Source organism: Peromyscus maniculatus, chromosome 11 (genome assembly GCF_049852395.1).
Source record: "Peromyscus maniculatus bairdii isolate BWxNUB_F1_BW_parent chromosome 11, HU_Pman_BW_mat_3.1, whole genome shotgun sequence".
NCBI lineage: Eukaryota > Metazoa > Chordata > Mammalia > Rodentia > Cricetidae > Peromyscus > Peromyscus maniculatus.
The window spans coordinates 100,129,327-100,272,725 of NC_134862.1; the positions used below are offsets into that span (position 1 = coordinate 100,129,327).

At 46.6% G+C, this 143,399-nt stretch overlaps 2 protein-coding genes and 1 long non-coding RNA gene across 5 annotated transcripts; 1 reads left to right on the forward strand and 2 right to left on the reverse strand.

Moving 5' to 3' along the window:
• Positions 1-4,580: 4,580 nt before the first annotated feature.
• Garin4 (golgi associated RAB2 interactor family member 4) lies at positions 4,581-7,457 on the reverse strand. The gene has a single exon (XM_006972096.3). The coding sequence runs from the start codon at positions 6,430-6,432 to the stop codon at positions 4,702-4,704; it is 1,731 nt and encodes a 576-aa protein (XP_006972158.1). The 5' UTR covers positions 6,433-7,457; the 3' UTR covers positions 4,581-4,701.
• Positions 7,458-8,154: 697 nt separating this feature from the next.
• Atf3 (activating transcription factor 3) lies at positions 8,155-58,679 on the reverse strand. Of its 3 annotated transcripts, none has more exons than XM_076548220.1 (4): positions 58,610-58,679; positions 13,968-14,215; positions 10,740-10,843; positions 8,155-9,560 (listed from the first exon to the last, which is right to left on the reverse strand). In XM_076548220.1, exons 2-4 carry the CDS (start codon positions 14,209-14,211, stop codon positions 9,363-9,365), a joined length of 546 nt encoding a protein of 181 aa, XP_076404335.1. In that variant the 5' UTR covers positions 14,212-14,215; positions 58,610-58,679; the 3' UTR covers positions 8,155-9,362. The 3 variants fall into 3 exon arrangements, with proteins under 3 accessions (XP_076404335.1, XP_006972159.1, XP_076404334.1); XM_006972097.4 differs by lacking the exon at positions 58,610-58,679 and adding an exon at positions 20,742-21,603 and having other exon boundaries at positions 10,740-10,847; positions 13,972-14,215; XM_076548219.1 differs by lacking the exon at positions 58,610-58,679 and adding an exon at positions 20,742-20,991.
• A 7,002-nt stretch (positions 58,680-65,681) lies between these two features.
• Positions 65,682-68,881, forward strand: LOC121821401 (uncharacterized). Its single transcript, XR_006062221.2, has 2 exons — positions 65,682-66,006; positions 66,626-68,881. It is a non-coding gene; the product is annotated as an uncharacterized LOC121821401 (long non-coding RNA).
• The last annotated feature ends 74,518 nt before the right edge of the window (positions 68,882-143,399 follow it).

Below are 143,399 nucleotides of genomic sequence, written 5' to 3' on the forward strand. Positions count from 1 at the left end.
CAGCCGTCACTGACAGACCTTGCCCTTTAGGTTCCCTCAAGATGAGGAGCACCATCACCTTGGTGTGCCTGTGGAGAAGCATGTGTGGGAGACATGTACCTCCACAGTACATAGCAAACGCTCTAAACTGGCAGAGGAAAGAGCCTGGGCTTCCTGTGCCCTTCTGATCCTGGAGAATCCAGCTGTGCACACCCCTCACTCCTGGGTCACAGCTCATATTTGTGGTCATGAAGATACCGGGGTTCCAGGTGTGTGTATTCTGGGCTCTCTCCTAGGGTGTAGCCTTACCTTGCTTCCAATGAATCTCATCTCCCTGCACGGCTCACACCGAGCACATTATACCCTGTGCCCTGACATGCAACCACAGCTGTCATCTACTGGAGTCTCTCAAGTCCTTCTGTTTGTCACACCACGGCCTCTGCAGAGAACGCTCCTCCTTCTCTCCTAGCCTTCCCCTTCACACCAAAGCTTCCGTCTAACCTGCACTGACAACAGCCGCCAACATGCTTTGGATGGCCTCGCACATGCCAGACAAGTGCTCTAATCAGTGAGCCACACCCTCATCCCACCTTGGTTTGTGCTGGTGTGTGTGTGTGTATTTGTGTGTCTGTGTGTGTATCTGTGTCTGTGCGTGTATCTGTGTCTGTGTGTGTATCTGTGTCTGTGTGTGTATCTGTGTCTGTGTGTGTATCTGTGTGTCTGTATGTGTATCTGTGTGTCTGTGTGTGTATCTGTGTGTATGTGTATCTATGTGTCTGAATCTGTGTCTGTGTGTGTATCTGCGTCTGTGTGTATATCTGTGTTGTGTATCTGTGTCTGTATGTATATCTGTGTGTCTATGTGTGTATCTGTGTGTCTGTGTGTGTATCTATGTGTCTGTGTGTGTATCTGTATATCTGTGTGTATCTGTGTGTCTGTGTGTATCTATATGTCTGTGTGTGTATCTGTATGTCTTTGTGTATTTGTATGTCTGTATGTATGTGTATTTGTGTGTCTGTGTATGTATCTGTATGTCTGTGTGTGTGCATGTGTGTGTATCTGTATGTCTTTGTGTATCTGTGTGTCTGTGTTTATCTGTATGTCTGTGTGTGTGTGTGTGTGTGTGTGTGTGTGTGTTTGGCCATCTTCATGGTTCCCATCTTGCTTATAACTGGTGTTCATTACCAGTTCTTGTGGGCAGAATTCCCACTGAGCTACACCTGCTTTGCTCCAGAGACTTAGCATCTAGCCTTAACCCACATTTGTTCCTCGGTTACTTTTTGTTTTTCCTGTTGCCCTCTATGTGAATCTTGCCTGAGAGTTTCCCAAGGGTACAAAGCCTATGCAAAACTTGGTTGGGAAAAATCCAGCACACTGTAATACTCCCTAATGGAGAATTTGCATTTGGCATTGCCTCTTTGGGGGTATGGAAATCAACTTGCTAAAAGTGTAAATTGGAGAACAATAAAATGGAAGGTGTCTCAGTCTGCCTGCAGCCGGAAAGGCTAAAATCCTCCGTGTGTCTTCTTCCCACGGACCCCGTGAACCCACACCCGTTCAACAACACCTTCTCAAATGACTTCCAGGCTGCAGAGGGAACATGACACTAACCCCACACCACCTATTCTCTGCCCATCTCTTCGGGGCAATGGCTGTGCTCCAGCTACTCCCATCACGGGGCAAGAGCCCTGCCGCTGCCTGGACAAGACACCCTCTTCCCAGCTTCCCTGCTGTCACTTCTGGGGCTCCCTGCTGCAGAGGGGGTGCCCCTGATGGACAGGCTGATCATCAGGGAATCAGCATTAGGCAATCTGTGGAGGGACAAAGGGAAAGGACTGAGACTAAGAAGCAACCACCCTAGCTCCCCGAGGTCAAATACCGAGGGGCAGTAACAGCATAAGGCCACAGGGGGCTCTAGTGAGCAGCTTCACACCCTTGGAGGCTGACGGAGCTTCTCACCGACTCCTGTTCCCTCCTCACTGGTCTCTCTGAGGAATGTAGATTCCAAAGCCCAGCCCCTCCCTCCACACTTCTCTTAACGTCTTGCATGGGTTTTTGTTTTTGACCTCTAAGCTGTTTTATACACTAACACTTCTTGCCTTCTTGCGGCCCTTTCCACAGACCAACAGGCCCCCAAGGGAGGGAACATACTCAGTTTTTCATTCCGCTGAAATGAAACTCTTAGGCAACTGGAGTGCAGTTCCAAACCATGCCCTCCTGACTGAGACAGGCAGACAGCTCTCCTTTTCCATCTCTTCTATGTCTCCCGACTCTGCCCCTCTCTTTCCATGGCTGCCTAGGTCGAGGGCTCTTCATCTCTAGCCAGACATCCTAAAGGATCCTGGGCCTCCAGAGAGTCCCCTGCTGCTCAACTCTCTACCCTGGAGCCACAGGGATCCTGCTTGGGTCAGGCACTTCCCTTCAGATGATTCCCAAAGGCCTGCACGTTCACACAGCTCCCCAGGTCACCGACGCCTAGCTCTCCCCTGGCCCTCCAACCTCAGCACCGTGAGGTTTCAGGCCTGCCTTACTTCACAGGCCTTCCTGCTTCCTCTCCTTCCCTGTGAGTCCCAGATCCACACCAGCTTCAGGAACCCTCCTACAAACGGATGCTTCCAGGGTCTGAAGGGCATCACTCTGCAATGCCCCTCGGCACCTAGAATGAGTCCTCTAAAATGATGTTCTCAACGCCGTTTGCTGAGCTGCCAGGTGGAGGACTGTGAGGATGGAAGAGAGGATGAACGCTAGGGAGCATTTCAGCTGGGTGCTATGTGAATGTTTGTAGTGAGGGTTTTATTTATTTATTTATTTATTTATCTGACAGACTCAAACTCACCTGGGTAGAAATCCTCAAATTAAAGAGATGTGGTATGATCTTTGTAAATTCCACACCCTTCTGTTGAAGGACAAGCTGGCTGGGAGTAAACCATTAATTTGGCTCCAGCAGGAGGGGGAAGCCCTCCTTGGAGCTCTGGGTTAATGATTCTGAGGTTGTTTTCCTCACAGCCATGGTCCTTTCTCATCTGCACGCCCCCTCCTTTCTTAAGAATAACTTGACTCACTCCAGTCGTCCCTCTCGCTGGGGACAAGAGCCTTGTTTGGCGGCAGGAAATGGTTGGTGTGGGCAGGTCTTAAGCCAGCTTCCTTTCTCAGCAGCAACCCCTCAGCCCCCTTGCCCGCCGCTCTTTCCACTCAAAGTCAGCTTTGAGGATTTGACCCTGGCGGCCCACAGCCTTCCCGACATGAGCTTTGAGAATTTGTTTCTTGGAGTTGTAGAAAGTTTAGAAGATTGGATATGGAGAAAATAATTCTGCTTAGCCTTTCAAGAGTTTAATTAGTGGCTGGGGAGATGGGGAGCAAGGTCTGGAATCCCAGGCGGGAGGTTTATAGCTACAGAGCGGGCAGGGGCAGCCTAAAGGGTGGTCTGGGCCCTTCTTAGATAAGGTCGGCTAGCAGCTAGGAGTCTACTGTAGTTCAAAACCCAGCTCACAGTTCCAGCTACACCTAGTCTTCCCGGATCCCACAATCCCCTTTTCCTCCTCTTAATCAACAAACAGTGCCCATCCCTCCAGGGCTTCCTGTCAGGGTCTGGTGGTCAGCCCAGTCTGAAGCTACTCTCTCTTGTTCCTCAAATAGGGCTCTGCATAAGGAAGTGGGCTGAGGTGACCCTGTCCTGCAAAGGTCCAGCTGGATGATGATGTAACCATCTCCCTCAGCCTTCTTTTTCTAATAACTAGTCATAGCTTCTTGAATCTTAAGATTGCTACATAAGGAAAAAGATTCAAGATACGTTTCAGGAAATATTATTACAATGCAGACATTTGAGACACTAAAATTGTACAATCTCCAACTTACTCCTTAAATACAGCCAGGAAAGATCCTCGCCACCAAGTTTGATGGCCTGGGTTTGATTCCCCAGGACCCACATGGTGGAAGGAGAAAAGCAATTGTGCTCTGACCACCACATGCTGACTATGGCATGTACACACACACACACACACACACACACACACACACACACACACACACACCACTCAACACCCCTGAAGGTCTTGAGTCCGTCTTGTTTACACGTCTGCTTTTCCTTCAGCTTCTCATCTTGTTTTTGAACTATCCTATAAATGCAATGATACCCTATTCTCTGATTTGCTTCTTTTCCACACTATGGGTAAAATTTACCTATGTTGTATTACTTGAATACCCCACCTAATACATCGTATAAATTCTCACTTTGTTATTTGGTCTGTTTCCAGTGTTTGGACATTAAATCATTTTGCTAGGAATATTCTCATAGCTATCTCTTGAAACACCTGACAGAAACACCTGAGCGTAGCCGGGCGTTACTCTCGGGTAGACAGATATGTGCAGAATTGCTGAGTCCAGACAGTCTTAATAACCAATGCTGATGCTCTCTCCCATCCCTGACTAGATCCGGGACTCTTATCATTAGACAAGGAGTACACAGCCTTAGCTGTGGGGCACCCACTTCAAGGAGAGGGAATCCTCCTCCAGGTGCAGCCAGGAGTCTATGATGACGTCACAGAACTCACTGTGACGTCACTCCTGAACTCCCGGTGTAGGTACGGAGATGCAGACAGCCCTTCTCAGGTAGGATGGTTCTTTATTTCAACTGCGGTGAGAACGCTGGCATGGACTCGAGGGACTCACCCTGGGCCCTGGGCCCTTTGCAGTTTGGGGCTTCTCAGTTGTACTTTAAGAAGCCTAGAAGGTCACTGTCTCCATGACCTCAGATGTCACAGAACCAATGATGTCCAGGCCCCGGCCACTCTCAGTCTCTATGACGGCCTCCACATTGGTTGTCTCCATCTTGGACACGATGTCCACGTCTTGGCCACGCTGTGATGCCAGGCCTTTGGCAGCCAGGTTGGCTTTGATGTTCCTCAGAAACAAGCCAATTCTGCCAGGCCTCTTACTTGTAGTGGCCGAGCTGGTGGAGGAGAGGGTCCTGCCTGATTTGTGGGAGCTCCGGGACTCCTTCATGATGGGGATATGGCTGACCCCCTTGTGTGACCTGTTACGCTTGCTTCCCCTGGGGTTGCCTTTTTCCTTCTTCTCGTCCAGAGTCGATCTGTGGCTGGATGATTTCCGGACCGCCTTGTCCCCAGCGGTCTTGTGGCGACCTTCCCCTGTCCTGGAGTGATGGGAACCCCGGCTGCCAGCTCTGTCCTTTGCTCTCCGCTCCCTCCTCTCACTCCTCTCCTTGCTGACTTCGGTGTTGGCCTCGGGGGCTTTCTGCTGTCTAGTCTGTCCAGTCGTGCGTCTTTCACTCGGCAACGTTATTGGATCCGTGGCTGTTTCTCCATCAGACTTGCTAGTAGGTTCTATTCTTGCAATTGCCATAGTCAAGCTTTCTTTTCGGGAGAGGCTGGGGGATGCACTGGAAATATACTCCAGGGACTTGCTGGTCGCCCCTGCCAAGGCAACCTTCATGCCTTTCGGTGACATCTTGCCAGCACTTGCAATGGACAAACGGCTTTTGCTTCCTCTTGAACCCATGGACCCGCCCCCTGCTATGGCTGCATTGATCTGTCCAGAGCCTACGGGCCTGGTTGCTACCAAGCTCAAAGCACCCGCTAGGTCACCCACCGCGACTGCTGTCACCCCTGTCGATGACTCTTTGGCAAGGTCTTTTGATTTTGTTTTGGATGTGGATACACCGGGCACGGCCGTGGGTTTTGGGGAGTCATGATGGGTTCCCTCACCACCGGCAAAAGCATCCGAGCTGATCCCAGTAATGTCTGTGACCATGGGGAGGCTTCTGATGCTGACCTGGTCTGGTTCTCCTTTTCCTTGGGGATCGGCCACTGTCGGATTCGACTTGTCTTCTTCATCCAGCAGAGGCATGCACACTATGTCCTCTGCCGGGATGGCGTAGGTGCTGCTGTTGCTGTCCACAGGTGGTCTCAGGAGGTAGATCAACTTTTCCCAGTAGGTGAAGAGGTCATCCCGGCCCTCGAGAGGAGGACACAGCTGCAGGTAGCAGGAACGGCCAGTAGCGAACTTGAGGCGCAGCTGTTGTTTCTCGTGGTTGTGAACAGAGATCCTTACGAACTTCAAAGGAAGGAGCCTGGTGAGCTCTAAGGTCTTTGCAGACTTGCGGTTTTTGCTCTTGGTGGTCTGGCCACGTCCAGGAAAGTCTTCATAGCCCGGGGCTGGTCGGGCCAGTAACATGACATCAGGGAGCGGGAGGATGGGGCTGGTGCACGCGATGCCTACGGTCACCATTCGGACACGGTTGTGCACGTCAATCACTTCTCCCCGTTTGGTGATCTGGATGAAGTCACTCTCGAATATTGGTGCGTACTTGAAAATATCATACTCTCCTTTGTACAGTTGCCGTTGCAGCTTCCCCATGGTGGTGTTGAACATGCCGACGCCGGAGCCACTCTGGGCTGTGTAATATGGTAACAGAGACTCAGTGTTCGAGGTCATGTTGTGTCAAGAAAGGTGCGCCGGCAAGGTGGGTTCCTGCGTCTTCCTTGGTCTCCGCAGACGAGGGAGCAGCAGAGGCCCTGGGTCACTGAGGTGGCACGTTCAGCAGGTCTCTCAACCCCACCCCACAGGCCCCCAGTTTGCCTCAGAGCCTCCCAGAGGCCTGGGCTGGGGGTGGGAGCACAGATGACTGACAAGGGGTGCTGTTGGGTGCCTGGACCCCAAGCCCAATCTCTCCAAAGGTGTAGAGATGCAGGGTAGACTCCAGGGAGGTTTTCTTCTGGGTCTAAAAACCCTCCAACCTCCAGTGGTGATTTTTTTTGAAAGCCCCCTGAATGTCTACAAACTGCAGCCCCAGTGGGAGAAGTGACCACTGGGCCCAAAGCCCTACACAGCCATATTTATCCCCTCTCCCTTTGTGACCTGTCACTGTCACATCCCCCTTTGTCCCATCCTCCGGCTGCCCTCAAGAGGACAGGCCTCCAAGTGGATGCCGAAATGAAAAGGTTTCACATGGAAAACTGTATATGGTACTTCTTTCTCCAGCCCACCCAAAAAGATTCAAAGTCTATGGGAATTCAAGGGACAGGTAGACTTGAAGTAGCTGAGCTACGGTGGCATTTTATTGGATAACCTGGATACTGGTCTTGATCCTTCTGTGATACCTCATTAAATGTGGGTGGTGGTAATCTTTCATGGCGGCTCTGGCCTTTACTAAGATAAAATTACTGCTTGCGCACACTGTGCTCTGTGTGATGTTACTGGATGACCCACCGACGTGCACCATTGTGGCAGAGGCAAGCTCATGAGCCTCAAGCTGAGCCAGAGAGACGGCTCGGCAAGTGAGCTCAGTTCCCAGGACCCACGGTGGGAGGAGAGATCGACTCCCCCGACTCCCCGACGCATGTGCCACCCGCTTTGAAACTACATGTAATCTGTAAAAGGCTCAAGCTGAAAACGTGTGTTTTAGGCATATTTATATGTTCAGAGAAACTGATGACTAAAATATTTAGCTATTTGAATTTTCCATAAAAAAAAAAAAATCTATCCTAAGCCAGGCATGATGGAGCAGGCCTTTAAACCCAGCATTCTGGAGGCAGAGGCAGCACTCTGGGAGTTCCAGGCCACCTAGGGGTACATAGGAAGGAGATTCTCTCCAAAACAAAGAAACTATCTGAGTGCCAAACAGTGGTGTGAAGGACACGTGTGGTGGCGTTTCAGGGTTTATTGACAGAAACTGAGCATCAAGGAGCAGACTGAGGCTCAGGGTTAGAAGCCATCAGCCTGGGCCAGGTGTCTATGGGCAACTGCACTCATAAACACACCCCTACACAAACATACATGCACACACACACTTAAAAGTAAGTTGAGCTGGAGAGATGGATCAGCAGTCAGCAGTAGTCAGTGCTCTCGGAAAGGATCTGGGTTCCATTCCCAGCACCCACAAGGTGGCTCAGGATCCTCTGCAACTCCAGTTCCAGGGGAATCCAACGCCTTCTTCCGGTCTCCTCAGGCACTGTATGCATGTGGTACACAGACACATGTGCAGGCAAACAACCATACATATTAAAAAACAAACAAACAAAACCCCACTGCCCTACCCAGTGTTCTCCCCATGAACAAAGGAAGCCATCCCCAAACACTCAGTGCTGATCACCCCATAACAGAGAGGCAGAGTCACTATTTTCAAAAGACTTAGTAGAAACCAGCACAACACTTAGGTTTACCATGTCTTATTCTGATATTTATTATGTTGACAGGCTAGGAATACTGGGATAAATAATACTTTCTCTCACAGAAAATTGTAATGATACAATTGAGTAAGATTAAATACTCTGAGGATTTCACAGAAACGTCAGAATTTTAACAGTAGCCAGAGTTCTGGTAGCCAGAGGGAGGGGCCTCCCAGCTGAAATGCTCTGGGCCGTATCTCAAAAACAAAAACAATGCCATTATCATCCTACAGTGCAGAAAGAAGCCTGGTCCTGCGCTTGGCTTCAAACACGCTTCTCCACGGGCTGTGGTTTCTGGCCATGAGGAAAGGAAATGGAGTATCTCTGCCTCGTCTAGTCTAGAACTCACTCCTGCTGTCACTGAGTGGGAAGGAAGAGTCCTACCCTTTGGAAGTTGGACTTTCTTTGTGCCTTCTTTCTATGACTGTAACAGTTTGCAGCCAAGGACCTGCTGTCGTGCCCAGGTTCTTCCTCAGCAGTGGGTACAGGGAAAGGAGGCGTCCTCTGTCAACACAAAGTGGCACAGCTGGCCATCAGGCCACTTTCACCCCTCTGGGCCAGGGAAGCTTACGTGGCCACCTGAATGCTTTTGAGGGATACTGTCCATGATGGCAGACTCCCAAAGTCTCAGAAATCAGTTCTGATGAAACTCCCGGGAAAGTCCTGACAGTGTTGTGCAAGACAAACATCCAACCAGCACAAAGCCTGGCTCTGAAGAGAGCGCAGTCATTCTGGGGCGTAGCAGCGTATTTTCTAGAAGCACACCCTGGCCATTGGACAACCTCGATAATGAGCATTCCCGCTCCATATTCCCTAGGAAAGATGGTGTCAGCTGCAGTGGGGGACGTGGTCCCACCCCACCTACTGAGGCAGACACTTCTGCATGAATCCCATTAGTGGGCATCCTGCTTTGCATGGGACCCCAGCCAGGGGCCAGCTAGATCATCTGAGAATGGCCAGGATGGTAAGGCCTAAATCCTGGAGTTAGTGAGACAAGGGATGCTCTTGCTCTGTGCCGCAGTTCACTCCGGGGCAGAATGGGACAAGGCAGTAGGCACCGCTGACCTTCCTGCCCCCACGGCTCTGGGCTGCTGAGGTTCTCAGAGTGCACAGGAAGCCAGCGTTCCAATGGCTTCAGGGTTTAGGGTGGAAAAGGAGGATTCAATAAGGACTCCCCAGTTGTCCCCCCGCCACCGCTTAGCTCTGCAATGTTCCTTCTTTGATCTGCTGGATAAAGAGGTTCCTCTCATCTTCCGGAGTCCGCCCATTCTGAGCCCGGACGATGCACGTGGGCCGGTGCAGGTTGAGCATGTATATCAAGTGCTGTTTCTCATTTTTCAGCTCCTCAATCTGGGCCTTCAGCTCGGCATTCACACTTTCCAGCTTCTCTGACTCCTGAGGGACAATGGACAGAGGCATTATGGAGGGGAGCTAAAGATCGGGGAGGTAGGAGGAACCACCTGGAAACCATGGATGGGGCTCATCAAGCTGGAGAGGCCTGCTGGGGGAACCATCCTACCCCAAAGATGGGAGGTCAGAACTAGGTGAGGGGTGGCACCAGCCCTGGAGAGGCCTCTGGAATTGGGGGTCATGTGGGCGGAGACTTGGAGATACCGCTGAGCCAGACTGCCATGCTTGCTGAAACTGCCTTAGTACTGAGGGCTGAGAGAGGGTGGCTCCAGTCGGTTCTCCAGGGCATCTGGGGAGCTGGGGAGAAATCCACACTGGTGGTGTAGTGTTTCCTCTGAATTTCTGATCCCACCAAGACTCTCATATCCACAGAGGTGTACTCAGAAACACAAAGCTTCCCAGGTTTTCACTGACCCTAAAGCAACAAGCAGAGATCCTAGGACCAGAGGCTAGCTCGAGTCTCTGCCAGAAGCTGGCCTGCACACACCCAGGGAGCAGAGATCCCGGAACCAGAGGCTAGCTCGAGTCTCTACCAGAAGCTGGCCTGCACACACCCCGGGGAGCAGACATGGGCCCTGTGGAGACGGGGGCCTGCCTTGCCTGTGAACCCATGCTGTGAACCCCTCATGTTCCTTGTGGGGTAACAGCCTGCCAGGGGACTCAAAGTGCTGGGTAAGCAGGGAGAAGGGAAACAAGATGGAGACCCAGGCAGGAACACAGTATAAGTACTGCTTCCAGGTTACCAGAGCAAGCTGGAGGGTAAGAAAAGCTTTGCTTGAGAGTCATGGCAGTCGCAGGGTTTGATTGCTTTGTTCTATTTGGTGAAACTGGTGAACAAAGCCTCGTGAACCTGAAAGTCTGGACACTGCTGGGGGTATGTGTGCCACAGCGTGCATGTGGAGGTCGTCAGTCTTCTCCTTCCACAGTGGCTTCTGGGTGTCGAACCCAGGTTGCTGGGCTTGCTAGCCCTGGATACTGAAGTTTTTCAACCCACAGATCTTCACTCTGTGTATCCAGAGTCCCCTGGATCATGCTCACAGCATTGCTCCTTCCTCTGCCCACAGCTGGCATTTCTGCACCACCCACAACCCCCTCCACCAACGGCACAAGGCTGATGAGGGCAGGTGTAGGCACCGTGCAAGGGGACGCTTGGCCAACACTCACTTTCTGCAGGCACTCGGTCTTCTCTTTCTTCTTGTTTCGACACTTGGCGGCTGCGATCTTGTTTCTTTCCCGCCGCCTCCTTTTCCTCTCATCTTCTTCAGGGGCTGCCTATAAAACCCCACAGGCACACAGTAAGCCACCAGGAACCCCAAATACCAAGGCTGAGGGTATTTTGGTTTGGGGATCTTGTTTGTTTTTAATCACATATGCGTATGTTTGTAAATCTATGTTTGTCTGTGTGTATATCTACCACATGCATTCATGGTGCCTTCAGAGGCCAGAAGAGAGCGTTGGATCCCCCGGAGCTGGAGTTACAGGCTCCTGTGAGCCACCCAATGTGGGTGCTAGGAATGGGGTGCTGGGAACTCCAGTCCTCTGGAAGAGCAGCAAGTGCTCTTAACCACTGACCCACTTCTCCAGCCTCATGGTCTAGATTTTTGTGTGAACTCCCTACATACACGTGCATGCACACACGTGAAAATAAATAACAAAATCTAAAATCAAAATTTTATTCATTAATAGAATTACATTTGAAATTAGTAAATTAAAGTATAATCTACTTTAAAAATGCATTTGGATTTTGAAAGAATTTCAATTTTAAATTGGTAACTATTGATACTAATTATAAGTGTGTCCTCTCCTCTGAGGCCAGGAATTACCTCCGATCACTCCCTGGCCACACTCTCCTGTTAGTAGTGCTGACTTGGGAAGTTATGAAACTTTTGGGGTGGGAGACATGGCCGGCGGAGGAGGGAGACATGGCCGGAGGAGGCGGGTCACATGACTGGCGGAGGTGGGAGACATGGCCGGCGGAGGCGGGTCATGGCACAAGGAGGGGAGGGTTGTAGTCTTAATCCACTTCTGAGCTTTGCTTTTTGAGCCACAAACATGTGCACAAGCTCCCACCACTGTGCACAAGCTCACCACTGTGCACAAGCTCCCACCACTGTACACAAGCTCTCACCACTGTGCACAAGCTCCCACCACCGTGCACAAGCTCTCACCACTGTACACAAGCTCTCACCACCGTGCACAAGCTCTCACCACTGTGCACAAGCTCTCACCACTGTGCACAAGCTCTCACCACTGTACACAAGCTCCCACCACTGTGCACAAGCTCTCACCACCGTTCACAAGCTCCCACCACCGTACACAAGCTCTCACCACCGTACACAAGCTCTCACCACCGTGCACAAGCTCTCACCACTGTGCACAAGCTCACCACTGTGTACAAGCTCTCTCCACTGTACACAAGCTCTCACCACCGTGCACAAGCTCCCACCACTGTGCACAAGCTCTCACCACCATGCACAAGCTCTCCACTGTGCCCAGAACTTCCCCAGCCACCATGTCTTCCCCGTGTGATGGACTGTATCTGTCCCCTGAACTGTGAGGGGACACTTCCCCAAATGTCACCATTCAGTCACAGTGACAGGAAGATAACTAACATCTGTCTTTACCCGGAGCACGAGGGCACGCCCTTCCCATGAAGTCTGTGAGCTCCTGGAGCAGAGGGACTCGAGACCATTAATGGCACTAAAACGGTATTAGCCCACAGCTGGATGCTGCTGGGGGTAGTGCACTGAACCACCTGTCGATTCAGCCAACAAATCACACTGATGTCCTGGGCCTCATTCTGGGTCAATACTGGGGCTTTCAGAGAACAGATCCCTGTCCAGCTTTGGGGAGTGCGGACCTCCGTGGATGTCCACCCAGACCCGACTCAGTCTACGGACTGATGAGCAATGGCCACATCTGGCCACTGAGCTCTGCTTAAGGCCAAAGTCCATGGTGGGCTGGCCGATGTCAGACCCTGTCAGCTTTAGGGGCCATGACTGACCCACTCTGACCTTTCCCTATCCTTTTGGACCAGAAGACACTGACCGTGGATCGAGATGGAGGTCTCGCAATCTAGAGAAGCAAAGCTCAAGAGAGAATAATGGAAGAGGAGTCTCTGTCTTTCATGTCTCAGGGCCACAGACCCAGTAAATACAACACACAGACACAGACACACAGACACACACAGAGATGTGCATGGTGGGTGCACAGAGAGATGGCTCAGTGGTTAAGAGCGCTTGCTGCTCTTGTGGGGATTTGGGTTTGGTTCCCAGCACCCACATGGTGGCTCACAACTGTTAACTCTGGTTCCAGGGGACCCAAAACCCTCTTCTGGCCTCTGTAGGTACCAAGCATGCACACAGTGCACATACATTCATTATTCTTCTCCAGAGACTCTCCAACTGTCCTGCCCTGTCCATCTACATGTCTATCTAGCCTCCCTACCCCCCCCCCTTTTCCTACTACTGTATCTTGTTATTTCAAACTATATCATTTGGGAAAAAAAAATCTCCCAGAATGTCCCAGACACTCTCCAGTACTGGACTTGATACCTGCAACTGTTTTGTGGTACCCTCTCTGACCTCCTCCGAGTTAGCTGGGAGCACAGCTAATACCCCCAACGGCATCCATGGCAACAGCATCATAAATAATGCCTGTTCCCATTCACTGGATGCTGTGAGCCAGGTTCCCCTCAGACCTTCCACAAATGTCAGTCCTCGGCTGGAGAAATCAAACAGTCATGATTTATCCTGGATGCTAGAGATCAAACCCCAAACCTTACATTCACCGCTGAGCTGTGACCCCAGTCCTCAGCCTCCTTTTAAAGGCACAGCTTTTGCACCAGCTTCACCCCGAGCCCCAGGGCTGCAGTCACACACATAAGTAAGCCTGAACTATTCCCAACCCAGAAAGGCTAACAGAGGTGCAAGAGTTCATCTCTGATGCTCTTGAAGCAGCAAAGTCACCAGCAACCACGGCTCAGTAACCAAGTCTGTTATTCCAGGTGTCTTATGGGAAGATTGCTCAACACAGAACAGTGCATGTGCATGAGTGGGTGTGAGCCCAGAGCAAACACATGATATCCCAAGTCTGTGGGCATTGTTGCCAGCGAGAGGAGGGCTAACCTCCTGGTCCTTGGTCCCGACGGTGATGAAAACACCATCAGACTCCACTTCTTGGAAAAGACTCCACACTAAACCCACATCTTCAAGCACCTGCTCATTCGTGTGTTCTAGGCTCTGTCCCACTATCCTTACACAACAGAATTGAACTCCCCAAGGGCAGTGCTTTTGTTGATTCTTTTCCCCGGCTCTAGCCTCCTGCATGCGCTGGCACATGGAGTGTGTGTGATAGACACGTATTTTGAGAATGGATGTGTGTTGGCGGGACCCACCTCCGATTTCGTGACTGACGTCTCCAGGGGTCTGTTGTTGACGGTAACTGACTCCAGCGCAGAGGACATCCGGTGGTACAGGTGCTTATTCTGGATGGCGAACCTCAGCTCTTCCTTGACAAAGGGTGTCAGGTTAGCAAAATCCTCAAATACCAGGGATCCAGGAGGTGAGAGGCAGGGGACGATGGCCGACGCACTGACTTCTGAGGCAGAGACCTGGCCTGGATGTTGAAGCATCATTTTGCTGAAAGAAAAAATTAAGCCCAAACTGCTTCAGGGGTCCTGGGGCGTGGGATGCAACCGGGCCAAAGTGCAGCCCACCCCAAAGTCCCATCAGCCCCTGGGCTTCTGGTTTGTTTCATTTCATGCCCGTCTCTTGTCCATGGCTGGAGAAATTATAGGGAATAAGGGAGAACATATTACTGTTGTTTGGCTAAGTGGACATGTTGTCAAACTGTCTCCTAAGTATTTATGTGCATCCCCTGACCAGTGCTGTCCTCAACCCTGGCCAGCTTCGTCCTGCGGCACTTAACGCTGGCTGGGCAAAGTACTGAGAAGAGGTGGTTGTCAAGTGGTCTGTTCTAAACAGGTGTGCTGTGGGATGTTAATGTATGTCCTGTGGGAGCCCTTCTTGGGTTCCTTGTGGCGTTACCCAGCAGGTTTGCATAGAGGATGATTAGGACCATGGGCCTGAGTGCAGGTGTCTGAGATGGTCTGCACTTGGCTGTATTGGGGGATGGTCTGTATGTCAAGTTGCTCTGATTGGTCAATAAATAAAACCTGATTGGTCGTGGCTAGGCAGGAAGTATAGGCGGGACTAACAGAGAGGAGAAATAAAAGAACAGGAAGGCAGAAGGAGACGCTGCCAGCCACTGCCAGGACAAGCTGCCAGCCACTGCCAGGACAAGCAGCATGTGAAGATGCTGGTAAGCCACGAGCCGCGTGGCAAGGTATAGATTTGTAGAAATGCGTTACTTTAAGATATAGGAACAGTTAACAGGAGGCCTGCCACGGCCATACAGTTTGTAAGCAATATAAGTCTCTGTGTTTGCTTGGTTGGGTCTGAGCGGCTGTGGGACTGGCGGGTGACAGAGATTTGTCTTGACTGTGGGCAAGGCAGGAAAACTGTAGCTACACAGGTGCCCCCCCCCCTCACACACACACACACACACACACACACAGGAAGAAGGGGAAAGCGTTGTGAACTGCTGCTTTCTGGACATGACATGGCTGTGGTTACCTGCAGAGGACCCTGTAAGATTGAGCCTATCAACATTCCAGCATGGATTAGGTCCCAGCTTGAGGTCCCAACCCTAACCTAGGAGCTGTTAGCAGTGAACCCCTGCTGGTGAAAGGGGTCACTTAAATGCAGTCCTGTAGTCACAGGTTAAGTTGCCCCTGCTCCAGTAACTAACCCCAGAGCCATGCTCACGAAAGCAATGCTAATTAACGTCAACAGACCACCAAAAATTTTTTTTCATGCTATCCTCATTGTGAATAAAACAAATTCTTAAAACACACCGCTCAAAGATGATTAAAAGTTTGAGAGGGCTGACTTTCCAAGGTCCTCTTCTATTTGTTTGCCTGGTATACAGAGTATACAAATGTGGCCTCAGTCCCCCAAGAGAGAAAAAAAAACAAAACAAACAAACAAAAACATTAAAAACCAAACACCAGCACCTTTTGGAATTCTGTTTTTAGTCTCTTTTTAAAAAAGAAACTGGAAAGACACCTGAAATCAAGACAAATCTGCCAGTGAGTGGAAGTAGAAGCAGGAAGTTGGGGCCTTGAATTCCACGACTCTGTGGCGGAAGTTTCTCCCGCAGGAAGCTGGGCCAGGGAGTGGGAACGAGGAAGCTGGGTGTGTTTCTTCAACCCAGTCCTTGGGCAGGGGGTGGGAATGGTGGGAACTCAGGTCCTTTGGGAACAAGGAGCCCCTTTTAATGAGAAGGTGCCAAAGCAAGGACTTCCGGGCAAGCCAAAGGGAAAGGGAGAAGATCTGGGTTTATGGGGTGTTGTTTCCTCTGAGGTACAAGGAGAGAGGCTTGGGACAGGGGGTCCTGGGATGGGCCTGGTCACAAAGCAGCAGGCCGTTCAGCTCTGTAGGACTCAGTCTTCATCTGGAAACTGGCTCAGAACAACCCAAGCCAGCAAACCACTGCGGAAACTCTGTCCCCGAGCCAGGCCCAGCACTGGCCCGCGATGCCTGCTGACCAGGTGGACAACTGAATAAACCAAGTGGGATGAAGTAGTCCTACCAAATGGCCCCCTCATTCTACAGGCCTGCAAAGCCACAGGGTCACCAAAGTCAAGGGCAGAAGCAGTCTGGAAAAACACCCTCACATCGTCTGCTTTCCCGGCGGGGACTCCCACCCTTCCCCCAGCAGGAGCAGTGAGTGAGCAGAAACAGAAGGACTGCATTTGCCTACAGTGGTCAGTCAAGTCCCAGAGGACAGGAAGTCTTTCAGCAAACCTCCCACGTTAAAGGAAAACCTATCTACCTGTCTCTTTGAGCCTTGTGAGAGCCCGATGCTGTTAAACCCAGTCCCATGTACATGAGTTAACTGAGGTTACGTTAACGCGGGACAGTACCGGGCACGGGGATTCGTTTTGCTTGGCTGCAGAACTCATGGCCTTAATTTATACGCTGCATACCCGAATATTTTACTTCACTCAACAACAAACAACAAACAAACAAACAAAACCCAGAGCAAAAGTTTGGAGGGTGAGTGGAAGCAGACAGGAAGTCCCGAAAGAAACCGTGGCGGGGGTACTAAGCAACAATTCCCAGGGAACCCCTGAACTCTGTTCAAAGAATCGCTAGTCTTTTTATATCGGGTACACACTCAGCTACTGCCTGCATCCAGGTGTAAGTTTAAATGGGCTGTTTTATCCATAAAATTCCCAAACCAGTACTAGAAGAAAAAAAAATATTTGGAGACCACTTAGTTATGTGTTGTGACTATCCCCCAGTGGCTTCTTCTTCCTCCCCAAAGGTAGGCTGTTAACAAGTACCCCATTTCCCCAAGAGTGGTGTGAGGGACTAAGAAAACCATGGGGCCCTGGAAAACATCCGTGCCACCAGGAGCGACACCAGTCCTCCGAGGATCTCCTGCAGAGGGCTGGCTGCTCTCCCGTGGAGACTCAGTGGGGTCTGTTGGGTCACCTTTTCTGATGTTAAATGCTCCTCCCAAGGGTCCCTGTCGGTGGAGATCTAAGGCCCACAGGTGGAGGCAGAAATTCCAGACCAGCAAAGGCTGCCCTCCACTAGCCAGAAGAACTCAAGAAATGCATACAATTCTCTCCCAAACAGCAGGCGCCGAGACTGAAGGTCCCTTCACTGACTCCTGTCAACTCTGTTCCTCTGGCTTCTGAAGCCAGAGGCTCAACATCCTCCCAATCACCCTCACTTCCCCCTGCTTTCCAGTTTTACTCAAAACAAAACAAAACATCCAGCTAAGGGATGGAATTCAGAGCTGCCACTGGCCTGGCCTTCGTTTGCAGGACTGGATGGCTCATCTGCACTTATAGTCTGAGCCACAGAAGTTGAGTTCGTCCCTTTAGACACCCAGCTAAGTTTCCTAGTGAGCGCCTGGGGCTTAGAGTCTGCTGTCTGGGACTTTCCCCCATCCTCCTTAGAGTAAAGACAGGAAGAAACCGAGGAATGTCAGTGGTATGGAATGCTTTTGTGAAAAGCTGGGGGTGGGGCTTACTTGGGGACACAGCGTATAGTAAAGTTGTCAAGAAAGCCTTTCTGATAATCAGGTGGCTCCATCTGTAAAGATTCCGGCTCCTGTTCTTTCTGGTTGTCTTGGATAGTCACCTCCAGAGAGTGAGCCTAGAGTCAGGCTGTGTCCTCCAGGGAAACAAAGTCTAAATCTTGGGCTTGTTTTCAGGGGCCCTCTACCACACCCAGCATAGCAAAGAGGGAGAGCTGAGTGAACTCTCTACACTGACCATAAAACTGTCTTCTGGATTTGCTTCAGGACTGGCGTTCTGTTTCTGCTTCATGACTTCCAATCAGAAACTCTGTCATATCGTTGGCCACATCATTTTCAAGAAAGTGAAACTTCACTCATTTATTTAACTAGAAATTCAGCTCCTCGATTTTTATTTCCGAGTAGTTACGATGGCTTTGAAATTTCACTTTTGATTTCCACTTCCTTCCATTGAGCCAGCTGCAAGCCAACCTGTTAGTAGTCTAGTCGGGAGTGGGTAGCCGCCTTTCCCTGGCTCTCCACAGCCTGTCTGTCTCCTGCTCGTGGGCCGGGGGTGCAAGGCTGAGCTTCAGGGTCAGTGACTTATCTCCAGGTCTCTGGCTGCCACCCACTAGCTGACCACCCACTCGGGAGCTGGAGGCTTTCTGACCTTCAGAACCTATCTGAAAACTGTGAGTGCGGTTGCCAATACCCTCCCCGGGCTGTGAAGAAAAACACATCACACACACACACACACACACACACACACACACACACACACACACACACACGCATACTTGAAAACATAAGAGATCGTCACCCACACACACATTCGGACTCCACCTTCCCCTACAGAGAAGCTGATTTGGTTGCCTATTCAGTGTAGTTCTATTCGTGGGGAACTGACTGGAACCCTGAGAATTTCAGGTCGATCTGTCACAACGGTATATGGTCCTGAGTTCCCGAGACACCAGGTAATTTCCACTCCACTATTGCTGACATCAGCACTTCTCCATTGCTGTTGTGTTCTTCAGAGATTTCGAGTTTTCACAAGAAATCATTTCTCTCTTGAAGTTTCTGTGGTGTCCTGGCCATGTCCCTCCTGTCCTGGCTGGATTACCCTGGAGCCAGTTCCTTAAGGAATCAATCACACAGGCTCTGGCTAAAGGTGCCTGTCAGAGGGACCCAGCCTTAGAATTGTCTAGATCAGATCCTCATTTTGTCCTCATTTAGTAAACTGAGGTCCAGGAAGGGAAGCGATTTGCCTAAACTCACAGAGCTGGAGGGTGGTCCAGTCCAGCCAAGTGGCTGAAACCACGTTCTGCCACCCATCAGTTCAAGACAGCAACCATAGGCAGAGCCGTCAGCCAGGTAGCAGCAGGTCAAGAGTCCCACACCTGGAACCTTCACAGAGGAGGCTTTGACAGACAGGAAGGGGTCACATAAGAAACGGGTGTGCAGAGAAGGGATTTAGATGGTCACAGACACTGGGTGCTCTTCTCCACCTGGTCAGCAACCTCTGAAACCTCAGATAGAAACAACCGCAACCTCCGCCCCCAGGCAAGAGCCTGTCTGTGGTAACATTATCCCACAACAAATGCTACATGCAAAACATGTGCTCCCTTGATGACACATGCCTGTAATCTCAGCACTTAGGAGCTGAGGCTGGAGGATTGCTATGAGTTTGAAGGGAGCCTGGGTTACATAGGGAGACCCTGTCTCAAAAAAGCCAAACAAGGAAGAGGGAGAATAAAAATTTTTAAATAATTGAGCTTGGCAATTCCTTTAATTTATGAGAACGCCTGCGATCTACATAATTAATTTAAGGAAAATAAAATGGCTAGGAGGAAAATTTAAAAATGGGATTTGAAAATGAGAGTGGGGTGGGAGCAGAGAACCGACCGAGGGAAGAAAGATAGGAGGCAGGGATGGCGAGGAAACCCCTTCCCTTCCTGCCTCAGAGAATGGTTAGTAACACCGGGTGGGAAGCCGTTCTCTCAAGATCCCTTCCTGGCTCCTTGTATTTCCGTTATTTCACTCTAAAAACTGAAAATCTTCAGTCAAAACCTGGCCAATGAACCACACAGCACACGGTTATCTCAGCACTTGGGAGGCTGAGGCAGGGGGATCACCAGGAGTTTAAGGGCAGTCTGGATTACAGAGTGAGACAACTCCCAACACAACACACATATACAACAAACAACCCCCAACACACACACACACACACACACACACACACACACACACACACACACGCTTGTGCAAGTGGTTCCACACCCTGGTCCCTCCACCCCTTCGATCCAGTCCCCGAGGTTCTCTTCGACTACACAAAGCAAAGAAATCCAAGGACCGGTTAAAAGAAAGCCAGAGCCACAGCAACGGCGAGAGAGGCTGGAGCTGACGTCCCAAGCCCAGCCGCTGGACTTCAGCGGGTGCCGAGACCTCTCCGCACTCCGCCCCGGGGCAGCGCGATACCAGCGCTCGCCGCCTCCAAACTAATCCCAACTCACTTTCGCTCGCAGCTCTCTACGCGGTCCCGCCGCCTAGAGCTCCGCTCTCGGGAGCGCAAGGCGACCTCCAGCGGCTGTGCCGGGACCTCGGACCGAGCGTTCCTTCCCCATTCATTTCGCTCGGTCCCGGGAGCAGCGCTTCCACCAGCCGCGGCCACCGCGCCTCTCTGCGGAGTCAGGAGGGACCGGCTCCGGCTCCGGCTCCGGCGTCCGGACAGCAAGTGAGGGACGAGTGGACCGCGATCCCGAGAGTGTGGGTCACCCCCGCGCACCAGCACCCACCACCCACCCAGACGACCTCTCCTAGCTACAGGCTGAGAGCGCGCGATCTCCTCCGTCCCTGGGCATCTTTCAAGCCTCAAAAGAGAAAGTTCGTTCTTTCACTTTACTAGAAACTTTATCTCAACTCGGAGCGGCAGCGCCAAGGAGCAGTTCAGCTGAGCGATTGTAGCGCGGGAGATTAGGGCTCCAGTCCCGGGTGGCTCAGGGGTCCCGGGACTGGTCACTAGAGGGGAGATGCGAAGGGAAGGGCGGCTCTCCACCGCGTAGCTCTAATGCTCACCTCCAGTCTCCGCTCGGGGCGGCCAGGGTCCAGAGAGCGGCCAGAGGCGGGCGGTGTGTCCCGCCGGCGGGCGAGCACCACGGACTCAGTGGGAGCGCGGACTGGCCGGGAGGCTCCGCCGGGGAAGCACCGTGCCCAGCGCGCCTCGCAGAGTGAGACTGTGGCTGAGAGCGCGTTGCATCACCCCTTTTATAGCCCTCGCGCTGGCAAGGCGCTCGCTTAACTCCAGGTTACCAATCCCAGGCTGACGTAATGCTATTAATAGCTTCCAGGGAAAACTGGCCAGAGGAGGGCCGAGGGCGGGGCTAAGGGTGGGTGGAGACCGCGGAGTTGGTGATGCAAGTGCGAGAAGGGGCGGTCACCGAGCGTCCTGCGCGCCTCGCACGCCCGGGACACACACACACACGCCCGCCCTCTTTCTCCATATCAGGCCCGGAGTCGCCCGGGCGCACCGCCAGTTGTGCGTATTCGCCGCTGCGTGTTCCAGGCATGAGCCAATGGTGCCCAAGCCAGCGGCATGACTCCACCGCCCTGGCATCTCTCCCTCTGCTAGGTTGGGGAAGGGGGAGGGGTGCTCGGGAGGCGGGTCCTGGCGGTGGCCCAGACTAGGTGAAGCTGGGAAGCGGGCACGACCTTTCTCAAAAATGCGTGGTCATTTTTCTAAAACTTCAGGAAAAAAGCGCCTTCTCTGGCCAGCGGCTTGGCTCAAGGAGGGGGCAAGGACGGGGGAGAGGTGACAATCTCCCGCGTGAAGTAGGTGCCCAAAGTTACCCTCCGGTGAATCCACACCGTTACCCGCCTGTGTGACCTCCGCCGCCGCGGGCCCCGCTAGCAGCCGTGGGTTAACGCAGACGTTGGGCGGGCCTCGTGCTCCCACGCCCGCGCCCCCTGCACACGCAGGAGCCTCCAGACTCGCTAGGAACCGGAGCTGCTCGTGATAGGACGCTGTCAGTTTGGTTTGGGGTTTTTAGTAACAACCACAAAACATTTTAAATGAACAGGGAATTCTCAGCGAAAGCAAGAGGAGGAAAGATCTGGGGCGATCAGAGGCCACCCAGCGCAGGGCTAAGGAGGGTTGGGGCAAGACGGCTGGGGAGCCTGGGCAAGAGGACGCTCTGATCTTCACGCGCCCGGCCTTGGCAGAGGTGGGGAACAGGGGGTCCTCCTGGATGTCAGGAAATGTTCAGAAAAAGACCACCTCCAGGTTTCTAGTTTCTGTCTGCAGGGACAGAGAGCTGTGCTGAGACCCTGCCACCCGGTTCAAGTCGGAACTTAGAGCCCTCTGTCCTCAAATCTGGTGGCGGGAAAAATGGGACGTAGGGCTTGAGTTTCAAGCGGAGACCTCGGCGGAACTGGGTCTGAACCTTGAAAACAGGTTCCTGGTTCTGAGCCAGTAATTCCGAAGGACTCGGCTGAGCGCAATACCCCGGGTGGGTCTCTCTAGCTCACCAAGGGCTAGAGGAGCGCACGAATGCGGCCCAGGACTCGCACACCTGCCCGGGAAGCCTGCGGGCACACACATGGGGCAGGACGCGGAGATGCAAAGACAGAGGCACCTGCTAACACCTGCCTTTGAAGGCGATCAGAAGGTCACAGAGTGGTTGTTAGGATAAGTAGCGGAATTGTCCGGGTGCCGCTGCCCCCATAGCACCTGCCACCTGGATTGTTACAGTCGTAAGGGCAAGTCTCAGTCTCTCTCTTACACACACACACACACACACACACACACACACACACACACACACACACACACACACACCGGCGTTACACCCTAAGGAACTGATGTCCCTTGAGACAGACACTTTGGACAGAATCAAGTTCTCTGCACCCGGGTTCCTCCAGTCCAAGCCAGAGCCTCGCCCTTCACAGGCCCCTGCCCTGCCCTCCAGCGAGGCCCCCCGAACTCTCTCCGCCCCCGCCAGCCGGGAAAGCCTGAGGTGGTTCCATCCCGGGGATCCTCGTAGATCCTGCCAGGATCTGACGCGATTGCAGTAGTGTGGCGCGGGAAGCGCCGGGCGGGTGTTTTGCTTTGGTTTTTGCCTTGGTAACGGCTCTCGGGGCCACACCCTCCGTCTCCCACGCCCACACCCTGCTCCACACCTCCACGGCCCGCCCTTCAGCCGACCTGCAGGCAGGTAAACCCCGGGCGTGTCGGCACAACCCCGAAGAATGCGAGGTGCCTAGAAATGAAAGTCACTTGGGATCTCCACTTATCCGTCCCAGCTCTGTACAGACTGCCCTCGAATAAACAGCACCACTGTACCGTGAGACAAGGAGATGGGGGGACACACGAAGCACCGCCCCCCCAGCTGATGTGAACCCCTACAGAAATCCTTAACTGTTCTACGGATTAAACTGCGGTTCCATTAATACCCGAGCCAGACTGTGGAGGTCGGTCCTGTCCTCAAGGGGAAGACCAGCGCCCTCGGAACAGTGGAAGGGTCTCGTGGACCGACAAAGTCCGCAGAACGCGGAGGACACCTTGTGGTGCTCCCACCCAGTCTTTCTGCTGTTCTAACCATTAGCTTTCAATCTCCAAGTCGCACCTGGATGGAAACGCTCTCAATTGTTTACAGAGCTCCGAGTCTGCCATCCTCCGCCTCCCTCTCCTACTGAAACCCTAAAAGCGATAAGACTCTCCAGGGAGTAGTCTGCCACCCCCACTTCCCCAACTTGAATGAAACTCCTATCCCAGGCAAACAAAAGCCACTTTCTGCCTGCCTGGGTCCCCTGGGCTCCCGGGAGACTCGTAAGCGGCTGAGAAAAACGGAAAGGAAGAGCCCCCCCCCCCCCAAGATTTGGGCCAAAGGAACTCGTCAACATCTGAGTCCTCTCGCTCCTCAGTTTACCCTGACTTGATGTCACTAGTGTCTAGCGCACGCACTCTCCCCACAAACACGGTAGCGCCACGCAGAGGGGCATGACAAGCTCCGGCACCCAAATCGCTTGCAGACACAATGGCAAAGGAATGCCTCTCCAGCCCTGTAAGAGCTGTAAGCCCTGGCTAGCGTGATTTCAGGGGTTAATCCTCAGTCAAAGAGGGTTATGCGGAAACTTGAATGTTGTGGAAGTTTTCGCCAGAGAACCGCCCGCCGGGGGAGCCCGTATGCAGATCCGCTCCGGTCTGTTTTGCTGAGTGAGATAAGAATTGGAGATTTCATGCTGGGGCATGTACCAAAGGAAGAGGGAAAATTAAAAGGGGAGGGGAAGGAGCCAGGCAGCTAAAAACAGTCCCCTCGTGGCAACCAAAACTAAACACAAAAACATTGCAAGGAGCCAAAAGCAAAAAAGGAAAAGTTCAGAGATATTTAAAGGTTTTTGCAGTTCAGTGGGCGATCCCTTTCCACATTCCTCTGCCTCCTTAACTATGTTCTTCAGACTCCGAGGCTGTATTTGCTCAGAGAACTCTAGAAACGAGTTACCATATCCAGGGCAGCTTGAGTTGACCGCCTGGCCTGTCTGTGCACGGATCTCGACCTCACTTCTTCACTTGGAAAGGGAGAGGGGAGGGTTTTTTCCCCAGCCCGTGCTCTTGGCCAAGTTGAATGTGGGAACTACTAATTTAAGTCTCTTAAAGTACATCCTCAGGAAAAGAGGCCGCACACAGTGGGAGCTGAAGTGTGGGAGGCCCTGACTGGAGTGTGGATGCTGCACTTAGCCGCCATGTCCCCTCGGTAGTCCCACTCATTTCATCTCCAGGTTTACGTCTCCCCCTCACTGAAGAAAAAAAAAAAAAAAGACCCACTGAGAATGAGGCACACAGTCAGAGTCTTTAATTGTGGATTTCTTTCTGGGGTACCCTCTGTCCCCTTCATTAGTGAGAAGCTGAGGATGGTATCTGATAACACCTCACGACAATCATGAGGGGGGCTAGGATGAGATCCCCTTCCCCCCAGAAGCAGCAGGAGTTGTAAGGAGTAGAAAGCCTTGTTCTCCATCCATCACAACTAGTCAGACACTGGTGCTGGAGGATGGTGGCAAAGCACCCTGGGCTGGGCTGGGCATTCCAATACCCTTCTAGTTCTGCCTTTTTTAACTTGAGAAAGGTAGGTCCTCTTTCAGGGCTTCCACTTGTTGTTATGGAGGCCCCTGGACTGGACTAGGAGGGTCCTGAATGGAGCCTCTCCTCCCCAAAGCCACCCAGCTGCCTTGCAGACCTGTGCCAGGCGAAGAGCTGGCTCTGGGGAAAGCTGTTGCACGGGACGCGACTGACCCACTTTGCAGTCTCATTTCTCTAGAAAGTACGGCTGAGAAGTGCTGTCAGATCTGGTCCTCAGACACAGCCTGTCCTCTCTCCCCCCAGTCACTGTCAATGTCTCTAAAATCTTAACCCATGTGGGTACCCAGCCAGAGGGGAGCTCACCATAGCGCCGAGGCAGGGACTGCATCTTTTGAGGACATCTTGCATATAGACATGAACTTTGGAGCAAATCTAGGTAGCAGCTATTCCCTCTTATGAGAGCAGATCCTGGGGCCCTAGAAACCTGAGATGAGGTTGTAGAAGCTCCAGTGTTAGCAGGACAGAGCAGGTCTGAGACGTCCACAGGTGGACCTCCAGCAACTGGGTAAGTTTGCAAGTCATAAACATACTATCTCAGCTTGCCAATCCACAGACGGTTATTCAACATTAATGCCCCTTAAAGCATTGGTATAAAAATCAGATGACATAATAATAGATGTGAAAGTGAGTTGAAAACAGTTTTAAAAGCTATACTGACAGGCTCATAGCTGGACATGGCAGTACATGCTTGTCATCGGAACACATGTGGGACTGAGAGAGAAAAGGCAGAAAGTTTGAGGCCACCTTGTGATGTACAGCCCTTGGACATCAGCCTGGGCTCCACAGCAAGATTCTGTCCCTAAAAACAAAAGCAAGCTTCTCTTACAATAATATTTTTGCCATTATGAGAATTAGGGGGAAAGACAAGAGAAAAAAAACATACCTATAATCTCAGACTATCAGTATTGTGACGTATCTTTCTGGCTTTCCCCCTCATACATATGGTTTTAAAACATACTCATGGTTTTATATTTGCAACTTCAGACCTGTTCTTTTGCTTATCACTGGAGAGTGCATGGTGTTTATTGCCATCATTTTTTTTTCTGCTTAAAAACATGTTCATTTTATTGTAAGACAGAGCACACATACTGATGTTTCATAGAACAAATATATGTAGATTTAAATAATAAAATATACTGAAGATTGCCATCCTGTCTAAGAAGTAGATTGCCACCTCCAGTGTTTAGAAGCCTGCAAATGGCCCTACTGACATCATCTGCCCCTGCCTCCCAATGGGACCCTCCCAAAGGGAACCACTGCCCTGGTTCATTCCTGTAGTCTGTGGGAGCTCATGGGTGTTGTGTAACTTACTCAGTTGTTACCCTACGTTTAGTATCTAGGGTGCTATCACCATTTTACTAACACACTAGACAAACTTCAGTCTTTTTTATGGGAAAAAAAAAAAAACCAACTGCCGCTTCACTTGGGTTGCTTAAATGGAATTAGGAAAGGGCCTTGGTTCTATCTTCAAGTGCTACATAGACTGGAAGGGAGAAGGACCCCAGGAGCCTGAGACAACCTGCATCCTCCCTCTTTTGGTAACATCCAGAGAAAAAAACCTGCAGGCTCTTTTTCCATGGAGAATGGCCTTTAACCCTTCCTTGCTCTACTATCAAGATTCCCTTGATAATCTGTCTGCGCGCTATGGAAAAGGAAATCTAGTCTGCAGCACGAGAGGATGATGACAGGCTTCTAGAACCGCCTGGCACTGTCTCTGCCTGTGCCTTCTTGCAAAATTCTCGCTGTGGCTCAAGCGGCACCATAGCGCTGGCACATCTGTGCCGGCGTCGTGGCACAGATGGCTGCCAGGCTAGCTACCCCGGCTTCTACTCTGTGCCTGGAGCCGGTGCCAGAGTTGGGTGGTACTGCTTTCCAGAACTACACCACACCAGATCTCAAAGGACCCTGGAAGTCATCGACTTCCGTCTTCCCAAACATGGGCACAGGATGCTACATCGGAGCCTCAGAGCAAAGGGGGCATCTTGCTGGAGTGTCTGCTGTATACAGCAGGTGCTTAAAGTACTGTTCTATCTTACGCAAGTATGGATGTGTTGAGCTCGAATGTAAATCATATGAGGATGTTTAAGGTCAAAGAGAAGATATCAAATACATTCTGGGCTTGGGCTAAACCATTGAAAGTCAGATGCTAGGACTCCGAGGGGATTCGTTCTTTTTTGTTTCTTTGTTTGCTTTTTTTAAAAAAATTCTTTTTAGATAATATTAGCAAGCTACTTTGTTGAATAATAATAGCTGTAATCCTGTCACTCAGAAGGCTGAGGCATGAGGACCACTGTAAGCTTGGGGGCAGCCTGAGTCTTATAGTGAATCGCAGCCCAGTGCCAGCCCCTATTTAAAAGAAAATCAAGCAAACAGAAAAATCAGCAACTGCTGTCATCAAGAGCCTACTGTGACCCAGGCTACACACTAAGCTCCCACATACCTGCATGCAGTGGAATGCTCTGAGACGGTTTGGTGCCTTCACCTGATGCATGAGCAGACCGCTCAGCAGGAAACGGTAGCTCTCCAAGGTCTCAGAACTAAAGAATCTTCAGCCTTCTGGACTATTGAACCTCTTTTTGCCCTTTGCCTGGGGTGAGGCTTGATTTGCCAAGATTGGAGCTAAGGTGACAGAAAGCTGACTGTAATCCAAGAAACTTGGCTGGGCCTATAATTCCAGTACCCGAGAGGCTGAGACAGGAGCATCACTGTGAATTTGAGGCCAGCTCGGACAACATATTAAATTTTAAGCCAGTGGGCTACAGAGTGAGAACCTGTCTCACAAAACAAAATAAGGAGGAGGTCTGACAACATTTCCAGGGCATCTGCCTACCAAGGCATGCATGGGTTTGGCAGAGGCATATGCCTGGGCAAGCAGAGAGTGTCTGCACTCAATAGATGAATTAACAGAGAAACTCACAATTACAGAGTGTAGAGGGTAAGTAATGTAGTGCTCAGCCATAAATGGGACATCTTATCACACACACACACACACACACACACACACACACACACACGCCAAGGCTCAGGGACTGTTGTGGAAAAGGGATTGGAAAATATTTAAGAGCCATAGACCAGGGAAGACTGAGGTGAAACTGTCTTCTGAACCTGACAGGACAGCTGCTCCCATGAACCCACAGTGCTATGGTTGCCTGCACAAGATCTGCACAAGATCAAGCCAGTCAGCACTCCAGCATGGAGGCAGAGAAAGGCTTACCAGCCCTCATCCCTAACTGAGGAACTGTTGATGGTTGACATCTGCTGCAGGAGAGACAGCCAGTTTTCTTTAGGGGTGTGGCCCCTTGTAGGTCAACCATGCTCCAGCGGATGGCCCCTACTCATAACTATGGACTTAACGGGATGTATATGAAGTTGGGGGATATGGAGAGTGGATCTGGAAGGAGGTAGGGAGAACAATGGGGATGAGTATGTTAAAAATACATTATATGCAAGTATAAAATTATCAAAGAATTAAAACCGGGTGGTGGTGGCACGTGCCTTTAATCCCAGCACTTCAGAGACAGAGACAGGTAGATCTCTGGGAATTTGAGGCTAGCCTGGTCTACAGAGCTAGTTCCAGGACTGCCAAGGCTACACAAAGAAATTCTGTCTGGAAAAGCTCCCCTCAAGAGAGAGAGAGAGAGAGAGAGAGAGAGAGAGAGAGAGAGAGAGAGAGAGAGAGAGAGAGAGAGAAATCAAAGAATTAATAAAAATATTATATTAAAAGAAGAAAGTTTCTATAGTCAGAACTGAGTTCAGACCCACATTGGACAGCTCCTGTGGCTCTGAGTGGGTCCTGAGTCCTTAGTTTCCCTTGTAAAGTGAGGATAATATTTATCTTATATGGTGATTATGGGAATTAGAGGGCAATGCAGCTGATCTTGGCGTACACACACGGCTGAGGCAGGAAGATCACCCAGAGTTTGAGGCCAGCCTGGTCTCCATAGCAAATTCCAAGGCAGCTCAGGCTACACAGGGAGGCCCTGAAATAAGAACCAACCAAAGCAAAGAGCAATGAACCCTCTAGACTCCTACCCAGGAGAGAGTCAACGGGCACTGCTCTCTCCTCTCTCTCTGTGTCTGTCTGTCTTTCTCTCTCTGTCTCTCCATCTCTGTCTCTCTCTCCCTCTCCAGACTCTCACTATGTAGCTCTGGCTACCCTGGAGTTCACTATGCAGACCCAGCTGGACTTGAACTCAGAGTTCCACCTGCCTCTGCCTCTAGAGTGGTGGAATTTAAAGGCGTGAGTCACCACGCTCAGTTTGTTTTCCCTTTTGTGCATTAGAGTCATATGGACCCCAGAGTTATCAGAAATGTCTACAGACCCCAGTTGAAAGTTTCATCTCAAGATAACTTACTGATTTGAAAAGAAATATATATATATATATATATATATATATAAACATTATGTAGCCAGGTGATAATTACTGTTTACTGAGAACAAATTATATGCCAGGCACATGGTAATGAGTCTTAAAAACACTAATGTCTTATTTCATCTTCATAATAATCCTGCCAGGCTGATACTATTTTCTCAGTTTTATAGATGAGGAAAGCAAGCTCAGAAAGCTGCTTGAATCCAACACAGCTCTGACCAACTTTACTGAGCAGCACTGTCCTCTGGATCCTAGAGAGCTTTGCCTGGGTTTATTTGCTTGAACTGTGTGGCCTGTGCTAAGAAACAGGACCTTCTTACACAGTATCCTTGAATGCTAGATGCTTCTGGATTTGACCTTACCCAGAAACACTTGCTCCTGAAATTCCAGAAGATTCACACTTGAAAAACGCCAGCCTTCTGTGATACTGTCTTCTCTGCCAAATTGGCCATTATTCCCTAATTTGCTTTAACCACAAACATAAGCCCTGCTATTGACTGAGTAAGCCGAGCAGGGCTTTTTAGACTTTTATTCTGTTTCCCAAAATATGACGAACTGAAGTCATCAGATGATGAACTCGTACTTGAAACTGAGAGCAGAGTGAGTCACTCCCGTGAGTTTAGACCTATCAGTCAATTCATCAAATCATGTCCCACTGCCAGACACTGTTCTCAGCAGTGTGCTCAGACACTCTGTGCTCTCAGGGGCAGGCTAGGAACACTCCTTGACCTTGAGGAGATTGAAACCTTCAGGTGGCAAATTAACATATAAAACAGCATCCAGCAATAAATATTTTAACAAGCACCTACTATGTTCTGGCCCTGTGCCAGGAGCTCAGTGTCACAGTGAAGTAAACCAGCTCTCCAGTGCTCATAGCTCATGGGGAGACAGATGGTGACAACCACATGTAATATGGCCTGACACAGGGCAGAGAGGCTGTGGCCAGGGGAGCCGGCAAGCACTGATGAATGAGTGGCTTGTGAACATCTTCTAGGAAAAGGAGGAGAGGGGGCATCCCAGACAGAGGTGTACAAGGAGCTATGGCTATCTGGCTTGTCGCTGCCCAGTCCCAGCTCCCTGTCCAGTTCCACACTACACATCTGCACTGTCAATGAAGGCAAACAGGGACTTGGGAAGGCGTGGGGCAAGCATGGAGGGCAGGAGTCAGGGGCTGAGCTGGTGACAGGCTGTCAAAGAACAACAGCACTTCTGCTAATTAGTCCAAACTGTGTCCCCAGGGACACAGGTGACCTGGGAGGTAGGGGACATCACAGGGTCTCTCAGTAGCAAATATGCACAAACAGGAAGCATGCTAGCCCAGGGTGGAGGTGCACTGGTCAGCTGCTGCACGTCAGGCAGGTGACGATGAAGGGCAGGAAGAAGGGGTCACTTCAGTGCATGTTTCTTGTGAAATAAAAATTACCCACAAAGCAATGCTCTGGTGTGTCCTGAAATTTAAAGTGGATTTTTTTTTTCTTTAGATCTTGTCATCACATACACAATTGAGGATTCCTTCATGAAAGCTGAACTTTGGGGGAGGGTTCACTTTACCAGTGCCTGGTGGTATGAACAGAAAGGGATTCAGCGATTTAGGTGTGGGCATCAGCTGGCTGTGAGATCAGTTGCCCCATCTCAGGTAATAGAAGGTATGAGAAGAAAGCTGAATGGAGATTGTGCAGGCTAGGGGTGAAGACTCCAGTCACTTGGGAACAGATGAAGGGCGTGGCAGGTGGAACTCACAAAAGGATGGGCTCTGACAGCCAACAAGTTGAGAACACCAGAGTAACAAAGAAGAAGAAGAAGAAGAAGAAGAAGAAGAAGAAGAAGAAGAAGAAGAAGAAGAAGAAGAAGAAGAAGAAGAAGAAGAAGAAGAAGAAGGGGTTGTCAGGGAGAGCGGGTCGCCAGAACAGGGTTTTTGGAAATTTAACTACCAAGCACAGAGTAAGTCTGCTCTACAGTTCACAGCTGATGCAGTGTTTCCACTGAGGCTTGGCGCTGCATTGCCGTGTCTGTGGCAGATGAACAATGGAACAGCCACCGCGGAACCAGCGGAAGCCAACAGAACTCAGGCTGGCATAATTGAGAACTTGAAAAGGTGGAAATTTATTTAGGTAACAGTCTACAAGGCCCACTGTTATATATAATTGATATGTGCTAAAAAATATTTTAAGACCATGTTTCGAGCAGAGCATGGTGGCACACTCCTTTAATCCCAGCACTTGGGAGGCAGAGGCAGGCGGATCTCTGTGAGTTCGAGGCTAGCCTGGTCTACAAAGTGAGTTCCGGGATAGCCAGGGCTACACAGAGAAACCCTGTCTCAAAAAACCCAAACAAACAACAAACAAACAAACAAACAAACAAACAAAAAAGACTATTTGTTTGCTGGGTGTGGTGGTGCATCACTTGGGAGGCTGAGGCAGGAGGATGAGGAGTTCATTGCCAGCCACTACAAAATGAGTTTAAAGCCAGTCTGGGCTACATGGGACCCTATTTTGGGGGAAAATGAATCAAAAGTCTATTCTTTGAATGCTCTGCCACTATTTAAAAAAATGTTTACTGCTAGACATGGTGGCACATGCCTATCATCTCAGCACTCAGGAGGCTAAGGCAGGAGGATTGCTGAGAGTTTGAGGCCAACATGGGTTATATAATGAAAAATCCTGCCTCAAACCAGACCCCACCCCGCAAAAAAGCAAAAACAAAACAAACAAACAAGCAAAAAAGCCCAAACCAAAACAAACCACCAGACACAAAACCTTTTTACGTTTCGGCACTCGGAAAGCCCCGGCAGGAGATGGTTAACTTGAGAGCAGCCTGAGCCACAGAGCAAGTTCCAGGTCAGTACTTGTCTCAAAACAGCAAAAAGAAAGATAAGCAGTTGTTTGTAAAGAAAATGTAACTTAGAGAATGCTGTAGGAATCGTGTAAGGTTTAAAAGTCAAGACAGAAGAGTTGGGACTCAGTAAAAGTATTGGTGAAGAATACAAAACAAGATAAAAGAAGATACTCTATTTACTATAAGACTCTAATTCTGGTGGGTGGAACTGTAGGGGTGATTTTTTTTTCCTCCTCTACTTAGAGCTTTCTGAAGAGACCCATGTTCTACAGCAGGGACAAGGACTTGTGAGCAGATGATGATGGAACTTTATGGGAGGATGAATGTAAAAGCAAATGAAACCTGTGCCTCTCAAAGAACACCATTGCAGACTGCCCAGCCCAGCACTGAAGAATCAGGGTTCCATCCAGATGGAATTGTAGCTCAATGAATGCACGAGCATTTATGGGAGGCCTGCCGGTTCTCGGGGACGAGAAGGGACACAGGGAGGAAAAACCGTCTCTAAGGTGGGATGTGGAACGGCGAGTCCTCAGTGAACTCATTTGCTAACCCCCAGCCCAGAGGGAAATCCGCAGTGACCTTATCCACACTGATACCAGCAAAGGCTCAGGTCCTATTTCTATGCGGACACAACAGTTTTTGGGATCTCTCCAAGGCTCAGCTTCCTGGTGTTAACCAGAGTACAACCCCCAAATGTAAACCTTTCGTTGACCTGGAACATGGAAATGGAACCAGAAACGCCTGCCTTTACAGGGCTGACTCGGAAAGACATATTGGGATACACACATAGAAAAAGTGAAAACACTAGGGATAACATGAGTTTAGTAAGCAAGGTAAAGCCAGTCTCCCGACCCCCTTCCCCAGCTACTCACCCTCCTTTTAACCCGCTATTCTCTCTCTCTCTCTCTCTCTCTCTCTCTCTCTCTCTCTCTCTCTCTCTCTCTCTCTCTCACACACACACACACACACACACACACACACACACACACACACACACACTGTGTTGTATTCTCTGTCTCTGTCTCTTGCTAGCTTGCTTCTCCACTATTCTCTCCCGTTATCCTGCTTCCCTAGGTCTGGCCATGTCCAGTCTACTTTTTTCTCTTTCTGCTCTAGACTTGCCGCGTACCGACATACATTTCCTCTCTCTTATGCTCAATAAAAACTTTCCCTCACCACGGAGCCGTCGGGCCAGCAGTTTCTTTTCTGCGCCTTTCTGCATGCAGTGTCAAGTCCCAGGCCGACCAGGGCTCCGTCGTGATAACACGAGACCCAAATCAGGTATGGTGGCGCATGTTTGCAATCTTGACACTTAGAGTGCTGAGGCAGGAGGGTTACTGTGAATTCAAGGCCAGCCTGAGCTGTATAATGAGTTCCAGGCCTGTTTGGTCTATACTGTGAGAGGAGGAGAGGAGGAGGAGGAAGGGGAGGAGGAGGAGGAAGTAAGATATATATATATATATATATATATATATATATATATATATATATATATATATATATATATATAAAACCCAATAACTAGACAACAAAAAGTCAATACAGCTACAAAATAATAAGCTACATAGAGAAGAAATACTTAGAAGCTGGGCGGTGGTGGTGCATGCTTTTATCCCAGCACTTGGAAGGCAGAGGCAGGTGGATCTCTGTTGAGTTCAAGGCCAGCTTTGGCTACAGAGTGAATTCCAGGACAGGCTCCAAAACCTGTCTCAAAAAACCAAAAGAAGAAGAAGAAGAGGAGGAGGAGGAGGAGGAGGAGGAGGAGGAGGAAGAAGAAGAAGAAGAAGAAGAAGAAGAAGAAGAAGAAGAAGAAGAAGAAGAAGGAAGAAATACTTAGAACATAGGAAATTACCAGAAAGCAGAGCATCTATGATTATAAATTTAATAATTCCCTACTATGTCATTTGTTTAAGAAGCCCTCTTCTCTTGTCATTACCTGTTGAAGGGTACCACAGAAGAGACATGGGTAGTAATGTTAAAGTCACGCAGGAGGCTGTGTTGTCTTGGTTTCCAGTGGACCTGTCCGGCTGGAGGTGACATCTCATTCCCTATTCCCTGACACCCCTATCTGTAGAGTTGCTGTGAGGAATGACCACATCTACTTAGCTCTCTAGGGCCGACTACATGCTGGGCATGTGAGGGTGGGGGGGCCACAGCAGGAGCAACTCTGAAATGAGACTACGTGGAAATCCAGAGACAAACCCAATATCATCGCATCAGCATTTTAAAAAAGGAAACAGGATCAAAATGTTGAGTGTTACAAGCTCAGGCTATCGTGTTAGAACGAAGTTGCCCCGCTTTGCCAGGGTGGAGCGTGCACTCTCTCCCCGACATTACAGAACCACCGTAGCTGTAATTTTCACACTCCCTACAGTACACTTCTGCCTTGGCTCCTGACATGCCCTGACATGCAGAGCCCAAGGAAACACAAACTGAAAACGAAACCAATGTTCCACCTGAGTCACCGTCTGTTTCTCTTTTATCACCAAAGCGATGAACTCCCACACAATTGAGGCGTGCTCTATTTAGGTCTTAGAAACGTCATCCCAGCAATTAAAGCAGGCTATTATTGTACAGTAAACAATCAGAAAACATGTTCTTAGAAACATCTCTCTGATTCACAAATGTTTGTGTGGTGATGTAAGGGAGGTGGAACACTTTGTTACCAGGGGGCGATAAGGATCAGGGGACCCTTAGAGCACACAGGGTTAAGCCAGCGTCCTCAAAGCGGAAAAAACGATGGTACACGGGACATTTAGTTTGTAATGGTTGTTTGGAATAATCTAGTTTAAAATATATTCTCTTCCTAACATTGTAATCCGCTTGACATTTTTTTATTCGTTCTTTCAAGAGGTGTTTATTGACTGTACTCTGTCCTTCCTGCTGGGTGGGGACCACACTCTGCTGCGCTTTAAAGCTCCAGCCGCTGGGGGCGCTCCTGTGTTTCTACGATCCTCTTCCCGCTGCCGGGAACTTCCTCCTCGCAGCCACCCAACTTCTCCAGCAGGAAAACTACGGTTTTTTTTTTTTTTTTTATTCCAGGCTGGTGGTGGTGGGGAACACCTGTAATCCCAGCACTTGAAAGACAGAGGCAGGATACTCAGGAGTTAAGGATCCTTGTCTACATAGTGAATGAAGCAGAAGCAGAGGCCAGCTTGTCTCAAAAAAAAAAAAAAAAAAAAAAAAAAAAATCAAAGCTACTTCCTCGTGAACATGGTGTAAATCACATTCAGGAGTAGCTATACCATTTCAGGGACCCACAAAAAAATGTAAATGTGGCCTTCCCTTTTCAGAGCGGTAACAGCAGGGTGTTAAGACAGTTGTGGCTTTTTGTTTTTGTTTTTAAGTAGGTGTAATGTTTCTTGGCTATTCAGCATCTATTCACTCCACCAGAGCCAGTGCTTCCCATTTGGCCTCTGGGAAAGCAGCACACCTCACATTTTTGGTTCATGAGTAGTGGGTGACCAGTCCAAGCAAATCATTCCAGGATCAAGTGTCTCTGGATCCGGTCAGAGCTGACAAGCTGCTGGGAACACAGGGCTAGGGCTGGGCCCAGCTTTCCTGCTGGACTTGAATGCAAGGACCTAAGAGCCTGGGACTGCAGAGGCAGCTTATGTAGCTGGAGAAAAAGCACCATCAGGTCACCATCAGGCTGGTCTGGCCACCATACCTACCGTGGTGGTCTCAGTGGTGAGGTCTGATAAGTCTGCTCTCTTTAGTCCTTGTTTAAGTCATCTGAACTGATATTTTCCCATACTTGCCTGTCATAGTCAGAGGGAAGGACATTAAACATCATTTATCATATATGCGGCTCTCATTAGTGGCTTGTGTTTTGTTGTTTCTGCATGCAGATTTAGACTCCGACATCATGGCTCCTGCTCTGCTTCTGTCTGTAGCCTTCTCTAGCTCCTGCTACACTCATCTGTGGTTTTTCTGTCATGTTCTCTCTTGCTGATCTCTCTCTCCTACCCCTAAAACCTTCTTCTCTAAAAAGACAAAATGTGAGAAGCCAGGCATGGTGGCTTGTGTTTGTAATGCCAGTGCCAGGAAGATAGTGACAAGAGGCGCTATAGAGCTTGTTGGCCAACTGGTCTACCTACTCTTAGAGCCCCAGGTCTCACTGAGAAACTCTGTATCTAAAGGCAAGGAGGAGAGATCCAGAGGAATGACACTCAGGTTTGTCCCCTGGACTCTACATGTACACATACACATACATACATACACACACACACACACACACCCTCCCCAATAGTTAATCTTTTTGTTTTTGAGACAGTCTCATGAAGGCCAGAATGGCGTTAAACATGCTGAGTAGTGGAACTTGGCTCTCTATTTTTAATACTTGTGCCTCTATCTCCCAAAGATTATAAGCAATTTTTACACCTTCCTGTGTTTCAAATTTCTTTTAAAACTACTTTTGATTATGTATATTTGTCTGTGTGTGGTCATGTGTGTATAAGTTCAGGTGCTCCTGGAGGCTGGGGGATCAGATGCCCCTGGTGCTGGTAGCGTGAACTGTCCAGCACAGGTGCTGGGAACTGACACTTGTCCCCTGCCAGAGCGGTGCACGCAGTAACTACTGAGCCATCTCTCCAGCTCCTGTGTCTGACATTCCTTACATATTTCTTATAACAAAAACATTTTAGAATAACTATAAAGTGCCCTACTATCCAAGATAAACGAATGTGTTGAAGCCCTGCCAGCAAACAAACTGAAGCCCATGACTGGAACAGAAGAGGGGTGAGCCCTGAGACTGATCCACAGGCCCTGGCTGGCTTGAGATCTCACTTCTCCAAACCCCACCCTCATCTCTGTGTCAGCTGGGGCTCTCGGTGCTCTTCTCATCCAGTGTGATGGGCTCTGGACTGCGTGTCTGACAGGCAGGAGCCAAGGCTCCCTGTAGATTATAAGTCATGATAGGGTCTTAGTAGCAGTGTTGTCAAGGGACCTGCTTTAAGGATTCTCTCTGCCTAAGGAGTCTGGGGTGACTGCAGGGCAGAATACTTCCTTAAAGATGGGTCTTGAAGGGTTGGGTGCTCTGTGGGTGTGGCTCAGTTCATAGAGAGCTTCCATGGTGTGGATAAAGCCCCATGTTTGATACCCAGCACCACATAAACCAAGTGAGGTGATGCACACCTGTTTACCCCAGCACTTGGAAGGTAGAGAAAGGAAGATATGAAGTTCAAGTTTAGATGTTCAAGGCCATCCTTAGCTACATAGTGAGTTTGTAACCAGCCTGAGATACATGAGACCTGTGTGAAAAAAATTAAAAATAAAAGATGGCTGAGAATGAGGTAGGGAGCATTCCAGGCACAGGAAATAGACTCTATAAAGGTGTGAAACATGAAGGAAGATGGCTCTCTTCAGAGAGGGAGAGGAGACCTATGTCCCTGGGTAAGGACACATAAGCAAGATGAACCTGGGAAAGTCACTTGAGGTCAGATTATAAATGGTCTTGAATGTCTTGCTATGAACTTAATCTTTTGACAAGCTGGGAGTCTACCAAAGGTCACATTCTCTGTAAAGAAGGACACTTGGATGTGAGTGCAATCTGCCTTTGACGTCTGTCGCCCCGTTAACTGCCAGAGTTTATTCTGCTGATGTGGCTGGCCAACCAGATGTGCCTCCGCCAGATGTGCCTTTCTTCCTTACTACTCCATGTATGTCCATCCTGGAGCTGTGTGTCTCCAGCTATGAGAATGACCTTCCCCGACAGAGGAGGCCCTTCTGGGTCAAGTCTATAGAAGTAGCTTCGATCCCCTGCCAGAAATTCCAAACAAGCTCTCAGGATGGACACTGCCCTTTCCTCTTATTTTAAGTTTGACTGAGAGTTGGGACAATAGAGGGAAATGGACTCTCTGGACAACCTGGGGCCCCTGGCTATGGAGTTCAAAACTACGTGTTACACCCCAAATTTGAATCCATAGTTAAACACAATTGTTCAGCCATGGATAAGAATAAGGAGATTAAGAGATATCTACTCAGGTAATAGAAGATCTCAGTATCTGCAACCAGACCCATCACAAAGAGGGTCCTTGATTCTCTGCAGTCTTCTCTTCATTGCCTAAGTGGCTGGCACACTTGTCTTAAAGCCAACAGTAAGAGAAGTGGAGATACATCATCCTAGCTCTCTAATGTTGCCCTTATCCACTGCTAACTTCATAAGTCTTTTACCGAGAGGCCCATTAAGCTTATGTAGCCACTCAAAGGAGTGCCTTGGAAATGCACGTTTCTGAAGGAACAGTACAGATTGCCATTATGAAGCAAATGTGAGCAACTGTGGCTCCTGAATTTAAACTGAATTCGAGTGTTAAACCTATTTTCTAAGTTGGGTATGGTGGAGTAGGCCTGCAATCCCAAAACTTGGGAGGTAGAGACAGGAGGATCCGAAATGTAAGGCCACCCTGGTTACATAAGACCCTGCCCCTCCAAACTTTTTTTTCTTAAATCCATGAAGAGAAATGAAAGTTCTGCCATTTTCAGGAAATGGAAATAATGGAGAGAAAGATTAGGCAAATTAATCTCAGAAAGACAAACGATGCATATTTTCTCTCGTTTGTGGTTTCTAGATTTTGTATAAGTTACATAAAATCATACATGTGTATAGGATAGGAAAGCAGAAGTGAGACTGTCCCGGGGGGGGGGGGGGGGGGGGGGAGAAAGGGGACTGGCAGAAAGGACAGGAGAGAAAAGGGAGGGGACACAGAGTGGGGGATGTGCTCAGCTACAACACATACATGGGTGAAAAATTGTAAAGTATATACTTTGAAAAAATGCAAATAAAAAAGCCTCCCTGGTCTTCCTGCTCCTCCCATGTGGCTCCCCTGCTGCCATGACCACGGGAAGGTGTCTTTGACCATGCCGTGGAAACACGTGATCCAGGAGAAGCACAGAGTGTGGAAAGGAAGCTCTCTTCATTAGTGGTTTGGTGACAGCCCGTGTCTAGGAGTGGCCCATCTTAAGTGTACAGTGGTTTCCATTTGTAGCCTGGCATGAAGGGAAAGATGTCGCCATTCACTGACTTGTCCTGGACACACACGTAGGATGAACAGAACCAGCTTGTGGCAGCGCATGTCCTATGCCCGAATGATGATGCTCATTTGATGCATCACACTATGGCAGTAAGAAAGGAGGGTGGGGGGGGTCTGGGCTCTGTCAGTGAGAAATGGACTAGAAACAAGATCAGCCGTGAAGGAGAAATGAACAGGGCCAGTCTCGAGCTTTCAAGGCCTGTGCCCCTGCAGATGCTGCCAGTGAGGTTCTTGTTTTAGACCACAGGAAACAGGATTTTTGTCATTTTTTTTCCTTTTGGGGGGGTTCTGCATACCATGGTGTATGTGTGTGTGTGTGTGTGTGTGTGTGTGTGTGTGTGTGTGTGTGTGTGTGTGTGTAGGTCTGAGAACAACCTGAGGCAGTTGGTTCTCTTTTGCTGTGTGGGTTCCTGGGATCTAACAGAGCGTTAGGCTGGAGATGATTACCTCTACTTGCTCAACCATCTGCCAACCTCTTCTTCAGGACTTTTCTGGTAACAACCCTGGGCTAAAGTAGCTTCAGAAAGGGACATATTATGTCTAATTACTTTTCTTCTTAAGGTTTATCTCAGTCTTTCAGATAGTAGATAAAAGCTGGAATGAATGAGGAATAAGTGAGGTCTGAACAGTGAAGTATAAATACTGCAAGACGTCATTATGTTTAGGAGCCAGGGAAGTTTCAGATCATAGAGATTCCTACTCTGCTGTTTTCAGCCAGGCTTTCCAAGGATGCATCCCTCCCTCCCTCCCTCCCTCTCTTCCTTTCTTCCTTCCTTCCTTCTTTCCTTTCTTTCTCTCTTTTTTTTTAAAGAGAGGGTCTCATGTATTTCAGGATAGTCTTGAACTTGCTAAATGTCTGAAGTTGACCTTGAACCCCTGATTTTTTTTCCTGCCTCCACCATGCCTGTTTGTAGGTGGTTGTAGAGATGGTAGGTAAGGTTTTGTCATGCTAGGCAAACACTCTACCAACTGAGCTACATGTCCAGTCCTAGAGGGCAGGTTTTCTGGTTCAGACTGCTCTCCTCTGGATTTTGCCTGTTGTCAAGACTACATGTCCTTTGTTTCTCCTTCCCAAGACAGCAAACAATGAGGAAGAAGCCAGCTTCTCCATGTCACCCCTTGGTGGGAGGGGGTCACTACTACAATTGGCAGGAAGCCACGGAGGCAGGAACTGAACAGACTCCCTGGTCTCAGTACCCCTTACTCACCCCACATCTGAGCCTCACCAGGTCAGCAGAGGGACTGTGTTCCAGCAGGCATCTTGGTTGTAACTCTGCTTTGCCAAAATAAAGCTTACTGTTATTGTTGTTGCTGTTATTGAAATTATGTGTAGGCGTGTGTCTGTGTGTAGGTATGTACATGTGAGTTCCCAGAGGCTATGTCTGGTTGGTCACTGGAGCTGGAGTTGCAGGTGGTTGGAAAGATCAGCAAGTGTTCTTGACTGCTGAGCCTTCTCTCTAGCCCCAGGAACAACCTGCCCACTCTGCTAAGTCAATAACCCGGCTTTCAGGCCACAGCTTCCACTTTCTCCAGTCCTGTTGAAATGTCGTGTCTGCTGTCCCGCCCTTCTGTCCTTTCTGCTTTCATGAGTTATTTTCTGTGTGTTTGTTTTGAGATGGAGTCTCATTCTGCGGTCACTATGTAGCTGAGGATAGCCCAGCATCCACTGCATCCTCTTTCTTCAGCCTCCTTGGTACTGTAACTACAAATGAGAGCCACCATACCCAGCTCAGGCTGTAACTTAAAACTTTTTAATATAAAATACCTGTTTAGTGTTACTTTTGTTGTTGTTATTTTTTTAATTAATTAATTTCTTTATTGTGCATTGGTGTTTTGCCTGTGTAAGGGTGTCAGTTCCCTGGAACTGGAGTTACAGACAGTTGTGAGCTGCCATGTGGGTGCTGGGAATTGAACCTGGGTCCTCTGGAAGAATAGTCAGTGCTCTTAACCACTAGGCTATCTCTCCATCCCTGTTGTTATTTTTGAGGCAGGGTCTCACTGTGTGGCTAGTCTTGAACCCGTGACAACTCTTGTCACAGCTTCCTCGGGTCTGGGATTACACGTGTGCATTGCCAAGCCTGGTGTGAGGTTAGTCTTGATTGTCCACTTGACTGGAGTTAGGATCACCATCCTGGCAAACCTTCTGGAGCATTTGTGAGGGAGTTTCAAGTTGGGGTGACTGAAGAGGGAAGACCCACCTTAAATGTGGGGGACACCATCCCATATGCTGGGGTCCCAGACTAAATAAGAACGCAAACTGAGCGCCGGCATTTGTCCCTCCGCTTCCTGACTGAGCGCGCACTGTGACCAGCCGTCTTGGGCTCCAGCTGCCTGCCTCCCTTCCATAACGGACTAGATCCTTCAACTGTGTGCCCAAATGAGCCCTTCCTTCCCGAGCTGCCTTTGTGAGGTTATCTTGTCACAGCCAGATTTTGTTTGCCATTGCCTGTCTCCCGGTGTTGAAATCTGCTTGTATGACAGCCATGGGTCTGAACCTCATCTGTGAGCTTCTGTGCACGTGTTTGGTCACAAGAGACCCTGTGGATTGCATCATGGAAGCAACCTCAACTTCTGCAAAAGTGCGCTTGCAACTCAGTTGTTTGGAGAACAAAAACACTCTAATATTTGAGTTCATTTGTCGAGCTGTTCAAAGCCGGCTTCCTCAGGTAAAGTTTATGGATACAAATATTCCCTACTTGTTTTTGTGTCCATCCACAAACATCATTGAACACCATTACATGTGCTTTGACTTACATTACTACCATAAGGCCCTACCAAATACGACTTTGTAAATACGTCACTTTTCTGTTTTTAACTTTCATGGTTTTTTTACTTTCAAAATCTCAGTTCTTTTTGTATTTTTATTACTTTCCTGCAGAGACAGGTGTCGTATAGCCTGGGACAAAGTCCCTGTGCAGCAGAGGGTGGCCTTGAGTCTTCCTCCTGCCTCTTCTAGTGCTGGAACTACAGCCTTGTGCCACCCTACCCAGGCTCCCCCACCTCTCTCAACCGAATCTCTCTCCTAATTCACTCATTTTACCTTAAGAGGAAAAAACAGTGAAGTTTATGTCAGACTCAGCGAGAGCATTCATTTGTCACAGCCCAGCACGCTTTGTTGTACCCAGAAGGCTCCTGCCCCTTGGCTCAGCCCCAGGGTCAGCACAAGAAGAGGCTTATTGTGTTTTCCTAAGGGCGCTGCGATATTGGTGGCAGAATTGGGAATCTCAGATCTTTCTTGACGAGATTCTCGCCATTGTCACGAATAAAGAGCTCAACCAATATTGCCTGTTTTTTGCCTTTCCGTGAATTCACAGGGACCATGCTGTCTGCTGGCGATCCTCTTATCTTATTTCCATGTGTCTCAGTTTATGTCTGGCTTGGCATGTTCTCCAAGATGGTTTTGGGCAGTTAAGTCATCCAGGATGACAAACTTATCCTAACCTAGTCATTCGTATTTTTATTACACTTAAAAATTTTACTTGTGTGCATGTATGCTGTGTGTGCACATTGTCTGTCTTTGCTGTGTGTCCCCCACTGCCCCACCACTGGAGTGACAGGCATGCACCACCGCCGACTTTTTATGTGACACCTGGGAATCCAAACTCAGGTTCTCATGTTTGCCTAGCAAGTACTCTACCCACTGAGCCATCTGACCAGTCCCATATTCATTCATTTATTCATTCATTCGCTTCTGAGGTTCAATTTTCATAGCAATGTGTAATGCCTGCCTGAAATCAAAGTCTGATGTTGAAACTGCTGCTCAACCTCTGTGTGAGGAGAATTTATGAGGTTTGGTTGCTTAAAAGGTTATTTTAAATAGTGTGGGCATGTTTCCAGAGTTCTCAGGGATGAGTCCCCCCTTCCCTCACCCCCAAGTTTTTCAAGACTTCAGTTTTGTGGATCTCATGGATCCCCATGTGACAGAATGTGACCCTCAAGACCCCTGAGTTTTTTCTCTAGAGTCAGAGCTAATGACTACAAGTAAAACAGACTCTGTGGGGGAGGCTGTAACCTCCTCCTCCTGGAGAGTGGGTGTGCCAATGCACCTCCTCTCCCCTCCCTTTCTTTCTTCCCCTGTTTTAGTGAGGGTTTCCATTGCTGTGACAAAACACCATGACCAAAAGACAGCTTGGGGAGGAAAGGGTTTATGTGGCTTACACTTCAGCATTGCTGTTCTTCACTGAAGGAAGTCAGGACAGGAAGTCAAACAGGGCAGGATCCTGGAGGCAGGAGCTGATGCAGAGGCCATGGAGGAGTGCTGCTTACTGGCTTGCTTCCCCTGGCTTGCTCAGCCTGCTTTATTATAGAACCCAGGACCACCAGCCCAGGAATGGCACCATCCACCATGGGCTGGGCCCTCCCCCATTGATCACTAATTAAGAAAATGCCCTACAGCTGGATCTCATGGAGGCATTTCCTCAGCTGAGGCTCCTTCTTCTGACTCTTCCAGACTCTAGCTCCTGTCAAGTCGACACACAAAACCAGCCAGTACACCCCTCTACTTTCTTTTTCCCTCTGCTGGGCATAGAACCAGGGCCTTGCATGTTCTAGGCAAGTGCCCTCCCACTAAGCTGCACACTGACCCTCTAAGGCACTAATAAGCTGTGGAGAGGGCTGGAGAGTTCAGTGGTCAAAAGCACTTGCTGCTCTTCCAGAAGACCCAGTTTCCATCACCTGCATCCGTGGTTCCCAACTGCCTGCAACCCCAGCTCCAACGGCTCTGACTCTTCTTCTAGCCTCCTTGGGCATCTGCACTCATGTAGACACATGTATGTGCACTAAAAAAATAAAGTAAAAAGAAGTTATGAAAAACTTCTGGCGATTTGGACACAGCCTGGGCCCGATTCTTCTAAACGATAATGCAAAAACGAGAGCTGCCGGTAAGGCCAGGAGCTGTGAGGCACACCTGAAGTCTCAGCTGAAGCAGGAGGATTACCATGAATTCCAGGCCAGCCAGGGCTACATAGCAAAATTTTTTGAAATAATTTATATATTTTTATTTTGTGTCCATTGGTGTTTTGCCTGCATGTGTGTCTGTGTGAGGGTGTCAGATCCCCTGGAACCAGAGTTACAGTCATGTAACTCTGCCATGTGGGTGCTGGGAATTGAACCCGGGTCCTTTGGAAGAGTCGACAGTGCTCCTAACCTCTCAGCCATCCCTCCAGTCCATAGCAAGATTTTTAAAACATCTTATTTATTTATTTATTTATTTTTGTTTGTTTGCATAGCAGGATTGTAAGAACTGTCAGTCAGTGTACAGAATGTCCTGGTAAGTCTGGGTTTCAGACCACCAACAAATGATTTTTAGCATAAGTACGTCCCATGTAGTATTGGGGGATATACTCAAAGTGAGAATACTTTGTTTTAATCACACAAAACCAACGGTTTTATTCACCTTTCCCTAGACATTGGATACTTTTCTTTGAACGTTCTAGCAGGGACGCAGATGAGGAAGAGGGCAGTTTCACACTGGCTTACGACAACATCAGTTCCGAGAACCTCTCATTCACTTTGGAAGTTGTAGTGGACTCATAAACCACTGTGGGGCTGGGGAGATGGCTGTGGCTAAGTGGTCACCACACAAGCCTGATGATGGAGTTTAGGCTTCTAGAAATGCCTGGGGGCATGGCAGCCTGCCTGTAACTCCAGCCTCAGAGGGTGGAGACAGGCATCCCCAGAGCAAGCCAGCTGGAGATGAGTCTGGCTGTTCTGCAGGGAAACCATATGGGCTTGATTCAGACATCCTGCCTCATTGAATGAAGTGGAAGAACCACTGAGGCTGATTTCCTATATCAGCCTGGACTCTGCATGCATTCTCTCTCTCTCTCTCTCTCTCTCTCTCTCTCTCTCTCTCTCTCTCTCTCTCTCTCACACACACACACACACACACACACACACACATGATTCTGCACACACAAACACACATATGTGTAGTTAGAGTTTTTCTCTCTGGGTCCTGCCAAGCCCCGGCAGTCCCGTAGGATAGAGGAGACACCAGCCTGCCGTCCAGGGAACATCATGTAAAGGCAGCAGGTAAAGCCACGGAACATATGGCAACATATAGATTAACAAAAATGGGCTGAGTATAAGAGTAAGAGCTAGACAATGGTAGGCCTGAGCTAATGGCCAAGCAGTTTAAATAATATAAGCATCTGTATGTTTATTTTATAAGTGGACTATGGGACTGCCGGGGCTTGGCAGGACCCGGAGAATAGCTACACATATGCATACCAGACACACATATAAAAATGTAAAAAGAAAAAATAGAAACTAATATGTTCTTTACAAATTGCTCTACTAGATTTATTGAAAGAGAATTCTCTAAATCTATGCTGGGGGTGGCAGCTCATGCCCATAATCCTAGCACTTGGGAAACTGAGGCAGGAGGATTGATCTAAATTCAGATCAGTTTGTGCTATATGAGTTCCATGTTAGCCTGGACCTCAAAATGAGAGACTACCTCAAAAAAGTAAAACAAAAACAAGCCAGTGTTTTCTTAGCCGAGTTCCTGTGAAGTTGTAGGAAACAGCAACATTGCACCTCCTTGGGGACCTGCTGCTGTCTCTTCCACAGAAGCCATGTATCCAGCACCTTCAAATATCAGAGCACTGCCTGGTGGTTATTGTTGGTGTTTGTAAGATACTTCACGTGAGAAATTAAGCCTCGGAGTCAGGTGAGGAGGGGCACACCTATAATCCTTCACTTAGGAGGCTGAGGCAGGAGCATTGCTATTTTGAGGATTGTCTGGGTTACACAGAGAGTTCAAGGTTGGCCTGGGCTACTTAGACCCTGTCTCAAAATAAAGCGACATGAAAGGAGATGCATAAGTGTCTCAGTGGGGAACCTTGCCTGGCATACATAAAGTCCCAAATTAAAATCCCAGGACGTCGGCATGCCTCGGAGCTGTAGTCTAGACCAAATTGTTTATGCTGCTTGTGTCCTTTCTAAACATTAGTGTCATAAAGTGTAATTTCTGTTGTATAATGGGTATGGATTCACGAGGGTCTGTGGAAAGAAAACACAGAGGCACCTAAGGATGATTTTTAGCCTTTCCAGCAGCTCAGGGGGATCAGTCTCTCTGGACTGAAAAAGGGCTTTTTTATTTGTTCTCCAACTTACACCTTCAGCAAGTTAATTTCCACATTCCCAAACCTCTTATCTAAGCTCCCCAAAGGGATAGTGCCAAATGCAAATTCTCAGTTGTCCCTCAACCAAGTTTGCTTAGGCTTTGCACCTTTAGAAAATTCTCAGGCAAGATTCACATAGAAAGTACTGGGAGACCAAAGGTATCAATCACAAAAGGCAGATTAAAACTAAGTGCTAACACTCCAGAATCAAACTAGCTGCAGCTCTGAAGGAATTCCCCCAACAAATTTCCATAGAAGCTTTAATGCCTAAGCCTTCACAAGTGGTTTTTGTACATTTAAATTCAAAAGATTATGCTGCCATTGGCAAAAACAGTAAATATGACAACCAACAAAACTCCTTTCATGGCCCTGGAGAGGCCAGGGAAAGAGCAGTGTGCTGGCACCTGCAATCCCTTCACTCAGGAGACAGAGGCAGGAGGATTACTCCAAGTTCAAGGTAAGCATGGCTTACCTAGTGAGCTCCAGGTCAGCCAGGGCAACATAATGAAACACTCTCCAAAAAAACTGGAGGAGAAGGGAGTGAGGAGATGTCTCAGTCAATAAAGTACCCATCCAAAAAGCATGAATACCCGAGTCGGGATCCCTGGCACTCCATGTAAACGTTACGTGTGATACACATGTAACCCTGCCCTTGAAGTGGGAGTGGGGTGGGGAAATGGAAGGGATAGCAGGATCCCTAAGCTGACTGGCCAGCAAGCCCAGTTAACTGGTGAGCTCTCTGTTCAGTGGGAGACGTTCTCAGGAGGTAAGGTGGGTGGGCCGGCAAGGCAAGATGGTTCAGCAGGTAAGGCACTTGTCACCACCAATGAGCCAAGTTCAATCTCTGGGACCCCCAGGTCAGAACGAGAGAACAAACTCCTGCAGGGGTCCTCTGACCTTCAGTGTGCAGTGCACTTCCACCCGCACACTCGTGTTTGTGTGCTTCCACATACGAGGGCATGCTTGTGAAAGCATGCGTGCGCACACACACACACACACACACACACACACACACACACACACACAGGGGGTGGAGAAGAAATAAAAATGTAATAAAAAACAAGAAAAATAGATAGGTGGTGCTTGATATTGGAACATGCCCAATGCCAACCTCTGACCTCCATTATCTCTATGTGCACACTGTGCACTTGCTACCCACACACTCGGGGCACTAATAAACTTTTCTTACATATCTACTCTAGCCTGTCCCTTAAAGACCTGTATAATAAAGGCTTGCTTCCCAGCATGGCACTAGATAAATGGTAGAAATTCGGGGGGAGGGGTGTCACAGGCAATGTGTCTTTTAAGAAAATGGTAAGGCTGGTCTCTTTCATCTTCTAGTTATGAGGTGAGATGATTAATCTTCATTGTTAACGTGATTGGCTTGGAATCACCTAGGAGACACACTGTTGGGCATGTCTATAAGCTTTAACTAAAGACAGAAGACCCCCCACCCCCACCCAACATGAATGGCATCACCCTGTAGGGTGGGGTCTTGAATTGAATAAAAGGGGAATGAGGAGATAGGAGGCAGGGCAGCATGAGTCTCTTCTTGTTTCCCTACAGTGAACACAACGTGTTTGGCTACCTCACACACCCTGACTTGCCTTCCCCTCCATGACAGACAGTAGCCTCCCATGGAGAGCCAGGGCAAACCCTCCCATCATGAAGCCGCTTTTGTTTTGCATCTTGTCGAAGCACGAGAAAGGTAGCCAACACTTGAGGCAAGTAGTGGAGTTCTACTTCATCCTTTGTACCACGCAACACCTTGTCCCGGACCCAAAATGAGGATAGCGCGATTATGAGCTGGAACCTCCAAAACTCTAAGCCGAAAGAGACTTTCTCTTTTTAAGTAGACTGCCTTAGTTAGACATTTGTTATAGTGGCAGGAAGGTGAGAACCCACCTAGCTTACACTGAGATAACAATCAACTCTAAAGTCTCGGTGCTTGAAACAATGGTATTTCTTCTGGTCCACGACACTGCCTGTCTGCTGTGGATCTGCTCCGTTCTTCCCATCCGGGACTAGGCTGACATGATGAGAGGGTTATCCTCCCTTGGGGTGTTTATTCTGGAGCAGAGGAGTGTTGAGGCAGGTGAGCTAGCGGCTAGAGGCAGGACCCACAGCAAGCCCAGCCCCCCACCTCTTGGGCCAGTGTTGCTGCCCTTCTGTAGACAGAAGTCCAGCTATGTCCTAGGTGACCTACATGGTCCCGGGGGACTGGGCATGAAGAGAGCGCTAGGACAAGGACGAGCCCTAAGGCACAGGTGTTGACTTCAGCAGCCTTCACTTGCTCAGCCTGCTGTGCGCTCACACTGTCTTATACATGGAAGAGCAGGACTCACAAAGTTCTTCTCTGAGGAGAGGAAGGTTCTGTGATGGGGTGGCAGATCCATTTGAGATTCTCAACTTGAGAAGAGAGTGTGGAAAAGCTTCCCAGGACCTACAAGCTAAAAGTGCTGTTGATCTACAAGCTGGAGGCCTCTAGGGTAGGCCACAGATGCACCATGGTGGCTGAGAATAAGTCACTGCTGTTGTGACCCACACTGTACATCAATGACCTTTAAAAATGCCACCAGACACCGTGGTTCTGGGCTGCGAGATAGAGGGCTTGGAGTTGGCCTTGCAAGACGGGAGGACAGGAAGGAGCAGCTTTGGGGAGAAGAGAGAAGCAAGAGAACAACAAACATGGCTTCCCTCAGAAATGAGCCTGGCAACTCAAATCCCAAAATACACGAATAAATTCAACACTCAGGAAGAAGGGCCGCAATGTTGGTAATTAGATCAGAGTTTTACTCCAGACTGAAACTAACTTTATAGATCAGCGTAACAAAGGATTTAGAACAAGTACATTCAAGATGTCAAGAGATAGATAAGACATAAGTAAAATAGATGTTAATAATAGCCCGTAGGGTGAGGCGTGATGTGGTAGCTTGCTTCCCAGCATGCTCTAGGCCCTGAGTAAATGAGGAGTGGTGGTGCATGTCTGTAATGCCACTGATTGTCAGGCAGAAGCAAGAGGATCATCCTAGGCTACAAAGTGAATGAGAGGTCAGCCTGAGTCACAAAACAAACAAACAAAGAAAAAGAAAGTGAGAATCCCAGATGGTTCAAAAAAGGGCCGACCGCCTGCCTCCTAAATGAATAATAGAAACCGTGAGAATGTTGAAGTTAAAAGTGTATTAGCTGGAGGGGTAGCTTGGTCCCAGGTCTGATGAGAGCACTCCTGGCCTGGCTGAAGTTGAAGAGGCATTGGTGGAGTAGGAAAGGATGGTGAGTGGCACTTCAGAATACAGGCAAGAGGAGAGAGCATGAAAAGTCAGGGTGGGTCGCCCTCACTTTGTCAACCCACCCACCCACCCATGCTCATGCAAGCAATGCTAGTTAAATGCCGTGGGCCACAAGGAAAAATAAATACAAGACACAGAATACCTATTGGTGGGTACCAGCCACTGTCCAGTAGGAGTTCCGAAGGGAAAGAGCAAATGATGGTAAAATAATATTTAAAGAGATGGTGCTGGTTCAGTGCAGAGAGAGAGAGGCAGAGAGACAGACGGAGACACCCAGAGAGAATTTCCAGAATAAAAACACGTCAAGTCTACATTTGAGTGCAAAGAAAAAGAATGGGTGGATACCGAGACCGCAGGAAGATTGCAGAGTCCTAAGGATAAGAGAGGATAAAGGGTTAATAGATAAGGAAGGATCCCGTACACAGGGATGAAAATCAGTCAGGTGGCAGCTTTCACTTAGACAACAGTAGAGTCTAGAAGAGGAGAAGGGTAATGAGAACAAAAATGTCTGTTCAGAATTCTGAGACACTTCCGACTTCCACACAGCAAGACTTTACCAAGCACAGACGGTCACTCTAACAGCTAGAGAAGGATGTTGTGTTTTCAGAAACAGCATTAAGTACTGACCATTTTTAAATCCTTTTTTCTCTAATTTAAAGGCAAGGCTCAACTCTGAAACAAGAAGAAGAGGCAGAGCAGGGTTCTGAACGCAGCCCAGCTGTGCCGGAGTCCTTGTCATGGCCCAGGAGAGTGGAAACTACTTAACAAATCTGTTCAGTAAAGACCTAGTGAAGAACTAAGCAAGCACACAACACACAAGTGAGGTGTTCAACCTAAGAAATGAGCCAGAAGACCAGAGAGAAACCTGACTGAGAGGAAAAGAAGAAATCCGAGAGCTAAGAGGGAGGGGAAGATCTCCAGAGGGTCTTTGTTTCTAAGAAAGCTCTCCATACAGAAATAAACTCTAAGTGCAGCTGACCCAGAGAAACTCACAAATACAAGAAATAAAACTAAAGCACAAAGAGAAATCGATTATTCCTTTTATCCTAATAAATACAGAAATATAGAAGTGGATAACTTTTCAGAAAATAAAAATCTGATAATTTACTCAGATGAAATTAAGATAAAACTTCCAGTGAAAATCAAATGTTCTACCAGCTGCAAGGGCAGTGAAGCCAGATGGCTTTACCAGATCTTCAACATAACCCCTGCTTCAAGACAAGAACTCTTCTAGAGAGTTCTGGAAGAGTTAAAAAGGAAGAGGACTTCTCCCAACTTAATTTTCAAGACACAAAAGTCAGTCAAGCAGAGTCAGTAAAGAGCATCTTAACCTCAGTTTACAAGCAAATAAAAATCTTCAAGAAAGTATGATCAAGTAGAATGAAACTGTAATTCAAAAGTTAAAAACCTGTTTCAATTAACAGATTAAAAAGAAAAGCTATTTAACCTTTACTTTTTAAACAGCACCTTGAAAAGAACACAGAAAAGATGTTTGACAGGTCACAGTATTCATTCATGAATAGAAAAACAAACCCTTAGCAGACTGGGTCTAAAGGCATTTTCCTTCACCTGATAAAGGCCATAAATAAGACTCTACAGGCAAATACACAAACTGGGGACATCTTAGGGACCTTTCTGTTAAAGTCAGGAATAATCTGCAGAGACTGGTTGTAACCACTGTTTACACTAAAGGTCTTTATTGACTCAGCAGAATTAGAGATGGGAGAAAGAGAAAGAAAACTATTCTCAAAATAAAGGACTCCAGAAAACTAACAGAAAACTCAAATGCTTCGCAAGGGAACAGAAACCACACCAAGGCCAATGGCATTCTTGACAGTAATAGCTAGAAAATATAAAAGAAGAATATTTGCACTCATAAATTATATTTTTAAAGTTTTATAGAATTTATTTTTGCAGAGTTATTTGTATGCTGCTTAGGAACAGATTTGTTAAAATATATGTGAAGCCTCTGAAGAAAACCATTGAATAATAAAATAAAAACTAAATAAGTAGAAACACTGTGTTCATTAATTAGGGACCTCAATAACTGAAGCAATCAATTACCTCTACTGACTCATTTCAAGTTTAGTTTTGAAAGCCTCAAATGTGTGAATTTGTGATTCTTAGCAAGCTAAGTTTAAAGTTCACATGTGAGGACCTAGAAGGGAAGATTATTTTGTTGGAAATCAAAAGAGGGGCAGGATTGGTCTTACTAAATATTTAGACTCATTAAAGGGACCAGTAGTACCAGCACAGGAGATCACAAATAGGTGAATGGATCAGAATAAAAGCTCAGAAATACTGTATGTCCCAAGGCATTCACAGAGAATTGAGGTGGCCTCAGCAGGTGACTGGGGACATGGCAGGTCTGAGACCACTGTTTATCTGTGTGGGAGGAAGATGGAATGGCTCCCTGCTCATATCAACCATTGAGATCAAAGCATAAACTTGGGACCTTTAAAGGGTATAAGAAAACCACACAGCTGTTAACATCAAGTAGGGAAATATTTCTTATATGATATGCAAATATACAAACAATGAAGCAAGAGGACCCATTTGGTTGCATTAAGATGAAAAATGTCTGCATAAAATGGGTGCAATAAACAAAGTGGGAACCAGGAATGGAAAGGAGGGGCGACTGTGCAAGGTGTGTGAGCACCCAAACAAAACAAAACCTGAACTAACAAACACAAGAGGGAGGAGGGCGCTGGCTTAAGAAGCAGAAATTATGTGACCCTTTGATTCCAAGCAGCACAAGTGGTTGTAGAAGTCAATGTGAAAATGAAATACAAAAAATAAAAAATGGAAGTCTAAGAACAGAGCAGCTGGAAGACGATTTCAGAGCATCCACCGCGTCAAAGTACTGAAACGTTATCAGATCTATATCAAAAGGTGAATCTATAGTTTGTGTTTTAATAATCTTCAAGGAAAACAAAAATGAAAGTATTCAACCCTAACATTCACAGAGACAACAAAGTCCTTAAAGAATAGGAAGAGAAAAAAGAGAAGAGAAAATCCAAACTGAAACCAGGAAAGTTTATAGAATTAATCCAAGGGCTATGTTTCAAAATAGACAATAAAAAAACTAAATAAGAAAAAAAAACCCTGTAGATAATAAAATTACTAGTAAAAAGAGGAGTAAATTCACCACTAGAAAAGGTGATATCTTAAATCTAAGACAATGCTTTGCAAAACTATGTTATAAACTTGAAAACCTAGAGGAAATAAATAGCCTAGAAGTACACACCTTGTCAAACTGGAAATATAAAACTAAACACCAGTTGCAACTGAAAGAACTGAAAAAGGAAAGAGGGAAGGATTTCTCTAGAGAAGCATGCAGGCCTACACATCACAGGGGAAAAAAAAACTTTCAACTTTTAAAAATTGAGTCACTACTTCTCATGTACAATTATTTCAAAACATTGGAAAATATGAAAGCTTATTTTATTGGTGTTACAGAGGCAATCCTGTTATCAAACCTTGGAAAGAAAAGGTTGTTAAATTATAGAGATAAGGGGAGAAATTGAAACAGAAAACAGAATGTCAAAAAGACTCATCCAAGCTGAACTAAGAATCAAAACCAACTGTATCTTAATTCTTAATCGTGGCCCAGCACCACAAGAAAGCTGCACATATCAGTGGTATTCTCCACAGACACAGAGGGTGCCATCTCTTGCACTTATTTGAAAATGATTATATACTGGAAGCAGTCAAAGTTGCCCCTTTAAAATGAAGTACCACTAAAATCAGAAATGAAATGTATGCTGTCATTTATGGCCAATTTTGTTTAATTTTGATATTGAATTTCTGACCAATGAAATAGATCATTTCTAAAAAAAAGAAGAAGAAGAAGAGAAAAGTAAATGTTATCATTATATTTCTGGAAACTAAAAGGAATAATCCAACTAAAATAATTACAATTGACATGTGAGTGTTTTAGAAAACTGCTAATTTAAGTGTGTGTGTGCATGTGTGGTTAAAATATCAAATAGTTTTTAAGGGAAATTATTTTTTTATTTTACTTTTTATATTAAAAATCTACTAGATCTCTTATGTAGAAAATAGAAAATATGTGTTTTTTCTTCCTTCTTTCCCTTCTTTCTTTTTTTTCTTTTTTGGTGTGTGTGTGTGTGTTTGGACAGGGTTTTCTCTATGTAGCCCTGGCTATCCTGGAACACACTATGCAGACCAAGCTGCCTTTGAATTCACAGAGATCCTTCTGACTTTGCCTCTTGAGTGCTGAGATTAAAGATGTGCACCAACATGCTCCACTCTATGCTTTTATATATGAAAATACTACTTATTGAAAAATATAGTTTGATTATTAATTTTTTTAGAAAATATGATTTTAAGAAAGGTCAAATTGCCATAGCAAAAGGCAACAGCAATGACATCAGAGATGTTTATGAAATGCCTCAGAGTACCTTTCATGAGAATGTGACAGACTCAGGTAAAGCCAATAGTAGAATGATTTTTTTATTAATTAAATATTTATTTTACATTCCAACTGAAGTTTTTAGTTATTACAACTTGGTTGGTAGATGGACCCTGAAATTTCAGCAGTTGGAAGGCCGAGGCAGGAGGATTGTCATGAGTTTGAGGCCACTTTGGGTTATACAACAAGATTCTGTCTTAAAAAACAAAACAAGCCTGAAATTCTGGCAATTTGGAGATGGAGGCAGGAAGATAAGAAATTTGGTATATTTCAGAATTAAGGCCAGTATGAGCTACATAAAATTCTGTCTCAAAAACTAAAATTGAAATAACAACAAAACCCTTAAGTATAAAAATATGTTAAGTATGCTTTAATGTACTTTAATATATTAATCAATATTTTATATAATATACATGTAGTATGTTTAAATCTACTAGCCCAAATATATGATTATAACCAATATTAAAATGTAATCATCAAGCCAGGAGATTATTATTGTATGTTAAAAATATTAGACTAGACATGGAAGTATTTGTATACATATTTCTATATGTATGAGAATTCTAAATGGCTGCAAATGCTCAGACAGATACAAACATATAAAGACTAAATATAAAATATATACACAGAAAATAAAACTTGTTTACAAATGGGATATTTCTGTGTATTTACCAAAGTTGAAATTAAAATTATATTATGAGTCACATACACAGTGGAGTCTCTCATTTATGTGTTCTGGATTATACTTAAGAAATATTCTTGCTTTCCTGTAAAAGCATAAAAAGAAAAAAAAAGAACAAAAACCAAAACCGAAACCAATCATGTGTGGGAAAAGGCTCTGCACAGAGATTTGCTTACAAGAGTGTCTCCTACAGTGTATCTGAATTCTGGTGAATCAGGCAGCCCCTGAGTGTTTAACCCGGGGGATGCGTTCAGTGAGCCACACTGCGGAGATACTGAACCCACTTAGGACTCTTCTATAACCTTAAAGCTGATGTTGTACAAGGTGGTTACTCCATAACTATTTTTTTCAGACCAAGAGCTATTTTGGTGTAGTGGCTCACACAGAGAAGCAGGGCTCAGGGTGGCAAGTTTGGGGACATTGTCCCCAAATAAAATATAATAAAATTTAAAGATAAAACAAAAACTGGATAGAGTAACCTTTAACAAAAAGAAAGATTTTGTAAAAAGCTATAGCTGTAATTACAATACATTAAAACTTGTAAGTCCATCCTTGCAAATAAAACTGTATATTTTCCAATTAAAATGATACAATTTTTGTTTGCAACTTCTTTGACAGAATTAATATTTTATAATTTCCTTTGTACCTTTAAATGTGCACCTGATTGTGAACTTCAGTTTTTATTTTGTCTTTTGTTTTGTTTTTTGATGAACTCAGCTTGGCCTCAGACTTGAGATTCTCCTGCCTCCACCTAGAAATGCCAGGATTTCAGATGTGTGTAAAACAATTGAACAGCTGTGAACCCCTTGGCACAGGTCCCTGAGCAATCGTCACAGTCACATTTTAGCAGCAGCATGCTTCAGTGAGCATCCTAAGACAACTGTTGTGATTGTTTGTTTGTTTGTTCATTTGCTTGTTTTTTACAGACAGGGTTTCTCTGTGTAGCCCTGGCTGTCCTGGAAATCGCTCTGTAGACCAGGCTGGCCTCGAACTCAGAGATTCGCCTGCCTCTGACTCCCCAGTGCTGGGATTAAAGGTGTGCGCCACCATGTCTGGTTATAATTGTTGTTGTTAGCATTGTTATTATTATCTACCTATCACCTTCCTATCTTTATATGAGGTCAGGAGAGATGGCTCAGCAGTTAAGAGCATGTACTGCTCTTCAGAGGACTCAAATTCAGTTCCCAGCATCCACGTGCCAGTTTAAAAACACCTGTAACTTCAACTCCAAGGGATCTGAACCTTTTCTGGTTTCTTTGGACACCAGTATTCACAGGTACACAGATCTACGCATGGACACAAAGACACACACATATAAAATAAGTAAAAAAGAAAGAAAGAAAGAAAGAAAGAAAGAAAGAAAGAAAGAAAGAAAGAAAGAAAGAAAGAAAGAAAGAAAGAAAGAAAAGAAAGAAAACCTTGTGGCATGACACAGGCATGTAATCTCATCTACTCAGAGCCTGAGGTAAGAGGATGGATGGCAAGTTCAAGGTCTGCCCATAGTAACCCTGAGCTACAGAATGAGCTTAAGATCAATCTGGGTAATTTAGCAAGACCCTTTCTCCAAATAAAAAGTTTTTAAAAGGGGCTGAGAATGTAGCTTGATTAGTAAAGTGCTAGCCTGGGACATGGAGAGTCTGGGTTGGATCTTCAGTACCACACAAACTAGGCTCACGCTGGTAAATCCAGTGTTGGGGAGGTGGATGTAGGAGAATCAGGAGTCCAAGATCATCCTAGTCTGCACAGTGAGTCCGAGGTTAGCCTGGGCTACCTGAGATCACGTCCAAAAACAATTTCTTTTTTAAAGACTGGAGGATATAGCTCTGGGGCAGAGTATTTTCCCTAGCATGTTCAAGGTCTATGCTCAATATCTAGTATGGCAAAAATAGATAAATAAGTAACATATACTATCTATAATATATGCTATATATATATATATATATATATATATATATATTCCCAAAGACTTTTTACTTTATTATTTATTTATTTATTTGTTTGGAGACAGAATTTCATTATGTAGCCCAGGTTGGCCTGGAACTCACAGTCATCCTGCTGCCTCAGCCTCTCAAGTGTTAAGATTACAGTAATGAGCCTCTATGCCCACCTAATCGCCAGACTTTAAGCACATCTTTTCCTAGATCTGGATAAGTTAAAAATTAGATTATAAAGACATTTTTTCTCTGTTTAAACACCAGAGGCAGTCAATGGTCCTAGATGTGCTTAATCCTTGGAGCCCCCAGGGTCACCTGCCCACTGACCCAGGAGCACTTTCCTACCCTTAGCTTGGCTCGGCTGTGAGCAGCAGCTGGGGATGCTCAGTAAACATTCTCTAACATTCTCTAACACCGGGCATTACTCATAGCTTGAAAATCGCTGTAATTATGGTAATGTCAGATGAGTCAGCTACTGGGCAGCCCCACTCTGCCCTAGCCATCTCCTCTAGCCTTGAGAGCCTCAGCACCTGGGGCTTCAAAACAGAGAGAACCAGAAAAAAGAACCCTCCTCCACCCCCACCCCGCACTGGAGGGAAGTGAAATCACCCCGGTGGTTCCAAGAACAGCTTCAAAGAGCTGCCAATTGCTGTCGCTGCCACAAGGAAGGGAGAGCTGCAGGGATATCGCTAACCAGGGTGGGGGTGGGGGGTCATCTACTCAAATGAAGGTAAACAAGAGTGTGGAGTCTCTACAGAGATTCTGTGGCTGTCCCGGGATGGGTGGGGACTAATCACTGGTCCGATGTGATTTTCAGGGCTCCCTCCTGTGTTTTCAGTGGTCCTGCGATGTTGGTCCAAGACCATTCTCTGGGGGTATCCCACGACCTGAGAGGTCACTCTTTATTGGGGGGACTGCACACCCTGGCTGGCTTCCCAGCCTCTGATTTAGCCATGTGTCCATTTGGGTGCCAAGCACAGCGGCAGCCTCTTTCCTGGACTTCTCTGGGTATCGTGTCTATCCTGTCTTCTCTCCTTCAGCTTTTTTAGAACACCAGGAACCAGGAAGGTCTGGAGCAGAAGGAAGCTCCCACAGACTGGCTGACCATGACCCTCCCCTGGTCGACCAACCCTCCGGTTACCCCAGTCATCCGCCCCTCAGCTAGCTTTACCTAGCATCGCAATCAACCCAGGGCACTACTTAATACATTTTTACATTGCCTCAGAAAAGACTCTCAGATACATTCTCTCACCAAAGTCTCCTTCAACCGTATCTTTTAACTAGAGAAAGGGGTTCAGAGAAGGCATGCCCCTGCCCAAGGCTGCACAGCAGGCAGCAATCCCCTCCGGTCCTGTGCTCTTCCTACTCCGGCCAAGACGAAACAGTTGGTTCACATGGAAAGGACTGGAGAGGACCACGTCGGGTGGGACTGCGCCCTAAGCGCACATCTTATTGCAGCTGAGGCAGAGACAGACTAAAGAGAGAGGACAATGACCTGCCCAGGGTTACACAACCAGGTCAGCAGCAGAACAGGCTTCCAAACATGTCCCTCCCCCTCCCTCCCTCTGGTTCTTGCTTGCTGGAGCCTCTCCCTCGCTCCATCTGGACTCAGTGCAATGTAGCCGCTGGGACTGTCCCCAAGACCACAGGGCTGCTGACCCGAAGTCTTCCACTCCCGAAGCATGAGGGCCACGAGAACAAGGGATGTCAAGGGGAGAACTCCGGGATGAAGGGCCAAGCCCTCCCTGTGGCCTCCCGCAGTCATCACCACCCCAGGGGGAATCAGAGCTTTGCTCAGGATGAGGCTGGACCATCCTACCTGAGCCGGCCTGCCCCTGTAATGGAACCTGTGCAGGGCAGGTAGAGTCTCACCCAGCCTGGGGATTCTGCAGTACCCCCACCCTGAGTCACTTTCTGTCCCTACCTTGCAGACCATCACTTTGGGTGCCGTGTGGATGCCATACGACTGGTTCACAGAATGTCACATTTCCCACCCTCTTCAGGGTGGCACCCACCCAGCCCAGCCATGGAAGGCATAGAAGATTCCTGAGTATGCTTTTTCTCCTACCGGTTCCCCAAACAAAGAAAAATCAAGACTCACATTTTTGGGGTGAGGTGCTGGAAAATCCTTGGGACGCAGCAGGAGATCCTGTTTAGAGGCGTCCCTCTTTCCTGCTCTTGTCTGTTCTGGTCCTACCCAATTTATCCTCAAGGCATGATTGGTTGTCTGGGGTTGACCCCTCCCCTGCCCCCCAAAGCAACTAACAGCTGTTACTCTATTGAGTGGCAATATGATGTCATATTATAGGTGACTAACCCACCGAGGCTTCCTTGCGAGCCATCATCTAAATATGGTGACCTCTGTCATCCTGACCTTTTCATGGAAAAGGCTGAGTGAGGGGCTAGACACGGACTCTGGGGCTCAAGTGAACATCTGGCTTTCGGGGACAGCACCTCTGAGCATCAGATGACAAGCCACCCTCACATGCAGATTCCCTTCCCAGAGGAGTCTTCACTCCAGACAGCCATCTTCCACTGGGCTGAGTGTGAAGTCACTAGAACATCCAAGCCAGGAAGAGGGGCTGTATACATGTCCCAGGTGCTGTGACACACTCTTCGTGAAGGTTTGCACTAAATTTAAAACGTCCTGAGGAAGCCAGTACAACCCCAGCAGAGTTGGAGAAACTGAGACCAGAGGGTTAAGTGACTTTCCCAAGGTTACAGAGCTGACCGAGGCCGGACTCAAATGTCAGCCCATGCCTGTCTGTGAGACTCCACAGAGCACTGAGCTCGCTCTACAGAGAGGTGCTGCCACTGCTTGGCTTTTTTCTTTGTTGGTTGGTTGGTTTGGTTTTTAATAGATTTAATTTGTAGAGCAGTTCTATACTTCATTTTTCTGTAAAAATAAGAGAGTGTAGAGATTTCTCAGATATCTCCTGCCTGGCACAACTGCTCTTGTTATCTACATTCCCCACTGGAAAGGTCAATTGATGACCTGACTTGACACATCATCACCCACAGTCCATATTTACCCTGATGTGTACACATTCTGTGCATTTGTGTTAAAACAACTTTTGTGTGTATATGCTTTTCTGAGACAGAGTCGCCTTGCTAGATAGCCCATGCTTTCTTGAAGCCACTATGTAGTCTAGGGCAGTCAGAACTCAAAGCACAGTAATCCTCCTGCCTCAACTTTCTGAGTGCTGGGATTACAGGGTGTACCACCATGCCTGGCTTAGGTATCCCCCATGACAGTGCCACTGAGAGTCATTTCATTGTGCTCTGGACACACACCTATTATCCTAGTGCTCAGGAAGTGGAGACCGGAGAATCAGAAGTTCAAGGCTATCCTTGACTACATAGCTACATATATTGAGTTTGAGGACAGCCTGGACTACTTGAAACCCTCGCTAAAAAAAAAAGGAAAGAAAGAAAGAAAGAAAGAAAGAAAGAAAGAAAGGAAGGAAGGAAGGAAGGAAGGAAGGAAGGAAGGAAGAAAAAGAAAAAGAAAAAGAAAAAGAAAAAGAAAAAGAAAAAGAAAAAGAAAAAGAAAAAGAAAGAAAGGAAAAGGGAAGGCCCTGTGTTTTGACCACTCCCCACCTCAATCCCTGGCAGCCCCTGATGTTTTCACTGTCTTCGCCTTTTTCTGGAATGTCACGTAGTTGGAACTGGAACTGCACAGTAAATAGTCTTCCAAGATTGGCTCCACTCACATTTGAGTTCCCACCATGTCTTTCCAGGGCTAGATAGCTTGTCTCTCTCTCTCTCTCTCTCTCTCTTTTTTTTTTTTTTTAGCACTGAATAATATCCTATTGTCTAGAGGTATCATAATTTGTTCATTTACCTACAGGATGATGGGATTCTGTACTAAGCATAGTGACCCACGCCTGTAATCCTAGCATTCAGGAAGTTGAGACAGGAGGATTTTCAGGAGCAAGAGGCCAGCCTGGGACACATATGGAGCCTGTTCTACGTTACAGAGACTCGTTACCATCAAATAAAACAAAGCAAATAAGCCCTGCTGAGTTCTTCTTAACAAGTCCCCGTGATTTGGACCCTGTTACCACATGGGTCCTCTCTTCCCTTCTGCTGTCCACCCATCACTCAGTGTTCACTGAACACTGTCATAGTTCAGTGAACGTTGCTGCTGGATGTGGTGGAACATGCTCACATCCTAGCATGTGGGAGGCTGAGGCAGGAAGATAGCTAGTTCTAGGCAACCGTGAACTGTATCGTGAGATTGTCTTAGATCTCCACAATATGGGGGAGTGGTTTGTATGTATTACATAGGGTCTCACTGTGTAGGCCAGGCTGACCTGAAACTCACTATGTAGACCAGGCTGGCCCAGGACCTATTGCAATTCTCCTGCCTCAGCCTCCTCAGTACTGGGACTACAGGTAAGAGCCACCATATCAAGCTGAAGCAAAACTTTTGGGAGGTGATGTGGCTTGGGTTATGGCAGGAGAGAGAGACCTTGCTGATGGGTTAGTGTCCTTATAGAAAGAGGAAAACACAGACAGTCTAACCTCCATGGATACATCGCCAAGGAAAGGCTGTGTGAAGAGGCAGGAGGAAGGCAGCCATGCACTAGGGAGCTGGCCCTCGCCAGGGACTGGAGCTCCTGCACCTTGACATGAACTCCCCAGACTCCAGAACTGTGAGAATAAACACCTGAGGTTTGTGTCACTTGGTCCGTGGGAATCTGTAAAAGCAGGCTGTGCTAGTTGGTTTCTGTTGCTGTGATAAACACCACGGCCAAAAGCAACTTGAGTTTGTTGCTGGAGGGCTTCTCTCCAGGTTCCACCAAGCCCCACAGTCCCACAATCCAGTTATAAAATAATCACTCAGACGCTTATATTGCTTACAAACTGTATGGCCATGGCAGGCTTCTTGCTAACTGTTCTTATATCTTAAATTAACCCATTTCTATAAATCTATACCTTGCCACATGGCTGGTGGCTTACCAGCATCTTCACATGCTGCTTGTCCTGGCGGTGGCTGCAGTGTCTCTCCTCCTTCTTCCTGTTTTCCCAATTCTCCTCTCTCCTTGTCCCGCCTATACTTCCTGTCTAGTCAATGGCCATCAGTGTTTTATTTATATAGAGCGATATCCACAGCACTTCCCCTTTTCTTCTTTTTTTAAAAAGGAAGGTTTTAACTTTAACATGGTAAAATTATATATAACAAAACAATTATCGAGCATGAATTTCAGTTACAATATTAAAGAAGATGTCCTGTCTATCTTATATTTGTGAGTTTAAGGTTTTATATCTAACTTATCTTTTATCATAACTGAGGAAATTACAACTATCTAGTCTTTAACCACATCAAAGACCTGAGAAGGAACATAATGGTACCTGAGAAATGGTAGATGGATGCAAGCAACTTTCGGGAATCTTGCAAGAGTAGACCAAGACAGCTGGCAGCCTGGACAGTCACCTAATGTTTCTCAGCATCATTGGTGCATTCAAATTGGCTACAGGCCTAGAGTATCTGACAGACCATTTTCAGAAGCAGGAATTCTGAAAGACCATCTTACCCTGTCTTGGCAGAGTACAGTGGTCGCTTTCCTTGTGTCCTGCTTGTCCAGAAAGGACAGCATTGCATTTGTACTGTCAGCCATCAAGGCAAGGGCAGTTCTTTGCCCAGTAGGCCATTTTGTGCCAAAAAGGGTTTATTTCCACTTGCAGGTTATGTATAGTCCCTCACTGAGGGAAACCAAGGCAGGTGCTTGAAGCAGAAACCAGGAGAAAGGTTGCTGAGTGGCCTGCTCTCTGGCTTGCTTTCTGCTAATTTTCTTATACAGCCCTGGCCCAACTGACTAGGCATGGTGCTGCCCACTGGGGTCTGGGCCCTCCTACACCAATCATCATCGGTGGAGACAATTCCTCACAGATATGGCTACAGGTCAATCTGATTGAGGCAGCTCTTCACATGGAGTTCACTCATTCCACATGGGTTGTGTCAGGTTGATGATAAAAACAAACCTAGCTAAGGCAGTTGTCCACCACATGTGACCAGGGTCAGTAAGGCCTTCGGGGACTCGGGAACTGTTTACACACATTTTTGTGCAGTTATACCCTCCAATAATACATGTTTGAAGGTGAGGATAGATGTGGGCAGAGAATAAAGTATTGACTGGAAATAAGAAGCTTTTGAGAGCCTCTCTGGGCCAGCGAGGTAGCTCAGAGGGTTAAGGCGCTTGCTTGCCTCTAAGCCTGCCGACCTGAGATTGGTCCCCAGAATCGATATCGTGGAAAGACAAAACTGACTTTTACAAGTTGTCCCCTGACCTCCACAAACATGATAGCCACAAATAAATGTAATAATAAAAACCAATGATCAGATTACAATTATTATTTTATGTATAACATTTATAAGCATGAAACTGCTGTTACTGTTATAGCAAACCCCTTTTCCCTCATTTTAGGACGTAAACTTTTACAGAAATGGGAACGCTAAAGTAATTTAGTGGGCTGGACAGGCTGCAATAGAAATAAAAAAGTTTAAGATAAATTCCCGGGGGTGTAGTTGTACAAGGTACAAAGGGGAGGTGGGAATAAGCAGGATGCATTTCTGACCCATGAGATGGAAGTCATGAAGGACAAGTGTCCTAATCCTACCCAACCATCTTAGGAGCTCTGTTTGAATAGTCATACTCTAGGAGGCAAAGCTCACAGCTCGCCAGCACACTATTGCTAGGGAATTGCCATGGAGTCAGGCTCAGCCATGACCTCTGAGTTTCACTGTGCTGGGATCCAGGCAGTGCTGTTGACTCCTAACCCCTGGACCACTTCCCACTCCAACGAGAGTGTGCCTCCTGCTCCCCATCTCCAGTGTGCTTGGAGCTTTGTGTGAGTCACCGACATGGTTGGGAATGCTCCAAGGCTTCCTGCTCTTTGCTTGCTGGAGCTGTCTGCCGGAGATCACAATCCTTCTGCATTAGTGGTGGCTTGCATTTACGGCTCTTCCTGACATTTAATGGGGCTTCTGGTGTGGGGAGCGAAAACTGGGATCTCAGAAAATCAAAACCTGCGATGACACACAAGATCTTGGTTACTGCAGATTTAAAAACAGCAGTGGACCTCATAGTGTCGTTCCATGGGGAAAATCACTCCCAGGGTCATCTGTCTGGAAGCCGGGTGGAAGAGAAGGGAAGGGCGAGAGCTGGCAGTCCTGATGACCGTATCTCCAGTTCTTCCTGTGATTCCAAGTCTATGTTCATGCCACATGTCCAGCCTACGACTGTGTGCAGGCACATCTTGTACCCATTTTCCTACCTGGGTCATCCTTTCTGTTTTTTAAGTTTAAGTTGTTTTCTGGTCACCTCCCCCATCTTTTAATTATTTTCTTGGGTTGGCTTACAAAGAACTGGGTGTGATCGTGACATTTTCATAAGTTATTATAGTTTGTTCTTATTCTCCTCTCTCACTTTCCTCTCAGTCCCCCCTCATACCTCTTACTGGTCCCCCTCCTTCCTTCTACTTTCTCCCCCCCCCCCCCCCCCCCCGCCCCATTACACTCGCTCTTCTCAAGTTTTTTATTTCCCTTCATTCCAAGTCCCTCCCTCTTTCTTTTAAAGATTTATTTTAAATTATGTGACTGTTTTGTGTCTCTGTGTGTGTACACACGAGTACAGGATCTGCAGAGGCCAGAGGTGTTGGATCCCATGTGTTAGTGGTGTCTGTGAGGAGACAGATGTGCTGGGAAGTGAACTCGGGTCCTCTGCAGGAACAGTCTTCTCTTAGCAGCTGAGCCATGTCTCCAGTCCCCAGAGTTCCCCTTCTACTTTGATGTCACACACACACACACACACACACACACACACACGCACGCACGCACACGCACACACACGTATGCTCAGATTTCAATCTAGACTTTTCTGAGTGTGGCTTATGTCACTTAACATAATGATTTCCAGTTCCATCCACTGTCCTACAACAATTTTATTCTTTGCCTAGAAAAATTCCATTGTAGGAGCCAGAAAAATGGCTCAGCAGGTAAAGGGCCTTGTCACCAAGCCTGAGAGCCTGAGTTCAATCTTACAACCTACATGGGGGAAGGAAAGGACCAAGTTGTCCTCTGATCGTCACAGGTACACCGTAGCACTGGCTCCCATACCCACCCACCTACATATAAAAAATAAATCATTTACATTCCATTGCGTATATAAAAGACATGTTCTTTAACCACCTGCTGGTTGACATTTGGGCTGCTTTCCTATCTGGCTGTTGTGAATAGTGCAGCAATAAGCATGGATGTGCAGGTGTCTCTGGGATGTGCTGACTCAGAATCCCCCTCAGAGTCATTAGAGGTGTGTGACCTTCCCTGGATGTCATGAAGGTAGGTAGCTTGCTGCAGGCACCTACACCAAGTGGCTGACCTGCAGCCCCTCCCCTAGGCACCTGGGGCGGTCTGGGGCTTTCTCCATCTCTTGGGGACACAAAGGTGTTAGTCCACAGACTCCAGGTATCAGGGCAGAACAGAAATCACAGAAGCATGAGGGTCAGGAAGGGAGAGGCCTGGCACACAGGCATGGAGACTGAGGACAGGAACGGCTTCTCTAAGACCACGGAGAGGAGTTTCTGTGAGCCTGGCATGGGTAGCCGGAGGACAGACCTGTGGTATTTAGGGAAAGACCAACATCCAGAGAGAACACCTGCCGCTGCCCTGCTGGGCTCCCCTTCCACAGCTCAACCCCTCCAAAGGAAGGAAGCTGTTCTTGGCGCTCACAGTGGAGGGCTCTGCCTCGGGCAGCTCTGGCCCTGGCTGCCAGCCAGCCCAGGACTCAAGTTCCAGACAACCAGGGGAGACTGCGCAGGGTGGGCCTAGGGTCAGCCAAAGTTTTAGCACCAAAAAAAAAAAAAAAAAAGGTTCTGGAGGCATCCCCGTGGGAAGGTAAGAGCTGCCCACGGTCAGCGGCTGTGACCTGGGGCATGCATCTTGTTTGGGGTGGCCCCGACGTCACCCGACGAGAGGTGGTAAGGACGAAGACACTGCGGTCCCCAGGGATATGGCAGTGCTTAGCTGAGTGCAGGGCGGGGGGGGGGGGGGGTCCTCCGCCCCGGACGAGGGTTTGGAGAAGCCCTGGCATGGAGTACCCGGAGAGCCACGTGCTTTCGGCTCACAGGCGTCACGGCAGCTGGGAAAGCGTAGGCGACGACCACCGTGCGCAGCAGGCCGAGCTGAGGCGCAGCCCGCCCCCAGCCGCCGCCCCGGGACCCGCGCCGCCAGGGTCCAGCGGGAGCGGCGGCCCCTTTAAGACGGACACTCTCGAACTTTCCACCCCGGCTGCCCGGCAGCGCGCTCACGTCACCCTCCGGGGACGCGCCTGACGTCAGCGCGCTCTCCGTGGGGGGCGGGGCCGGTGACTCACGCCGCCCGGGCCGGCCGCGTGCACGTGAGCGCGCCGCTCGCTCGGTCTAATTTTAGCGGTGAGGTGTCAGGGTCGTGTGAGGTGAGGCGGCGGGGTCCCCGCGGGGACAGGGTCACGTGAGGTGAGGCGGGGTCGTGACAGGCTCGGGTAGGCGTCCCCTCGGGGCCCGGGGTGGGCTGCGGGCGGAGATGGGGTCGCGTGAGGTCCTCTCGTGGAGCGGGGTCTCCAGGGTCGTGGGAAGTGACTCCCCGGGGTCGCCGCAGCTCGGGCGCGGGCTCCCAGGTTCGTGTGAGGTGAGGCGGTCGAGTGGGCGTGGGTCCCCTCTGAGGAGAGGGCCGGGTCACGGGAGGTGACTCCGTGGGGTCCCGAGCTGCCGGCCCAGGGTTTCTCTGTGTAGTTTTGGTACCTGTCCTGGAACTCGCTCTGTAGCCCAGGCTGACCTCGAACTCATAGAGATTCACCTGCCTCTGCCTCCTGAGTGCTGGGATTAAAGCGTGTGCCACCGCTGCCCGGCCGGGCCACGCTTTTTCCAAGGGAAGCGAGTTCTAGAAAGTTCCTTGGTGGGTGAAACTTAGCAAATCCAAGTTGAGGGCGTGTTGGGGTTGTCCTGACAAGTCGTGAATACCCTAGTGAGTGAGAGAAAACGTTGAGTTGGGAAGCTGGCCGAGCGAACAGCTGAGGAGACCCGGGCCCAGCTGTCATCTTGTCAAGGGGCTTCCGAGGCTGCATCTTCCCTACAGGACTCAAGACACCTTCCTGCAAGTGTGTGAGAACAGGACACACACGTGCCTCCGTCATCCAGAGTGCCCAGGCCAACGATGTGTGGTTAGATTGGGAGGGAAGATATGACTGGCACATCTACTTCCGCCAGCACCACTTCGAAGACAGGACATGGACTGACCCCCTCCCACCTCCCCGGCATGAGGATGATTGGAGGGGCCGGGTCTGGTGTTCCAGATTTGCCATAGTGTGTGGGACCAAACTCAGGGTACCGGAGTGACCTTCTGGGAACCAGATAAAAGTTTAGTGTTGAAGAAATGAATGCCAGGCACCTTGTCAAGTTGGCACTCAACTCTGCATTGGAGAGAAGTTCTAGAAAGAAAGCCTTGTCGGCAGAAAGTGAGCTGCACTTTTGACGTGTGGACTTGTTTGCCGTGTTCCAGTGACCTGCATTCTGTTAGTGAGGGATCCTTGGGTTTCACATGGATTGTCTCTAGAAGCTGTAAAGGCCATTGGCCTTTATAGTATCGGTAGACTTGAGGTGTTTAATGATAAAAGGCCATGATAAATGGTAATATAGGAACATTTTCTAATGGTTGGGTGCTTCAGGTTTTTCTTTCTAATCTTCCCCACTTTTAAAAAGGAAGGTTAGCCTTGAAATTATGACAAGAATGAGAGAGTCTGTTGTGATTTTTTTATTTGCTTTCTAAAAATAAACAAAACCCTTGTGAATTTGAAAGTGTTAAAGTGTGCAAGCATTTTAGAACTTTATTCCCGTTAATTATCCACCTTTAATCAGTTTAAAAGCCTGAAGATTAAAATCTAATATTGGTATTTTTGACATGCCTGTATACCAACAGTTGTCTCATGACCAGTGGTTCTCAACCTTCCTGATGCTGTGACCTTTAATACAGTTTCTTATGTTGTGGTGACCCCCAACCATAAAATTATTTTTGTTGATAATTCATAACTGTAATTTTGCAATTATGAATTGTAATGTAAATATCTGATGTGGATGTGCAGGATATCTGATATGGGACCCCTATGAAAGGTTGTTCAACCCTCCCAAAGGGGTCATGACCCACGGGTTGAGAGCCATTGCTCTTGACTCTAGCACAAAACTGTGTTCTATTGACAATTAAACCAAGGGCCTCTGCATGTTCTACAACCAAATTGTACCTTGAATTGCCTTTTTATTATTTTATTTCAGTTTTATTTTTCAGATACTCTTAAGTTGTACAGGCTGGCCTTGAAATTATTATCTTCATGGTTTAGCCTTCACAAGGATTATAAGGCTATGCTACCTGGCCCATTTTTTTCTCTGCCTCCACAAACAAACAGGGACACCCACTTTAATTTTTTTTTGTTTTTGTTTTTGTTTTCGAGACAGGGTTTCTCTGTAGCTTTGGTGCCTGTCCTGGATCTCTCTCTGTAGACCAGGCTGGCCTTGAATTCACAGAGATCCACTTGGTTCTACCTCTTGAGTGCTGGGATTAAAGGCACTTTTGTTGAAGGGGGATACATGTGGAGGTCAGAGGCCAAATTGGTGTTAGGAGACTTTACCTGGGGACTGGAGAGATGGCTCAGTAGTTTACAGCACTGGCTGTTCTTCTAGAGAACCCTGGTTCAATTCCCAGCACCCACATGGCAGCTCACAACTTCCTGTAACTCCAGTTCCAGGAAATCCAACACCCTCACACAGATACACATGCTGGCAAAACAGCAATGCACATAAAACAAATTATTAAAAAGAAACCTTTACCTGCTGTACCATCTTGTTATCTTCCTTTATCTTTATTCCTTATCTTTCTACCTCCATCTCTGTGATTTCATGCCTGGCTGGTCTGGCATTCTTGGGCTACATTTTTTATTTCCTCTATAAACTTGATTTTGGAAGGGTTTTTTTTTTTTTGTTTGTTTGTTTTTGTTTTTATGAGACAAGATCTTTTTGTTATATAGCCCTGGCTGTCCTGGAACTCACTGAGTAGACCAGGCTGGCCTCAAAACTCAGACCTGAATCCTGTGTCTCACAAGTTCTGGGGTTAAATGCGTATGACCATCCAAGTGTAGTGGTTCACACCTTTAATCCCAGCATGAAGCGGGCAGAAGCAGTTGGATCTCTGAGTTCAAGGGTAGCCTGGTCTACAGAGTGAATTCCAGGACAGGCTCCAAAGCTACAGAGAAACCCTGCCTCGAAAACAAAAAAACAAAACAAAACAAAAAAAATTAAAGCGGGTGTCCCTGTTTGTTTTGTTTTGTTTTGTTTTGTTTTGTTTTGTTTTTAAAAAAGAGCAAATGACAAATGAATGAATGCATATCACCATGCCCATCCCTGTTTTGGAATTTTTAAGCTGATAAGATATGAATGATGATGAATCATGTTCTCAAACTGAGCTGACGTGTGTGTGTGTGTGTGTGTGTGTGTGTGTGTGTGTGTGTGAGAGAGAGAGAGAGAGAGAGAGAGATTGATTTATAAGAACATGGCATTGTCTTAAACAGGTATTTGTTGGGGTTTTATTTGTTTTTTTTTTCTGTTTGCCAAACTTTTATATTGTACTACAGTAGAGAGCAAAAGCTCCAGGTTTAACATAGGTTTAACATTCAGACTAGAGTGTTGTAAAGGATGCCAACATATTCATACATGTTTGCCTACTGCTGGGTCTGGTGGTGGAGGCCTGCAGTCCTAGATACTCAGGAGGTTAAGGCAGGAGGATGGGAAGTCAAGGCCAGGTGAGGCAACTCTAGGAGACCTTGCTTCAAAATGAAATTTAAAGAGGTATATATGGCTTAGTCTGTGTGAGGACCTAGATGCAAAAAAATAGAACCTTGTTCAGTTCTCCAGACCATAGCTGTAATTTATACATAGGAATTATTAGTAGTTGAGTTCTTGTCACAGAAAATTGGCCATTTACTATTTTAAAATTATTATTTGTGCATGGGGGTGGGGCATGAATACCATGGTGTTTGTGAAGGACAACTTGGAGTTGGTTCTCTCCTTTCATCATGTGGGTTCAGGTATCTCAAACTCAGGTTGTCAGGCTTGGCAGGTACCTGCTGAGCCATCTAGCAGGCATGTCAAACTTCTGATTACCCTGCTTCTACCACCTAAGTGCTAGGATTACAGGTCTTCACCACCATGACCAGTGCCAGATTTAAGGATTTATTTATTTTTATGTGTGTGGGTGTTTGGCTTGCATGTATGTGCATGACAAATGCTTAGTACTCAAGGAGGCCAGAAGACAGTGTTAGATTCCCCTGGAACTGGAGTTACAGATATCATGAGCTTCCTGTGGGTTCTGGGAATTGAACCTGGGTCTCCTGGAAGGGCAGCTAGTAACTCCTCTAACTCCTCTTCTCCCTTTCCTCTTCAGTCTCTTTTGTCACTAAACACCATAAAGTCAGGCCCCTTTTATTGTTTCCAACTATCTTGTCAGTGCATAGTATATAAATGTTTTTGGATTAATGGATCACTGTTTATGGTGGGTTAGGTCTTAAGAAAGATATAATAGGATCAAAATCTGAGAAAACCTACAGTGTTCTGCTGAATTTTAGGTTGAGTTTTAAGCAATTTAAAGTCACAGGTTGTTTTGTGGGGAAGTGAAATGGTGTTACTTGTGCTTTAGATGAAGAATCTGGAAGTAAAATACAGGCAAGATTTCATTTGAGAAATGCCAGCGTCAAACCCAAGAATAATACCTCCTAAGACATATTATCAAGAGAGAACCACTAAGAAGGCTATCATGTAATATCATAAAAGATACCCATCCCAACAAATGAACAATTCTCAACATAAAAAACAAAAGAACAACGAAAAGCAACAAAACAAAACAAAAAACCCAAACAGTTAAATGAACTAAAGAAAGCAACACAGGATCTGAAAGAGAACTGCACAGAAATCATGGAGGAAACAAGTAGCTCTCAAGATCAAATAGAAAAATTAGTTGGGAGCCTTTATAACAAATTAGATCAAACAGAAGAAAAAAGTAGCAGAGCTTGAAGACAAATCATCTGAATAGTTAGTGTCAGACAGAACAAAAGAAAAAAAGATGAAGGGAAAATCCAAGAGCTTTAGGATACTCTTAAAAAATTCAAATATGCCATGTGCTGGGTGGTGCATGCCTTTAATCCCAGCACTTGGGAACAGAGCCAGGGGGATCTCAGTGAGTTTGAGGCCAGCCTGGTCTACAAAGCGAGATCCAGGACAGGCACCAAAATTACACAGAGAAACCCTGTCTCAAAAAACAAAACAAAACACTCAAATATTTGAATCATTGGTATACCTGAGAAAGAAGAACTACAGGTGTGGGCATTAAAACAAACAACAAAAAAAAAAACTCAGTAAAATAATAATGAAAACTCTCCAAATCTTTGGAAAGACATGGACATCTAGGTACAAGAAGCATTTAGAGCCTCAAACACACACGACCATAGAAGTAATAGTTAAGTTGCTAAAAGTACAGAATAAAGTTTCCAAGAGAGAAATGTCAAGTAACATCTGACAGCAAAAACATCAGACTAACTGCAGTTTCCTTAGAACTCGGAAAGCCTGGAGGGGATGGACTGATTTATTTCAGGTCCTGACTGAACATTACTAGCAACCAAGATTATACCCAGCCAAGCTATCCTTCACAGTTGAAAGAGAACCTTCCAGGATAAGGATAAATTAAGGGAACTCATGGCCACTAGAAAACGCTTATAAAAGAGGCTAAGGGAATCCTATTCCCAGAGGAGAAAAAATTTAGTAAGCACTGTCATTGAGAATGTGAATAAATTCCACTAGAAAAAGATATGCCAATGAGGAATAAGAAAAATTACTAATATAAATCATTGAATTTATAAAATATAGGGAGATAATAAGCAAACTATATTCAAAGCTACTTGAAGAAAATCAGAATAAGATGTAAATTTATATGACAAATATTCAAACAGCACCTAATTTTATAAAAACAAAACACTACTAGACATAAAAAGGAGATTTAAGGCCCCAGTATAACACCTTTAATACCAAGAATAACATTGCATAACTGGAGAAAACATCCCAAAATTCATGTAAGCACAAAATATTTCAAGTAGCTAGGGAAATCTAAGCAAAACTGTATTGGAACCAAAATAGGATGTAAGGAAAACACTTCAGGATATTGGCACAGATTGATTTCCTAGGTAAGACTTCAAAAGTAGAGAAAACAAGAAATGATGCCTGGAATTACACCTAAAAGTTCTGCCCAGCAAAGTAGATAGTCTTCACTCTGCCAGCCTATAGAATGCAAAGGTCTGTGGTGGTTTGAATGAAAATGGCCCCCACAGGCTCATTATATTTGAATACTTGGTCCCCAGTTGGGACTCTTGGGGAAGGATTAGGAGGTGTGCCCTTGCTGAAGGTGTGTACTGGAGGTGGGCTTTGAGGTTTCAGAAGACACTGCCATTCCCAGTATGCTCTTTGCCTCTTCCTAGTGGTTCAAGATGTGAGCTCTCAACTGTTTTGCTGCTAAGCCTTTGCTCTGTCATGGTGGATTCTAACCCTGTTGAACCAGGACCGATTAAACTCTTTTGTAAGCTGCCTTGGTCATGGTGTTTCAGAATTGTAATAGAGAAATAGGTAATACTTGGTTTTTATCATCTACTCATTTTATAGGAGATTATATAAAGAACATATAAAATTAACACATAGTTTAAAGGATGTGACAATCTGAATAGATACCAAAGAAGAAATACAACTAGCTAATAACTTTATGGGGAAATACTCATTTAGTCATCTGGCAAAAGAAAACTACAATGAGATTCCTTTACTGCTCATTATAGAGTTGAGAAATAATTTTTTTTAAAGATAGAATTTGGAGAAAAGGAGCTCTTATCATGCATGTACTGTTAGGAGTAAATTAATACAGCCAGTAGCCAGTGTGGAACATAGTAAGGAGGTTTCTGTAAACATGAAGAATAGAATGACCATATCAATTAGCTATCACATTTCTGGGTTTTTATCATAAAATGAAATCAGCATACAAAAGGAATATGTGCTTGCTTACTGACATTTGCCATAGCTAAGGTGTGGACTCAGCCTATGTGTCAGTCAGTAAATGGATGAATATAGTATGTAAACAGCAGTGTTATTGCCATAGCAAGATTCATCACATGCAGGAAAATGGTGGTAGTAGAAGACATGTTAAGTGAAATACTTAGAGTGTTTTCTTTTATATATAAATAGAAAAGGACTTGAAATTAGAAGTACTATTAGGGACTGGAAAGGGGACCAAGGCGAAGCAGGGAGAGTTTAGAAGGTTAGTAGACATAATACAGTCATGTATGGAGATGCCACAATGAATCCCATTTCCACAGTTTTAATAATAAAATGGGTTAGATATGAAACAGTATATTCTAGTTCTGTATTATGCTTTATATATTGGGGGAAAAACCCTGAAGGTGGAAAATAGGAATATGTGGTTTTAAGATATTTTTAGATTCATTTTTAATTTTGTGTATGAGTGGGGTTGTGTGCATATAAGTGCAGGTGACTGGAGGGCAGAAGAGGATGTCAGATGGAGTCAGAGTTACAGGCAGCTATGGGTGCAAGGAATTTAACTCTTATCCTTTGTAAGAGCAGTATGCACTCATGCTCTCTTACCAGTCCTGGGTTTTTGTAGTGTTAACTGACATGTCTTGTTGCTATTTATTTTTAAATGGTTGGGTTTTTACCTTTAGCATACTAAGGTATAAAATAGAATTGTAGCTGAAGTTTTCTTGTGTCCACCCAGTTTCTGCAGCTGCTCAGACCCAAGTAAACACACATAGGCTTATATTACTTATAAACTGTATGGCTGTGGCAGGCTTCTTGCTAGGTAGATCTTACACTAAATTAACCCATAATTCTTATTTATGTTTAGCCATGTGTCTTGGTACCTTTTCCCAGTTCTGCCTCCACATCTTCTTGTGGCGGCAGCGGCTGGCAACATCTCCTGACTCAGCCTTCCATTTCCCAGAATTCTCTGCTTATCCTGCCTATACTATACTTCCTGCCTGGCTACTGGCCAATCAGCATTTTATTTGTCAATCAATAAGAGCAACATATTCACAGCATACAGAAAGACATCCCACAGCATAGAATTATAGTTGTTCATAATTGAGAGAAATTGGGATTTGTTATGCTGGAAGAGGGAATTCTGGCCTGTGGGCCCAATGGACATAATTTGATGTATCTTGAGTAAATATGGGTTTTTACAGAGGATAAACTAAATAAAGATACAGTACAGAGAAAAAAACTATGTAAGAAAAAACACTAGACACAGCAGTCATTTACATGTGTGGTCCATATTAAAGACCACTAGACTTCACAGAATTATTTTATATTTATTTTGAGACAGGGTCTCTATATAGTCCTAACTGTTCTGGAATTCACAGTGTAGACCAGGTTGGCCTCAAACTCAGATCTGCCAGCTTCTGCCTCTTCAGTGTTGGGAGTAAAGGCATGTGCCACTATGCCCAACTCTGCTCAGGTAATTTTAATAAGCACCTCATCAGACTTTAGTAGGAAGCTAGTAACATAGCTGATGGCAGATTTGGCTTATTGTTACTAAAAAACAGACTAATTTTGGGTCTGTTGTATATCTGTGTCTTGAGTTACAGGGAAAATTAACATTCCTTGGTTGGCTGACTTCAGTTTATCAATGTAAGTTTATTTTGTCAGTGAAATAGAATACTTTTATAGACAAACTTGAAGAACTCATCAAGTACAGTGTCTTTTGTTTTGTTTTGGACTTATTTTCTATTCAAAAGAAAAACCTTATTCATTATAAAGGTTCATGTGACACCCAGTCTTTCTAGCTCCCCTACACCAAGTTCCTGAAGTTAGAGCTTGTGTCTTCTCATATTTGAATTCTTAGTGCTTATCAAATATAAGAAAGTACTCAGTACATTATTGAGTTTTAATGACTAGCAAGTAACTGTAGAAACTGTTATCACCACTATATTTCTTGCGTCTTTGAGCTGTGGTCTTCATGTGTAATCTGGGCTGGCCTGGAATTGGATGTATGGCCCAGACTGGCCTCAGACTTGCAGCATTCCAGCTGCTGCTGCAGCTCTGCACCACCTAGCAATCACCAGTAATGAAATGGACCAAGTCTCTCTCCACCTAGACTTCTGTTTCATACCCTTAAATTAGGTCTGCTATCCCTACCCCCTGAAGTATTTCAGTGCAATTTTCCCTTTCTATATTCAAAACTTTTATCAAAGTAACATCTCTATTATAGTTGAGATGTCTGTTAAACTTTCCCAGGTAAAGATACATAATTTCATATATCAGTAAAGGGAAAAGAAAGTCATTTTCCAAAGAGGCCTTGAAGATAAGATGAAGCATGTCAGACAATTAGCAATAAGCACTCTGGTTCACTGGGGCTGTGACCTAGTGAGTCAAAGAGCATGCTTGTTGAACAAGCATGAGGACCTGAGTTTGGATCCCAGTACCTGTGTGAGAAGTTACATGTTGCCATGAGTGCTTGTAACGGGAGAAGATGTGGGTAGTTCGTTGGCCAGCCAGCCTGCCTAACTGAAAAATTAAGCTCCAGATTTAATGAGAGACCTTAAGTGGATAAGGGCAGAGTGTCTGTGCACAGATAAACACATGCAGACATACCACACAAAATATTCTGCAGAAGAAGGGGCTAGTAGGACCTGCGCATCAAAGAGTCAGCCTTCTTCTAGTACTGATGCTCCTCACTAGCCCTGAGACCAAGGCTAGTTCCTATACCTCCTTTGCTACCTCATGTAAATAAGGAGGCTCTAGAACCTGTAAATTCCATTTTTTTTTTGTTTCTATGGTCTTAAGACTTAAGCCTTTTCTACCCTCTTTTGCTGTATTGTGCTTTCACTAATGCACACAAACTTGTTTCCTGAATCTGTTTCTCAGGTGGGATTCTAAGCTGGGTAGCTAGGTTGTTGATTTTTGGGCAGTTTCCCTCATTACATGCTTAGGAACAGAAATTGCCCTTTCAGAACACTGCTTGTTCTATATAACTCCCATGCTAACTCTACCACTATTTCGTCACCCTTTTAGTGAGCTTAGAGTGAATGGTTTTACATTTCACACTCTCTACCTGGCTGGTCTACAATCAGTAACCAAGGATTTTTGAACAGCTGCAATATAAAAATCACCGTAATTCAAGTTTTCCTTTCTCATCCATAAAGAACTTCTAACTTATGTTTCTTTTCCAATTTTATCACTTTCTTTTCTTTATCTTTTTTTGACAGTCTTAATATATATATATCCCTGGCTGGCCTGTTAGTAGCTGTGTATCTGAAGGAGGTTTCCAACTCTACAGCAGTTTTGTCTCAGCTCCCCTAGTACTCAGTTTAAAGATATAGAGGTCACCATGCTTGCCCGTTCCTGGCCTTTTTTTTTTTTTTTTTTCAGAGTGTCGTAGTTACTGTTCTATTGCTATGAAGAGACACCATGACCAAGGCAATTCTTATAAAAGAAGGAATTTTATTTTATTTTATTTTATTTTACAATACCATTCCGTTCTACATATCAGACATGGGTTCCCCTATTCTCCCCCCTCCCACCCCCTCCCCTTACCCCCAGCCTACCCCCTATTCCCAACTCATCCAGGGCAAATCCTCCCCCGAGGACTGTGATCAACCTGGTAGACTCAGTCCAGGCAGGTCCATTCCCTTCCTCCCAGACTTAGCCAAGTGTCCCTGCATAAGCTCCAGGTTTCAAACAGCCAATTCATGCAATGAGCACAGGACTTGGTCCCACTGCCTAGTTGCCTCCCAAACTGATCAAGCCAATCAACTGTCTCACCTATTCAGAGGGCCTGATCCAGCTGAGGGCCCCTCAGCCTTTGCTTCATAGTTCATGTGTAAGAAGGAATTTTATTAGGGGCTTGCTTATAGTTTTTGAGGATTAGTTCATGATCATCATGATGAGAAGCAGATAGGCATGGCACTGGAGTAGTAGCTGAGAGCTTTACACCCTGATCTGCAGGCAGCAAGCAGACAGACACTGAGCCTGGTATGGGCTTTTGAAACCAAAAGGAAATATTAGTTGTAGCTTCATGTTATTTGGGATGAGAAGTCAAAAAAATATTTTTCCACTAAAACTAACCAAACAACAAAACAAATATTAATCTAGTTTGTATATTTTCTTCAAGAGAAGAACATGAGGCTTTGAAGATAAGAAAATTAGTATTTTAGTACTACTTAATTTATTGTTTTCTTCATATGTGAGAAAAGTATTAAAGTATATAAGAAGACATTGTCTGAATATAAACAAACTCAAGGCTTTTACAGGCACAAGAAGGGAGAGTCTAAATTGTCTCAAAGATATGTGCAGTTGGAATGAAGCAATCCAGATCCTAAGATACATGTGTATGTACCTTGGTGTATAAAACGTTTTCATCTGAGAAATGCCCTCAAACATAAGAAAGCTGAACTTGCACTTAGTACAGACTCTAAAAATCATGTGGCTCCTTCACTCCTCAGGATCTGATGCTGTCATCACCCTGGATACTGTGCCAGTGGCTGACTGATTCCGGTGTCAGGACAGTGCTTTACCACATCTCCTGCTAGGAAATTTTGGAAACTGAGAGGATTTGAGTGGAAGAAACCCTTAGATTAGAAGACAACCTGTTATTCTTAGATCCTGTGAGTGCAAAAGATTCTTTCACAAATCTACCATCCTGGAAGTACTAACAGTGCACACAATTTTCCTGCTGTTCTGTGCTCCAATGTGTCTGTATGTGCATGATATTCTCAATAGTTGCACGTGAAAAATGGAGGGACATTATAATATTAAATAAGTCATATTACCTTTTAATTTGTTTTTATGTAGGCAAAAAGTGCCCAGAATGATACTGAGTCTATATGACAAGATAAACCTTGAGAGTTAAAATTGGGAACAGTGTTTTGGTTTTGGTTTTTGGTTTTTTGAGACAGGGTTTCTCTATGTATCCCTGGCTGTCCTAGAACTCACTGTGTAGACCAGAGATGCACCTGCCTCTGCCTCCTGAGAACTGGGGTTAAAGGTGTGTGCCACTGCCCAGCTGGGAATAGTGTTAATTTTAATTAAAATGTAATAGTTCAGTTTTTAATAAAAAATTTACATCAATTATATATATTATTTTTCATTTAGTAATTTTGAATATGGGGAAACTACTTAAAATACAATTACATTCCATTTTTAATTGAGATTATAGTTACCAGTAGGACATAAATTATGTAAAATCCTTAGTAGTATGGTAACTTCATTTGAAGTTAGTCATGAATTTATGAATTATATACTTGTATCACCTACATTGTCACTCCAGTGGAATACTCAGACATTGCCAGAGATAAGGAGAGTCTATTGTCTTATTGCACATGTGAAAACTGCGTCTTGCACCTTTTCAGCTTGGATATTGTGCATGTGTGCTTGTCAAAGTGGTGGTACAGGACATGCTTGAAGTCTGTTGCTTTATATCATAGGGTTTTTATTGCTGTGAAGAATCACCATGACCATGGCAACTCTTATAAAGGAAAGCATTTAATTGGGGCTGGCTTACAGTTCAGAAGTTTAGTCCATTATTATCATGGAGGGAAGCATGGTGGCACACAGGCAGACATGGTGCTGGAGAGGTAGCTGAGAGTTCTGTATCTGGATCCTCAGAGAGCAGGAAGAGACAATGAGCCACTAGGCCTGGCTTGAGCTTCTGAAACCCCACAGTAATACATTTCCTCCAGCAAGGCCACACCTATTCCAATGTCCAAGAGTCTATGGGGGCCGTTTTTATTCAGACCACAACAGCTTATATAACTTACATGATGTACTGGCTGATTTTGTGTGTCAGTTGACACTAGCTAGAGTCATCAGAGGAAGGAGGCTCCATGAGATCCAGCTGTAAGGCATTTTCTCATTTATTGATTGATGGGGGAGGGCCCAGCCCATGGTGGGTGGGGCCATTCCTGGGCTAGTATAGTCCTTGGTTCTACAAGAAAGCAGGCTGAGCATGTCATGGGAAGCAAGCCAGTAAGCAGCACTCCTCCATGGCCTTTGCATCAGCTTCTGCCTCCAGGTGCCTGCCCTGTTTAAGTTCCTGTCCTGACTTCCTTCAGTAATGAACAGCAATACTGAAGTGTAAGCCAAATAAATAAACCCTTTCCTCCCCAACTTGCTTTTTGGTTATGGTGTTTTGTTGCAGCAATAGAAACCTTAAGACAAATTGGTACCAGTGTAATGGAGTATTGCTGTGACAGATCTGACCATGTTTTGGGGAGGATTGTGAAAGGACTTTGGAACTTTGGGTTAGAAGAGCCATTGAGTGTTAAAAGCTCTGTGATATTCTGTGTAACTTGGAAGATAAGAATGTTAAGAGCAATACAGAAGATGGAGGCCTGGCTTGTGAAGTTTCAGAGGGAAGTTTAAAGACTATCGGGGCCATCTGTTATTTCGAATTAAGATCCTTGGTTCTGCTCAACTGGGGCTGAAGAATCAGCTGTGATTAACAAGATACCAGAACTAGTAAGGCAAAATTTTGCTTAGCTTGGATACCTGATGCTGGTCTGCTGGAGCTAAGAATTAAGCAGCAATTAAGAGGTAAAATCTTCTGGGAAATGTTTCCTGAGAGCACAGAGAAGCTGTTCCAGAGGTAGTCATGGTTGTACCTTGTGTTGGCAGCTGGACTTGGTAATGTGCAAACATCACCCTGGTGGTACTGGTTTTGAAGGCATGAAGGAGACATGGAGAGCAGCTGAGGCTTGGTACTGTGAGAGGCCAGGAGAAGCCATTGGTGAAGGTGTAGCCTCAGTGGCAGTTGAAGGTCTAGGACTGAAGGGGTCAATGAAGAGAAGTTGAGGCTTGGCACCATGGAGAGAGCCTAGGAGAGCCTATTGGTGAAAGTGCAGCCCAGTTGCAGCAGAAGACCCAGCATTTTGGAGATGCCAGTACCATGGGATGACCACCAAGAACAGCAGCAGCAGTGGAGTAGAACCAGCTGGAGCCTAGAAGACAAGCTGTGTGTGCTGCAGAGGGAAGAGCTGAAGTGACCCAAGCCCTTTGGAGGAGTCCAGAAGATCGTGAGTGGATCCCATATAATGGGACATTGAGTTATTTATACTGTTGGAGTTTGGTTTTGCTTGGTTCAGATTGTGAAGGTGCCCTGGTTCTTCCCTCTTGAAGAAGGTATTTAATTTTGACTTGTCAAGGAGCCCACAGTAATAGAAACCCTAACTAAGAAACATGTTTAGACAGAGTATTTGATCTTCCATTTCTATACTGCTTTCCACTCTACAAATTATGAAGCAGACCTTCTACAAAGAATGGGTATATGTTACACTTTGCAGTTTAAAGTGGTTTCCATCAATATTGAAGAAAGTTTAGAGGGCACCTAATCCTTCCATTCGAGTACTTGTAAGGAAACATAAGATTGATAGTTTGCTGGTGATCTTGTGGCTAGTTACTACTAAAACCAGGTCTGTGCCTAGTTGCTCAGTGCAGTACATATTTCCATGTATTGTGCTCTGATGGCCAGATCATTGAACTATGTAAAATGTGGATTCCTGATAACAGTACTTGTTAGAGGCAGAAGGATATCTAACAAAACAAAACAAAAACACAATAACAAAAAAAAAAAAACCCACATCGAGTAAAATAATGGCCTGTTTCTTTTTAAAAAGTCTAATATGATTGTTTCTGTATTTATTTAAAAAAACATTTAATTTTTCTACTTACAGGTTTCATTATATGTTCTCAAATCATATGCAGTCTCTAAAAGTTAATCAGTGGATAACACTCAGCGAGATAATTCCTCTATCATTCTTCTGCCATTAACCTTTCTCTCTCTCTCTCTCTCTCTCTCTCTCTCTCTCTCTCTCTCTCTCTCTCTCTCTCTCTTTCTTTCATTTTGTTTTTTCAAGATAGGATTTCTCTGTGTAACAATCCTGGCTGTCCTGGAACTTGCTTTGTAGACCAGGCTACCCTGGAACTCATAGAGATCCTGCCTGCCTCCTAAGTGCTGGGATTAAAGGTGTGTGCCACCATTGCCTGGCTCTAAACTTTCTTTATCAAACAATTGTAGGCACATTATAATCCTTTTAAATAAAATGTACAAATACATTATTGAATTTATATTGGAAAAAACAACTTTTTTTTTTTAGTTGGGTCTTGCTGGGTAGCCCAGATTGGCCTCTTAACTAGTGTTCCTCTTGCCTCAACCTCCAAAATGTTGGAATTATAAGCCAGCTCAGCTCAGCTCAAAACTATTTGTGAAATCTAATCTCAAGGGATACACTTTTCAGATATTTATATATTTGAAAATATATATTTTTCAAAATATATATGTATTTTGAAAATATGGGACCGCTATATAGCCTTTAGTGACAGAGCTTGGAACAAAAAATTCCTATCCAGATATAAAGTCTCATAACTGTAATTCCCACAGTTGGAGGTAGAGGCAGAAGGATCAGGGTTCAAGGTCATCATCAGCTACATATCCAGTTTGAGAATAGACTGAGATACATGAGGTGTGGAGGTTTTGGTTTTTCTTGTTTTGTTATTGTTTTTATTTTTATTTTTTAATGGGTGGGGAGAGACCGGTGCAGTGACTCAGGGGGTTAAGGCACTTACTATGCAAACATTATGACCGGCCAGTTTACTCCTCAGAACCTACTTGAAGGGATAGACTCAACTCTTGGAAGTTGCCCTTCAGCTTTCATGTGCACTCACACACAGAACAATATTTTTAATGCTAAACATGGACTATATAAGGAACCAAAACAAGAAAACATACCCAAACTGGGACACAGGTCAAAGCCATCATGGGAGTGAAGCAGCGTAGAAGCAAAGAGTAATAACCACAGAAAACCCAAATCGGGAAATGAGAGTAAAGTGACGGAAGATGGAGACATTACAAACTTTTTATAAAGTGAACCAGAGGAACAAATAGGAAAACAGTGCCTTACTAACTAGAAGGGAGAAATACACATTTCCTAGCCTAGTGAGCTTAGATTGAGAGGGAATCACAGTGCTCCATGGGTACAGGTGAGCTGCCTCTGTCCCAGCAGCCTCCAGCTTGGCAGTTATTATTATGGGGAATTGCCATTCAGAACCCCGATTTTTCAAACTGTAAGTTGAAAGTGATTTTGTCAGGCTGTGGGAATGGCTCAGTAGATACAGGGCTGTGCAAACATGAGGACCTGAGTTCAGATCCCAAAAGTCCATGTAATTGTTGGGTGTGGTGGTGTGTACCTGTGACTACAGTGCTGAGACACATCTCAGGGCCTGCTGGCCACACACAAACACACTCATGCACACCCTGTAATTTGGCCACTGTGAAAGGACACTTCATAAAGCAGATGAAAATAGCACAGTGACACACAATGTGATTCCCAACACTTGGGAGGTGGACGCAGGGGATCAGTTCAAGATCATTCTCAACTATATAGCAAGTTGGAGACCAGCTTGGGTTACATTAAAAAAAAAAAAAGTGGGGCAGCGGCAGCGGGGAGAAAAGGATGCAGTGTGGTAGTCATTGTCATTTACATATCTCTCTCTAAGACACAGGTAACTACCCTCCATTTGTTTCTGGTCATTTTCCTTGATGCCTTTGATAATGGACTGAGTTGTTTCAAATTCTTTTTGTCTTTCTTTTCAAGATGGTTTCACTGTTGTAGCCTTGGCTGTCCTAGAACTCACTCTATAGACCAGGCTGGCTTAACTCAAAGAGATCTGCCTGCCTCTGCCTCTGGGTGCTGGGATTAATGGTGTGTGCTCATATTCTTATTTAGAATCTGTTTCATGAAGTATTACTAAACCCTGAATTATAGAAATTAAGTGCTGGAGATGGAGCTCAGTTGGTAGAGTGCTTGTCTGGCAACTGTGAAGTTCAGGCTTCAGTCCTCAGCACCAGTACCACATTAGCTAGGCATGGTGGTACACACCTAGGATCCCAGCACTTAAGAGGTAGAGGCAGGAGGATAAGAAATTCAAGATCATCTTTAGCTCCATAGCAAGTTGGAAGCCAGCCTGGAATTCATGAGACTGTGTCTTTAAAAAAAGAAGAAAAGGAATTCTACATTTGCCCTATGGTATCAGTATTTCTTGAAAGGAAACACCATTATGTAGATGTAACCAACCGTCTTATTAAATAAGAAACACAGAACCAATGCAAAGAAGAAAGCCAAGAGGTCAGAGCTAAGAGCTAAAACCTTACCCTTCCTCCTGCGGTGGTCCTACTTCCCCGAACCAGAGCTAATTCCTGTGTGTCTGTCTTTTTATAGTGTTTCTGTTCTGCCTTCTCATTGGTTGTAAACCCAACCACATGACCGCCTCGTCACGGCCTGTCTGTATAGACCTCCAGGTTTTCTATTTATTGGTATTGAGATTAAAGGCAGGTATATCCAATACTGGCTGTATCCCTGAACACACAGAGACTTACCTAGCTCTGCCTACCAAGTGCTGGGATTACAAGCGTACGCCACCACTGCCCTGCTTTCCTATGGCTTGCTAATAGCTCTGACCCCCGGGCAACTTTATTTATTAACATACAAATAACAGTTGAATACAAATAAAATATTACCATACCATTATGCTTGTGAAACATTTAATATTAAAAATGTTCCTATTATAAAACAAATTATTCACAAGTTAATATTTGAAAACTGTATTATAAAAATATGTATTTTGTTGTTGGAGGTTATCTCCCCTTCAGTTTTGTTTTTGAGCTAGGGTCTCATTTTCTAGCCTCAACTAGCCTCAAATTCTCCATCCTCACACCTCCACCTTAAATGTGCAGAGGTTACAGGTGGTGACATCACACCTGACTTGTGTGTTGCACTTGGTCTTGTTTTCTATTAGTAATAGTAGTAGTAATCATTAGTGTTTATTCCTGCCTTCTCTATCTACTCTTCAGGGCTTGTAATGATGTGATGCTACGTGGAAAGATGTGATTGAAGAGACTCAAGTGAAACATTTACCTGTCAAAGGGACTCCACGGAGGGTGGGGAATGAGGGGATTGTATCCCTTCAACTTGTGTCACGGGTAATGAAGTAGGGACCAGAATGGGACCAGAATGGCCAATCCAAAGTATAAACTTTAGGTGGGGGGTTTCCAGATTTAAGGGTCTGAGCTCAGGAAAACTGCAAAAAGTTAGAGATTGGCCTTGAAGTTCCACCCTTTAACTTTGCCCATGTGAAGACCTGTAAGAAAGAAAAAGTGCTGGGCTGGAGAGACGAGTCAATGACTAATAGTGCTAACTATGTGAGCATGAGGACCTGAATTTGGATTCCGGCTCCTATCCAAAAAGCTGAGCATGGCCATGCCCGTGTCTGTAACACCCCCACTGTGTAGGACAGAGACAGGAGGATTGCTAGGACTTTCTGACCCCAGCCCAGCTCCAGCTTCAGTAAGAGGCCTTATCTCAAAGGAATAAGGCAGAGAGTGACAGAGTGGGACACTGATGCCCTCTCTGGCCACTACACACAGGCAGCCATACTGTCACACACATCCTTCTATTGATGACAGCAGTTTGATACATGTATATAATGCACTTTGGTAATAAATATTTGCCCTCATTACCTCTCTTGTCTCCCTTCCACCTCTTCCTTCCTCTTCCCAACTAGTTCTTAATAAAGGAAAGGACATGTTGACATTAAAACCCTGATAGGAAGCACAAGAGTATCTGAGTAAGTCATCCACAAGAAGTGACGAAGAGACCTTTAGACAGTCCCACATGTGTGTGTAATTTATTTTTTCTTATTGCCAGAGGTTAGTGAAAATGGACTAATTGAATCCTGTGCACTGATTCTTTCAGACAGCCCTGGACTCCGGCAGGGTGGATGTGTGCAGAGTACAGAGATAAGCAGGCAACCTGTTGGCTCCAGTCCTGCTGGCTGGGCCAAGAACTTTGCTTGCTGAGCAGAGACAGTGCTGGTAACCTTTGTGGGAGGGAGCCTACTGTGAACCCCAGTGCCAAAGACTTCACTGTTGATTGTTCCAAAACCACAGTCACTGTGCAAGTTAAAAACTCCAGTGTAACAACACCAGCCAGGCCTTTGTAGGCCTTTTGTAGCAGGGTCTGACCACAGTGGAGTGCAGTGCCTTTTCACAGAAAAACTTCAGGGATTTTTGTCACATGCTTCTATGCTATGACAGAGCATTGCTTTGACTAATTTGCTGAGCCTGGCCTAAGACAACAACTGACCAGTTCTGAAAAACAAAAATAGCCCCACAGTCTAAATCAAGACGCATAGAGAGTAACCATCCTGAGTCACCCAAACTCACTTGCTACATCCGTTATTTTTGGATAACTTTGGTGGGACTGAAAGTGCTTTGTTGCTGGTTCTTCCCTCCAAACAAGAGTACAAAGTCGGGAGCTAAGTCATGTGGCCTGGTCTGGCTTAACACAAAGACTGTAACTGGTACGATGTGACTCCATAGCTTTGGAAAACCCGCTGCCACTTGGGTGGGATGGTGATATCTGGCTGAACTGACTGAACTGCCAAAATTACAACCTTTCCTAAGAAAACTTAGTTCCCCAAAAAGCAAGTTAACCTTTCCAAAGGTTCTAGTAAATTAGAATTTTCCATGGAATGGATGAAAAAAGAGCATATTTCCCTTACTTAGGCTTTATGTCTACTTAAGATGTTGAACTAATTTTATAAATGTTTATAATTTTCTTCTACAGTTTTATTTGTTTTGACATTTTAAATGTATGCAATGCATTTAATATCCCCCATTACTTTTTCTTGCCTCTCTCCCCTCCCCTTTCTTCTTTCCAACTAGTATAGCATGAGTGGGAAGAATTTATGAGTGCATAGGAACTTAGCACCTTACAAGTAGCTACATTGCTGAAGAAAATGTCTCCCTCTCCCTCAGCAACCATAAACTGCCAGTAGTTCCTCAGGGCTCAGAGGATGGTGGGGCCTATAAACCCCGCTTCTACCTGTGATGCAGTGTTGACAGCCCAAGACTGGTGCAAGCAACTGTAGCTGCTCTGAGTTAATGCCTGGAAGACAGCTTCCCTCATATTCTTCCCCTTCTCTCCCTCTTACAGTCTTCAAAACCTCTTTTATGTCAAGTTTTCTGAGCTTAGGAGATGGTGATATTGCCCCCTCCCTCCTTTAGGGCTAAGCAGTTACTTATTTCTCAGTGCTTTAACTGGTTATGAGTCTTTGTGGTAACTGCTGCTCACTGCAAAATGACGCTTCTCTGACCACAGCTGAGAGCAATACTTATGGACATAAACGTAAGTATTTAGAAGATAGTTTGATGGGCCCAATATATCCATGTAGAAAAACACAGTAGTATGCTGTAGTGCCTTCCCTAATAGGGCTTATGGATTCTCTAGACACAGGCTTTTGACCATGTTTTCAGTACCAGGCATAAATTCCTTCCTGTGGGACAGGCATGAAATCCATCAGAAAACAGTTGGTTGTCCCTGTAACAGTCATGCTACTATTGCTTTGGGGCACATCTTGACTGTCAGGGTTAGTAGTATAGCATGCAGGGTTCATGCCTGAATAAGACTGTTGACTTTTCTTTCCAGCTTCTGACATGATGAAAACTTATAGGTTAGTTCCAGCTTGATCTCTTCTATCCAGCAACCATGGGGTATGGGGTTTTTAGCAATAGAATTTTACCATCTTGTTTTGGTGAGCAAGACCAGTGATAGTAGCCTGTATTGTTTGGGGAGCCTCAAGGGTCTCATTAACTCATAACTCACAGGGAGGTATCCCTTCTCTTACATGGATTTTCATTTAATAGTCTATGTTTCCTGGGGCACATGCAGTTAATTCTGTTGAAACACTTTTTAAATTAAAATTTTAATTAGCCTAAAGAGTATTGGTTCTCTTTTGGCTTTTTGATAACTCCTTAGTTTTGGTTGACCTTTTCTCATTCCTTCTTCTTCCCATTCGCCATTGTTGTGAGGCAAGCCTTTACTTGGGGAGATGCAACCCCAAAAAGGGAGCCCATGACAGACCAAAGTATGGATACCACCAAGTATGGGGTTATTTACAGGAGTATTGGTGAAGGGTTACTTACAGGAACAGAAATGACTTGCAGGCAGTTGCATCACCAAAGCCCATCCCAGCCTGGTGACAGCTCTCAAAAGCTGGAAACCTGGAACACACTGCACAGCATGCAGGCTGCTCAGCAGGTTGGAGGGTGTCCTTTCCAGGTACCCCAGTTGGTCTAAACTCCTTCCAGGCAGCTGGTCTAGTTTCACAGTCTTCTTTGCAGCTTCGCTCTCTCAGAGTGACTCTGCAGTCTTTGTTTACTATGGCAGGGCAGAGCCTAGTGAATCTGGTCACTTCCAGGGACTTCCTGGAGCTCTTTTGAGTTGTTTAACCTTTCTGTTTAAGGAGCTTCCCTACAAGATGGAATGTTTCAATTTTAGAGGAAATTTACACAACACCCATCTCTGTCTAAACCTCTTCTCCCACAACATTTCCCCCTCTATTTATAACGTTGATTGTGAATCTTATAAATGTATTTTAATTGATCAAATACATTGTTCTTATCTATAAATGTTATTTTCATGAGCACCCTACCCAGTTTCTATACTTCTTACCTCTCCAACTTCATGCCTTGTTCTCTTTCCATTCACTGCTGCTTTGTATTCTTCGTTCTTGCAAAGTGCCAAGGTCATTCTTACCTTACTGTTTGCTTAGCCTGAGTGGTGTCCTTACGTCTCTATATAGTTGGCTTCATTTTGTCACTTAAGTCTCTGTGCAAATATTTCTTGGACAAACTTTATAATCATTTTGGCTGAAATAGTCCATCTCCATCAGTTCCCCTCTAATGTATCACCTCATCTTATCATCTTTAGAGCATGTCTGACTACCTGCTAACTCAACATTTAATTTATTCACTGTTCATTATCTACAGTGAAAAGTCAATGAAAAGAGCAATTTTCCCTGTTCTTGCAGCCCAGCTGTGGTGTAGGTAGTGTCTAGCATGTAATAGCAGTTAAGTGCATGAATTGTTTCAAATTTGCCACCTTTTCCCAGAGAATACATTCCTAAATGGCACAAAGGCTAGTATATGTTCACCGGCTCTTTTGCTAACAATAAACATGGGCTAAATGACTCATGATTTAAGATTTAAGTCATCTGGCTTGGCACTCTATAATTGATCCTGTCACTGGACAGCTGCCAAATACCCACTTCACTTAAGTTTTGTAGTTCACCTTGAGAGCAAAACCTGGTAAGGGTATAAATACAATTTTAATATTAAAAAAGAAAGATGAGATGTGATTTAGAATAAACAATCAAAAAAGTATCTGTTTTGAGCTAGTAACTTATAAGGTAATTACTAATAGGAAAAAAAAAACACTGAACATAAAAGCCCCACTCTCCTCTCACTTAAAATATTAGCTGGGGAGTTTGTACCAATGCAATAATAGGAAAAAACTAAGACCTGAAACAACAAGCCAGGCATGAAAGTTGAAGGGACTCTGGCCAGCTTGAGCATGGTGAGCATGGCTCTGGCAGTTCTTGCCCTTCTCTTCCATACTCTCTGCCTTGTTAAAAGCCGTTAGATTTACATGGTTTTAGGATCCTGAGCCAGTACTTTTCCTTTCAGTAGTGTATGGCTATATCTCTGCACTTATCAGCCTGGGCTGTGTAGTGAGTTCCAGGCCAGCAAGAGTGTCATGTAACTATTTTAAAAGCAGAGAAGAAATTGTCTCTCCAGATAATGATTACCCATCAGGAAACAACTTCCCCCACTCATTTACCCTCCTCCTTCAATGGCTGGCCAAAAACTCACTATGTAGTTCAGGCTGGACTTGAACTTAGAGATCCCTGCCTCTGCCTCCTGAGTGCTAGGATTGAAGATGTGTGCCACCACACCTGGCCTCTGCTAACTTCTGTATTCTTTCATTTGTAGTTCTATCCTAAAATATGGAGAAAACATCATCCATGCTCTTAAAGACTTTGTCATTTTTCTTCTAGAAAAAAAAATGCATGAAAAACTTCTAGGAAACTATTCCTGGCAATGTTCATTTACTGTATACATACCAACCATCTGTGATGACAGGTCCTTGGGTGTGTTGTGTTCTTGTAGACTTTCTGGGAATCCGGATGATAGAGCTCTTCTAAAGGACATTGTTTATTATGTGCTAACATGTCTCTGCAGAATTCTTCCTCAAAGGCAGAGCTCCAAATATAACAAAGCAGAACTTTTTATACGATTTTGGGTTCTTTGTCTTCCATATATGGTGACTTGTGTACTGACTGGTATTTTAAACTTCCAGGCAGGTAGACCAAGGATGATTGGAAGGTGGAGGAAAGGGAATTATTTGCTCCAGAGGGACAGAGGGTAGGGATAAGGAGCAAACCCAGCAGATAAAGGGAGAAGGGGAAGGGAACAAGGGAAAGGGGTATTTGCCCCCGGAGGAGAGGACAAAGGACTGCCTCTGGATAGAGAGAGACAGACATGTCACATAGGAAAATGTCGGTTTATAAAGGTAAAATGGGAAACCCTGTGTTAGGAGGAGGTGTTTAATTTTAATTGAACATGTTAACTAAGTGAACTAAAGATGGCTTTTGATTGTTGGACTTTAATACTTTGATAGCTGGACCTTGGTAGTCAGCCTCAGGAAGAGGAAGTGGCCAAATGAGGGAATAGATCTTGGTGGCTAGCTCTAGGAGTGTAATCTTAATGGTTTTTAGCAAGTCAAGGGAATGGGGGAGAAGGGCAAGGCCTGGCAGAGCCATGCTCACAATGCTTGAGCTGGCCAGAGTCCTTCAGTGACCATACATATTAATCGTGGGACTAAATTGAAAAGTAATGGCTTAACTTGTTTGGTGGAGAAATCAAGTAAAGATAGCATTCAGCTGTGTCATGGTTAGTGCTCACTGCTCTAATCCTGGTCTACAGTGACAGCAACAGGTGAAGGAAAAAAAAGAAGAAATTCATGTTGTTTGATAAGGCAGAGAGTGTGAGGGACTGGGCAAATGGCTTGTGGGCAAAGTACTGTACAAGAGGCCCTGAGTTTTGATCCCTAGTAATCACATAAAAGCCAAGCTTGTAACCCCAGTGCTGGGGAAGTGGGTGGAGACAGGAAGATCCTGGGGGTTCACTGGCCTGTTAGTCTAGCTGAAACAGGGAGGGAGCCCTGGGTTCAGGGAGAGAGACCTTGCCTCAGAGAATAAGGAGGAGAGTGATAAGGAAAAACACTTGAAGTTGACATCTTGCTACACAGGCAAGCATGTACACATGAACATGTGCGTGTGCACACAGACACACACACACACACACACACACACACACACACACACACACAGGCCTCACACAAAGAAAAGGGAGTTTAAGGTTACAGACAAGGCAAGTTCAAAAGCAGCTGTAATTGTTAGTGGTTAGCACTATTAAAAATGGGCTGGCACTCTTCACTGGGACAACAGGAAGGTGCCCTGAGGGAAAAATCCAACTCATCAAAGGCACTGTCTTCTGACCTTGCAAATGCATTTTAAGGGAGAGAGCCTAACCTGAGAACTGCATGGAGGGCTTCCCTGCTTGAAAGCAGCTGTCTTCGCAAGTGTTTCCTTAGGGTCAGCTTGGAAGGCATACGGGAGCTGGTACGACTGTGGTACAGGACCGAGCTCCATCCCAAAGCCGACAGCAGAACTCGGCAGTGCTGTCCATTGTACTAGTGTTGTAAGCATGAAGGATGCACCGTGTTCCAGAGAACCACCGAGGCCATGCAAGGTATGGCAGTATCAGAGTCCCTGGAAGGGGTCCGAAGAGGCCACTGTGTGAAGTTGTGACGGTAAAGCCTAAGTTAACAGTGGAGACCCCAGGGTATTGGAGATGTCAGAGCTGTGGGGTGTATGCTGAGGAAATCTGTAGGCCCAGTGTAGAGCTGACTAGGGAGAAGCCTTATGTGCAGGTGGCAGAGCTGGATAGGGGAGGCTCCCTTTGGATCCCAGATGATTCTATCCTGATCTCCAGATTCCTGAATGGAGCTACAGGATTTGATGTTTCCCTGCTAGGTTTTGGTCAAGTCTTTCCTTCCTATGCTCCTACTCTTCCCTTTTGGAACTGGAGCTTTCACTCTGTTCTATTGCATGTTGGAACCATGTAACTTGTCTTTTGATGGCCTGGAAGTTCACAGGTAAAAGAGTGCCTTCATTCTCAGAAGACCTTTGGACTTCTGGACAGTTTGGGGATTGTTAAAGATTGTGGTGACTTTTGAAGCGAGACCGTGAATACATTTTACATTGTGAGACGCCCATGAGCTTGTGGGAACAAGGAATATCAGTTTGTGGTTTCAAAGTGATATGCTGGTTAAGTTGGCAAGGGGTAGATATGTGATGGTTAATATTGTATCTTGACAGAATCCAGAATCACCCAGGAGACAAATCTCTGGTACCCCTAGACATATGTAACAGAGGAGGGAGGAACCTCCAAGATTTGGGCAGCACCATCCCATGAACTAGGTTTCCTGAATAAATAACAAGAAGAAAGTAAGCCGAGGTGTTGCTGGAGGGCTTCTCTCCAGGTTCCCCAAGCCCTGCAGTCCCACAATCCACGTATAAAATAATCACTCAGACACTTATATCACTTATAAACTGTATGGCCATGGCAGGCTTCTTGCTAACTGTTCTTTTATCTTAAATTAACCCATTTCTATAAATTTATACCTTGCCATGTGGCTGGTGGCTTACCAGCATCTTCACATGCTGCTTGTCCTGGCGGTGGCTGCAGTGTCTCTCTCCTCAGCCTTCTGCTTCCCAGAATTCTCCTCTCTCCTTGTCCCACCTACTTCCTGCCTGGCAACCTACTTCCTGCCTGGTCACTGGCCATCAGTGTTTTATTTATATAGAACAATATCCACAGCACTTGCCCTTTTTTTCTTTTTTTTAAAAAGGAAGGTTTTAACTTTAACATGGTAAAATTATATATAACAAAACAATTACTGAGCAAGAATTATAGTTACAATATTAAAGAAGATGTCCTATCTATCTTATATTTGTGAGTTTAAGGTTTTATATCTAACTTATCTTTTATCATAACTGAGGAAATTACAACTATCTAGTTTTCAACCACATCAAAGACCTGAGAAGGAACATAATGGTACCTGAGAAATGGTAGATGGATGCAAGCAACTTTCGGGAATCTTGTAAAAGTAGACCAAGACAGCTGGCAGCCTGGACAGTCACCTAATGTTTCTCAGCATTGTTGGTGCATTTAAATTGGCTACAGGCCTAGAGTATCTGACAGACCATTTTTAGAAGCAGGAATTCTGAGAGACCATCTTACCCTGTCTTGGCAGAGTACAGTGGTCGCTTTCCTTGTGTTCCGCTTGTCCAGAAAGCACCAAGGGCCACTGTTCATTTTTCTCTGCTCCCTCAGGCTCCTGCCGTCATGCCTTCCCAGTGTCATGGACTCTACACACAAACCATGAGCCAAAGTAAGCCGTTTGGGTTAGCTACTGTTCTATTGCTGTAACAAAACACCATGGCCAAAGCAACTTAGAGAAGAAAGAGTTTGTTTGGGCTACTGTTTCAGAGGGATGAGAGTCCTTCATGGCAGCAGGAACAGCTAAGAGCTTACATCTCAAATAGCAAACAGGAAGCAGAGAGAGCAAACTGGGAATGGTGCAGGGATTTGAGACCTCAAAGCTCACCCTCAGTGACGTACTTCCTTCTAACAAAGCCACATCTCCTAAACCATCCCAGACAGTACCACCAGCTGGGGAGCAAGTGTTCAAACATCTGAGCCCATGGGAACACTCTCATTCAATAGCCCCCCCTTCCTCCCTTGAGTTGCCATTGCCAGGTGCCAAAGCTTACAGCAGAACTTGGCAGAAAAGAGCCCAATACACTTCTTTCCTCTTTTCTTCTGCCTCTTTTCCCCCACCCCCTCTCTACACTTTCATTTTTTCCCCATCACATTCCTGGAGTACAGCACAAAGAAGGCATGTAGTAAATGCATACTGACTCTGTTGTTTGTTGGCTTTTAGATGTGGGATTCAGAGACAGGGGAGTGAGAGATGATTCCATTTAGACATTCATATTTCAGTGTTAATGTTAATGGCATGCTTTCTTTATAAATATTAGCAAGACGGCTGGGTAGATGGTTCAGTCACTGAAGTACTTATCACATAAGGACGAGGACTTGTGTTTGGATTCCCAACACCCAAATAAAAGCAGAAACAGCAGCATGCTCCTAAAATCTCAGTACTAGAGGAGGCACAGATGAGGATCCTGGGGCTGCTGGCCAGCTAGTCCCACAGAATCAGTGAGCTCCAGATTCAGCAAGAGAACCTGTATCAAAAATAAGATGTTGAGGAAGATAGCCCCATGCTGACCTCTGGCCTCCATTCACACATACATCCAAGTTGGTTATCTTCTTCTACCATGTGGGACCCAGAAATCAAATTCAGGTTGTCAGGCTTGGCTGCAAGAGCCTTTACCACCTGAGCCCTCTTGCCAGCCCTTATTCACCCTTTCTTTTATCTCCAAAACCCCCTTTTATTCTCCATTTGTCTTTGAAGGACTTATGTCACTGTTTGGTCCAGGCTGGCCTTAAACTCCTGCCTCAGACCCCCAAGTGCTAAGATTACAGTTTGGAATCACACACTTAACTGTATGTATTTGAGAGACCAGGTGGATTATCCTGGTAAAGGGAGAATATGCAAGTAAAACTCTGTGATAAAGATGGACAAAGGATGAAAGTCTGGTAGATACTACAGAAGGTATTAACTGAAGTAGGAGTATCTGAGACACCCAGAGGAGGTGTAGAAGATGAAAGGAACTGGACTGAGGGTAAGGTGACCCAACAGAGGATCATGAAGCAAGTCGGAATTGGAAGCAAACTATATTCAGATCAAACCAACAGCTGAAACAGTGTCATTGGGAAGATTATACCTTGCAGTTAACATGAGCAGTTTTAGAGCTAGCACATGTCTCGAAGGAAGGTAGGAGGTGAAATCAAATTGAACAGGACAAAGTATAAGAGAAAGGCAGTAGATTATCCTCTCAAGAAATTTAGCAGGCAGAAAAGAGGGCTGTAGGCAAATTTCTTTATAGATACAATTAAGTAAATGGCTGGGTAAAGTATCCACACTACATACCAGTGTCAGATCTGTGTGTCACATGACTCCCCATGGTATAGTCTATACTCAGTAGCCAGTCAACAGATGCCAGTAGAGATGGGAAAGATGACTCGGTGGGTAAATATGCTGCGGCCAAGCCTGATGATGTGAGATCAGTCCCGGACCCACTTGGTGGAGAGAACTGACTCCTCAAAGTTGTCCTCTCTAATTTTCCTCCTTGTCATAACTAAGGAAAACTTGAAGTCTAATTATTTAGTCTTTAACTCCATCAAAGATCCCAGAAGGGTGAAATTTTACCTAATGACAGGGACATCTGGTTGCCTGGACAGTCACCCAAAGTTCTTCTGTAATGTTGGGGCATCTAACTTTGGCCTACAGGCCTAGCATATCTGACAGACATTTTTTGAGGACTGTCTTATCTTGTCCTGGCAAAGTTTGGCAGTTAATTTTTTTTTTTGCATCCTGCTGGTCCAATTTGGACAGTATACTGTCAGCAGTTGAGGCAAGGCAGTTTTTTGTTTTGTTTTGTTTTGGTTTTTCCCTGAAATGGGTAGTTTTTGCCATAAAGAAAAACTACATGTGGAGCTTTTTCAATGCCCATCATCTTCTCTGAAGTAAATTGGTGCTGCCAGGAGCAGATGTGTCTCACTATCATGAAAAGCTTTAGTTATTAAACATATTAAATGCCATATTCTGTAGGTCTTTGAAGTGTTTGAAAACTATCTATCTAAATGTATCTGTGTATGACCTCAAAAACGTAATTAACATGACTATAAGTTTGACTATTATAGATGACTATTAATCTGTGTTTATTAATTATACATTACATTTTTAAATGAGCTACATAAACACAATACTCCAACAAGAGTAGAAACATACATACAATATAACAAAATTAACTTTAAATTTGTGTCAATAAACTAAAATCCATACCAATGTAAAATATTTTGAGATTAAGAGTTTTTTTTTTGTTTGTTTGTTTTTTTGTGGAGGGCAGAGGGGGATGAGAACATGAGGGAACAGGATGGTTGACTTGGGGGAGGAACAGAGAAGGAGAGCAAGGAAAGAGATATCTTGATAGAGGGAGCCATTATGGGGTTAGGAAGAAACCTATGGGAAATCCCCAGGAATCCACAAGGTTGACCCCAGCTAAGACTCCAAGCAATAGTGGAGAAGGTGCCTGAACTGGCCTTCCCCTGTAATCAGATTGGTGACTGCCCTAATTGTCATTATAGAACCTTCATCAAGTAACTGATGGAAGCAGATGCAGAGATTCACGGCTAAGCACTGGGCCAAGCTCCTGGAGTCCAGTTAAAGAGAGGGAGGAGGAATTGTATGAGCAATGGGGGGTGGGAAGGGGGTCAAAATCATGATGGGAAAATCCACGGAGACAGCTGACCCAAGCTAGTGGGAGCTCACGGACTCTGGACTGACAGCTGGAGAACCTGCATAGGACTGAACTAGGCCCTTTGAATGTGGGTGACAGTTGTGTGGCTTGATCTGTTTGTGGGGCCCCTGGCAATTGGATCCCACAGAGTTAGTTAGTTACTAACTCTTACAACTTAAATTAACTTATTTATATTAATCTAAATTCTGCCATGTGGCATTACCTCTCTTTCATCTTGTACCTCCTGTTTCTTCTCCGTGACTCACTGGTGACTCCTCTGACTGGGCTCTTCTTATCAGTGTTCTTAGTCTGATTTTCCCAACCTAACCTTATCCTCTTCAGTTATTGGCCAGTTAGCTTCTTTATTAAACCAATCACAGCGTGATTTACAGTGTGCAGAAGAATGTTCCATAGCGGTTCTGTGCCAGGCACTGTAGTGTAGGGGAAAGGACAGTGGGAGGTAAAGGTCTTTTCCTAGCAGCACCTAGACCAGCTCTCACCTGCAACAGTTAGTGCCTGGGATAGCAGGAAGGATAGATATCACTAAGTTGAGTTTGAAATTGGCCTGCATGAGCCAGAGTGGGGAAATGGAAACCTTCAACTGTGGGACACACTGAAGGACAGCACAAAACATGAGAATGCCTTCCTGAGGGCCTTTGGAATTTCTCCATGACTGTCTTGGATGGGGAGGGCTTAGGAGAGAGCAAAGTTAGAGAGGGAATCCCGAAAGGTATGTCATTGGCCCACAGAGGTAGAACTACCCCTAATGTGGAAATGCCTGGGATGTCACTAGGACACCAGTTGTTAGGAAAAACATTTCTAAAAACAAAATAATGAAATGCATAAATTTTCACAATCTGTAGTATTCATGTGAAGGACCTTTCCCCTGTGATCAGGAGAATGTGAACAGCCTTCCCAGATGCTCTGTAATGTGGTGTCATCATGGTCATGAGACTAGGCATGAGATCAAAGATGCATATGACTCAAGTTCTGTTCCAAGTAGTTTAAAGAAACTAGCCAATTCTTGGCTTTTTTAGACCTTAAAAAAAGATTTTTGTTTTTAATGTGTGTGGTTGGGTGGTATATGCTCATGGGTCTAGATGCTGCGGAGTCTAGAAATCATGCCCACTCCCCTGAGCTGGGGTTACAGGTAGTTCCAAGTGGCTACATAGATCCTAGGAACTGAACTTGATCCTCTGGAAGAGCATCTCTCTAGCTCCCCAGGCTTTCCTTCTTCCCTCCCTCCCTCCCTCCCTCCCTCCCTCCCTCCCTCCCTCCCTCCTTCCCTTCTTTCCTAACAAGCTATTTCACTTTTAATATTGTGCATAGACTAAGTGTTCTCTAAAATTTTTTCCAAGTTTTGTCTTTGTTTTAATGATCTATTGCTGTGAAGAGACACCATGACCAAGGTAACTTATAAAAGAAAACATTTAATTGGGGGCTCACTTATAGTTTCAGAGAGTGAGTTCATGACCATCATGGCGGGGAGCATGGTGGCATGCAGGCAAACAGGCATGGTGCTGGAGCAGTAGCTGCAAGCTTACATCTGACCTACAAGCAGGAGGGAGGGAGGGAGGGAGGGAGGGAGGGAGAGAGAGAGAGAGAGAGAGAGAGAGAGAGAGAGAGAGAGAGAGAGAAGCCTAGTGTTAGCTTTTGAAAAAAGATACAGAAGAAATGAGATTTCCAAAGCATAAAAGGGAGTGGTTATGAGCGGCTTTATAATGTTCTACAATGAGGTGTTATTTCCTCAGGATAGCACAAAGAGCAGATGTCCACCCAATCTGGGGACACAGCTGCAGACAGCAGAAGACTGAGAGCAGTTGTCACCTATGACACTCCGGGGTTCCAGGCCTGAGTTTAAGTGGTATTTATACATCTCTAATTAGAAGTTTGATAAGAGATACAAATTTTCCTAACCTGTAGGCTTGGAAGCTGTGGGGATGGTGTGACATTTTTGCAAAGAGCATTAAAGGATCCTGTCATCCTTATGTCTGGGTAAGGATGTGACAGTAGTTGCCATCTGTAAATGAAAAGCAATCCAGTGAAGGGCTGGTTAGAGTTATACAGTCTACACCGCACTTGTGTTTGCTCTGACTTGCTGACTTAACTTTTGTAAGTTCTCTGGGTACCTTTGGAAATTTTAGCCCATAAACTCAGCAGGAAGTTATAAGAAAAGGCCCAGCATTCAGAAGCAAAATCAACTTAGTCTTAGGCACTCAGCACCTGCACTCAGCACCTGCCCCCAGCACCTGCACTCAGCACCTGCCCCCAGCACCTGTACTCAGCACCTGCCCCCAGCACCTGCACTCAGCACCTGTACTCAGCACCTGCCCCCAGCACCTGCACTCAGCACCTGCCCCCAGCACCTGCACTCAGCACCTGCCCCCAGCACCTGTACTCAGCACCTGCCCCCAGCACCTGCACTCAGCACCTGCCCCCAGCACCTGCACTCAGCACCTGCCCCCAGCACCTGCACTCAACACTTGCACTGAACACCTGCCCCCAGCATCTGCACTCAGCACCTGCCCCCAGCACCTGCACTCAGCACCTGCACTCAGCACCTGCACTAGCTACCTCTGTAGATGGGACCTGCTTGTTTCTGTTCTTCAGTTTGTATCATGGTCACTCTGTGTGATAAGCACCGTGGATATAAAGATGGTTTCTTCAGTCATCACTGTTGGGCTCAGATATCAGGTTGTGGACAAGATGGAAGGAGGGCTCCCTGTTCACAAGGGCCACAAGTCCCATGAGGTCTCCATTCCTTTAGCAGGGACAGAAACTAGAAAGAATTCTTGCCTTTACTTATAACATGGAACTTCCTGATTCTGTGGCTTTTTTCTTTCTCCTTTGAGTGTACAACGAAGTATTTGGCAATAACCACAGTGTAGAGACCGAGAACTCACTACTCATGGCTTCTCCATGTTTTACAGAGGAAACAGAACCAGAAAGAAGGCTGTAGTGAGAGACAAGGCCATGTGCACATACACACAAACAAGGCCATGAACGTAAACAAGGCCGTGTACACAAACAAGGCCATGTACACACACAAACAAGGCCATGTACATAAACAAGGCCGTGTACACAAACAAGGCCATGTGCACACACAAACAAGGCCATGTATACACACAAACAAGGCCGTGTACACACACAAACAAGGCCATGTACATAAACAAGGCCGTGTACACACACAAACAAGGCCATGTGCACACACAAACTAGGCCATGTGCACACACAAACAAGGCCGTGTACACACACAAACAAGGTCATATACACACACAAACAAGGCCATGTACATAAACAAGGCCGTGTACACATACAGGCCATGTACACACACAAACAAGGCCATGTACACACACAGGCCAGTTCTCCACCTTCTCCAGTCACCACTAGATTTACCCCTACCTTTAAATATTTGTTTTCCCTTAAAAATTGCAGGTTGAGCCGGGCGGTGGTGGCGCACGCCTTTAATCCCAGCACTCGGGAGGCAGAGGCAGGCGGATCTCTGTGAGTTCGAGGCCAGCCTGGGCTACCAAGTGAGTTCCAGGAAAGGCGCAAAGCTACCCAAGAGAAACCCTGTCTTGGAAAACCAAAAAAAAAAAAAAAAAAAAAAAAAAAAATTGCAGGTTGAGGGCTGGTGAGATGGCCTAGTGGGAAAGACATTTGTCCCCAATCTCCCTGACAGCCTTAGTCTCCCTGGGACCCATATGGTAGAAGGAAAGAACCAGCTCCCGCAGTTGTCCTCCAGACTTTACATGTGTACCTACGGGACAGGGAGGGAGAGGAGGCAGGGGGAGGGAGGGGGTGGGAGGGAGGGGGAAGGGGAGAGAGAGGGAGGGAGAAAGAGAGGGAGGAAGGCGGGGAGGGAAGGGTGGGGTAGGGTAGGGTGGGGTAGGGTGGGGGAAAGATAAATAGGATTTTTAAAAATTGAAAACAATTAGTGCTTGAATTTTATTTCAGCACAATTTACCTATTTGGAAGAAAATACCATTTCTATGCAGGAGAACTTGAATTATTTCATGTTGTCCAGATCTAGTGATTCATCATAGGACAGAGAGGCTCTGAGGGAGATTTTCCCAGTTTTGTTAAAGGAAATCAGATCTTGTTTCCTACTGCCACCAGATGAGAATGAGGTCCTGGGGGTTCATTTTCCCACCTGCTTTACTTGAGCTTAATTAACAAACCTATAATACAAGTGTCCAGGGGACACTTGGCTATTTCAAGATGACTTACTTTCCACCATCATGGAAGATGTTCCTTCTCTGTGGTGTTATGGGAACTGTGAGTTGATGTTTGGGAGTGCTTCAACAATGCTCTAGCAGCCCGAAGCACTCCATCTCCTGGAAAGTCTTTGGACCAGGAAAAGGCTAGTGCAGAGTGACACATTGTCTTAGTTTCACGAAGAGCACATTTAACGGGAAATGACCTAAGTTTACTGTATCTGCTAGTAATCCTGTGATGCCATCCCCAACAGAAAGCACATGACTACTTGTAAGCCCATCACACAAGCAAAGAAAATTGGATTCTGCTCAGAAAAACCAGGCTGTAATCGTTCTGATCCAATAATGTGGCCCTGCAGGGTGGCGTCATCAGCCCTGAGACACAGAGAGAAGGGGGGAAGAGGGAGAGTAAGCACTCCAGGAGGCTGCTGCCCAGCTCTTCAGACACTTGGCCAATGAAAAATTCATGAGGCAATGTTTTATAGCCAATGTCTAATATCACTGCTGGGTCACAAGCTGATCCGAGCCAATCAATAGAATTCATCATCATGAAGGGAACTAGCGATGGAATGTTTATGAGAACTGGAGGTTGTTTCAGCAAAGACCAGTTTCTAGTTTCTTAATATATGTCACCCTTAAAAGTCACCAAGGGGGAGGGGAAGAGGCACTTTTGAAATCCAGGGAAGAGGAGTGTTGTGATCATTTGAAAAAGCCAACCCAAGGACTGCTTTTAATAGAAACTGCTTTCAGTTTCAGTCTTTGCCAGTCTTTTTTAATGTTAACGTGATTTCTTTTTACTAAGTCTAGAATTAAAAAAAAAAAGTTCACCTCCTCCAGACACAATTGGAAATACATGAGAATGAAATGATATAAAAAACTATAATCAGACTCGTAGGTTATGACATTAAGTCACAGTTTGATGGTAAAAAGCTTTTAAGACCATATAAACACCGACTCGGCTTTCGTGGCTTTCTCTACCCAGGCAATGTTTCAAGCAGAGCTTTGGTAGAAATCAGAATGAGCTCAGAAGTCTGCTGAGGACTTGAGATTACATTCAAGTCTGGTTAGATGGGAGCAGCACTGTGAAAACAGGACATTAGTGTGTATGTTCCAGGCATGGCTAAAGTAGGGCCCTCTTGAAATCTTCAAAGTAGATTCCATGAGGTGCCTTACAGAAGGCTTAGAGGTGCCTTAGAGAAGCCATTCTCACCAAAGTTGTGTTTGAGTGATGAATCCAACCTTAGGAGGCCACAAATGGAAAGTCATGGAAAATTCACCTGTGAGACAAAGGCAGGAGAGGAACACCAGAGAGGGTTGAGGTGAGTTCTGTCTCTGATGGTGTCAGAGAAGAATCTGTGCCTTGCATCTTTGTAAGCAAATAAAATTTCTTTCTGGGCTGTAAAAACAAGATCACTGTTTGAAAACTAGAAGATTCAGAAAAATAAAAGTAAGAAAATAAAAATTACTCGTGAGATTAATGTCCTGATAAACCACTTAACAAAGTAGCTCATTCTTCTGAATCTAACAAACATACATGTACACAGGCATGCATATGCATGCTGCATGCACACATGCACAAATATTCATGTGCATGTGAGATTCAGCTGGAGTGTGAATGGTTCTGTGCCTTGGGCTCTTCGTGTATCTTATTTTGATATGTTCACATCTTCAAGTGGTCAGATCCTCATCACTGGGAACTCTATTAAAGAGACACTCTTCTGGCATAAGGTCACATGTTTTCAAGCCCCAAGCCTGGCCGACCTGCCACTACCTTTGTTCTATGCCCTCATGCTGAAGCCCACCCCATTCTTCCTTGGACTGAACCATTCTTGGGAAGTAGAGTAGTAGAGTCAGGGGAGTTTAGGTTTGGGGTGTACAAGCCTGAGCTCCCGACCTGAGCTGCATGCCCTAAGAAACTTCTGAAGTAATCTTTAGTATATCACCACAGCATGGGAATAATGCTCCTTATCCTAGAGCCATGTTAATCTAAGAACTGGCCAGAAGAGTGAATGTGATAGTTTCCCCCCACTGTGCCCTTTCTTGGTTTTCTGTTTTCTCTCTAGAACGGGGTAGTGGTTAGCAACTTGAATGAGCTTGGGCAAATGGCCTCATATCTCTGTACCTCAGTTTCTTCATCTAGTTTATGAGTCTAACAGTATTTATCCTATATTACAAGCTTTTAGAAAAGAATAAATTGGGCTGGAATAAGGTACTTGATGCCTGCTCTTTTTTGTTTTTTCGGGACAGGGTTTCTCTGTGTAGCTTTGCGCCTTTCCTGGGACTCACTTTGTAGCCTAGGCTGGCCTTGAACTCACAGAGATCCGCCTGCCTCTGCCTCCAAAGTGCTGGGATTAAAGGCATGCGCCACCACCACCCGGCATTGCCTGCTCTTTTTATTCTGAGGAGTCCTTTGAGGTGGTCATGAGTATGAGATTCCCCCATGACATCGCAGGAAATTCTCCTCTGTTCACTGCTGTGGGATGTTCTGTATGTTAAATGTGTTGTTCTGATTGGTTATTAAATAAAACACTGATTGACCAGTAGCCAGGCAGGAAGTATAGGCAGGACAAGCAGAGAAGAGAATTCTGGGAAGTGGAAGTCTGAGGCAGAGAGACACTGCCAGCCGCCGCCATGAAAAGTGAGATGTAAAGTACTGGTAAGCCACGAGCCACGTGGCAACTTATAGATTAATAGAAATGGGTTGATTTAAGATATAAGAACTAGATAACAAGAAGCCTGCCACGGCCATACAGTTTATAAGTAATATAAGTCTCTGTTGGTTGGGTCTGAGTGGCTGTAGGACTGGCGGGTGAGAGAGATTTGTCCTGACCGTGGGCCAGGCAGGACTGGAAAACTCTAGCTACAGTTCACTGTCTCTTGGAGTTCTCTGTGGACCTATGGAGCAACCTAATATCTAACTAGACCCATCCTCATCGCCTCCCATACCATTCACGGGTCTTTGGTCATCTGGACTTCCCCAGAGTCCCTTCTTGTTGGGTATCCTGGAGTAGAAGAGTCCTGGGCAGTGACCTGAAACCCTCCTAAATGATGGCTTAACACCCTGACCCCAGACCTGATGTGAGAGAACCACAAGGGACCACAGTTCTCAGAAGGTAGTCTGAGGAAGGCCACTCCAGGAGTCTTATTCACATCAGGGCCTCGTCTTCTGGTGAATGTATATGGGATGTCTCTTTCTGACAGGAAAGTGGTAATGTTCTGGCTTTGATGTATCAGAGAGGCTCACAGGGGAGGACCATTCTTACTTAGAAATGTCTGCCCTACTACACTGTAGTCTAGCTAATGTCATTGTGTCCCTAGATCTTCCCAGGTAGTAACCTCTGAGGAAGGAGACCCAGCTGGTGTTGCAAGGAGCCCTGAAGGGTTTCAGTTGCCCTCAGAAAGGAGAGGAGTCAGAGGTCAGAAGGTCGAAAGTACCTGTTTTCTGATGACTGGCTGCATTCCTGCCCTGACCCCCTTTTTTTTTTTTTTTTTTTTTTTTTTTTTTTTTTTCTTGACAGTGTTTCTCTGTGTAGCTGTGGCTGTCCTGGAACTCATTCTGTACATTAGGCTGACCTCAAACTCAGAAATCCACTTGCCTCTGCCTCCTGAGTGCTGGGATTAAAGGTGTGTACCACCATACCATGCCTGACTAACTGCCCTGACTTCTTGTACTAAATAGTATTTACTTAAACTGGCTTCAGATATCTGAATCAAAGAATAACAGAGTAGAATTTTTTAAATTTCTTTTTAATTTTCTTTGAGATAAGGTCTGCTGTGTAGCCCAGGCCAGCCTCAAACTTATGACAGTACTCCTGCTGGGATCTCTTGAGTGCTGGGTTTGCAGGTGTGATCCACCACCCCTGGTTGAAAATTTGAAATATTACAAAGAACATTTATAAGATAAATGAAGCTTCGTAGTGTCTAGGCCCCTTGCTTCCTCATTGTCCCCTTTTGTAGCCCTGGAGTCCCTGCCCGGGGGGTCTACTAATGACGTAGCACAGCAGCACAGCATAGCGCCTGGCACTCACTCGGGGTTTTCATGTTCAGTAAGTACTGTCTTGATTAGTAAGCAGAGCTGCATCACACCCTGGCCATCAAGACCCTTCACCAGAAGATGCTCAGTAGGATGGGGTTGGAAAGAGACCAGTTGTCAAGACAAGGGAGCCTGGAGAAAGTGGAGCTAGCCAGGCTTCAGAATCCAGCCTAAAGGTTCAATCCTACCTCTACTATCAAGCATTCAATCTTTACTCTCCCCAATCTGACTGTCTCATAGGACTAAATTAAAAAGGGGAAGGAGGAAGCCATTCATCTCTCTGCTTCTTGACGACAGACATACATGCCAGGCTGCCTCACGCTCTCACTGTCGTAGAGCACTGGTACCTTCCCAGCCAGAACTGGAACACACCTGCCCTTCCCTGGGTTGCTTTGGTCTGCTGTGTTGCCATAGCAACGAGAAAGGTAACTCAGAGTACATAAGTTCAGCTTGCTTTTTCTCAAGGGTGGTTTGGAGTCTGATTCACATTGTCTCCTCAGGGAGTCTTTACATGTCTTCTCTGGTGTGGCCCAAGATCATGGAGACGTCTGGTCGCATGGCTTCTGTACATGGTTTCTTGGTGCTATAACAACTGGTTCCCAAAGCCTGCTCTATAAGACCTTTGGAGATTCATGTTACAGCATTTCTGGGGATCAGAGGACAGAGCCAGCCTGCTCTCTACACATGCACACACACATTTCTTCCTCTCATACCAGGGAGCTTTTGTCTCAGAGTTGATTGTCGCTAAGTCCTGCCCTCACATCTAAATTTGCCCTCACTTGAAAAGTGTGTCATGTTTACTGTAACTCAGCTCATCCATCCATCCTGTCATCCTACCTGGGTCTCTGGCAAGTTTGGCCAGCACAGAGCTTCCCACTGTTGCATGGCTGTCTTTGGGATATCCCTCTCTATACTTGTGAGTAAAGTCACAGTGAGATCTATTGCTGCCTTCCTTTCTATGGTTCTTTCTCTGGACAGACAGAAAACTGTGGATCTGACTTGCTTTCCTGTCACTGCTAATGAGTGAGCACATGAAAGAATTGGTTCATGTGGAGTTATTGATGTTAAAAAAATAATTATTTTACATTTATTTTTGAGACAGAGTCTCACTCTGTAGCCTTGTCTAGTCTGCAACTCACTCTAGACCAAACTGACCTCTTGTCTCTGTCTTTCACGTGCTGGGATTAAAGAGTGTGCTACCATGCCTGCTTAGATTTACAGAACTTAAGAAACATTACCAAATTGTTCAAAAGGCGCCAAAGAGACTGTAGTGAAAAGCTGTGGGGCGTTTACCCACCAACCCCACAGCTTCCCAGAGTTTTCTTGAGTGTGAGCAGCAGGAAATATTAGATAGAAGGATTTATAGTGGAGAATATCGCGGAGATAAACAGATAGAAAATAAAGGTTAGCCTCGAGAGGACCTGGAACCTATTCCAACGGGCCCCGACTGTCTCTGCCCCAGGGTTTTTATAGAGACGCCAAGGGGTGGAGCAAAAGACCTCCTTCCCCAGCACAGCCAAGTGCAGACCATCTCAGACACCTGCACTCAGGCCCGTGGTCCTGATCATCCTCTATTCGGACCTGCTGGGTAAAGCCACGAGGAACCCAAGAACGGGCTCCCACAAAAAGCCACCTTTCTAGTCCTTTAAAGACAAGAGAGATGCAACTAGCTTTAAGTTTGCCTACGGGTGATGATTGTCCCGGAAATTTGTATTCAGCTTTTGAGATTACAGCATACTTTCAAAGATACAATCTCAGTTTTCTTTCCTAACCAGTGGGGGAAGTTTCCTTCAGGCTGCCGTTGTAGCCACGGGTCTTTCCTTTTACCCAACTTGTCTCTCACCACCGGTGTCAGGCAGTCCTTCCAGGACTCTTTTGTGAGCTTTCTGCTCATGGTTACTTCTTGGCTGGGACTGCCCTTCTCCTGGGCCCTTGAATCTGAAGCCTCTGACCTCCACAGGCACCAGACTTACATGCACATACCAACACACACACACACACACACACACACACACACACACACACACACACAGAGTAAAAATCTTCAGAATTAACAAAAGAGCCTGTAACTAGGGACAGGGAGATGGCTCAGCAGGGAAAGCACCTGCTGCCCAGCATGAGGACCAGAGTTCACATCTCCAGAACACATGTAAAGCTGGGCAGACACCATCATTGTGTTTATGAAGTGTCCCTAGTAATGAAGAGCAGCTGTTATGTTAATTGGGAAGGATCTTTTATCTAGATCTGTGCATAGCTTGGTCTGTATCTATTTCTGCAGGTCATATAACCAAGCCTTTCTAAATAGCCCATGTCTAAAATCATTCCTGGGAATATGTCATGATTCCTTCTTTCTGTGCCTAGGTGCCTCTTTCCCCAGATTGTCTCATATCAGTGAGAATCCACATAGTTGTTTTCTTTTTAATTGCTATTTTTGTTGTTGTTGTTGTTGTTGTTAGTGTGTTTGTTTTTGTTTTGAGATTGTGTCTTGCTTTGTGGCTGTAATTGCCCTGGAACTCACTGTGTAGCCCAGGCTGGCCTCAGACTTGTAGCAATCTTCCTGTCTCAGGATCCTGAGTGCTCAGATTACAGATGGCCCCCATGCCCAGCTCCATGTCCAATCTCAGCATCTTAGTGCCTCTACTTTTCCTCATCTCTGTAGCCACCATCCACATTTACCAACCTCCTACTTAGATCCAAGTCCCTGTCACAGCCTTGAAGCTGGCCTCCCAGCTTCTAGTCTCTCCTTCTTCTCATTTTCAGCATCTCAGCTGGGGCCTCTCTCTTTACAGAGCAGAACTCAGAGTGTACCTGGCTCAAATGAGGTTCTAAGTTTCACTGTCCTTCCTTCTGAGATCTGGCTCCCCTCACTTCTCATGCCTCCCCTCTTTCCTTCCTAGATTCTGCCAGTATCCTGTTAGCCATTGCTGTGCGTCTGTCCCGGGCTCTCCTTTTTAACCCCCAGGCCCTGCCTGGCTGTTCTGTAGACATTGCAGCCGGCTCTGAACTAAGCCTGCTGACCGCTTCATGCTTCGGCCTCACAGACTTGAAGAAACAAGGCTGAGACAAAGACACCTAAGATGTCATTGTTAGCCTTTAGTGTGTGTGTATAATATATTTATAAGATAAATATTTACTATGTATGTGCTTTTATTATAATATGGAATGCAAACAATTCAGCAATCCCTCATCTAAGAACTTCGATCTGGTCAGAGTTACTGGTCATGATAGAGCTGATTCCAGTGAACCTATGGCAGGGCAAGCTTTCTGAAGAGCCAGTCATTCAGTATTTCCATCTTTTGACAAATGCCTGTGGTTCCATGAGGATACAGGCTAATGTTGGTTGTCAGCTTGCCTAGGTCTGGAATCAAGTGACAGGCAAATTGATAGACACACCTGTGAAGAATTTCCTTGATTAAATTAATTGAAATTAATTTGATCAAGGAAGGTGAAATCCACATCCTAAATGTGGATTGCACCTTCCTATGGCAACCCAGCTCAGATACAAGAAGGTTCAAGAGAGCTCTCCCCCACTTCCTGTTACTGGGGAGTTCATCTACCCTGTTCAGGAGCTTGGCTGTGTTGCTGCTTCTCCTTCTGCTGTATTCCTTCACAGACCCCAGCTTCTTCCGACTTCCATCGTGGTCTGAAGACCAGTGGCTCTCAGAATCCTCCAGGTCTTTGGCACCAGGTTGAGATGTTGTGGTACGAACCTCATGGACTGAAAAGCTATTGTGTCTCAGCCTCTCCAGTGTGTCACAGCCATTGGAGTACCCACAGCATACGGAATAAGCCTATCTAATCTCCTTAGTATATATTCATTTTTATCAGCTCTGTTCCTGTAGAGACCCCTAGTACCTAGACCTGTCATTGTGCCACTTACCCCATGCCATGAGGAGAACAAAGCTTTACAGAGGGCCAGAGATGATATCACAGAGGAAATGAGGTCGAGCTGACAACTAGCCAAGTGTTTAACAGGTAGATGAGGTGCTAGAGATGGGGGGATAGGGGAACAAGAGGGTGGGTCATTCCAAAAGAGGAAATAGGTGCAAAGGCTGAGCTGTGTTAAACCCTGGCTTATCCAGTGACCCAAGTGTGGCATATACAGTAGATACGGTATGCACATTATATACAGTATATATGGTACATCTCTGGGAATGTGGGTGGGTGGGAACCAGGCATCTCCAACACCTGCTTGATGCTTAGACCTTCATCCTTCACCAAGTTGGAAATACTTTCTCTATCCTTCAAATGCTACAGCTCTCTAGACTTACTTCCTCTGTGAAGCCTCTTTAAACTATGTACCAAATAAATGGGTACTTGATTTTATTCTGGGGCATTTTTGTTTGTGAGACACTCTCATGTAGCCCAGGCTACCCTGAAACTTGCTGTGTAGCCAAGAATGATCTTTAACTTCTGCTCCTCCTACTTCTGCCTCTGGAATGCTGGGATTAATGTGCTGTCATGTCTGGTATATATGGTTTTAGGGATTGAACCCAGCGTGTTTTGTGCATAATAGATAAGCACTCTACCAATGAGCCACATCCTTGGCCCATCATCTTGTTTTGTATATTACTGTTCAAGATTTCATGACAAATCCCACCTCCCACCAAACTATAAACTCCTTGAAGACAGGGACTGTGATTCACATTCATTTTTCAGTTCTTCAGGCATCCAGTCCCAAAACCCAGTGTTACTGTGTATGACTCATCAAAGTAATGCTGGCCTGGAATTTCTCAAAGTCCAAATCCTGAGTACCCATGGACCTAACAGTAAACAGTGGCTTCTGTCCATCTGAATGCAGTGATGTTTGCTCATAGGCTGTGGTGCCACTTAAATGCTGCTAGCTTGCATTTCTGATTTTTTGGAGAAAAAAATGAGTAATAATTTTACAGGAATTTAGTAAGATTCCCATTCAAAGGCCCTAGCTCTAATCAGCCTTTGAATTTACTATTAACTAACTCCTCAACCATGGGAAGTTGTTGTTATCTGGGAAGATTTGGACTTAACAGATAAAATGAATCTTTTTTCAGCTTTGCCAGGTGTCAAGTTTGTGACATCAGACAAGCCATCCATGTACTTGTAACTAAAGTTTTCTCCATTAAAAAGATTATTTTATTTTTAAATGTGCGTGCGTGCGTGCGCGCGCACGCGTGTGTGTGTGTGTGTGTGTGTGTGTGTGTAGACATGTGCATGTGTGAACACAGGTAACAGAGGAATCCAGAAGAGCTGCAGTTATGGTAAGCTGGCTGATAAGTGTGCTGGAAACTGAACTTGGGTCCTCTGAAATAGCAGTGTGAGCTCTTAACCACTGAGCCATCTTTCCAGTCCTTAGTTTTCCCCATTTTTAACACTGGAATAATGGGCTGGAGAGATAGCTCAGCAGGTAAGAGCATTTGATGTTCAAGTCCTCAGCAACCACATTAGTTAGATGTGGCCACACAAACCTGTAGCCCCCGATTTATTGGGGGCAGAGACAGATGGATCCTGGGGCTCAGTGGCTGCCAGCCTAGCTCTATGTTCATTGAGAAACTCTGTCTCAAGGGACTACAGCAGAAAGTGAACAAGCCACCAGATCCTTCCTCTGGCCTTCACACAAAGGGTGCTTGTACACACCATATAAATATACCATGCACATATCTACAATACAATAAATAAGTAAACAGTTGGGGGTAATAACAGCTTATGAGGCTGTTTGTACTTTAAGGATTAAATGTGGAAAGAATATGAAATTAATTGGTAATATGTGAGCTGTCAATTAAAAATCAGAGAGTATTTTAATCTTTTTACAGACTAAAGTTATCTTCTGTTTCATTCCCAGCATCTAGAATCCTTATGCAAACTGAGAGGTTTACTGAGAGGTAAAGTTGAAAAGTTCTTTCAAGGCACTGAACTTCACTCATCCTTCAGCAGGCACCTAGGAGAGTGGCTAGATACCTTCTTAGGCAGCTCACATGTCAGAATGGCTGTGTCTGCCTAACTCAGGATCACAGGTCATCAGGGCAGTGAGGGACAAGGTGTCCTGCCTTCCAGCTATCTTTGAGGAGGAACACTAGCTTGAGCGGTTAACCAGATCAACCCTGGAACATGAATTTGCTTTGAGAGAATTCTACATTCTAGGCTGCCTCCTTCAAAAACAGGAAGGGGGTTGCTTGAATTTGTTGGGAGAGGGTGGGTAACAGCACAAACATACAAGTGAACCCCAAAGCTGACTCTAAAAGAGAACGGGAGGGAAATGATGGGGGAAAACAGTTGTGTCTAGTAGCCGACACCACAGAGGTCTGACCTCAGAGCCTAGAGCTGATCTAAGCTGATGGTACAGCCTGGGAAATTCATCTACCCTTTCTGAGCCTCTGTAAAATGAGAGTAATAATACTTGAATGTCGCTTTTATTTAAGGATTACATGTATATGAAAGAATTTTATAAACAGAAGAATGCTGCCTGATTAAGAAATGATTATGAATTCACTTATCTGATGTCATTGTTCAGACACCTACAAGATGTGTGTATCTTTGGACCTCCCCCGAGTTATTAATGAAGGCACATACGCTGCAAGGTGCAGCATCATGTGTGTGCAGGCCAGAGGAGGAAATCCTCTTTGCCTTATTCCTAGAGACATTCTCTCCTGTAACTGGAAGTTTCTTGGTCCCACCCAGCCCCATGGTTCTGCTGCCATTTATAAAATAATCACTCAGAGGCTTATATTAATTACAAGCTGTATGGCCTATAGCTTCAGCTTCTTGCTAGCTAGCTCTTTCATCTTAAATTAACCCATTTCTATAAATCTATATGTTGTCATGTGGCCGTGGTGTTACCGGTCTACAGGTCTGCTGGCATCTTGTTGTTCCTTTGGTGGTGGGCTGGCTTTTTCCTGACTTCACCCTTCTTCTCTCTGTATTTCTCCTTAGACCTCCCACCTGACTGTGAGCTTTCTTGCCATAGGCCAAAACAGCTTTATTATCCAGTGACAGGCACACGTATTCACAGCATACAGAAAGACATCCCATAGCACTCTCCCCCAACCCTGAGGTTACAGGAGGTAGGGCTGAGTCTAGTTGGCATTTCTACATTTATTTATTTATGGGGGGCGCACACATGCACAGCATGCATGTAGAAGTCAGAGAAGAACTTGCAGGAGTCAGTTCTCTCCTTCTACCTTGTGGGCTCTAACAATTGAACCCAGGTTGTCAGGTTTGGGGGCAAGTGTCCTCACCTGCGGAGCCATCTCAGTTGGCCTGAAGCCCGACATTTTTATATAGATGGTGGAGATCTGAACTCAGGCCCGTGTGCTTGCACTGTGAGCACACTTACCCACTGAGTCATCACCCCAGCCTGCCACATAGACTTTTTTTTAAAGACAAGGCCTCACTATGTAGCCATGGCTGGCCTGGAATTGCCACGTAGACCAGGCTGACTGGCCTTGAACTCACAGAGATCCCCATGTCTCTGCCTTCCAAGTGCTGAGCCTAACAGTGTGTACTATCCTGACATTCTCCATGTAACTCTTTATAATACTCGTCATACATGACTGCTGCCACACAGCTCAGAGAGACAGTAAGAGCTCCTTGGCTCCAGCAGCCTGGACACTGGCAGCTTGCAGTTCAGCTAAGACTTGCCCAGTAGTCTGACCTAGAGCTTTGCTCTACCTAGCCTAAACCGTGAGCCCAGGCTTACATTAAAACCCCATGGGCCACTGCCTCGGGGGTAACAGACCCCCATACCCCTAATTGTTCACCACCCCGCTAACACAGAATTACCTGCTAACTCTGGCTTGGCCTGGACTCCTGCTTCTACAGTGCTTATTTTCTTGCGTTTGTTTGCAGGGGACCTTTGGCATTTGCCCTCTGCCTGGGTCCTCACTCCCTTGTGTCACCAGGCCCTGGTGGTCAGTGCTGTGATGAATGGGCTTCCTCAGGCAGGCAGGCAGTGACTGAAGCCCTGCCAGCGGTGTGGCCTCAGCTTGCACCGCACCCCCACAGGATGACCCCCGTGTCACCGCACCGGGCAGCCGCTCCTGAGGCGGTGAGCCCTCTGCTCCAGCCGTGTCCTGTCAAGTGGCTACAATTTCATTTGGCTGCTACATGCTTGGCCTGTTGCATCACACTGCCTTGACCCCTTCATTATGCTAGGATTTTTTCAGGAATAATTGTGTGAGGATGATGAAGCTATTTCAAAATGACGGTTATGAATAATGAAAACAAAAATGCTGCACATTTCAGCAGGGAAACATCTGTCCTCTTGCTGGTTTAGAGGGGAGAGACCAATGCAGCAGCCTATGACCCCAGTTCCTGAACCCTCGGTGGAGAGCAGGGTCAGTTTTATTTTTAAATTTACTTTAACATGTATATGTGTATGTGTGTGCATGAGAGACAGAAAGACAGACAGGCAGACAGACAGACAGACAGATAGATAGAACAATTTGTAAAATCAAGATTTCTTCTTCTATTGTGTGAGTCCCAGAGACTGAACTCAGGTCACCAGGCTTAGCAGCAAGCTCGTTTATGTGCTGAGCCATCTCAGTGGCCTTCATTTAACACATTAAAAATATTTATTTACTTTCATGTGCACGAGTGTTTGCCTCCATGTATGTAGTTGTATACACCACATGTTCCTGGTGCCCACAGAGGTCAGAGGAGGGGATCAGATCCCTTTGAACAGGTTAGAGACAGTTGGGAGCTGCAAACTGGACCCAGTTCTCCAGTTCCCATTCAACACTTTTTAACTGAACACATGCTGTGTGCCAGGCACTGGGTACATGACAGTAATCAATATAGACAAAAGGCTTGGCCTCCATAAGGAAGACCTTCAGGGGTGAGAGTGGGAAGAACCACCTGAGCACAGGACACTTGTCAGCACCCACATGGCCCCCAGCTGAGTAGGTCCTGTTTGACTCCCACATCCCAGACATACATGGTCAGGACTACTGTATAGAAAGACCCTCTAGACTCACTCTCAAGTCTTAATGGCAGATGTGTCCCCATGAGCTAAGAGTTCAGCCTGTTGCCCAGGTGGTCTCCATCTCCCCTGCCAGGGCATCCTCTCTGTCTGTCTCTGTCTTTCCAATCCTGACTGAAACCAGCTGTTCCAGTCTGCACTGCACAGTGGCACGGTTAGCCAGCAGACAGACCAGGACAGAACTGACAGCCTGGGCAGAGAGGCAGGAGCAGCACCCCAAGTTAGAACAAGGACAGTCCTATCAGCCATTGTCTTATGTTCCCTGGGCAAAACCACCTTCAATCAAGAATCTTCTGTTTTGTTTTTTTCAGTCACCCAGTTTCTTTGAGAAGCACTCTGAATTTGTTTTTTGTTGTTGATGATGGTGGTATTCTGTTTGTTTGAGACAGGTTTTCCTGTAGTTCAGGCTGGCCCTGAACTCATATAGTTGAAGATAATCTTGAACTCCTCATCCTCCTACATCCACCTCCCAAGTGGGGATTATAGGCAGCCACCATATGCCTGGTTCTGTTGTAGGGCTAGGCATTGAGAACCCAGGGCTCAGTTCATGCAGGCAAGCACCCTGCCAGCTGATTGGTCCACATCACTTATCACCTGTGCAACTCTGAACACAGGGAGAGCTAGACTCTAGTAATGCCCATGTTCTCTCTGTTCCTGGGCTCTGGGCGCTGCTCGATCCTGCCCACATTATACCGCCCTGCGCCCTGCCTTCTGTTTCAGCAAAGCCTACCTGCCCATCATTGCCTAACCACTTTGCATTTTGTGATCTGGGCCTTTGCCGGGTTTGCATTCTTGTCTGGATGTGTTTTCCCTGGTTTGCAGTTCACTCTCCTTAACCAGGCTGGTAACTGCGGATGCCTCAGCCCTTTCTGCCTCTGTCTGATGTGTGGCACAGGACCCACAGCTCTGAGGTTTTGGAGCATGGTCATGTGGGTATAGACTTTTTCTTCCTCAAGACCCCATGGTCTCTAGAGCCTGGCAAAGTGTATGGCATACTGTAGGTGCTTAATGGTGATAAAAGATGAAGTGGAAAGTGAGTAGAACACCAGAGTGGAGGAGATAAAGATGGAGGGAGGAAGAGCCCAGGCTCAGGGGAAGAAGGGGTGGGGCTCTTCTTGTTGCAGCACAGGAAGAGATGGTTGACTCCTCCTGCTTTGTTCTTTCTCCTCTAGCTGAACACTTCAGTTGCCTCCGCCCTTGTCCACACATCCGTCTCACTTCCATCCTTGTAATCATCTTGTCCTGTGCTGTGGATATTGCTCTATATAAATAAAACACTGATGGCCAGTGACCAGGCAGGAAGTAGGTTGCCAGACAAGAAGTAGGTGTGACAAGGAGAGAGGAGAATTCTGGGAAGAGGAAGGCTGAGGAGGGAGACACTGCAGCCACCGCCAGGACAAGCAGCTTGTAAAGACTCTGGTAAGCCACCAGCCACGTGGCAAGGTATAGATTTATAAAAATGGGTTAATTTAAGATAAAAGAACAGTTAGCAAGAAGCCTGCCACAGCCATACAGTTTATAAGTGATATAAGCGTCTAAGTGATTATTTTATAAGTGGATTGTGGGACTGTGGGGCTAGGGGAACCTGGAGAGAAGCCCTCCAGCAACAGTCCTGCACATCCTTCCTGGTGAGGCCAGGCTTTTCCTGCTGAGAGGGGAAGCAGGGAGGAGCAGGGAACATTGCCTGGATAGGGCCCTGCTGCGGAGTCTGTTCTGACAGCTTGGCAGATGTGATGGGATTTGGAGGAGCCAAGCTGAACATCCACAATTTCTAGCTCCTCAGTCTACAACAGTCCCATGTGGTTCTACTGTTGGTCTTCCTGGTTGATGGAAGCCCTCCACTGGATCACCTGTGCTACCTGTTTGTTCTCATCAGCCAACTCCAGCCCACCCCATCTCTCCAGAGGAGGCTCCCTGGACCAGGGTCTGGTTCCTCTCATGCTTCAGCAGCCCAGCACACTCCTGCTGTGTTCACTGGAGCCTTTGTCTTCTGCCCTGGCTGTTTGTGGGCCCACCAGTTAATCAGATGTTATTGAGGGGCTAGCATTGTTGTGACAGGGAGATCCAGGAGAACAAGGCAGGGCCCCTGTGCTTAGAGAGTGTGCATGGGTGGGATGGGCAGGTTAGTGCAGAGCTTTACATATTGGACAACATCTTACAGGTTCAAGACCTGCATAGAGCCTGTCATATAGCAAAGGCAGTCAGCAACAGCTCAAGGTCTCACTGCATTGCCTGCATCCTCTTCTGCCTTCCCATGCATACCCCTTTGGCACCTGTTCAAAGTCCAGGGAGTAAACTGCTTGGGAAGGATTTGGTGACAGTAATACTTGGCTACATCCAGGTCTCCCTTGGTGACAGCTGGTCCAGGACCACGGGCTTAAGATTTGTTGGAGACTGAATTTAGAATCTGACCCACACTCAAAGCCTGGTGGTGCTATAGCTTGAGCCTTGGGGAAACCATCCAGTTTGCCTCAGCTTCTACACTGTCCAGTAGGGACAGGAGTACCTGGCTCATGTGCCAGCTGGGAATCACTGGTGTCCATCAAGGGAAACAGTAAGAGGGTTGATCACAAAGAGAGGGCAGGAGCCAAGAGAAGGTCCACAGGGAGCCAAAAAGGCTGCTGGCGCTGGCTGGAATTGAGAAGGCCAACAGCTGTGTTCAGGGACACTTGCTGTATGCTGGCCCTCTGCTCAAAGCCACATACCTCTCAAATTACAGGCATCATCCTCCCTCTAGATACGGGAGAGAGAGCCTAAAGGGATTAAAGAATCTGCCTGCTATTGCTCAAAACCAGGACTTGAACCCTAAATCCCTAGCACCAAACCCTGCCCCTTCCCTATCCTCAGTGCTTTTATCCAGTGAAGGCTGAAAAGCCAGGATCTGTTCCAGCGGGGCCTGAGGCAGAAATCCTATTACAACCTCTCTGTGACGTTGCACCCACATCTGTAGAGTATTGATGAGTTGCCAGCTCCAAACAGCTGTGATATGTGACCTGTGCCCCTCCCCATTCTCTAGAACTCAGCAGGAGACACTATGAACTGGGAATACCTCTGCCCCTTCAGCTGAACTGTTGGGCCGGTTCAGTGACAAGTAGACTATGAGGAAGAAATCCACCAGACTGTCCCTGTGGGAGGAGCGTGAGGGACAACCGTCAGGCTGATGGGCCCCCAGCTGTCTTCCCCCATTCCTGACCTGAGAACGAGCATAGGTGGAGACAGGGGGTGGGGGTGGGGTGGGGGACGACGGACCTGCTAGGGAGAAAGTGAATCTGCTTAAATTTCACACTGAACATGTGGAGTCCAGAATTCTCTTTTTCTTTGCTACCTTGTATCCCGGGAGACCTGAGCACACCCTCCCCAGGGGAGTCAGCTGGCAGATACTTCAGAGCCTGAGGAAAATTTCTTGTTCTGCCTTTGAGTCAGAGATGACAAAACAAAAACAAACAAACAAAAAAACCCGAGAAGAGCCAGCGAGAAGAGCCAGCGTGGGAAGCACCTTCAAGGAATAGCAAGTCATCACTTCAGAAATATCTGCTACTCTCCAAGCAAGTCTGAGATCCCCTGCTATGGTGTGTGGGCAGTGTGAGGAGTGTTAGGAATTTGACAGGAACTTTAAATGGACATGAGATGGACCAGGTGAAAGCTGGCTCACTCTACTGAAGTCACAAAGGAAGTACTGAGCAGCAGCGGTGGAAGATAGTGCTGCTTTCTATGATGCTCATCCGCTACCAGACAGAAGAAACCATCTGGATTCTTCTCCCATCCTAGTGGTTCCCTGCTGTAGTCATAATTCCCTCACAATGTCACTTGTATGCCCAAGCCACAGTAGAGGCATGCACATTGAAAGAGTTAGGGCCCTAGAGTTGTGATACTTATCCAGAAGTTTGGGTGGGAAGACGTCTGAAAATCTGATGAAGGCTGTGAACTGGAGAAGGGCATGCTGGGGCTGGAGAGAGGGTCCCTGGTGAAGAGCAAGTTCTGCTCACATTGGTCACTTTTATGTGCTTTGATAAAATATCCTGACAAAAGGACTCAAGGAAGCCGGGGTTCATTCTAGCTGATCCCATTTATTGAAGTGATGTTGTATATAACTTCTGCCCTGTTGCCCTGAAAGCATCCCTTCAATAATCTTTCAAGCTAGTTGGAACATGAGGGGCAACCAGAAGAACTGAGATGTCCTGGTCAACAGCTGGCATCAAGCACAAGATGCCAACAAGGCCCCTTGTGTTCCCCAGCCCAGCTGCCAGCTCAGGAAAACATGCAGGTGAGACTAGGTGATGCGCAGAGGAGCCCTGTCAACCACAGTCAAGGGAAAGGACGAAGCACCACCTTCAGTCCTTGGTTCTATTATGCAAAAGTGACAGGTCTTCCCAAATCCCAGTACCCACTAATAATGACACTACAAAGCCAATGAGCTGAAAAGACGAAGAAGGTTAGTATGATAGCACTGAGCAGAAAAGACCTTTGATAGACAGGTGGGTAAGAGAACAGCCATTGATTGAGGGTGAGGAAGTTATTGCTTCCCAGAGAGGAAGTGATGAGACAGTCTGGGACCTAGCACCACATAGACCCTGCTTGGTGGTATGTGCCTTCAATCCCAGCATTCAAAAGGGGAAGGCAGGAAGATCAGAAGTACAGCATCATCCTGGACTACATCGTGATTTTAAGGCCAGCCTGGGATACATGAGACCTTGTCTCAAAATTTAAAAAAAAATCACACACATGATGCATGAAACAAAAACAATTCTATGCTGAAGTCTCAGGAACTAGATGCTGGGTTTAACTTCTAGGCCCAGTGAGAGCAGAGCCCGAGTGAATCACTGACCTGGCTGAACAATAGTTCTGTCTGTCTTTCAAGCAAGATGACGAGTAAATATGATTTCTGTTCAGGGGCTGGCACAGAATATGTCCCCAGCATATCCTAGGCATTCTGACTGTTAGGATTTGTGAGAAACTCAGTGGAGGGTCGACACGTACCCCACTGTCTTAGGTTTGAGTAATCAAGGGAGCCTGATTAAAGAGGGGAAGAAGCAGGCAGAGAGCTGGGCTAGGCGCCACCCTGTGCAGTCAGTAAGCTCCAGTGTTGTTAAGCTGGAGATGTCCCGCGGGCTCCTGCCCCTCCTCCCATATTTTGGTTATTACTCGGCTTTTAGAGCCGGTTACCAGAAGCTGGGTCATAGTTGAGTGTGGCTTTTCACACAAAGGCCCAATTCATCCCCGAACATGCCTGCAGGTTCTCCTTCCAACACAATCCCCCCAAACAACAAGCTGCCCCAAGTATGGGGACCAGGAGCAGCCTGATGGGCATCGCGTGCAGAGTCCTGCTGCAGGCCAAGCTGAGGGCTGGAGTCAGGTCCTGTCCTGACCTCCCACAGGCCTGGGCTCTGAGCAACCCACTGTGAGTCTGTGCCCCATTCAGCTGGCCTCTGTGGGGCCCAGAGGCTGAGTGCTGAGCTGCTGGTTTAAATGTGTGTGCCTAGGTGTTCATCAAGTATATTGAATGGGGGAAGTCCAGGGGCTGTACTCTGGGATGCTAGCCACAGTTCTTGAGATAGGACTTAGGCTAAACTTAATTTTGCCTTTTCTGTATGTTTCCAGTTATCCACAGGGACCACCTGTTCCCTTTGTAGTTTTGGTTAAAAACAGCAATGTGTTCAGGCCTGGTATAACACACGCCTTTAATCCTGGCACTAGAGAGTTAGAGACAGGCAGATTTCTGTGAGTTCAAGGCCAGCCTGGTCTACTTAGTGAGTTCCAGGACAACCAAGGAAAATCCCAGGGCTCCTAAGAGATAAGTTGCTTTCAGCTGTGACATTTGTCCCTCTGGCCCCCAGATGCTTAGAGAGCTGCTTGGGGCAGCTAGCAACCAGAGCCTTGGTGTGTGGGTCCCTGTCTTAAAGATGCACATGTCCATCTATGCATAACTGTCTAAAGGTAAAAATGAAACGGGGTCCTTCTATACCAACTTTAACTCAGTTCTCACAGTGAACTTGTGAGAGAGGGTCAGTCCGTTCTTATCACCGGTGGAGGAGGAAGCAGGCATCTGGCTGTAGAGTGTCGGCCTTTACACAGTGATGGCAGAAACAGCAACATAACTGTCTTCAGACAGTGGGACGGGGGCCCGCTGGAGCCCAGCTCCCTCCACACACTCCATGTCCCCCACTGACTGGGCTCATCCATGACAAGGAGGGCCAACAGGGCATCCAAGGGCACCCCTGCAGCTGAGATGCTGAAGTCCTGAAGAAGAGCCACTTTTTATTTCTGGAAGTGTTCAAAGTCACCCAAAGCTACTGTCAGCCCCTGCCTTCCTCCCACCACTGGGATCTCAGAGACTTCGCCCATGGAGGCCGGGATGAAGGCCCCACTAATCTCTCCCAAGCCCTAGCCACCAGCCACTTGAAATGGTTGCACAGCCAATTTCTGACCCAATCCTTACAGACACTGTGGGGGTCACAGTGAAACTCGGCACTCTCCCTCCCTTCTGTGTGTACTGTGTCTCATTTCCGTGTACCGTGATTTCTGAGAGACCAGTGGCCCTCTGCGCCTGCTGCCTGGGTCGCTGGCGTCAAGGACTTTGCCCTGCATTCCCCTGCCTCCAGTCACTGCAGTCTGCTCCATTCCGCCAGGAAGGAAGCTCAGGCTCCTAGAAACTCAGGGACTTGTTCAGGGTCTCGCCTTGAATGAGCACCCGAGCATCCGAGACCCCAGCCATGCCTCACACTCCTGAAGAGTTGTGTGTAAAGCTCTTGTGTCACGAGAGGCACACCTGGGCCAACACAGCTGTGTCCAGGTGCCGAGGGCAATGGGGTAGGAAGGGCAGCTGGACCTAGAAAGGAATAAGTACACAGAGACGCCGACAGAAGCCCCTGGCAGGCAACAGGCATAAAGAAGGGGACAAGTGTGTGGACTCCATGCCCAACAGCAAAGTTCTGACCCCACTTAGTGACCATGAGATCTTGGGCAAATTAATCATCATGAGCCTCAGTTTCTCCTTTATAAAATGGAAGCAATATCTCAGGGAGGTTTTTTTTTTTTTTTTTTTTTTTTTTTTTTTTTTTGAGACAGGGTTTCTCTGTGTAGTTTTGGTGCCTGTCCTGGACCTTGCTCTGTAAACCAGGCTGGCCTTGAACTCACAGAGATCCACCTGGCTCTGCCTCCTGAGTGCTGGGATTAAAGGTGTGCGCCATGGCCACTCGGCTATCTCATGGGTTTTTATGAGGGTTAAAGGAACTAAGACTTTTGGAGAGCTTAGCGGAGCTATTGGTCTATAATTTGAGTGTGTGTGTGTGTGTGTGTGTGTGTGTGTATTTGTGCATGTAAGTGTATATTTGTGTGTGTGTGCATGTCTGCAAAAATCACTGAGAAAATCTCTGTGTGCAGCTCAGACTGTTGTAATGTGTGACTAGCCACCCTGCACTCCAGCCACGTAGGTGGATGCATATGTGCACACATACGCAGCCATGACTACCCCAGCCGAGCATCCAGTTCCAGACTTTGCTGCGTAAAGTTGTCCCCAACACAAAGGATTACAGCAGTCATTGTTCCTCATAGTTCTTAACCTGGTATCAATAGGCTGCTCTCCTATTGGTGTTATCCAGATTCACTCACTGGGCTGTTGTTAGTGGGGAGGTCAGCTGGGGGCTTGTTCTGAGACAGGCTTTCTCTACTCCAGCATTGCCAACCTTCAGGATGAGGCAAGTCCTTGTTGTAGGGGACTAGCCATTGTTATATACTGAACTGGCATCCCTTACCTCTGCCCACAAGCTCTCAACAGGAAAGTCAACAGTATCTCCAGATGTTGCCAAGTGTTCCCTCAGGGGAGGACTGTCCTTTGAAGACAAGGCATACAGGGAACACTGCAGGGATCGTTGACCTGTCTTCACTATCACTGGTCTGGTCTTCTCATAGGCTAGCCCAGGCTCCCTGTGAGAGCAGAAGGGTCTTAGCAGAAAGAGAGAGTAAAACTTGGATCACACAGTCAAGCCCAGAACCCTGGGCAGGAAGATGTACTTACTGCTGGGATGTGCCACTGTATCACCTGCCAGAGGCCAGCATGCGCAAGAGACCCGGGGAAGGACAGCTCCCTTAACTGACACCCCTGTGCATCATCATTGCACACTGGGAAAGGGTTATTCTCAGTGGCCCCAGGTTTGGCTTGACTCTGAGCCCCAGACACAGGGTGTGGGGTTTGATTTTCACCATTAGGACAGTGAGAAGAGAACTCTCTTTGGTCCTAGAACAACCCTACTCAATGCCAGCTCTCCTTGCTGGCCCTTCTAAATGGTCCTTCAGGACTGGAAAAAATCTCTGATTTTAAACATTCAAACAGGATAAAATAGATTACAGTACTTGACTATATTAGTTCTCAAAAACTTCTCTTTATGGGCAAGGCCAGTGCTCAGACCTTTGGATTGCGGTGGCTTACTTTAATTCATCTCATTTGCTGTCTAGGACATGCACAGACATAAACCCTACCACTCAGGCCCTGATGAACTGCTCTTCATATAGGGTGTTCAGGTCACCATCAGTGGCAGACCAAGAAGACACAAGAGCCTCACAGAAGCTATGGCGGGGGGTGAGTGGTATAGCCCTGGAAGTGGTGGCTACTCCCTCCACCCATATTCCACTGTTGTGGGATATTTTTACACTGTGTGAAGATGTATTGCTGTGATTGGTGCAATAAAAAGCTAAATGGCCAATAGCGAGGCAGGAGGTGTAAGTGGGACTTCTGGGCAGAGAGGGAACTCTGGGAAGAAGGAAGGAAGGATTCACCAGCAAGACACGGAGAGGAAATAGGAGGTATGGGATAGAAGAAAGGTAACAAGTCACATGGCAGAACATAAATGAATATAAATTGGTTGATTTAAGTTATAAGAGCTAGTGGGACAAGCCTAAGCTAAGGCTGAGCTTTCATAAAACAATAAGTCTCCATGTCATTATTTGTGAGCTGGTGGCCCAAAGAAAAATCCAACTACATATGGCACCCAATGTGGGATCAGCGATCCAAAGATAGTCCGACCAAGAAAGCTTGCTACATTTGGTGCCCAAAATCAGAAAAGAAACTTACATAAGAGATGTAAAGTTAATAAGGTTGGGAAACATAAAAGCTTACCTTGTTTATCTAAGAAGATGTCTTAAGATCTAAAAAGATAGTTTTAGGATGGTAATACAAGTTATGATAGGAAGTGGTTTAGATATAAAACTTTGGACTTACTAAGATAAGATAGATAATACAGTAGTTTCTGTGAACTTGCCAAATACATATAGACTGGACATTGTGAATGTAATTCTTTTTTTTTTTCCCATCACAGGCAATTTATTTTGTTCTATTCATTCACAGTTAATACAGAAAATACTTGGAAACATTTCCATATAATGTTTGACACAGAAATCATCAAATAGAAGTATACAATGTTGACAGGAGGCAGTACATTTATAATTTATAACCCCAAATGTATTTATAAATTAGAAATGGAAAGATCTACAAATGAAATTATGAAGGTTCACCAAAGTCATTTAATCTGTCAGTTTCTCATTCATTTTTATGTCTTAATAATATTCTATTGTATGAATAAGCCACATTTTATTTCTCTCCAGTATTTGATAGCTATTTGAGTTGTTTTAACTTTTTTACTATTAGCAACACACTGCTGTAAACTTTCATGTACATGTTTCATAGGTGCACATTTTCAGTAGTTTGAGGATTTATTCCTAAGGGTAGAATTGTTGAGTAACAGAGTAACAGTGTTTTGCATTTTGACCAACCACCAAACTGTTTTGCCAAAGTGGCACACTATTTTACAATCTCACCAAATCCTTGTTTTTAAGGGTGAATGTAATTCTTACCTGATAATTGTTCTTATTGTATATAGTTTTACTATGTTAGAGTTAAAACTTTTCCTTTTTAATTAGACAAAAAGGGGCAAATGTTGTGGAATATTTGTTTACACTGTAAAGATGTATCTTTGCCTGAGGTGCCTTCTGATTGGTTTAATAAAGAGTTAAATGGCAAGAGAGAATAGGCGGGACTTCCTGGGAGAGAGAGGACCCTGGGAAGAAGAGAGGCGGAGATGCCAGCAAGACTTGGAACAAGTTGGATGTGTGGTACAGAGGAGAGGCAACCAAGTCACGTGGCAGGACATAGATTAATTGAAGCAGGTTAATTTGAGTTATAAGAGCTAGTTGAGGACAAGCCTAAGCTAAAGGCAAGCTTTCACAGTTAATAAGAAGTCTCCCTGACGTTATTTGCAGGATGGCAATCCAAGAAAGTCCAATGAGAACATAAAACTACATTCCACAGTCTGGAAGCTAGTAGATCTGAAGGCGGGGGCCGGGAATAAAAACATGGGAGAAAGAGAAACAGGCTTAGTGAATGGGAAGATGCTGCTGCCCTGAAAACATGCTTCTGTATTATGTTCCCAGAATATTCCTCTCCACTATGAGCTGCAGTTCTGAGAAGCCACATCCACGAGGATTCTGCAGACTCACTGGTTAAAACATTCTGGTTGGGAGAGTTGAAATGTTGCAGCTCCAAAGCCAAAATCACTTGGGGCCATCTTTAGTTCCCTAGTAGTCATTTGTCAGCCACCTGAATCTGACCAGCATTCATCTCATTATAACAAAAACCTTGGGAACATGTCAGCAGAACACAGCTTTCACCAAGCCCAAAGCTAAGACTGTCATGTGATGATACTGAAACCTTGGTGGAATGTGTCCCCCCCAACACTCCCCACTTGCTGAAACTTACCTACCTGTTGTCCCCATCAATGTATTTGGTAATACTGTTTTGTGACTGTCTTTGTTCTGTGACTATAAAGATTCATGTAGGGCTGGGGATATGGCCCAGTTGGTAAAGTGTTCACCTGACATGCATGAAACCCTGGGTTCAGACCCCAGCACCACATAAAAACCTCCCATGTGCATGCCCAACATATGAGAGGTAGAGACAGGAAGAATTTAAAGCTATCCTCAGGTACATATTGAGCTCAAAGACAGCCTGGGTTACATGAGATCCTGTCCCCCCAAAACAAATAAAACATGTTCATGTAGCCATGTCCACAGTAGAACAGGTCGTTTGGGACAATCTGAATCCATGTTCCCAGGCTGTGGCCACTCATATTGGGCTCAGAATATGTCCCGTTTGGAATGAGTACTGTGCTGTGGACCAACACCACTGGCTCCTTTTGGGTCCCGGGTGTGTGGAGACAGTCGGGACATGGGCCTGTGTCTGGCTGGGCCAGAGGCAGCCCAGAGCCTTTATTGTTGTCACTTACCTGTGCTTAAAACCCCAAGTGTTTCTGTCCTGGTCACAGCAGTTTCCTAAGTGCCTCGCACTGGGGCCTGGGTTGGCTTTGGGGACACTGATGTAGCTGAGAGGGGTGCCAGGGAGAGTGTTTCTCCTCCTGGTATCTCTTCCACCCCTGCTCAAGCACCAGATCCCAGCCTTCTCTTAGCTCCTTTCTTCTGGTCCCCCCCCCCTCCATCATGGTGCCCTCTGACCCCTTGCATCTCAGTGTAGTCCGTGGCAGCCCTCTCCTCCATTTCCAGGTTCCAGCACCACTGCCAGTCCCAGGCCACTTCCTCCAAAGCATCCTGTCAGTCCCAAGCCTCGGCCTGTTGTTAAAGCTTAAATGTGAGCAGGTGACTTCAAGTCTGTCTCTCTATTCACAAACTGAGGGTGACGAGATGATCTCAAGGACACACCATGGGAATCTTGGGAGCGCCAAGCCCAGGTAAAAAGCCCTCCATACTGCTGCTCCTCAAGTGCAAGGCCACCGCTGTGGAGATGATCAAACTGTGGGTTCATTCTGGTAACACATCTTCCAGAGTCTGTTTCCAAGCTTTACATCAACTTCCCCCTCCATGGAGCCAGCCAGAAAGAATGGCTCGCTGTCTCCCGCCCTCCGCCCTTTAGTTTCCTCCGCCTTGGAATTTCTTCTCCAGGCCCTTGTGCAAGCTGTTTCATCATTCTAAATGTCGTCTCTGCTGTCTTCATGGGTGTGAGCTCTCCCTCTCTGTTCAAAACATCACAGGATTCCAGCTCTCCTCAGTAACCTTTGCCCTTCTGAATTCTTGTAATTCTCCTTGGCCACATTGCCCTGTGGCATAATTCCAGGGCTGTAAAACAGTGTTGCATACTAGCACAGAGCCGCAAATGCTTTGCCGCCCAGCCACAGAGGACAGCTTCCTGGCTGGCCCTTCTGCCTCTGCTCTGGAGCGCCGCTGTGTCCCAGTGCTTAGCACTTGGGTTTTCCCTCTCCCCCATCATCTTGGTGAACTCACCAAGTCTAGCTCTATGTCAGCAAGAGCTACATGGGCCACTGCAGACCAAACCCCACTGAGCTCACTCACCCTCCAGTCCCCATTGGCTCCTCACAGGGATGTCTGGGAGCATCGCCATCCTTGTAGGTCGAAAACCAAGTCCTCCTCCTGCGGTCAATGATGGCAGTACCAGCATTTTTTAGGCCACACACTTGGAGCCACCGTTGACTTCTGTTTCTCTCATGCCTGCAACCCTTCAATCTGCAAACGGCTTCTGGACACTTCCCCTCTTGCCATTCTGCGGTGAGCAACAGCTAGCCCTTGCCTGCTTTGTTGTGGTACCATTAATGTATCCTTGATTCCTTGTGTGTCTGTAATCCAAAGAACTAACTCAGCATCCCGACCCTTCTGGGAAGTCAAAAATCAGCCTTCACAGCCTTCAGATGGTATCATGTCTCAGTTCAAAGTAAGAGTTGGTGTCTTCACAGTGGCCTGTGTGGCTCCTAGCACAGTGGGGTCTACTCACTGCAACCAGGCACAACGACCTAAAGAAGTCCAGGTCCACCCCCACTGCCAGGCCTGGGCAGTGGCCTTCTCTCTGCTTGGAACATGTCTTCTGGGTATCGGCATGGTACAGTTTCGCCTGTGGGTGTATTCAGTAGGATTTTCCTTACAGTCCCACCCATTTCTTGCCCCTTTTGTTGGTAACACTTACCCCAGTCAAACATGCTATATACCTTTTATTTTATTGTCTTTCTGACGGAACACAAGCTCCTGGGAGGACAGGTTCTTATCTGGCACATTGTGGGTGCCCGGTAACTATGTCTAAGTGAAGGAGTGAGCAGGAGTGAATAGTTCAGATGTGCCTGGGTCGACTTTCCTGGGAACGGGGTTTCACTCGTCATGTGTCAGACTGGATGCCAGGGGATAGCTGGGGAAAACATGCTTCAAATCATCAAGTTTAGCTCTTCCCTTGAGAGATGGCCAGGCCCAGCAACCAGACAGGCATCTCAAACAGCATGGCACGCTGACGTTGGACTCCTGGTGACTCAGAAAAGATCTGTCTTGTAGCCCTCTTGTTGCCCACCACTAGAAGTTAATATGTTCCGAAAGAATTTCTAGTCTCCTGAGTTACAAATTTAGAAAAAAGGATGAGGTGTGGGAGGGCTTATTTTTAGCCTTGCTGGTTTCTCGGTGCGTGTGTCTGTAGAAAGCTTTGTCTGTAGTTTGTGTTAAATTAGGAAGTAAGAGGAGTGAGTGGTGGCTCAGCTTCTTGGGGGTGGCCACGTGAGTCCGTTGCCACACAGGGTTAGGCCAGAGCAAGCTCCCCGGAAATGGCCCTGCAGAGTCACTGTGGCTCAGAAGCAACGCTGAGCCCCTCTGGATCCCTTCCTTCCATCAGCCATAGGTGCCAATGAACGTGGACCGGCCACCCAGACAGGTCCTGGCCAATCAGGCTCTCAGTGAGGGCAGGTGGGACTAAGAGGTCCAAACAGTGGCGACTGCTCTGGGCTGGGCTGGGGAACTGCCCGTGACCCTAGGGAACTGCCCGTGACAGTGATATGAGCCTGACTTGCCCCTTGGAGGGTCCCTCAGGCTGCTCCAGGGAAAGGGGGCTTCAAGGCTGAAAAGAAGAAAACATTTAGGTGAGCAAGGGTCAGTTTCATTTAGAAATGATTGTTTGACAGGTGTATTGGCAGAGGAGTGATGGGAAGTGGCCTAGTTAGTGAAATGTTCTAGAAGATCCCTGCTGTGGTTTGAATGTCCCACTAAAACCTCATGTCACAATCTCCACTGTAAAGTGTTTCGAGGGACCATGTGATACTCTGTCATTAATAGATTATGTGTTAGAAATAGAAATGGGTTCATGTGTTTCTCAGCTTTCTTCTGCCTACAAGGAGGAAGGGCTTGTTGCACTCACAGTTTCAGAGCCTTGGCCCCATTGCCTCTGGGCCTGTGATGAGGCAAAGCATCATGGGTAGTGCATGATGGAGCAAAGCTGCTCACCAGCTGAGAGGCAGAGAGCCCAGAAGGAGAAGGGCTGGGGTGCTAATTAGCCTCTTTGAGAGCATGCCCAGAGTAACCAGATGACCTCCCATTAGGTCCCACCTCTTAAAGTGTTCACCCCTTCCCATTAGCACCAAGGACTGGAGACCAAGCTTTTCAGACACAGACTTTTGTGGGACACTTATCAAAACCAAAACACTGTGTTTCCCCCGCAGTAGGGCTGTTTAAAAGCCAGTTTGGCACCCTCTTGCTTGCTCCATTTTGCCATGTGATGCCCTAGGCCACCGAGAATCCTATAGAGCATTCTGTGAGCTGTGATCCCCAGGTTCAAATGGCCCTTTACAGGAGTCTCCTAAGACCATTGGAAAATACAGATATTTACATTGCAATTTGTAACAGAGGCAAAATTACAGTTTTGAAGTAACATCAAAAATAATTTTATGGTTGGGGTCACCACAGCATGAGGAACTGTGTTAAAGGGTCACAGCAGTGGAAGGTTGCTATAGAGAGTGCCTTACCAACAATAAGAACCTCAGAAGGTGGGACCGGCCAATCGTGAGCATTTCAGCCTTCAGAGCTGTGAGCTAAACAAACCTCTCTTCCTTATGAAATACCCAGCCCCTGGGGGTCTGTCGTGGCAACAGAAAACAGATGAAGACAAAGCTCTCGAGACTTGCTGGTGGGCCTGCCATAGAATGAGAGAAAAGGGGAGGTCTGGTGGTGACTGCTGGGATTTGGGTGACCTACTCAGTAAACAACAATCTGTTATTACAGTGAGAAGCGGGGTGGGCTGGAGTGCTTTGAAAACCAAGGAACGGGGCCAGAGTCCAAGCAAATGGCTTTATAAGATGAGGCCAAGGGCTGGAGACATGGCGCAGAGGTTAAGAGCACTGACTGCTCTTCCAGAGGTCCTGAGTTCAATTCCCAGCAACCACATGGTGGCTCACAACCATCTGTAACAAGATCTGATGCCCTCTTCTGGCCTGCAGTCATACATGCTGTATACATAATAAATAAATAAATCTTTAAAAAAAAAAAAAAAAAAAAAAAGATGAGGCCAAAACAAGACAGCCCCGCATCCACACGCAGCTGGCGGGCAAACAGGATTTGGGCACAGCAGGGCAGGTTTGGTTTGGTTTTTGAAATGATTTCAGACTGTCCTGTCTAGTTTTTGGTCAACACAAGCTCAAATCACCTGAAAGGAAGGAGCCTCCATTGAGAAAATGCACAATTGTAGGGGCTTTTTCTTATTAGTGACTGATGGGGAGTGCCATCCCTAGGCTGGTGGTCCTGGAGGGCTTCTCTCCAGGTTTCACCAAACCCTGCAGTCCCACAATCTACGTATAAAATAATCACTCAGACACTTATAATACTTATAAACTGTATGGCCGTGGCAGGCTTCTTGCTAACTGTTCTTTTATCTTAAATTAACCCATTTTTATAAATCTATACCTTGCCACGTGGCTGGTGGCTTACCGGCATCTTTACATGCTGCTTGTCCTGGCGGTGGCTGCAGTGTCTCTCCTCCTTCTTCCTGTTTCCCCAATTCTCCTCTCTCCTTGTCCTGCCTATACTTCCTGTCTGGTCACTGGCCATCAGTGTTTTATTTATATAGAACGATATCCACAGCAGGCTGGTGGTCCTGGATTCTATAAGGAAGTAGGCTGAGCAAGCCATGGGGAGTAAGCCAGTCAGCAGCTCCCCTCCATGGCCTCTGCATCCTGCCCCCGGGTTCCTGCACGGGTTGAGTTCCTGCCACTGAAGGAGTTCCTTCCTTCAGTGATGAACAGTGATTTGGAAGTGTAAACCCAATAAACCCTTCCCTCCTGAAGTCGCTTTGGTCATGGTGTTTCATCTCAGCAATAGAAACCCTACCAGCACACAGACCTGGGCAAATGTTGCATGAATAGTGTAATAAACAGTGCCCAGATAGTTTTCACCATCTTTCCCCAACAGTGTACATGAAAACAGTCATTTATACCAGGAAACTAACCTGAGCTGCTAACATCACTCAGGTTCTGCCAGACTGCCCCACTGCTGTCCGTGTCTGGCCTGTGAGCCCATCAGGCATCAGCAGGGCATTCAGGGCTGTGTTTTGTTGTGTGTGTTGTCCGTGGTCTGAGATTGCTCCACAGCTGACTCTTCAGAGACCTTCAGACTTGTGAAAAGTGCGCCCTGGGTTGTTCATTTGTAGAACGTCTTACATTTGGTTTGGGCTGATATCTGATCACGTTGGACACTTTGGACTGGAACGGCATTGTTTGTGTTGATCCTTCCCAGAGTCTCAAGGCAGATGGTCCATGAGGCTATGTGTTAGATTGCTACTATAGTCACTCTGGTCACCTGGTTCAGGTGGTGTCTGCCCAGCCTTTCCGCTGTAGTCACCGCCTTCCCCCTTGCCATGGTAAGTGTCTCATGAGGAGACATTGACATTATGCAAACACCCTGTTTCTCGTCATATTTCCTCCCACAGATGTTTGTTGCTGGTGATGCCTCTTACTTAAAATAATCATTGCTGAGCTTGTCAAGTGGAGAATGTGTTTCCACCATGCTGACATTCTATAGTGAGGAAGATCTGTCCTTCCTTACTCACTCATTCATTCACATGCAGTTATCCCTGACGTCCATGGGAGAGGGGTGCTTCCAGGACCCATTGGGCATACTAAAGTTCTTAGACTCCGTGTTCCTTGTATGAAATGGTTTGGCATTTGAATATAACCTATGTATCCTATACCTCAGAGCCGCTCCAGAACAATTACAATGCCTAGTACAAGGTAAATGCTGTGCAAATAGTTGTTAAATTTGTTGTTTAGGGAATGAAAGAAATACCAGTTCAGTAAAGTTGGGGTTCTTGAAGTACTTTTCATCTGTAATTGATAGGACCCACAGGTGGGGGCTGGCAGTGCTTCCCTATCAGCGATGTGACTCATTTTATCTGTGCTGCTGTGTGAATCGTGACAGTTTTTGCTGTCACTCCAACTGTCTGATTTCTGTCCAAGTGTATAGAGGCTCCGGTCTATGGCTGGTTGGTCCCAGGCCAGGGACGCAGTGCGGCAGGATCAGGTGGCGGGCCCTTCAGCTCTTGCCTGGAATGGGAAAGAGAGACGAGGAGCTTGCATTCCCAGTGTCCCCCATAAAGACATGCCTCCAAGACTAGAAGATTCCCTCTAGGTCCCACCCACCTCTTTAAAGTTCCACAGCCTTCCAGTGGTGCCATTCTAGAGAGTGGGCCTTTACCACAGTTAGGAGACACTTACCCAAATGATTGCCTTAAATAACTGGTTTCCTTATCCCCTATATCACAGAAAACCTGAAGTGGACGGGCCAGGGCTTGTGTGGTGGTCCTCTACCATGGGTTTAGTTTCCCAGGTCCTTCTACCTTTCTGTTCTATCATACTTAGCATGTGGTGTGTCTTACATTTTCAGGGTTGCCATATGGCCATGGCATGGCCACCATGACTCCAGACATCATACCCATCATACCCAGACCAGAAAAGGAGGGCAGCAGGGGCAAAAGTGCTCGACAGCTGAGCCTCCTTAAAGTGCTCCCTCCGAAGCCCTCTGAGAAATGTCTGCTTTCACCTCATTGACCACACCAGTGATCTAGAGCATCCTACCTGCAAGTGGGTCTGGGAAATAGAGTTTCTTAGCTGGGTGCTGGGATGACGGTACTCTGTCACAGTTGAGATAATAGAGTTTATGGATGAGACCAGTAGGATTCACTTACCACAGGCCACATCCCTTATTAAGTGCTATGAAATTCGGGAAGGGGAGACTAATTAATTGAGGAGGTGAGCCTGTTTCCATTTTAGAGAAAAAGAGAATGAAACCTAAAGCCACCCAGTGACTTGCCTGGGATCACTCAGTAGTGTGCAGACGTCACTGTCCCAAATCTACCAGGCTTCCTTCTCCTGCCGCCTCACGTGCTTGCTGGGGCCTGCAGCACCCAGAGGAAGGGAAGTCCTGGGGAGCTCTCAGAATCCTGCCATGACCTGTCCAGGTCTCCTCAGGAGAACAGTCTCCACTGCTCAGAGTGGGAATTTAAACAGAGAGAGCTTACTTAGGAATTCATTCTGAAAATAACTTAATCTGTTTTATAACTTTAAATAACAACAACAACAACAAAAGCCACATGTCCAGTGAAAAATGGAAGGGGACATCTTCAGAATTGAGAGCCTTTTTATTGGATACCCCAAATGCAGGGCAAGGCAGGGCACCAGAGGATGGGGCAACAAAGTGGGCCACTGCTTAGAATGGCCCCTCAGTCATCTCTGAGGATGTGGGGCATCTGGGAGGCTCAGGTGGATGGAGGCAAATGTGTGAGGAGCAGGCTGCTGCTCTGAGTCCTGGGAACATCCTTGCCCAGGGCTAGTGGTCTGCAGCAGAACTCTGGGTATCCTGTGGCTGAGGTCACATCCTTGCCCAAGGGCCCATCAATGAGAAAGGACCGACCATGTGTCCCCAGTCCCCACCACACACAGGTATGTCCTGGGAGTGGAGAAAGCCTAGGGTCTCAGGGGTTGGCCTGGCGGCAGCTATGACTGTACACCCCCTTTGGTCAGAATCTGGGACTGCATGCAGAGGAAATAAGCATTGGATGCATCGCCATTCAATTCCAGTTGAGCCCAGTCTGCAGTCCACTGTGACTGAGGAAAACATGGCCATGAATGTGGCCAACACAAAACCACAGACTTACTTTAAACCTTAGGAGGGATTTTTTTCTTGTGACTTAACTGTTCTGAGTATAAATTTTGTAGATGACATCACATTACAATATCAAAAGGTTAACTGCTCCTGGACGGTGGCCTGAGACAAGGACGGTAAGCCCACTGACTCTCAAGCCCACATATGAAAACTGAGATAACTGATCCCACCTGACAAGGCAATATGCAAAAGGACTCTGGGTCCTAACATAGCCGCGTAGCTGATGTGGTCACATGCCTGTAGTGCCAGCACTCAGAACACTGAGGCAGTGGAATTGCTGTGAGGTCAAGGCCAGTCTGAACTATGGAGGAAGTTTAAGGCCATATGGAGCTTGGACCATATAGCCAGACCCTGTCTCAAAAAACAAAACAAAAACCAACATATAACTCCCTCCCTGCCAAACTAATCCACTGCGTTAGTTACTGTTTGTGGTGGAGAACAGTGCCATTATAATGGTGTATTCCAATCCAGAAAAAGTGGGCTGAGGGGGAAGAGGGCTGGACATAGTCATGTATGTTTCAAGATAAATGGGAGCTGTCCTTGACCTCAGGTGATGCTTGGAATAGTTGAAATGTGAAATGCAAGGCGCTGCACTGTCTGATCAGGTGCGGAGGCTCCGAGCCCTGCACCTCACCTCGCTTTGGCATTTAGATAGGAAGTGCAGAGAAAACACAGCTGAGAGCCAGCAAAATGGCTCAGCTCATAAAGGAGCTTGCTGCTAAGCCTGGTGACCTGAGTTCAATCCACGGGCAAAACATGGAGGAAAGAGAGATGCAACTTTTACAAGTTGTCCTCCTGCCTTCCCATGCACGTGCAGGCATGCACACATGAGCACACACACATGCACAAGCACATGTAATTTTTTTAAAATAAGAAAAACCAAACTCCAGCTGATCTACTGGAAGTGTCACATAGGAGCTTCCTGGACACCTGAAAACTTACTTTTTAAATTTATAAAGCTTAGCAAGGTATGGTGGTAGAAGCCTTTTGTTTCAGCACTCTGGAGTCAGAGGCAGGAGGATCTCTGCATCCAGGCCAGCCTGGTCTACACAGTGAGTTTGAGGCCAGCCTGGTCTACACAGTCAGACCCTGTCTCAATAACAACAGCAACAATAACAATAAGAATACTTTCTAAACCCGAAGCTCTGGAGGGAGCGGTCTCTGAGAGTGTCACACCGTCTCTGACTCCTTGGGATGTTTTTCTGGCATCAGCTCTCCCATCGCCACACCTCCCCACCCTGGGTGCCATCTTGGTTTTGTGTCTGTCTTTATTTTGCTTTTCTAGCTTTCCCTCACCGTCAGACGTTTATGTTGGGTTTTCCCTGCCCTGCCTTGAAGAGCTCGCACCTCACAGCTTCTTGTTGGTTTGGTTTGGTTTTGGGTTTTTTGAGACAGGGGTCTCATGATGTAGCCCTGGCTGTCCTGGATCTCACTCTGTAGCCCAGGCTGGCCTTGAACTCACAGAGATCCGCCTGCCTCTGCCTCTCGAGTGCTGGGATTAAAGGCGTGCACCACTGTGCCCCAGGTCTCACCACTTCTAATCTCTGGGGTTGAGACCAGACACAACAGCTTCAGCCCGTCTCAGGAACAAAGGGAACTGTTACCACACACAGGACGGGCGTTTCGCTGTCTCTTTCAAAACTGCCATTTCATTGTCCCAACAACCCTGTGAGACAGAAGTTTCCATCTCTATTTATAAATCATTAGCCTTTTTATAAATTTATATTCATAAACTGCTATAAATTTCTGAGGCTCAGAGAGTTTGGACAACTTTTCTAAAAGCACACAGCCAAAGCAGAGGGAGGCTCCAGGTTCTGATCCGGTACTTGTTCTGAATCTTTGCTCTAAAACAAAAACTTGGGGGAAGGGAAAGGTCCCATCACATGAGTGAAGGATTTCATCATGACTCCACAGTTCCTGTCTGTGTTTGGCCCTCAGTGGAGAGCACCTCCCCTCATATGACTAGGGCACTCAAGCCAGGTCATGTGATGGATTACCTTTGCCCATGAGCAAGCATTTCTCTGCATGACATCATACTGCCACTGATGATTGCCCAGGTGTTTCATGGCCTCCCGGGGCCCACCCGGAAGTTGCATCATTTCTGCTGCTTGGCTTTTAAGTTGTTTGCCTTATGTTAATAGAAAAGCTGGAATGGGGTCTGGGAAAGTTGTCAAGGCAACCAGACAGCAAATACACTTGGTGTGGCCCTCGGGTGAATCATTTCATTGGCCTGCGGAAGGCCAGGGTTGGGCTGATTGGCCGAGAAGCCCCCTACCATGTAGAAGAGACCGGAGGCTGGCACAGTGACTTCCCCACGCACCTGAACTGGCCACTTAACCTGATTCACTGCATGGCCTCCTCATGCCTCCTGAGGAGGAACAGGCAAGGAAGCCATTCTCCAAGCCACAGGACAAAGCTTGGGGCCAGGTGGGCTTATGAAAGAGCAGTCCCTCCGTGTCTCTGGAGGGTCTCAAACCTCTCGAGAGGACGCAGCCTGGGACCCCCACGGCACCTGATTTACCATTTGTAGGTCTGAGGTGGGGTCAGAGAAGTCCCATGCCTAGCAACTTCCCTGGTAATGTAAGCTGTGAGCTTGGCCCCTCCACCTCTGTCTGTGTCCCTTTCCTGCGCACTTGTGATGGGTGGGACGAGGGGAGGGGTTAGGGGTTGCCTCTGGTGCTGGCTGTGGCTTTTTGGCTCTAGAACTCTCTTTTCAATCTGTTCATTGAATGTGAACTTGGACAAGAGCCAACCCCTCCTCTGAACTTTCCCATCACATGAAAAGAAATGAATGTTTCCACCAAGCTGCTCAGTGCTTGAACATCATTCTCTGCTAAGACCCTCTAGCAACTCCCTTGCTTGTGGGCTTGAGTCCAGTTCTTTGCATGGTCTGGAGGGCCGCAGGAGCCTCCCCGGCCATCCCCCTAGTCACACTGGGTCTTCAGCCATCCTCACCTGGGGTGTTTCTCAGCACCCCTTGTTCTCTCTGGCACATGCCCTCCCCATCATCCAACACATACAATAATAATAATAATAATAATGATAATAATAATAATAATAACAATAATAATAATAAAAACAACAACTAAGTGTGCTGGAGCTGGGAGATAGCTCAGTGCGAGCCTGAGAACCAGAGTTTGGGTCTCCAGCACCCATATAAATGTAGTCCCAGCACTCAGGAAATGGAAATGGGGGAATCCCTAGATCAAACTGGCAAGCTAGAGTGGTTGTATGAGTGAGCTCTGAGGGTCAGTGAGAGCCCTTACCTCAGTACATAAGGTGGAACCCGTCGAGGAAGACAGCCAACATGAACCTCCTCTGGCCCCACACAGGCACACACCACGCTACACATGCATAGATATGCAAAGGAAATGTGTAGGATCATTAAATACGAAGTGGGATAAACTCATTGATTGCGACACAATGTGATGTCTGGTGGATTTGTGGCACTGAATTCATGGAGAAGAAGTTAGAACCATCCTGCGGTCTGAGAGGATTCCAGTCTGAGGAGAAGAGGAACATAAAGGCCACAGTGTGCCTGCTGAGTAGCGGGAGGAGGACTGTCACCAGCCAGAAGTCTTGGGATAAATGCAGAGGGATTGAAAAGTGGGGAGGGAATTCTAGAAGGTGGCCACAGTGGTCACCGCAGAGGGCCACAGCTGTGAGAAAGGATGGGGACGCCCACGTAAGTTGCCACCGGCTGTTCCTCCTACACTGGCGGTGGTCTGGAGGTAAAGAATGGCTTTGAATCTGGAATAATGCTGATATTTTAGTGGAGGGGGTATTTGGTGAGTGTGTGAGGTGAGGAGTTTGGATATGCACCTGTTTGATTAGCTGCTGTGGAACTTTTCACGGTTTATCGTGTATTGGAACACTACATTGTATAATAAATGTACGCAATGGTTATTTACCAATTAATAGTGATAAAAGATGCCCAAGCCATTGCCTTCCCCAGAACATATCAGAAAGCATGGTGAGATGTTTAGTTTTCTATTTATGTGTATAAATGTTTTCTTGTATGCATGTATGTGCACCTTGGTCATGCCTGGTACCAATGGAATTTAGAAGGTGTTGGATCCCCTGGAACTGGAGTTAGGGGTGGTTGTGAGCCTTCGTGTGGTTATTGGCAACTGAACCAGCGTCCTCTGTAAGAGCAGCAAGTCCTCTTAACTACTGAGCTGTCTCTCCAGCCCCAAGATGGTTAGTTTTAAATGTCAACTTGATCCTACATAGAACCACCTAGAAAGAGTCTCAGTGAGGGGTGGTCTGGATCAGGCTGGCCTGCTGCCATGTCTTGATTGTTCCGTGAGGCAGGAAGATCTGCCCTGAGTATAGGAGGCACCATTTTGTAGGCTGGAGCCTGCACTGGTGTGAGAGGAACTATACAAGAGTGATCTGATCTGGAGAGGTGGCTCAGCAGGTTAGTACTGTCTGCTTTTCCAGAGGACCTGGGAACCGGGCTTGGGTGAACAGAGACATATGTACATGAAACGCACTCACACTACTCCAGCAGTAATGGATTAGAACGTGAGCAGCAGGTAAACGTTACTTCACTCTGCTCTGCTGTGTGTGTGAACTCCTGCCTCGACTTCCCCGGAAAGATGCACGGTCACCTGGAATTGTAATCCAGATGAACATTTCTTCCCTAAACTGTTTTCGGTCAGGACGTCTTGTCGCAGCCACAGAGACGAAGTCAGAACAAGAGTGAGGGTGAAGACTTGGGACCCAAAAGCACCAGTCAGAGGCCACGGCCAGGGCAGCCCTCGCTGTCACCCTGTAATCCCATCGCCCCGCATGTACCCCACTCAGTTCAGGCTTGTTGGGGAATGGAGAGTTCTGATTCACTACACAGAACCCTGCCCCCACCCCGCCCCCCAGAAGGTGCATAAGCTCTGTCCTGGCTTCCCTGGCTCCCTGGCAGGACTTTTCCATGAGTGCCCTGCCCTGGCAGAGCAAGAGCTTCCTGAGCATGGACCCCAGCAGTCCTGTCCTCCCCTTCCTCCCCACTCTCCATAGAGTCCAGGACAAGCTCCACACAGGCTGCAGCTGCACACATGGGATACTCAGGGTCCCCTGCACGGGATTCTTAAGGTCCTATTTCTTATAAGAAATCCCATTCCTTCCTGGTGGAGCGTGGGTAAGCTCTGGCCTGCAGACTGTGACTGCCCATCCTTCTGAGTTTACACAAGCTCTGGTTGTTTACCTAGCCTGCTCCAAGCAGGTGAGATGCCTGGGATTCTAGGTAATGGAACGGGGACAGATCACTATGATCGAGACCTGCTGAAGCCCACCTGTCCAGAGGCTCCATGTTGCCCAATGTTTTCTATTTGCTATGGTGACTAAAGCACAGAGCAGGATTTGTTATTGTTTCTGGAAGAAAAGGGAAGGGCCGAGTTTGAGGACTGACGTCCATCTGTCAGTGGGCAGCTGAGTCATTCTGCCATGGTCTGGCGCCTCCATGGAGTCACTTCCCCATGATCTAAGGATCCCTCTGGCTTCCCTTCCTCAGCAAGAGCTAGTCGTCTGTCCATGCTAGTCAGCAACACACATACCAGGGTACCTGTGGGGTACTGAGCAGTGCCCTCTGCACTGTGGGTGGCTAGCAGGGTGGGAAGGACATCAGTCACAGGGGCACCATTCTGCTTCAGGGAGTACACTGGCGGCAGGCGCAGACTCTGTCCTTGCGGCACAGTGCAGTCACATATTCCCAGGTGGCTTCTCCTGTCACACCACTCATCTGACCCTGGCCACACCATTCAGCCTCAGCAGAAGGAATATAGCATTACCTCTTCCTTTTCTGACATGTGTCCTGCCCCAGAAGACCAGGAGCCACCTCCAAATACCACTGACACATGAATGTGGCATTAAGTTTCTAACAGAATGTTTTCCTTTGGGGTGACGGGACATAGTCAGACCACAGCAGCCTCCGTCCATCACTACAGGAACCTGAATGAAGAGGCCTCGCTGCACAGATGTGGAAGAGACTAGAACAAGAGATGCCACAAGAGATGCCACAGGTCAACAAGGGGGTGGCGTCAAGAGGAGGCAATGAGGCAGAGCACCCTGGGTGGTGCCGGGGCCAGCCATGGTGCCCATCTCCTTCCCAGCCCCACTAACTCCGGCTCTCAGGCTGTGCTGACCACTGGCTTTCTCTACCAGAGAGGTTCTGATGGGCAAACACAGACCCCCTTTAGTCCATGCTTACCACGCACGGTCAGGTCAGCTCTAGTATGGACTCCCGGTTACCGTGAGAATGCACATCTACCCAAGCTGGGTTCTGAGCCTTCAAAGTAGAAAGATAGCCTGGGGGATAAGCGACTGCACAAGGACCCACCCCTGGGGTACCTTCTTGGGAAGCTCAGGTGGGACACCAAGGGGAGCCACATCCCACAACCACTTCACAGAGGGACCCAGGCCATTTCCCATGCTGACTTCTGCCATGTGCTATTACCCATCACCACCCCCAGAGCTGGTCCCAAAGAGCCTTCTTCACTGTGGGTGAAGACCAAGAAGGTTCAGTGGGTGAGATGTGTGTATCTGTAAACACTATAAAGAATAAAACAGTAAGTATCAAAAGGCCTTGAAGGGTGGGCACATATTAGATCATTAGTCTCTGGGACGTGTGTGTGTGTGTGTGTGTGTGTGTGTGTGTGTGTGTGTGTGTGTGTAGAGGGTAAGTGTGTGTGTAGTATGTGGTGTGTGAGTGAGTGTGTGTGGTGTGTGTGTATGTGTGTTGTATATATGTTGTATGTATACACACACATACACGCTATGTGGATACATACCAGATTTTATTTTTATGTGTATGTGTACAATATATGTGCAGTACCCAAGGAGGCCAGAAGAGGGTGGTTGTGAGCTGCCATTGAGGTTTGGAGACTCAAACCTGGGTCCTCTGGAAGTACAGCCACTACTCTTAAGAGCTGTCTCTCCAAGCCTCCAAGCGTCATGCTGTAATCAGAGCATTCAGTATGAATGTTACATGTGAGTGGGGTTTAATATCCCCCTAAGGTGGAAGGTGAGCAGACTTCTAGATCCCACAGTCAGAGTGCTGTGGACTAAGTTTTGACAATCAGCTGTCAACCTATGACAGCCTAAGCCCCCCCCCATGAGTAAATAAGTCCTGCCCCCACTCCCTTCCTGAGCCCCACCAGGCTGCCCATGAATAAACACAAAGGCCCAATGTGCCAGAGCCAAGGCCTGGGGAGAAAGCATCAACCACACAACGGGTACCCAGGATGCCATGGAAGAGACACAGTGCTCCCCACCCAGAGCCTTGGTTAGTGACACTTAAAAACCTGGTGATTGACGCCTTTAACTCCTGCACTGGAGAGGCAGAGGCAGGAGGATCTCGGTGAGTTTGAGACCAGCTTGGTCTCGAGTGAGTTCCAGGACAGGCAGGGCCGTGTAGAGAGACCCTGCTCCCTGTGCCTCAGCGTTGGGGTGACACTGGCTGCTGGGAGAACCCCAGAGCTTCTGATGCCCCAGAATGATGCTAGCATCCGGATGGCACCGTGTACTCTAGACACGGTCCTTTGACAAAGCTGAAGTCAACTTCACCAGTTGTCCTGGTCCGCCAGGCTGTGGGCTGAGGGTCAGAGCACAGTGACAGAGGCCTGTGTGGGTGGGAGGAACAAAGACCTGTGGTCACAACTCCCACACACAGTTGCTGTACTCCTCAGGGACAAAGGGCAGAGTTCTAATTTGGGCTCCCAGTGGGAGCAGGAGAGACCCTGTCCTTGTTCTCTGCACACTTGTGGTCGGCTTGCTCACCCTGGCTCTGGGGCTGTTGTTCTGGATTCCCATGAGACTCTCTAACCTCATGTCCACAGCCCACACGACTGACCACTGAGCCATCCCAGCCTGGTCACATGTCCGCTCCCTAAGTCAGTGTGACTGGATCCTGACATCATGTGCTAGGTCCCACCATATGCCTCGTGAGAGAACCTTAGGCTGTCACCCTCAGCAGCCTCACAGCTGGGATGGGAAGTCCAAGGTGCTCCCTGAGAGCCAGGCCCATCCACAGCTGGGATAGAAAGTCCGTGGTGCTCCCTGAGAGCTGGGCCCAGTTCTCACAACAGACTCTCCCTGAAAGGAAACTAATTTCCTCTAATGAGTAAAAGGGTAAAGGTACAATAACCAGCATTTGTGAGCAGAGAAATCTCGGTTTAGTCTTCCTGTTTCCTTGGGAGGCAGCCCCACGCCTGCCTGGGCCTTCTCCAGGTTCCTCACCTCTGCGAGGTGTTTGTTTGGGAGTTGCTAAGGCAGACTGCCTGTTGCCCTCTGAACTTCCTCCTTCAGACTCTCGACTTCGGTCTGCCAGGCTCCTGTCACCGACTGGGATCTGGAAGGAGCCTCGAGGATCTTGCTGAAGGTGGCTCCTGGCGCTTGTCCTCTCCTCCACCCCTACAGGAAGCTTTGGGCAGGGGCCTCCCTACCATCCCAGGCTCAGGGGCTTGGCTCAGCAGCTCACCTTATCAGAGCAAGAAAAAGAAGAGCAAGTGGTGCTGGCTGCTGCGCCCTGGTGCCCTGACTGGTCAGAGTCGGCCTCAGCTCTGCAGAGCAGCACTCCGTGCGGATGCTTTCGGCTCTGCCTCAGCCTTCGCAGCCTTCCGCTCACCTCCGTACCAGCCACCGCCGGGGGCTGTGCTGACTCCCTGTCTCCTCCAGAAAGGGAGAGAGAGGAGAGTCGCCCTGGAGAATTGATGGTTTATTGGGGAGGGCGGACACCAGTCTTTCTTGGCAGTAGCCTGGACACCAGCCCATTGCTCGGCCCCTCCCACTTCCTCTTGATGAACTTGAGTGCTCCTGCTTGTCTTGGACACCTTGAGCAGCTCCAAGGCATGGTGTAGGACGTGAAGCTAGTCAGTGGTAGGCCTGAGCTACTGGCCGAGCAGTTTTAAATAATATTAGCCTGTGTGTGTTTATTTGGGTCCGAGCGCTGTGGGCCCAGGTGGGACTGGAGAAAACTCCTGCTACAGAAGTGTGGACTACGGTAAGGTAGGTTCAGGTGTTTGCAGTTTTAGTTGCTACACCAGATGATACAGGAGAGCAAACTAGAATCCGAACTGTCCTCACTCCTGGGGTTCTTGGTTTGATGATAGACTAAGCTGTTGTACTTTCTGCAGCCATTAGAGTTTGTGGGATTTCCCAATTTGAATAAAGCATCGATGCCCCTGCTGTAGCTTCAGTGGCTTTTTCAAAAAGCTTCTCTGAGTGTCTGGAGTCCTCATCACTGCGTATGCCCAGTGCAGTAAATGCCCATTACCCACCCCAGAGACCGAGGAGCAGGACTGAAGCATTTCACGTCTTACATGGAGAACGACTAAAGGTGAAGCATGGTTTTAGACAGCTTAAAATAGGTTGTATTATTTATTTTATATGTGTGCGTGTTTTGCCAGCATGTGTGTATGTTTACTGTGCGTGTGCTGTACTGTGAATGTTCACAAGAGAGCATCAGATCCCCCTGGAACTGCAATTACTGATGGTGTGAGCCAACATGTGGGTACTGGGAAGAAAACCCAGACCTCTGCAAGAGCAACACATGCTGTTAACTGCTCAACCATCTCTCCAGCCCCAATTCAGTTCTTTTGGCACTAAAACCTTTAGTCCAAGAAAATCTCACCTAAGCTCCAATGAAAACCAGAGAAAATCGGCAATCTCAAGTAAGATTGTGTAGTTAACCGACAAAAATACATCAGAGAGAAGAAAAATGGGGGGCTGAGGAGGTGGCTCAGTTGGTCAAGTAGGTGAGGACCTTGGTTCGATCCCCAGCACTCATATAAAAAAGCTGGGTGTGGCAGCAGGAGTCTGTCACCCCAGCACTGGGGGGGAACAGGTGGGTTCTGGAGATCCCTGGGCGGCCAGCCTAATGGATTCCCATTTCCAGGCCAGTGAGAGACGCTATCTCCATAAAACAAGGTTAAGACTCCACTGGCCTCCACATACATGTGTGCACATATATGTGTGTGCCTGTGCATGCATACACACACACACACACACACACACACACACACACACACACAAACACAAACACAAAAGAAGGGGAAAATGGGTTTCTTTATTTACAGATTAAAGCCAAATGTGAGAGGTTTAGTGCAGCCCTCTACGCCAGCTGTGTGTTCTACAGTTTAGTTTTTTCAGCGCTTGGATTGAACACAGGACCTTGCACACTAGACAAGCATTCGACTGCAGAGCTGCATCCTCAGGACCCTTCACTTCTTCAGACTTTTACTTTGGTGTGCATGGGTGTTTTGCTTGTACATAAGTATGTTCAGTGCCTGAGGAGCCCAGAAGATAGGGTTGGATTCCCCAGAGCTGGAGTTACAGGCTAACTGTGAGTCACCAGCATGTGTCCTGGGAACTGAACTCAGGTCCTCCACAAGACCAGCAAGTGCTCTGAACCTTTGAGCCATCTCTGCAACCCCATCCCAGCTCCAGCCCCACCCCAACCCCATCCTTTTTACTGCACATTTGAGACTAGGTTTCACCAAGCTGCCCAGGTAATTTTGTACTTGGCAATTCTCCTGCCTCGGGATCTGGAGTAGCTGAGATTACAGGTCTGTACCACCAAGATTAGCTTAATTTGGTCATGTGTGATACTACTTAGAATTAGGGAGACACCCCCCCCCCCGCCACGGGTTAAGGGTTAAACACAGATCCCTTCACCCCATCTTCACTGAATTCATCATTTTCCTCACCCTGTGGAGACTTCCTGTGCTTGTTTTTTCCTTCCCTTTCCTGCTCCAGCCTTCTCTTTTTGGATGGCAGCATCCAGACAGTTCACCCTGGTCCTGTTGGTGGATCTTGGTGCCCCAGGGACCAATGCTGGGCAGATGACTAGGCAAGGCCACACCTACCCTCAGCTTCCTGATATGGGAGCTCCCTGGTGTGGTCCAGCAGGAGAGCCTCAGGAAAGGCCATCTGCTGACTTTTGTCTGCATCTGTTTGTGTTCCTCCCTGTGTGGGGTGTCCCCAAGGGCACCTTCTTACAGGAAGCAGGTGGTCCTCTTGGGCCCATGTGTGTCCCAGGCTTAACCCAGGGCCTGCTTATGTTTCAGGCGTTGGCTGTGGCCCCAGCTTCCTTCAGCATGGGGCCAAGAGCGCAGTAGTCAGTATTATCACAGCAGCAATGGCATATGTGCCCTAACCAAATGGAGCGGCTGTGAGTTTCCAGATGCCTGGCCTCCAACCGGTATTGTTATTAATTAAGAAGCACAGAAAGACATCGTTTTGGATTGAGTTTGTACATTACGCCCAGAAAACCAGACCAAAATGGAGCCACTTATGGAAGAGCCACACAACTGAACATAAACCAAGAAGCAGTCAAACACCCCCACCCCACCCCCACCCCAGACCAGATTGTCCCAACAACAGGGGAGGCAGAGTAACTCACCAGAAAGAGTCCCTCTGAGCCGGGGTTGCGAGTATCCCGTTCTGCTTTCCCTGGACTGACAAGTGATTGCTTAGCTGTCACTCTGTCCCTGCTCCCGCTTGAGTGGTGTTACAAAGCCCTGATGTTAAATGGAGTGGCCTCTATTTGAGCAGGATGCTGCCAGGCTGAAGAATTGTTAATGCAAGTCAATTAAGTCTGTCAAGTACATTTGTTGAGATTTTGTTTTTTAAGCAGTGCCCTGGTTAGTGAAGTGACCCAGGTGAGAAAGTTGGGGGCTTTGATGACATCATCAGATGGTGTCATTACAAAGCTATCTGATCATGTGTTTCCTAAACCTGTGTTGCTTTCTGAAAAAAATGTAGATTTATGCCTCTGTTCTTCTTCATCAGTGGTTCCCAACCTTCCTGATGCTTGTGACCCTTTAATACAGTTCCTCATGTTGTGGTGACCACCAACCATGAAATTATTTTGTTGTTACTTCATAACTGTAATTTTGCTACTGTTATGAATTGTAATGAAAATATCTGATATGCAGGGTATCTGATATGCAACCCTTGTGAAAGGTCATTTGACCCCCAGATTGAGAACCTTTGTTCTAGGGTCATAGATGGCAGTTTCCAGATGTGTACTATGTCCAAACAGAAAGGAGAAAATGAAAACTATTAGTGTCACCAGTTTCTAACTCAACACAAAGGCCAGAAACTTTCCAGGCAGCTTGATCATCCAGGTCCCGGAAGGAGGAAATATCAGAGGAGAGCCCTGCACCAGCCCAAAATAGTCAAACTTGTGTTGAGTTAGGCCACTGAGGTG

Coding starts and splice junctions, on each gene's coding strand:
- Garin4 (XM_006972096.3), bottom strand. CDS start 6,432: ATGACCTCGAACACTGAGTCTCTGTTACCATATTACACAGCCCAGAGT.
- Atf3 (XM_076548220.1), bottom strand. CDS start 14,211: ATGATGCTTCAACATCCAGGCCAGGTCTCTGCCTCAGAAGTCAGTGCG. Junction 10,844..13,967: donor AGTCACGAAATCGGAGGTGG/GTCCCGCCAACA, acceptor TTTTATAGGCAG/CCCCTGAAGAAGATGAGAGG. Junction 9,561..10,739: donor AGACCGAGTGCCTGCAGAAA/GTGAGTGTTGGC, acceptor ATTGTCCCTCAG/GAGTCAGAGAAGCTGGAAAG.